General features: G+C 38.6%; 1 protein-coding gene and 1 pseudogene across 1 annotated transcript; one reads left to right on the top strand and one right to left on the bottom strand.

Moving 5' to 3' along the window:
- Positions 1-49,767: 49,767 nt before the first annotated feature.
- LOC149182961 (secretory carrier-associated membrane protein 1-like) lies at positions 49,768-95,767 on the bottom strand. Its single transcript, XM_089417018.1, has 13 exons — positions 95,498-95,767; positions 83,056-83,121; positions 66,230-66,346; positions 65,928-65,990; positions 65,575-65,608; positions 65,351-65,473; positions 63,721-63,783; positions 63,511-63,604; positions 63,326-63,371; positions 63,124-63,191; positions 50,743-50,791; positions 50,563-50,628; positions 49,768-50,209 (listed from the first exon to the last, which is right to left on the bottom strand). Exons 1-13 carry the CDS (start codon positions 95,555-95,557, stop codon positions 50,123-50,125), a joined length of 936 nt encoding a protein of 311 aa, XP_089273144.1. The 5' UTR covers positions 95,558-95,767; the 3' UTR covers positions 49,768-50,122.
- Positions 95,768-104,022: 8,255 nt separating this feature from the next.
- LOC149182960 (nuclear transport factor 2-like) lies at positions 104,023-108,565 on the top strand (annotated as a pseudogene).
- Positions 108,566-144,179: the final 35,614 nt, after the last annotated feature.

The raw sequence follows: 144,179 nt of genomic DNA, 5'->3' as shown, positions 1-144,179 counted from the left end.
CCTAGGAAGCCATCATCGAGATGGAAGGTTGAACCGGAGGGAGAGTTCCAACCAGAGCATCAATGCATCTTGCAGTAAAATAAGCTCGTGCTCCAAAACTGAGAAATAGAGTAAGTTAATGTGAATGGAATCACATTGGGATTGAGGGAGCTACATGGAAGATGGTTGATCAGATGCAGGCATAATAGTTAGTTTCCAACCATAGCTAAATTCGTCAAGGGAATTGAAATCCCTTAAGAGATTATATGTGCATGTGTTCAATTGAAGGGTAACGTGAGTGGTACAGCAGGGTAAGGAAACTGGCATATTTTTGTATTTATTAGCACTGACAATTGTGTGTTATGGAAGTATGATGTAGGGAATTGTATGGAAAAAGAGATTGCCATAAAATTTTAAAGAAGGCTTGGTTTGAGCTTTTACTTATGAACCCTTGGAAGCAATGGGAAATAATTATGGTGTTTGTTTAAATTTGTGTGCCTTTGGTGTTTCAAGATTTATCTATGCTTGATTTACGATTTTGACTATGATTGGTGCATGGCCATGCCACCTTGTTATGGTGTTGTATTATTGTTTGAATTTCTATGTTTTCTTCATATTTCCTCCATGCTTTTTCCTTTTATGTTTTTAGGGCGTTGGGAATTGGTTGGGGAAAGAGGAAAGCTAATGGAGCTCTAGGAGAGTTGAGTGGTACCCAACATGAAATATAAGACTCGGATGAAGCCCAATACATGAATAAAGGGCAGTTGAAGGAGATAATATGACATTCAGTTGGATTGGTTGGGTCCATAGGGATAAATGGACAGTGGCTAGATAGTCATGAGAAAGGTAATTAGGAAAGGTAAAGTAAATGGGCTTGAGGTAACATATGCCTTGGTTAAGTTGCGAGTTGTTATTCTCAATGTTGTGCATGCTTTTCATGTATAAAGGAAGTTCTCTTAACCTGGACCTTACGAACACTTGTAATTTTGTTGCCATAATGATTATGCTAATGTCTATGTGTGTGTGTGTGTGTGAATTCCATTGTTTGACATGGTCATTCGGGGTCATTCTTGTGGAAGATAGATTTTTTTGATGCAGGTGACTGGCATGAAAAGGTTCTTGGTTTTATGAGGAATCAAGTGGGCAGATTAGCCCTGGAAGATCTATGATTTTAGTATCATGTGGATATGATTTTGATATTATGTGTTTATAATAATTAGGCTTGTTAAAGAATACATCAGCAGAATGAAATTAGTGAAATATGTGACATGTCGAGATCAACATGGATAGTGGAAGGAACCACAAACCCGGGATTTCAATTTTGGATGCACGCAGTAAATCATGGGGAAGACACTCGTGGCAATAATTTCTGGTAGAGATGGTGTGGTCTTTGGATGTGCAATATTATTGTTGTGTACATGTTGTATTGTGCCATGTGCATTGTGTACATGTTTGGTTGTGACATGTGTATTCGTTGTATTGTATCATGTGTATATGTGAAAGTGTTGTGGTACGTCATGTGTAGGTGTATGTGTTGTATAATGTGTTGGGACAGGCAAGTATGGGACTGTTTGAATTCCCTTGTTGTTGATATTCAAGGTGGAGGCAATATAGCCTCTGGATTCTCTTGTTGATGATATTGGGGGGGGGAGATATTATAGCCTCTATATTCCCTTGTTGTTGATATTGAGGGTGGAGTTGGTATAGTCTCCAAATTCCCTTCTTGTTGATAATGAGGGTGGAGACTGTATAGTTTCTGGATTCCCTTATTGTTGATATTGAAGGTGGAGGTAGTATAGTCTCTGAATTCCCTTGTTGTTGATATTGATGGTAGAGGTGGTATAGTCTCTAGATTCCCTTCTTGCCAATATTAAGGGTAGAGGCAGTATAGTCTTTGGATTGCCTTGTTGCTTTGGGAAACCGATTCTACGTATAGAAGATAAGAGAAGAGAAGAGAAGGCATTGGGTGCTTGTTGGGTTTGTCAACCAATCTAGTGTGTGTATGTGGTCAAAGAGAAGAGAATGCACTAGGTGCTTGTTGGGTTTGGAAACTGATCCAGTGTGTGTATGGAAAGAAAAAAGAACAAAGGAAAAAGGAAAGATAAGTATTAGTATTTTATTCAGTTTTTTATTTCAAAATTATGAACATAATCTAAGATTTTGATTTATGATGGTTGAGTTTTCAGCTAACTAGATTTGATATTTTTTTACACGATTATTTGATCAAGGATATAATTTGACATGTTGTCACAGGAATTAAAAAAAATTACAAGTGTCACCTTATTGATGAGCTACCAATGAGGTATGATTTGAATTTATCACAATTCCTTTTGAGTCTAATGGAAATTATGTGCTTGGTGCAGGAAAGCATGGAAAATGTCTGGTTTGGATGGTTGGAACTAGTTGCAAGAGTGTTAGTAGTAGCAAAAAAAGGAATTGGAACACGCAACAGTATGTTGGTAAATCACTTCAACAGCAAGGCCATTGTGGGACATTGGTACTTGATGGTGTCCATTAATTTCCATAAGCATGCTATGATCAGTATGATGGTTTTAATGCATGGGTATGCCTTGGTTTTGGGACCTTCCGATGCGAGGAAACCTTGCCAAGGAATGGATCACCTAAGGGACTAGGAAGTAGAGAAGGGGATGCCTGAACTTGGAAGGTGAGTGATTGCATGGAAGTGGGTGACCGGATTTCCTGAGGGAATGGGAAGCAAAGAAGGGAAGGTTGGGGAATAATTTGTTTTGGTCAATAGCATTACTGGTTGGAATCAAAATCACATTGGGAGTGTGCCCGGAAACAATGAGTTGGTAATTATTCACTAAGAAATCAAGGAGCGCAATGATTGTAAAGCTATACATTGGAGGTAGGCTTTTATTTTAGCAGTGGATTTTGGAAATATTGGGAAGGAGGTGAATCCTTGGTACTACTTTTGAGGGTGGAAGTGTGAGCCTTTGGATTCCCTTGTTGCTGATGTGGGCATCGTATCATTTTATTTGTTGGTTGAAGAAAATGTACATATGTATATATGTGTATATCATTGTAAATATTGTATCGAGTTATGTTTATAAAGCCCCATAAGCAGTATGTATATTTGTTGGTTGAATAAAATGTGCATATGTGTATATCATTGTAAATATTATATTGAGTTGTTTTTATAAAGCTCCATAAGCAGTATGTCTTGTCATAAGTGACAAAAAACATAGAGGATGATGTTTGTAACAACCTCAGGTTATATTTCCATGTAATGAATGGACATTATAAAGGAAAAAAAAAAAAGCAAACCGAGGTCATGGGACACGTATTCCAAGATGAATGAGCAGAAAAACATTACATTGGGAGTCACTTGTGGTTAATTATTTATTGGCTATGGAAAATTTGCATTGGCATTGGGAGAAGGAAAAGGGCAGTAAATGGAAAATTTGCATTGGCATTGGCATTGGGAGAAGGAAAAGGACAGTAAATGAAAAATTATTTATTACGGGATAGAAAGGACATATGGAAAGGTGAAAAAGAAATAAAGTAAAATGAAATAAATTCCACTTCAGCAAGTGGGGAGGAGGAAGAGACAAGAAAAGGATAAAATAGTAAAAGAATATGCATGCAAGGGAAAGTGAAGAAAAAGGAAAAGGAAAAGGGAGGAAACATTCTAGCATTATTCTCACTTGGACAAGGAGAGGAAAAGGAGAGAGAACACTACAAAAAGAGAGAGATAACTTGGACATAGGAAGACACAAGAAAACAAGAAAAACAAGAAAGGAAAGCAAGGGAGTCCAAGAATAAGATTGGACAATAATAAGAAAGGTCAGAAATCAAACAAAGGAAGAGTAGTCAGTAAGAGGATTTTGCAGGTAACACGTTGCATGTGTGATTATCTTTTTGGGATTTGAATGCATGGTTCATACATTTGTTTTATTGGTTATTTTCTTGTCATTGGCATGGGATTTTCCTAGATTCATAGTGGTGTAAAGAATTTCCTTTTCCATTTCCTAGATAACCATAATGTAGTGGGTTTCCTATTTAGTTGAGCTTTGAATTTTTGGTAGATTTCGGATCCTGGTTGAGGTGGTCTCTGGAAAATCCCAAGGGTTGAGAGTGGAGATGGTTTTCTCTAGGAAGCTCTTGATAGGTGGGTGGAGACAGGAAAATTCCTCTAGGTATGGTGAAGAAATTTTGTGGCATCCCAGCTTGTTTTGATTTGGTGATGTCTAGATCCATTTAGGTGAGATCATTGTGGCTTGAGGGTGGAGGTGGTTTAACCTCTAGATTCCCTAGTTGGTTATGTATTGGTGTATCCCATGTGATCCCACATTCATGCTTGGAATGTGGTACGGGGGTGATTGGGTTGAAAGAAATATTCTTTTTAGTCTCAATCTATGGTTGGGTGGTACGTGGAAGTCACTTACTTGGTTGGTATTGTGCATATGCTAGTATGTGTTATTCTTAATTAGATAAATGAGCACAAGTATTGGTTATTGTGTTGATTGTATGACTTGTTTGTCATGGCTTCATTCTGGTTAAATTTTGGTCATAGGCCTGGTATATCTCTTATTATGTGATGTGCTTTTTATTGATCTTGTTCATGATTCGAAAAGTTATTGATTAATATGAATGTATGAGATAATATGTGTTTTTTACAACTAGCATGAGAGGGTAGTAAGCCTTCTTGATGAACCTCTGATGAAACTAATGGAACAGTGAATAGATATACATTCCTTACCTACAGGTACTATGTTACAAATTGTTTGTATAAATGATTATCATGTATTTGGAAAGATTGAACAACAATAGAGCCAATAACAGAGAATGAAGAGCCCTACAGGTGGATGAGGGAGCTCTGGAAGGTTCTGAGCATATCTGGGAAGTTGGCCTCTAGGCTAGCCCTAAAAAATTAGGACAGGGCTTCTGGCCACACTCTCTTAAATGGTAAATATTGGATGTATCTGCATGGAGGATGGCTTGTGCGTGCAGCTGAGAACCTATGGTTGCATTCACAAGTCTGCATGTGTGTGTCTAGGAGATAAAGCGGTTCAAAAAGGTAGTTCTAGCTCAGGGAAAGATCACTAGTGGAAGTTGTCTAAAATTTGGGTGTTATCAGGTGTCCCTAAGTGTTGTAGTAAGTTTTGGACAAGTTGGCAAGTTAGACCCCATTTCCATAACTGAATCTTGGAAGTTAGGTTATGCACAGTAACTCTCAGCTCATGTCTACCCTGGTAATCTTATAAAGTGGGTAAATGTGGGGTGGGGCGATACATATTCTAACCTGAACACCAAGGTCTATTATGAATATGGGGTTACAAAAAACCTTATTTTTCGAAATTTGTGGAATTAATTTATGCTACATCCATCATGTCCATCTTGTCGATATCTTTCTAGTGATATAAATTTTATCTCAATCTAACTCTCGGACTAAAATTTATTCCCATTTGATTTTTTGATCAATTCAATTGTGCCACATCAACAAGGTATAGCCAAGCGACATCCATGTGTGACCCACGAAGACATGTCATATCATCTCCATCATCTCCATGTTACTCGCAGACTCTAAGTAGCATCCAAATGACCTATATTTTATTTCCAATGGCTCTGTCACATTAATCGAGCATGTGGGCCCCATTAGGCCTAAGCCCTTTGTGTTGTGCAACAATTTTATGTTATATCTAGTTCTATATAAATCTAGGATGTCGACAATTACCCCTTGTGGAAACATCCTTGAAACTTTGGATGTTGAATACATGCAACTGTAAAGAGAAATCATCATATGTGAATAACTTTGCCAGCATTGGATGCCCCATATTCCAAATGAAACAACCACTGTAGAGAAAATCTAGGCTACACATATACTCCACCCAAGTGGGGCCCACCCCAAAATACTAATAATTATATATATATATATATATATATATATATATATATATATATATATATATATATAATCTAACTCATATCTGGATGACTTTCCAAAGTGTACAAACCTAGTTCATTTGGTTGTCTGGAATACTGAATTCATTCAAGCCTAAAATAAAATATCTAACCCTCCTTCGACACTCAAATGTGAAGCATGCTTGCGGGGAACATTTGATCTCATACGACCCTAGATATTCCCATACTTAGGTGACAAAGTATTTATCTGGCCTAGATGTAAAACCGTCCAAAAAACTATCTGACCCCAAATCAACACCGAATCTCTACTAAATTGTAGAAAGGAAAACTTAAGAGATCCTTTACCATAACTTCCTAGGGAACCAATGCTTTTGCTAAAAATGCTAAGTCCCTGAGGCAATGACCAAGTCTTGTATTCAAACCTTTAGAGATACTAAGTTGTGCTCAAATGGGTCTAAGGCACTACAAATTTATAACTTACCATAGATTCTAAGTATTGGAAAGAAATGGCTCCTAAAGCTAAAACTACTCTAGTACATACATTCCAACCTAGTTGTCTATTGGAGTTTAAATAATTTCTATGGTGGAATAGTTATTTTAAAATCCTATCTAGAAGACATGCCTACTGCATTCTTATATAATTTTACGACATGCCCAATTGAACATTCAATCATATAACATATGATAACATGTGTAAGTTTAATCTTTCAAAATCAATTCAACAGACACAAAATAGGCATTCTTATTATTTCATAGACCAAGCATTCTCTACTTTAGCCAAGCATTCAACCCACAATATATAAGATAATCTATAGTTTATGAACTCTACAACAGAATTTAAGACTACTAAATATTCATATAAGCATAAACACACAGAGCATCTTCAACCACAGATTTGCAGTGCTCTTAGGCACTCATTCATGAATTATACAAAAGAGTATACCATCTTACTATCACAACAGACATACAACATCATCCATAAAATCAAATATACATAATCATGATACTTATCTGAGTATGTTAATTCAATTGGAAACTGGAGAAGGGACTTCCACTCTCCACCCAATCATATGCTAGCTAAATTGTGGCCTCTCTTGTAGTTTACCACCCATGAGCCAAATCCACAGTTTGAGGGAAATGCTTGTAGAGGGGTAATCCTTAGCAATGGATAGGTCAAACACTCAAAAAATGGGGTTCGTTGTCATGGTGGTTTAACAATTTTACAACAAGCACCACAATGACCCACATACTCTCTAAGATTTAAACACATGCTAACACCCAAATTCAAGGAGTAGATGTGTTGCTCAGTTTTCAATCGATTGAATCCACTATGTAGGCGGTTTCACGGAAAATTGGAAAGCACTAAGTGGTTTCATAGACACAACAAACACTTAGTGTTTTCACATCCAATAGAAATCACCCATAGATATCACTGTCAATATAAAGAACCTAGTAGACAGGTGCTTTCATAGTAAATTGGTAGGAACTAAGTGGTTTCACAGACACAAAAACCACTTAGTGGTTGAACTTAAACCCTTAAGTAACACAAGCTCACATAGGCATTTTCAAAGGCCTCAAACACAGTCTCAGTAGTTAACACCAGGCACATGGAACCTTTGAGCCAACTCTATTTAACCAACCAACCAACCCCAACTTCACTATGGTTGGGTGTTTATGTAGAAATCCATCCATGCCCCTTTGCACAAACAAGAGAGCACACTAGGCTTGTCTCCTCGGTGCCTTTTCCTCCACAGTTGCCTCCTCATTCTATGATAGGTAAGAATGAGGACAACCTGCCCATTCTAATTTTTTCCCATTTAATGATTTGTTAGTGATACTACAAACCATGTTCGGCTCCAATCATGTCAATTTAAAAACCGATCAGAGAATGGATTTTCCTAGTTGTTATGCAAAATTTACGACTTCGGACATAAGTATCTTCCCTAGACCTAGTGGACTGGTCTAGAACAACATAAAGCAAAGAATATAAAGTCTCCTTTAGAGAAATTGAAAAATGGAAAGAGACTTACTTGGAATCTGTCACAAGCAATTCTCTCCTCTTGGCTTGTAAGCTCTAATCGTAGTTCCGATTGCTATAATTAGAACCTTCACATACAATCAACATAATCCAAAGATATATGACATCTATGTAGCATTATCCAATTACTCTATTCAATGGATCAATAAGGCATTGAAATATATGAATGTAAACATAACATAACACATATAGGAAAACAATGTACTCTTTGTATTAATATGAATAGGAGAGAGTTTACAACCAATAATAGTAGTTTATCTTTTAGAGATATCCCCAAGTTGACTTGTACTTCCTTTTCACAAAGCACACCTCAATTTCACCCTAATGCATGAAGATGATGAATCTCTTATATTCAAGGCAACAACATGAGGGTATGATCAGTCTCCAAAATCCAACCTTGATGTTGTAGATGGCTGTAAATTTATAGGAGAGGGATGGTAGTTTAGGAATTCTTATCCATTTACCAATCTAGGCTTGAGATCCACTTAAGAGGGGAGGATGAGCTCAAGGGATACGACGTGAAATATCCAAGGTAGGAAAAATAGGATTCGAAATTCTTATCCAAGGTAAATGGTTAAAACAACTCTTGAAAGCTTCTAGAAGAGGAAGCTTCGGGATTCTTTTTAATTTTTCCAAATTGATAGAATCAACGCACCCCCAGTAAGGGACAGCTTTCTTCTGTTTAACGCTGGTGCATAACTAAATAACTTTATGTTGAACGCAGGTCCCTGAAGGGGAAGGGTGTGTTGGGCCTTAAAAGTGCTAAAATGAAGCAATCAGTATTATGCTCTTAACCTGCAAAATGATACCCAAATACAGAATATGCGAAGAAAAGATACCCAGAACACAGAATAGCAATGATTTTATTATTCAGAGAGTAATGTTCACTTGCCTCTTCGAGGGGGCAACCTCCAATAGAGCAGAGCTCGAATACAAAATAAGACACAATGCTCCTCGCAGGGAGTCTCTATCCTTTATATATGACTCATACATGCAATACCATGGGCCAATACCGTGGGTTTTATTAATACCATCTATCTAATACTACGGCCCATTTGCAACTAACTGTGGTCCCGTCATTAATTGCGGGTTAACCACTTACAAATATTAATATGGGCTTTATTGACTCTTGACTATGACGTGATCCCATGACATAAATAAGGGGGTTAGGGTGGGACCCTAACATGCCCTCCCCCTTAAGACTAGCCTTGTCCTCAAGGCTAAAGCTACGGAAACTGCTGAAGAATAGTGGATGGTTCCCAAGTTGCATCTTCCGGAGAGGTGTCTTTCCATTTGACGAGGACTTCCTTAATCATGCGGTCGCGCAGGTGCTTGTCTCGTGTGTCTAGAACCTGTTCGGGTTGAAGCCAGATTGACCCTTCTTCGTCCAATTCAGGTAGACTGGTTTGAACTCGGAAATTGTTCCCAATCACTTTCTTGAGGCACGATACATGGAAAACTGGATGGATTTTTGCCGTAGGTGGCAAAGCCAACTTGTAAGCCACTTATCCAATGCACTGAAGTACTTGGTATGGTCCGTAGAATTTTGGAGAGAGCTTTTGACAACCCTTGTCTTTGAGTGATGTTTTCTTATATGGTTGCAGCCTCAAAAAGACCTGATCCCCTTCTTGAAATTGGCGCTCTGAGCGATGCTGGTCGACCTGTTGCTTCATGCGGTTCTGAGCTTGATGAAGATTCTCTCTAAGATGGGCGAGCATGGTTGCGCAGTGTTGTAGGAGTTGATCCACTGCTTGTACTTTGGAGCACCCCTTGAGATAAGAAGTAGGGGAAGGCGGAAGTTGACCATATACTGCTTCATAGGGAGTCATTTTGGTGGTGCCATGATAGTTGGTGTTATACCACCATTCAGCCAGAGGTAACCACTGTACCCAAAGGTGTTTCTTTTCTGAAGTGAAACACCTAAGGTAGGTTTCTAGACATTTGTTGACGGCTTCGGTTTGACCATCTGTTTGCGGGTGATATGAAGTACTGAGTTTGAGTTGAGTGCCTTGTATTCTGAAGAGTTCCTGCCAAAACTTACTGGTGAAGATCGGGTCGCGGTCGGACACAATAGAAGTGGGTATGCCATGCAATTTGAAGATTTGATCCATGAAAGATTGAGCAACCAAAGTTGGTGTAAACGGGTGGGGTAGGGCGCAGAAATGAGCATACTTCGACAGTCGGTCCACAACCACCATGATGACTGATTTGTTCCCTGACTTTGGAAGACCTGTAATGAAATCCATAGAAACCTCCGTCCAAATTGATGCCGGAATGGGCAATGGTTGTAATGTGCCTGGTGTGTTGACGGTTTCCCCTTTGTGGCGTTGACAGACCTCACATTCTGCTACGAAGGTAAGGATGTCCTTTTTCATGCCTGTCCAAAAAAATGATCTTCTGGTGCGAGCATACGTCTTCTGAAAGCCCGAATGTCCTGCAATGGGAGATGAGTGCAATTCTGCCAAAATGCGACTTTTGAGGGTGGATGTTGGTGAGATTACGACTTTGTCCTTGTAGCGAAGAATATCATTCTACCACGAGTAGCCCTTGGTGGAATTAGGATCTACCTGCAATTGAGAAATGAGTTGGGAGAGACCGGGGTGTGAAAACCATTCCTTGCGAGCCTCTTCAATCCAGTCTGGAATGGGGAGGGAAATTGCGAGCAGAGTACTTTCCTCCTCAAATTAGCGAGATAATGCATCTGCTACACTATTGTCTTTCCCTTTCTTGTAAATGATCTCATAATCATATCCCAGCATTTTGGCTAACCATTTATTTTGTTGTGGGGAGGATAGGCGTTGCTCCAAAAAATATTTAAGACTGTGATGATCTGTGCGGATTTGGAAACGTCGCCCCAATAAGTAAGGTCGCCAGGTCTCGACTGCATGTAAGATGGCCATCATTTCCTTCTCGTAGGTAGATTGGCCCAGATTCCTCCCACTGAGTTGTTGGCTTGTGAAGGCCAACGGTCGCCCTTCCTGCATTAAGACCGCCCCAATACCTGTACCCGAAGCATCACATTCAATGACAAAGGATTTGGTGAAGTCAAGTAGTGCTAAGACTGGAGTGGAACACATGGCGTTTTTGAGAGCGGTAAATGCCTGTTGTGCTTCCTCGTTCCAGAAGAAGGAATTTTTCTTTAGGAGTTGAGTGAGGGGTTTCGCTATGCGGCCATAGTTGCGGACAAATTTACGATAATAGCCTGTGAGACCCAAAAATCCTCTCAAGCTCTTCAAGGTCTTAGGTTGAGGCCATTCTTGCATTGCCTGGATCTTTTTGGGGTCCACCTTGACACCTTCACGCCCCACAATGTGGCCCAAATACTCAACTTCTTCCATGCCAAATGAACACGTGGACATCTTGACAAATAATTTATGCTTGCGGAGCAGCTGCAAGAGTAGATCTACATGCTGAAGATGTGCAGCCCAAGTGCCAGTATAGATGAGGATGTCATCGAAGAAGACAAGGACAAATTTTCTGAGATATGGTTTGAGAATGTGATTCATAAGGCTCTGAAAAGTAGAGGGGGCATTACAAAGACCAAATGGCATGACCAGGAACTCATAATGGCCTTCATGAGTTCTGAAAGCCGTCTTGGGAATGTCGACTTCCTTCATGCGAATTTGGTGGTAGCCTGAGCGAAGATCCAACTTAGTGAAGAATTGAGCCCCATTGAGTTCGTCCAGCAAATTGTCAACCACCGGGATGGGAAATTTATCTTTGACTTTCAACTTATTAAGGGCCCTGAAGTCGGGACACATCCGCCACTCCCCATCTTTCTTGAGCACCATGACCACTGGGGATGAATAAGGACTAATGCTGGGACGAATGACACCTGCTTCCAACAGTTCCTTGATGATTTTTTCTATTTCATTCTTTTGGGTGAACGGATATCTGTATGGCCGCACATTTGGGGGTTGGGCCCCTGGAACCAAGGTGATGCTATGATCATGTTCCCCTCGCGAGGGTGGAAGCTCATTAGGCTTGTCAAAGACCGTCTGATGGTTATTTAAAATCTGTTGCATCTCATGATGAATTGGCAGAGACATGGTTTCGACTACCTAGATGGCATTAAATTGAGCTACTACTTCATGATGGCCCTTTTTTAACAATTTTTCCATCCTATGCGAGCTAATGATAGAGGGGGCTCCCGCCTGGAGTCCACGGAGGGTATGTGTGAAGTTGTTCTGCTTAAAACTCATATATAACTCCTGGAAATCCATTGTGATTGGCCCAAGAGTGCGGAGCCATTCAGCGCCGAGGACAATGTTGAAACCCCCCATGTGTATGGCAAACATGTGGGTTTTTAACTAATAATCCCCCATTTGAAGTTTGACATTTTCACAGCAGCCTTCACATTTCATTGTGCCCCCATCCGCAATTTGGACTTGGAAGTTAGAAACTGCTCGTACAAAACAATGCGCTGCTTCTGCGATTTTTTGATGGATGAAATTATGGGTACTTCCACTATCAATCAAGACTACTACTGGGCAATGTTTAAGAAAACCCCGGATTTTGAGAGTTTGAGGGGAAGAAATCCCTGCCAACGCATGCAGCGAAATAACTGGTTCGTCAGAGACATTCTCCTTTGGGTTGTCTTCTTCTAGCGCCTCATGTTCCTCAAGTGGTGGATCTTCCTCTGTTGAGCTGTAGTCAGTGGCATCTATTTGAAAAAATTTGGGCTCCTTGCATTTATGACCTGGGGAGTATTTTTCATCACAGTAGTAACATAGTCCTTGCTTCCTTCTTTCGGCCATTTCCGCAGGTGACACCTTTTGGACCTTAAGTGTTTGAGTCGTGTTGTGAGCCTGTGGGGGACGACCTTTAGCGGGGAAATTTGGGTGACTGTATTGGGCTGCTAATGCACGTTCCACCTTACGAGCTACCTAGCAAGCCTCCGTCCACGTGGGAGGGTGGTGAAGTAGAACTTGAGCTTTGATGGCTTCTTTAAGACCGCTGATAAAACATTCTGTGTAGAACTCATCTGTGAGACCCCTAGTGCGGAAGGCTAAGGCTTCAAAAGCAGTAATATATTCATCCACTGTACCAGTCTGTCGGAGCTTAGTGAGACGACCCAAAAAAGAGTCTTCCTGTTCAAAGCGATCTTGAAGATCTTTGGTAAATTGGGTCCAAGTCCTAAAAGGTCCATTGCAACGCTGATGCCATTCCCACCATTGCCACCGTTCATTGTCCAAGTACATGCTCCCAATCATAAGCTTATTCACATCATCTGGGATATGATTCAATTTGAAATACTGCTCCATCTGTGCTAGCCATGCGAACGGGTGAGAATCGTCAAATTTATGCACATCCAACTTGGGAGGTCGCTGACTGGGTGGTGGATGGGTATGCCAGACGTGAGGAGAGTGGCTAGACTCACCCTCATTGTATTCATGGCCATTATACGCCTCCTCGTGGGCTTGATCCTTGCCCTTTGGGAGGAATTGCTGTATCTGGAGACTTAGTCCTTGAAACTCACGTTGGAGGGATTGCACGGAGTCTTCCAGTTTGTCCATCCTTTCATTTGCCATCGCTTGAGCTCTAGTCTCTACCATACACCAACCTGATGAAAAATTGGGACCGCCGAAAAAATTTGACTAATAAATTGAATGGTGCCACCTTGCTCAGCTTGTCGTCCTGATTCTGATGGGCTAGATCAGCAATAAGCGCCCTGGAAGATCTCAGACTTTTTTTTTTTTTTTTTGAAAACTCCTAACGGAGTTTTACTCCTTCTTGATCAATACTGCAGTCGCCAAATCCTCAAAATGTCAATGCTGCCAAAAGTCCTGCGAAAAGTATACCCCGGTATAGGAACCCTTCACAACAACTCCGATCTGGTGGGTCTGAGAGATCTGAATGGCGGAACAACTGCTGCGATGGATCTGATGGATCTGATGTTTGCTGCTACTGCACCTCTTTGCACCCGTGGATCGGGAATAGATGATGTGTGATCCCCCGATAGAAAAGGAAACTATGGTCGTGAGGAGTGTCAGGTGCTACAGATCGCAATATACATAAGGGTCTGGCAGTAGTACTCGGCCCAATGTTTCAGGGCTCTAACTAAGGAGGATCGACCGTACCCTTAGCCGTACAACCCGACTTCCCTATCGTACGGGCGAGTAATCTCTCCGAGTGTTGTTCTCGGTGTACTGTAGCCACAAGACGACCGACGGTTTAACTATGGCGAGGTTTCAAGGGAGCCTAGGGGGCTTCCGATATACCCAGAGGGTACGTGGAAGACAGTCCGTGCGCGGTTCTGTCTAATGCGCTACTACTCGAAGGGGTACCCACAGGGGTTACAAGGGAGTCCAACAGACGTGACCACCTCTTGTATTTCCTGCGTGCATGCTTCCCCAAATCCGCAGGTTTATGCGCTTAACGACAAATCCCGTGGTTTAAAGACGCCGGAACACGTCTCTAGCTGAAAAAAAAATTTGCTAAGAATTGGAGATCCCACCGGCCCTGGAAAGTGCTCTGATACCACTTGTTATGCTCTTAACCTGCAAAATGATACCCAAATACAGAATATGCGAAGAAAAGATACCCAGAACACAGAATAGCAATGATTTTATTATTCAGAGAGTAATGTTCACTTGCCTCTTCGAGGGGGCAACCTCCAATAGAGCAGAGCTCGAATACAAAATAAGACACAATTCTCCTCGCAGGGAGTCTCTATCCTTTATATATGACTCATACATGCAATACCACGGGCCAATACCGTGGGTTTTATTAATACCATCTATCTAATACTACGGCCCATTTGCAACTAACTGTGGTCCCATCATTAATTGCGGGTTAACCACTTACAAATATTAATATGGCCTTTATTGACTCTTGACTATGACGTGATCCCATGACATAAATAAGGGGGTTAGGGTGGGACCCTAACAGTCAGACCCAAAAACTCATGGATTTGGAATATTCATGCTTATGTAATTATGTAGGTATTATGACAAGGTGGTCACAGATGTGGATTGATCCGGTTTGTAGTCCTATTGACCAGATGCGATAAAATGGCCTATAATAGATTTCCCCCTAAAGCACAAAGTCAGAAATGACAACTAATGAATGAAGTGGTTTACCTTGTGATCATTTTGGATTAAGAAAAATTGGTCGATATCATCATCTGTTACAATACATTTACATATGATATCTTTGTTGAGGGAGGTATACCCATGCTCAGCACATAAGCTCACATTTGATGTACAATGACCAAGAAGTCACGTCCATTGATGACAAAGTCTGGACCCATGATTGGATGACTATCTGTATGATCATATCCATGGCGCTTAGTAATATTGCATTAATCTTGAAAGTGCATCCCGGATGGATGGAACTAGATCTAGGGTCTTCTATCTCGTTCACTTGATCCTCCATCATATGAGTCTAACCATGCAAATAAATGAGCTAAAGTCAAACATGGTAGACACCATCTGATTACCAGTAGTGTACTTAGGTGAATGAAATGAAGCTTGGGGGGCATGTCCTTAGGATTTAGTCATTATGTTGGGGACATACAAACTTACTCTCAAGCATAGTTTTCCTTGTTTCAATCTTGTGTAAAAATGGAACCACTTTCAAATACTCTAAAGCATAGTTTTCCCATGTTTCAAGCTTGTGTAAAAATGAAACCATTCTTATTTTATCCCTCATGATTGCCATTTTCATCAGCCTATTTCTACGAGATGAGCCTTACTTTTCTCATTCTATCGTCACCATCTTCTTATTCGATCATATGCTTTCACTTGTTTTTTACCCTTACTTGGGGAAACACTTTGATGAGTGGTCTTATTGGCTTGCCTCTTGACCTCTACATGTTTTGAGTAGTTCCATCATGACCCAAACTAGTTGCTACCCTTTATAGCACTTTTTCCTCCAGGAGGAGTTCTCTTTCAACTCTTTTTAGACTCCAAAAACATGAAAATATTGTTGAGCACTTGTCTTTTCGAACTTGTTAGAGTAAATGAAAATAAATATATCTTTCCAGTTACCCATCTGTGAACACCTTGTCATCATCCCTACACAAAGCCCTAGGCATGACTCTTCCAAATCCATGAGTTTCTAGATCTAACTGCTTCATTTCATTTCTTTTTAGGCCCAGCGCACCCTTCCCCTTTAGGGACCTGCATTCAACAACAAATTTCTCAGTTTTGCACCAACATTGATCAGCAACAAGTTGTCCCTTGTTGGGGGTGCGCTATTCTAGAAATTTGGTAAAATTTAAAAAAATCCCGAAGCTTCCTCTTCCAGAATATTCCAGGATTTGTTTTAACCATTTACCTTGTATAAGAACTTTGAATCCTATATCATCCTACCTTGGATATTTCACCTCTTATCCCTTGAGCTCATCTTCCCCTTTTAAGTGTATCTCAAGCCTAGATTGGTAAATGGATAACAATTCCTAAACTACCATCCCTCTCCTATAAATTTATAGCCATCTACAACATCAGGATTTTATTTTGGAGATTGATCATACCCTCATGTTGTTTCCTTAAATCTAATAGAGTCATCATCTTCATGCACTAGGGTGACCTTGAGGTGTTCTTTGTGACAAGGAAGGAAAATTCAACTTGGGGATATATCTACAAGATTAAATACTATTCTTGGTTGTAAACTCTCTCCTATTCATATTAATACAAAGATTAAATTTTCTTCCTATATATGTTATGTTATGTTTACATTCATATATTTCAATACCTTGTTGATCCATTGAATAGAGTAATTGGATAGTGCTACATAGATGTCGTAGATCTTTGGATTGTGTTGATTGTATGTGCCGGTTCTAATTATAGGAATCAGAGCTATGATTGGAGCTTACAAGTTGAGAGGAGAGAATATCTTGCGATAGATTCCAAGTAAGTATCTTTCCATTTTTCAATTTCTCTAAGGGAAACTTTATATTCTTTTCTTTCTGTTGTTCTAGACCAATCCCCAGTATAGTCGCCAATTTGTTATGTGGAATTTATGACTGCAGACAGAAGTATCTTCCCTAGACCTAATGGACTGGTATAGAACAATAGAAAGCAAACAATATAATGTTTCCCTTAGATAAATTGAAAAATGGAAAGAGACTTACCTGGAATCAGCCACAATCTTTTTTCTCCTCTCATCTTGTAAGCTCCAGTCGTATCTCTTATTGCTAGAATTAGAACATGCACATATAATCAACAAAAGCCAAATATATACAACATCTATTTAGCATTATCCAATAACTCTATCAATGGATCAATAAGGAATTGAAATATATGAATGTAAACATAACATAACGCATATATGAAAACAATGTCTCTTTGTATTAATATGAATAGGAGAGAGTTTACAACCAAGAATAGTAGTTGATATTGTAGAGATCTCCCCAATTTGACTTTTACTTCCTTATAACAAAGCACGCCTCAATGTCACCCTAATGCATGAATATGATGACTCTCTTAGATTCAAGGCAACAACATGAGGGTATGATCAGTCTCCAAAATCCAACCCTAATGTTGTATATGGTTGTAAATTTATAAAAGAGGGATGGTAGTTTAGAAATTCCTATCCATTTACCCATCTAGGCTTGAGATCCATTGAGAGGGGAGGATGAGCTCAAGAGATAAGAGTTGAAATCTCCAAGGTAGCGTTAGATAGGATTCGAAGTTATTATCCAAGGTAAATGGTTAAAACAACTCTTGGAATCTTCTAAAAGAGGAAACTTCGGAATTCTTTTTAATTTTCCTGAATTTCTAGAATCATTGCACCCCCAACAAGGGATAGTCTATTGTTGATCAACATTGGTGCAGAACTGAGCAACCTGTTGTTGAATTTCAGTCCCTAAAGTGGCAGGGCGTGTTGGGCCTTAAAAACACTGAAATGAAGTAGTCAGACCTAGAAACTCATGGATTTGGAAGAGTCGTGTTTAGAGCTTTGTGTATGAATGATGATAAGGTGTTCAGAGATGTGGATTGATCTGGTTTGCATGCCTATTAACTAGATGCGACAAAATGGCCTATAACACTAGTCACAATTAGCTTCAACATTGAATTCAGTAAGGTATGGTTTATTTAGGATGTGCAAGCATAGCAATCAATGCCCCTCAAACCCTGATATGTTTTTCGTCCCTTCCTCCAAGACATTTAATTAAAATTTAATTAATAATTATCAACTTCTTAACTATGTATTAAATCAATTGTGGATTTTCCACACTAGAGTCATAGTCACATAAAATGTTTACATCAGAAATGGTCAACACAGGGAATGCTGCATTGAGCTTTCGTAAAGTTCTTCCTAACTTGGTATGTTTCTTGAATAGGTATATATAAATAAGTTTAAATCTCTATAATGACTATAAAACTAACCACAATAGAGTCCATAAACCCAAAAATTTAATTTCAAATGCTAGAGGTACAACATGTGGACAAAAAAATGGAATATATGATTCATATATGCAACCTATGGTGAATCTATAAAGGTGATGAAAAGGAACATATCAATGATTATAGAAAGGGAAAATAGCTTAATAAGCTATATGAAGTTTGACAACTCAAAGATCAATGTCTCAAATGAGTTATTGTTCCTTATTCAAAAGAATGGATTTCTCCTAGATGCATGGGATGCACTTGAGAATGTATTTAACTCGAGAACTAGTTGATGTGATTGGGTCCATAGAACATGCACTAGATTAAGGATTAACTAGATTAAATTAAGTAGCTATAGTTGAATTTGAACAATGTGGCCTTGACTTCAAGAAGGAAAATAAATAGATTAATATGGTTTTCTAAAAATTGTGCATGCACCATATGAGGTTTTATTTTCTAGTTATTACCATGGAAATAATTTTTTGGTTAAGTTTCTCATATTATGGATTTGGATACCTTTCTTTATAATTCCTTAATTTTAGAGTGAGGCAAATTACAAATTTGAGTAATATAGGCTCCAAGTAAAAGTCTCATGTAGTGAAAGGGAAATAGAAATATCATTAGAGATTTATAAGGAAAATAAATATCTCCCAAGAGGAATCTCAACCTTGGTCATGACCAAATTAATATGCAAATAAGAAATTGGGAAAGTATCCATGTATATTTTATTGCAAAGTAAATAATTATAAATATTTACGTCTTAAATAGTTGGAGAGCTTAAGAAATATGCTACGGAGATTATTATGCTATTCGTAGCTAAATCCCTCTAAAATGATGATAACTCCTTTCGTTTCACTCCTAAATATTTTCATGTTTGTGATCCTTTAAATGGGTGGACTGGAAACTCGATTTATACTCAACATATGGATATAAAGGCCTCATTATTTCCTACACTAAATGCCAACAATAAATGTGATTTGATTAATTATATTTGGGACAACAAAACACTCTTTGAGTTACTAATAACATTAAAATTAAAATGGTGTTGTAAAATATATCTATCTTATATTGAATCTAGGTTCAAACTTGTACCAAATGACTAATACAAGTAAGAACACCAAAATTTGGTCTAACCATGTTGTAGTTAAAAACATTAATAACATTATTAATATTATGGTTATTATAGATGTTGTTTCCAGTAAGAAATTTTATAAGTTCTCAAAAGTTTGTTGGAACTCATTCCTACTAATATTTCTATGGTTTTATTGTTCATACTAATGAAATGAATAGGTTGTGACATGAAATATTAGGTCACTTAAGCTTTCATAATTTGAAACTTACTAGAAATTCATGGTATTTGTGGCTTTTAAGGATGTCTTTGTGAAAATTTATGGGTGTGATGTTACTAGGATTTATTAACAACACTAGAAAACACTAAGCAAAGAAGAAATGTAAGCAATTACACATCTAATGGTGGCTTCCACCTGGAAAATTGTGCATTAGTAATTCTCCAATAAACATTAGAGATGGTTGATTTGTAATTTTTTTTAGGAAAGGAATTAGCCTCCCTCTCAACCCAAAGGAAAGTGTGAGGTTGTTGGTACCAGGCTAGCTAGGGAACTTTTAGGGGCTAAATTTCATGGATGGGCTAATTTTCCATGTTTTTTCACATAAAAAGATTTTCTAATTTCCTTTTTTTCTTAAAATGATTTGTCCAATTTTTATAGAATAAAATTATTTTACCTTAAAAATCACCAAAATATTATAAAGGCTATACAAAATCATTATAAAATTTTATGTTTTTATAAAAATATGACAAAACAATTTATAGTTTGCATATAAGGGTCCAGTAAGATTCACCAAGGTTTCTATACTTCAAAATAAATTTACATCCTTAAAATTTTCCTTGCATGCTAGCCCATAATTACACTCACTTAGGATTTCTTATGTTTGAATCCCTTACGGCAAGATTCTTCAAAGCATCAAAGCTCAACATGTTACTGATGGGGATTTGAATGTAGGTGGGTAGGATAACATCCATTATGCTCAACCAATCAAGACAACTATGGTTGACAATTGATTTTTATTTATAAAATGATAAATGATATATATGAGAGGGTGGAAACCCTATTTATTTCAATAAAGAAGGAAATATTTATTTCATGCTTAAGTACTCATTAGTAACATTCATCAAGCCTTTATAATATAAATATTGACATTTTTATGAGTATAGAATTTTCACAAAATCATTAGCACGCACATAAAATAATTCATATAATATAGTGTAATACCTGATAAGGCTTCCCACATTTTAGTTTTTTTTTTCTTCTTACCTTTTTTAGGAATTTTTATTTTTAAAAAAATGGATTTCTTGAAATGGGATTTTTGGAAATGGACATAGTTATTACATCTCTCCTTAGAGATAATATATGGCCATTCTAACCATTTGCAATGCTTTGTAGTGTTTTTCCCAATATATTCATTAATAGAATTTTGTGATTTTTTGGATTATTATAAAGTTATTATTCAATATTTTCACATATAAGGCAAGATGCCTAGACTTTTGATCAAAATGTGAATTGGGTCATTATGAGCTCCTCATCACCCAAACAATTTATTGCCTCCTAAACCAATCATCCGAGGATGGTGCAAGTGCAAAATTCGTGGCATTGTAACTATAACTACAATGTGACAAAAATATTCTTCTTGTTTAAGTCCCATAACCTAGCCCATGTATAACATAACCTACAAAGAGGCCCATGGGTTTGTGAAACCACATTTGTTGTTTTTCTTGTTAAATCTCAATATTTTTCAATTGATAAATATATTTATCGTTATGTCTTATATGGGTGGAATTTCCTAATTTCTAATTGCAATTGTGGCCAATCCTAGATGGCCACATCTATGCACCACTAGGAGGGTTCATATTCAATGAACATGAAATATTCTTTAACCTATGAACTTTGCATTGAATTTATGATAGGGTTAACAAAGGAGTTCGGTTAATTTGTGTAGATTTTGATAGGGAATTCGTCCCATAAACAACTCATTTTATATATATATATATATACCAAATACTTTGTTTCAATGTTAAACCTCAAGACATTGTATTGAACAATGCCTACTTATGTCACAAACTAACAACTCCTGATGTTTTTCAAGAAATGGAAGTGGTTGAGATGTTTGGAATTAGGTTGTAAGAAATGACAATTGTTTAAGGATGGCTAAGGCCTAAGAAACGGTTGGCTTGAGGTTCATAAAGACACGGGAGTGACGTACACTAGCGGCCAACAAACGCACTTGGCATCACCCACAGAGTGAATGACGTCTCACCTGAGGTGCCATGGGGAACTTCTGAAAACAGGTTTCCGCATTGGAATGGAATTTTTGTGTATTTGCGACCATAGTTTCTTAAGTCATTGTGTAGGGTTCATGGCATCTAAGAAACAGAAGTAGACTAGCCATACTAAACTCGAATTCCACACAAGTTTTCACAGAACTCTATTCAAACTATTTTATTTACTATTTGATTTCCATAATATTAACATGAGCAGAACACGACAGTCATACCAACTTCTCCTATTGCACAGGTCATTAGAGAATTCTATATTAGTACTCTAAAACTATAATGACAGTAGCAGCAAAACAACACACACATTCCTGAACAAATATAAGGTCAATCCATTCATTCTCCATTACTTCATGACAGAAAACTTTGCAGCATGCTAAAACAAAGTCTTACAAACCTGACTCACCAGCCTTAACATGATAAAATATAACACCTTACATTCTTCTACGTCGCAGAGTATCAACGACTTTGAACAGATTGTCCACCTAAGAATAGACTCAATACAGAGACTCCATCCACGAGTGATATTAATAACAGCCACTGACATACAACACTCACGACAGAGTAACCGGAAAACGACTATCAATATATATATCGATAGAACACAACACTAATGATTCTTCGAATAGTTGACCAACCAACCAACCCCATACTGGAGAAGTCGGGTTTTCTTATTGTCCCTTAGAAGTTCCTCTATCATCATGCCTTTGATCCTCATCTATTTCATTCCATCCCTATATTGGTTTAATGGCCCTAACATTTTCTGTTAGCCTTCTCCAGTTGTCCCACGCTTCCCAAACGACAACCTATTCTAGCTCGAAATATCTTCTACCGGCCTTTCCTCTATTCCACCAACTTATATCTTCCTGCAAATATCCCCTAAGTCCTTCATCATGGCAATCCTTCCTACCTTCTCCAGATGCCTTCAGATCTTAACTGCCAAGATCTTCCTTGCACACGTCCTTGCCTAGTTGGCATTGTGCCAAATTGCGTAGGTACCCTTTTGTGTTGCATATTCCTATCTAATGGCATCCTCTCTACTTTGTGTTGGTTCCCCTACTCCCACGCCATTCTCCTCTACTTGCAGTCTCTCACTCTACTGCAAAATTTTAAAAATTTTGGCCTCCAACAAGTCCCCAACACAAAATTGTGGCTCATCCCAACCCACTTAGTTCTTTTTCACAGATGTAGCCTTGATTTCATTGATTCCTTCAAGGTTTGCAGTGCCTTGTGTAGTGTATCCACTCTAGTTCCTATCCCTTCCCCTCTACAAATTATGTCTTGTGTTGTTCCGGTGGTCGGATCCCCTATGACTACACTAGCGTTCTCGTTTATTGCCTTCTGCACAACCCACAATAGTTCATTGCAATTGTCAGTGAATTTCATTGCCTCACCCTGAAGGTGTTCCCATTCATTTTGATCTTCCTAAATTTAATCAATCTATCGGTTAATATACATCTTCTCCTATGTGGCATTCTTCTTGTCTACGAAACTCATCCCACCCATAAATTTCCCAATTTGTCATACTCTTTCTTATTCCTTTTGTATCTTGTATGTGACTTCCACTACACCTTGAGCTTCCAATAGAGTAGGCCATAATTGAGATCACTCTTCCATTGTATCTTGACACCACTGCTCATACTCAACCAACTGGTGATATTGGTCTTTGGTGCACTGAACCAAGTCTTTAGGTTCTCTCTCCTCTACTGGTGTTGGTGGCTTCTGCTATGCCATGAGTTTTGTCACTTGTGTTTTAAAGCCCTAGATGGTGTCGCTGATTTTTCCGACAAATGCCTTAGATGGGACAGTAGCATCGATAGGATCACCCATCACCTCCTACTAAACTTTCCCTAATGTTATGCACCATTTCATCTCATTGTTTGCTGCTAACCTCTATGTCTGTCATACTAGTTATTCTTGTGTTGCTTTCACCTAGCCTAGTTCTTCGATGGTCATTGCTACCTTGACTTGTATTTCCTACACGAAATATTTTTGCAATTGGTGTATATTATCCATAGTTAGTTGGGAAAGCACTAGGTTAACCTACGTGACAGCTTCTACACGTTGTTGTACCTCCTCACTAATAAATTCCATAGCTCTGGTGGATAACCACAATACCCACTTGTTTTCTAATTGTGAAGAAGGTACCTACATCATCTCGAGTGGTTGGGGTTGGTTTTAACTATACCATCAGTTCTGATGGAAGTGGTTGTGCTGCCAGCGTTTGTCATAACTCACCTAATGTCTTGCACTTTTTCCAACCTTTCTTTCGTGGCCTCTTCCATCTACTCACTGATTCTCTTGAAATCATCCTCTGATAACACCATCTAAACTAGAGAAGCACACATCATCTTTTGCTTCTTTCTAGCTCGGGTCGTAGGCGTGCTACCTATGCTGCTCCATAATATGTTTTTCTCCCTAGCAATACTTCTTTTGATTGTATTGGTTGTTCTCCTTCCTTCTCTTGCTTAGGAATGAGAGGGGAGTGAACCTCTTTCTATAGTTGACCAGACTGTGACCATTTTGTTTCCTAGTTGCTAGATATTTCCTCAACCTTTGGTTTTGTGTCCATTGGTACCTTATAGGTTGCATCCCATGTGTCCACCATTTCCTAGACCTCTTGTGTTGTGAGCCTATTTGTTTGTAACCATCGATGGTGCTCATCCCTACGTGGTTGAATCCAAATATAGTGTATGTGAGCCTTGAACATGGAAATTCCTTTGAATTTCATCACCACTTCCTCGATAAGCGTGATGTCTTTCTAATAGTGTTCCGTAGAATATCACCATATAAGTATAACATAATAGTGTTTCCCATCTTCCTAAAATCGATCACTAAAGGCCCATAGATTCTATAAGCAATCTGCTTCTATGGGTCACAATGGATTCTCTATCGGTTGAAATGCTTTTGGGAGTTCCCATGCTACCAGAGCAATCAACATCAAAAGCCAAGAGTAGTGGAATTATGTATATATAGATAGTCTTCTTGGAATTGTTTAAGTAGATACGGTGCCTCGCTTAATTTCTCTCCTTTTGCACACTTGCGTACAGTGATAATTGTACCCATCAGTACTTCATCCTTCTAGAATTTCCACAACACTGTTTAGGCTAGTGCCTGAGTAACAAATCTGGTGGCCCTATCATTAATACTGGAAATTTTTTAGCCTCTACCTCCCCTATATGTTTTGAATTGTTTCATCACCTATTGACTGAGATTGCATTCCTTATCTGCAATCAACAATTTTGGATCCTCTCCCTCAATGGGAAAGTCGATAATCTTATGAATTAGGTTAGGGGTTAGCACTACTAGCTTGTCCAACCATAAGTATCCTCCATGTACATAGGCCAGTATACATTTAATAATCACATTCATGTCATTTTCCTTCCCAAAGTGGGGAATAAAAAACAAATTGAGTATGTCGCTCGACTCTAGATGGTAAGCCCACTCCTTTGGCTCCACCTTAATCACCCTAGGTTCAACTATATCTATGCACTGAATACAATCTTGCAAATCAAGAAATTTGGTAGGATCATGCATATAGTGATCAGTAAACCTCATTCTCTCAACATGACCTCGAATTTTCCCTTCACTTCGAACACCAGGTGGTAGGGGTGGTATCCCCAACAAATATTTTGCGTCTCATAGTACTTGAAATGGAGGGGTTGTACTCTTCTGTGGTAGGAAATTTTTTGGTTCTTTTCTGCAACCTGGTGTCATTAACGGTCCTACTATTTTAGAGCTCCTATATCTTCCTGGGATGTCTCTGGCTTATCTACTTTTGGCGACATGGTTTCTTCCTATGGCTCTTCAACCTTGGCCTCTCATGGGAACAGAGGTTGTTTTTGTTGTGGTCTCCACTCTCTTGGTAATCCTCTTTATTTTCCCATTATTCGATAATGGTCACTCTAAGTTCAAATCCCCCCAACCTCTGAACCTTAGCCCTCTAAAGTATCTTCTCACTTGGTTGTTATCTCTGGTTCACAAACTAGCATCAGCTATTAGCTCAGAAAACTCCTCAAATGAATATGGGCTTCATGCAAATGGCTTCCCTCTTTTAAGATTTTCCTCATAATTACCCCATTATTGACCATCACTTCAGTGCAGTGACACAATCCTAGGAAATCCACCACTTACCTTGTTTTCTTCACATTGTAGGTCAGTTGTACAAGCACGATTTCCAACAATGATTATGCCCTGACAGTGGTTGTTTTCTTAATGATTACTTCCCTTCCTTAGTAATGATGGATGGGTCTTATCACTTACCTTGACACTTGTTCTCCTGGGTTCTATATCAGAAATATCCCTCCTCATTGTTTTCTGACTTTATTGTCATTCGTCCAGCTGTCATTTATTGTTGATTGGATATACCCCCAACACTACAAGATGCACGCCCTAGTGCGCAGTGTTTCCTCACATCATGCAATGTTCTTATTCTGCACAAACTAGAAGATTCTACTACCAAAAACAAATGATTAATTGCTACAAAGTTACTTTAGTAACCAACTATAACCCAAATTCAAAAAAGTAGACAAAATACTTTATTTATGTATAAAGATAGAATTCCCCCCTATCCTCTTAGGAATTTCATGCAGGGGCTTGGTTGTGCCTATACAGCTTCAACCGGCTCCCATTAATAAATCCTTCTTGTAGGGTACCATCCAGATTTTTTAGTTACATAGTCCTTGCATCAATCACTTGCTTGATCACATATGGTCCTAACAATGCATGTGAAATATTCCTTGATTTTTTAAAATTTTGTTATCATACAACAACACTAAGTCTCTGATTTGAGATGTCTTATGCTTCATTATCCTATCATGCCACACTTTCTCTCTTGATTTCTTCACATCCTGATGGAACCTGGCTACTACACAGTCTTCCTCTAACTGTAATAGCTCCTGCAATCTCTGTTCCGCTACGTCGGTTTCTACCATCTTTGTAGTTTTCACAATGTGCAGGCTGGGTACCAAATTCCATGGGAATTACTGCATCTTTCCCATTTACTAATCGAAAAGGCGTATGTTTGGTCAACTTATTTCATGTGGTCTTATGTGCCCACAAGACCCCTAGAATCCTCAAGTGCCAATCATCACCCTACACATTACACACCTTAGTGAGCGTAGTCTCCAAGGTATTTTTAAAGGCACCCACAATAACATTATCTTAGGGATGGTAAGGAGTTCTCTTCTAATGGTAAATATGGAACTCTTTGTGAGAATTTCAATCGTCTTGTTCAAAATATGAGTACCTTGTTCGCTCATCAGGATCTATGAACAACCAAATTTGGTGGCCACATTATTAAATAGAAAAAGTGCAGTTGTCTTTGCACTGCGGTCCTTGACTGGCACAGATTCTGCCCAACATGTCAAATAATCAGTAGTAGTAATGATGTATTGTGCAGTGTTTCTCCTTGCAGGTGGGCTTATCAGACACAAAAAATAAATTTTCTATTTGTCAAATGGTTGTAGTGTGAGCTAGGGAACCAAGGGCATATAGTCTCTCCTTGATGGCCTCCCCACATGCTAACATACGTCGCAAGCCTTGTAAAATTCTTTCATCACCATGTAAGGTAGGCCAACACATTCCTATGTGCAATATTTTTTGCGTCGTGGGCCTTCTTGCATATTTTCATCCAAGGACGCCCGCATGTGCCTCGTTAAGTATCATGGGTCTCTCATGTTCTAGCACACATCTGTGCAATATCCTATATGCACCCAACTTATACAAGAAGCCTATGATCATATGGTAATCCATTGCCTTCATTATTAGTTTCTTTGTCTGTATGATGGTATACCCCTCTAGGGCCATCCCTATACTCAAAAATCTTACAATCTCTGCAAAGTTAGCAGATTTCCATAGTCACAACAAAAAGTTTCACATCTAGCAGATTGTCTTTTAGGTTTTGTGCATCCTCACTTGTGGTCATGCACGACAAGTGATCAAGCCATGCATTCAATTTTCTTAGCTTTACCACCACTTGGAAATCATACTCCTAAAAATACAATAACCACTTTTCAATCCTCCCCCCCAACATGGGTTTTTGGATAGGTACTTCAATGCACAGTGATCCATATACAGTTTGATCTTGTTACCCAATAGATAGTGTGTAAAATTTTCAAGTGTGTACACCATGGCGAGTCCCTCTCTCTCCGTCATGGTGTAGTTCTACTCTGTTATAGACAACTTCTTTCTGGTGAAGGATATGGGATGATATATCTCTCCCTCCCCTCGTTGTGCTAAAATTTCTCCTAGTGCGACAGAGGAAGCATCGACATGCACATGGAATTCCTTTTGCCAATTTGTGAATACCATAATTGATGCAGTCACTAGATTCCCTTTCAAGGTGTCTAGAGCTTGCTAACATCCTCACTCCATTGGATCCTTGTCTCCTTCTTCAACAACTTCTCCATTGGGGCAGTGATATGTGTGTAGCCTTTAATAAACTTCTGGTAATAATTTGTATTCCTCAAGATAGACCACAACTACTTGACTAGCGTAGGTGGTGATATATCCACTATCACCGTAATATTGGTTACATCTACCAACAAGCCGTCCTTGCACACTACATGTGCCAATAGAATGCCAAAAGGCGAGAAAAATATACACTTTTTAATATTTAGTGAAATTTGTAGTTGTCTACATTTGTCCAGTTACATCAATCACAGAACTTAATATTGCCTTTTCAATAGACTAAATATAGTCAAATCATCAAAGTAAACTTCCAAGAACTTGTGGATAAACTCTTTGAAATATGTGACCACTATCCATGAGAGTCAGCACATTCTTTAAGCCAAATCGCATGACAATATACTGAAAACACCCCTATTTTTCCGCGAATGTGTTCTTATGTCGATCTTCCTTTGCAATATTCACCTAATCATATCCTAAAAATCCATCAGTGAATGAATAAGCCTCATGTCCTCCTAGGTTCTCCAATATCTCATCAATAAACGAAGTTAGAAAGGGATCATGCACACAAACATCACTCATCTTCCGAAGGCCTACGTAGATTCTTATTGTACTTGTCTTCTTATTTGGACCACCATGGGGCTGATCCACTCTAATTCTTCCATGGGCTCAAGATTCCTACTTTCAACATTTTGTCCAGTTCTCATTTAACCTTCTCCTTGTATACTTGATTCAATTGATAGGGCCTTTGTTTTACTAGTTTTGCATCGGGTTGTAACAGGATTCTCATTTCACCTAGCTCTCCAACAATTCCTTTCATTTCCTCAAATGTGTTGGGGAACAGATCCTGATATTCATGCAAAAAAGTGATGATATTCCATACTATCTCATCATCCCAATAATCTCCTATGACCGTCATTTTAGGATTATCCTCTATGTCAATATTTACCTTTTTGGTTTTAATATATTATGCATAGTCAAATGACTGTAACTCTATTCCACTAACTACACACTTCCCTTTAACTTCAGGAATCTGTAAATTTCTAGGATTATCATCATATTCTCCTAGCTCTACTACAATATAACATTTCATGAACTCTCATACTTTATGGGAATTCTTATGTTTAGGACAAAGAGGTATGCTCCTTAGAACTATTGGCTCCACTATGGTGAATATCTTTCGTCTCAATACCTTCAAAACCTTATCGAGTGTTAGCTCCTTTGCTTCAAAGCTAAAAGTAGCTTTGAAAATGTGTGCCATTTCGTCCCATTCCATTGTTCCTTTGTGGACCTCCAGCTCAATATACCAGTTCAAGGGGATAGTCTCCAATGTATGTACAAATCGGTGTACCCATTCCTATTGTAGTACATTTCCTCGAGTCCATGCTACAATGCACCATTTCAGGTGAATTTTTGGGCACCCCACCCTGGTGTACTCCCACCCAATAACTCCTAAGTTGGTCCCAAATCATATGCACAACAATTGTTTGCACTGTGCCCACCCCTCGATCTGACCTTTATGTGCAGTCCACCATCTAGCTAGAATTAAAGAAATTTTGAGGTCAAAAATGGGCCTCAAAACAAAAATGTACAACCAAAATCAACTTTATGAGAATGAATAGGATTCAAGATAATGATGTCAACCATGGGGGATTATCCGCCATTTTTAAACTAAAAACATAAAAAGATAAATTTAATAATAATAAAATAAAAAACTACTTTTTCAACTTGTATTTTTAACTTATCTCCCCATAGTTTTACTCAAATTTCGAGTGGTATCACTTGTTAGATATGGAATTTAATTCATCATCCAGAGAATACCCACGTTGCATACTTTCGATGGAACTTGCTACACGAAAAAATGAGAAATACATGAACAAAAGTGATCGAAATCACATTTTACCATGTGTTTCTCATTTTTCGTGTAGCAGGGTCCATCGAAAGTATGTAACATGGGTACTCCTTGGATGAGGATTTAAATTTTGCATCCAACGAGTCCTCCCGCTCAAAATTTGAGTAAAATTTTCAAAGAGATAAGTTGAAAATACAAGGTGAAAAAATAGGTTTTATTTTTTTCCCTCCAAAATTTTATGAGGTAATCTAATCTTATTTTATTATTTCCACTATTATTTTATAATATTCATTAGGAGGCCCATTTTAGACCTCAAAATTTCTCTAATGGGTTACATGCAATGCATTGTTAAATGTAGAAACCCTTAGCCTTTCTAGTCCCTGGTCTTCAAATTCCTGCACAAAAAATATTATTTGTGATAACCCATCAAAACAAGGTAGGTTATGCACTTTCGTTTCTATCCGGCGCACTTCCCTGGTGAGGTGCACACATCTTATGGTGCTTACTTTGTGCAACCTACTCTATCAATTATTTGGCTTCACCTCTAAGTCATAAGTGCGGGACCCCACACTACGCCAACTTAGAATTCCATCACAAGTAGGATTCATGTAATCCTCCTTGAGGGAAATCACATTATAACTACTATCCAATTCCTCTCGGCTTATCTCCCCCCTAACTGGCTCAATGTATTGTTATCCTTCCCTTGGGTCCAAAGATGTTATTACTCAAACTTCCCTTGCCTTGAAGATCTGCCTCTTCTTCAGGTTAATAATTGCTTGGTTATCAAATTCCCAATCAAATCCCAAGAGAGCAGGGTATGTATCACTATCATCCATGATTTTGATGACCTCAAAAACAACAATTTTTCTAACCCCATCAATATCTACCAGGACACTTGTCAATCTACCAATCGAAAAGATGTGATGTTGATTGGCTAGCCTCAAATGGATAGTAGACCATGTCATCTTTGGTCTCCCCATCCTCTCCCATGTTCTCTTCGGCAAAATATTCGCATCAAATACCAAATCCAATAGGATATTATACAATCTCATAGTCTCCCATCTGAGCACTAAATTTGAATTTTTTGCTCATTCTCTTCCTTCATGCCACCTATTTTACTACATGTGATGAAGCTTGTGCAGCAACCACCTCAGTCTCCTTGGCACATAGTTCAACCATTCTCCTGAACTTCTCCAGTGCATGTTCAATTTGTACTAACTCAAGGCAACTTTGCAATAGATTCTGGATCAGGTTTACCCTTGTATCCCCCACCACTCCAAGGGGAGGAAGTCCGGTCAAGAAGTAAATATCCTGTAATGTGAGCTCGATCTTATGCCCCTACACGACAAAGACCTCCTGGTCTGGATCCCAATAGCTCACAAATCTCGATAGCAAGGGCTCACCTGCCCTCATCAGTGGGTTCTCTACCAACTTGAGAGCCCCATAATGAGTCAATGGCCCTTGAACTCCCGAATCCCTCTGGATCTTGGATCGAAGAGTATCCAAGTCTCGTTCATGCCAGTTGATTTTCAGTTCTGTCATATTTACAAAACACCACATGTCTTGTCAGTTCAAAAAAGAAAACAACAGGCTGCACTGATCAACCTACAACCCCCACCAGGCCAGCAGACCAACCCTTCCTCCAGCCACAAATTGCAGTTTTCAACCCAGAAAGTACGAGCTTGTAGGTTTCTAGTTGTTTCCTGCGATCCAAATCACATTTCTGGACCCAGAAAGTGCGATGCGACTATGAGAAAGGGCAAGGGTCTCTCAGGGAGCTACTAGGTGCCAAAAATCAGGAAATAAACCATTGAAATTGAAGAGATGAGTAAGGCCACCTACCTAAAAGTCACAGATCCTGATTCTGACGGTCGGTTTGTCCACTACGATCTCCACAAGATTTAGGGCCTTTTCCTCCTCTCCACATTCACCACAGCTCACTTAGAAAATGAATCCAAATTGTAGGGAAAACATCCTTTCATAGGAAAATCCATAGTTTTTCTGTCGAAAAGCTCTCACCGAGCTCTAAAATAAGTCTTCTTTAGGTTTAGATGATTTGACACTTCACCAAGAAACCATTTTTCCAAGAAGGTCGCTTCGTCGTCTCTCAAAATCGAATTTCGTCATAAAGCGGCACTTGTACTTTGACATCCACTTCCTCTTAATACTTGTCGTATCATATGTCGATTTTCGTCATGAGTAACCATCATTTACTCATGTTTTCACGGTCCCCACCAGGCCTCGTTTGTGTGGCAGCGTCATTGAGTCACCCATGTTCAGAGCATCTGCGATGAGTCACCCTTGAATTCTTGGAGTCTATTTCATGTCACATCATATCATGTCATAGTATTCCATCCATATTTTCATATCGTTCATCCTGTGTTGCCCACTTTGGCCTCCAGTCATATTGTCCCCATCCCCTCTGCAGTTGATTCAGTTGCTGCCAGGTCAACCATGCACTTTATGCTCTAACAAGGGTAGTCGTCTGTTTGTCCCTCAGCCCTCTTTTCCCCATTATCCCTGGCGTCAGTCCATTAGTCACATTACTATTTTCCCTCGTGCTTTAGTTGAGGATCCTCATTGCCTCATCTATCGCGGTCCCTATTCTGTCGACATCAACTCATTTATTCCAGTAGAATGACATATAGGGTTGTGTATCTCGGCTCCAGCTACCATTCTTGTTCGGTGCCTTGAATCGAGCAGAGAGTCTCATTATTTCCCTTTGACTTGGCCATTTCATGTTCGTGATCCATACACTTGATGGTCTAGTGATGCAGCATATTTTCCCAGTGATTCCTGGGTGTGTGTGAGATGTTTTCAGACCTCATGAGGGGATGGCCCTTCAGGTAGCCCCCCACATGCTCGAATGCATACCTACTATGCTACAGCCTTAGATGCAGTTCCGCAGAGTTGATGGGTTCGGTTCCTACCGATCGCAGTATTCATAGCATGCACGTCTCCTCCAGATGATCCATTCAGTTTTGCAGAGCCCTTCCTTGTTCAACAGGGCTTCTCCGGTTGTTCTACCCTCCCTCCCACCCATTTTTTGAGGGAAGGGGCTTTGTATCTCATGTACTCAGATATTATTGTATTCAGTCCTGGATCATGTTTTTACCAGGTGCATTGTGTACATGGGACACATTGTATTATTTTCTAGCTCTGTTATGCCAGCATGCCATGTACCATTCAACATGTACTTTATTCCTCAGTTTCATATTTCTGGGGAGCCATTATTTTTGTACTAAGTTCTCTCAGCGGGTATGGGTATGCCTCCCCCGCCTCATTGAGGTCCGGTACCACAAACATTAAAGGAGACTTGCATTAGTCTCACCCCCTCTGTCACTATCCTCTCTCAAATTTAGCTTCATTGGTCTCTCTCTTTCTCTCCTTGACTCCCCTGTGTTGTCTAAGTGATTGTGTCTTTACAACGTACTTCGGTCATACATTTTGCTCCTAACACTCGTACGTTGGGGGCAATCTGTTATCACCAAAAAATTGATCATCTAGCCTAATTTACTAGATGGATTGAATTATACCATGTAAAGCTAATTTTACCCTAGTAAAATGGATTTCACTGTGAGAAATTACCTAATAAAGCACCTTTATTAAGTAATTTATAGTTAAACCCATGAAGAATAATTAAATAAATCATTATTTATTTGATTTTCTTCTAGGAATAGTTAATTTAACCACTCTTTTATTATTATGCCTTGTCAAATTTGACCCAATCATGAAAAATAAACAGATAAATCATTATTTACCTTATTTTTCTCTAAGAATAATTAATTAATTATTATTATTTATTAAAATTGACTAAATCCCTTAGGGATAATTAAATAAATCATCATTTGTTTATTATTCTTTAACTAATTCATTGAGATAATAAATAAATCATTTATTTATTTATTATTTCTAAATGAAAGTTTAAATACTTTTTCCCTCCTAAACAAATATAATAAAATATTCCAAATAGTTATTCCAAGAATGGGATCAATAATATTTTATTATTGTGAGGCTGGATCGCTTGAGTGGAGAATGATGAACCCTAATCTCCTTGTCGTCGCCTCCCTCCCTCCAGCCGTCGTCTGGTCTTTGCTCGGCCCTACAGAAGACGGCGACAAGAGCTTCAGAGGGGCCCCGACTCCATTCATGCCAAACCCAGCGAATAAGATCGCGTGCAGCCTTGCGAAGAAAAAAGAGAAACATGCACGGGTTGGGCTCTCAGCAATTTGCGCATGCATTGCAGCAAATATGGCGGCGGACACTCTTCATATGCAGGTCGCTGGCAGCTTCGCAGTGAGGATGGGGACGGCGCCCGGCCTCGAGGGACTTCTGCAGGCTGCCAAGATTTTGGATGCTTTGACAGGCAACAAATCAAACTTCGAGGGTTCCAGATTAACCCTGAATCCCAGTAGCTTATGGATCCAGCACGACATCGCCAGGAACCCTCGCGCAATATCTGTCATGGATCAAGGCTGCGATTTTTCTAGCCAGCCCCTGCACCCCAACAGTCCATTGTTTCAGAGGGCTACCACAGAGTTCACCAGTCAACAAAGCCCTAGCTCCAAGGGAAACATCATCAGAATAGAATCGTCTAGGAGCTTCCATGTCGCCGCCCTGTACTCGCTCTGCCCTGATTGATCATGCAGACATGGAATGTCGGCTTCTTCCATCGATGCTGAATCGCATGTATTCCATTCCCTTCTGGGTGCTCACCTCCCTCTAATCAACACCGCTCTGGACAATAGCGTACCCAGATCTCGGCCCTCTGCTGCTGCATATCTTGACAACTGCCCCCTTCAGATAGTAGATGCAAAGGTTAAGGACGGAAATGCAAAATATAATCCTTCTTCTCCTCAGGCTGCGGCTCTTGGGAAGAAATATTACGCTCTGGAAGGCTGCTCAACCCCATTAGAACCTCTTCTGCCTCCCCAGAATAGTCGTTACTCTATATTTCATATTCAGAATTCTTTCAGCTTCCTGGATTTTCCTGGACGGAGCATCTGGGAGCTCTTTTGGGCGGAAATAAATGACAAACTCAATGACCATTGGATTCTCACCACATCTTCTCACAAGCCCCTGCAGCAAGTTTAGGAAAAGGTGGCCCACCAAAGCACCAGCTTCCTCTCGTCTCAGATTTTCAGAGGAAAGCAGAAGTCTGATCACTCTGCCTCATTCCAAATCCAAATCGTGCTCCTTTCTGGCAAAACTCTGCTACAATGGGTGAGCTCTTCGGATCTAGTGTAGGACCTCAAGCAAATCCTGGAATTTAGGCTGGGGATTCCCTTTGCATCTCAACGACTCCTCCATGAAGGTAAACAACTTGAGGATCTTTATCCCCTTTCTTTTTACAGCATTAAGAGAAATGCCTCCATCATTTTTACCCTTCGTTTGAGAGGGGGAACTGTTGGACAATCATCTTCAGCTGCGGCTTTTTCATACAAAGATGTTGTCCATGCTCAGATGCCCAAGAAAACAGCTCCACCAGCTCAGGCTCCCAAACCTTTTTTGGTGGACAAATTGGAGGAAACCCCCTCCATTGAAATAATGCATCCAACGCTGGATGAGCAAATCCAAAAGTATGCAGAGCATGCCATTATTTGCAGGTTCAATGGGCTATGGCCACGCACAGCGGATCTCTACCAATGGATTCACTCTAACTGGACCAACAATTGCAAGGTTCTTCTCTGCTCAAAGGGTTTCTTCATTGTAGTGTTTGCTCTCAGTGAGGACTACCAAAAAGCATTAACTGAAGGCCCATGGTTTTGGGGCTCAGCAGGTTTATTCCTCACCCCTTGGTTCCCAGATTTTGATCCCTCTACAGCAATCATCACCAAGCTCCCCATCTGGGTCAGACTTCCTAATCTCCCGGCGCATCTATGGCACTTTGCTGTATTCCAAGGAATCGGCAATACTCTAAGCCGCTTTCTAGTCACAGACACCTCTAGAGGGGAAAAGGGCATATACACCTTTGCTAGAATCTGTGCAGAAATAGACATGAGCAAAGGTCTACCTGATCAGATTAATCTCAAAATTGGAGACTTCCATTGGACTCAGACCCTGGATTATGAGAACACAGCCTTTCGCCGCCGAAATTGCCATCACACAGGGCACCTTCAAAGCTCCTGTCCCTTGATGCCTGCCCAAAAGAAGAAAGCCAATCTTAAGCCGAAATCCAAAAGCTGGAAACCTCATGATCCTCCCCCCATGGATGATTTTGATTCCAGCTCAGATGAAGAGGAAGGGGATGCGGAAGGAATGGACGCAAAGCTGGCACAGGATCCGCCCTCGACTGGTCCTGAGGAATCTACTGTCCCACCAAACTCACAGAAAAGAACTCATGAGTCCTCTCCCTCGGATTCAGACAAGGAGACCTCTCCGTCAGCCCAGCTCAGTTTGCAAATCATGCCAGCTCAGCAGAGTCATCTTGGTTGGGTCAAAGTTGGTAAAAAGAAAGGAAAAAAATGCCGAATAGTTGATTCTACCCACGTTGGGTAGAATCCTTTGTTCTGCTCTTGTTACTCTGTTCTTCTTGTTACTTCTTGCTTAGCACTGCTCTCTTCTTGTTTTCTCTTAGGGGCCGAGGTGGATAGTCTATCCTTTCCGGCTGCCCGTTTTCTTGCTTCTCTTGGTTGTAACTTCATATTGTACCATACGTCCTCTTAATAGAATTAGTTTTTACAGAGAAAAAAATATATATTTTATTATTGCTCATTATTCAAGGATAACTCAATATTTTGTTATAAATAGAAGGGTTTTCCATTCATTATTCACTTTTGATTATTTTCAGTGTTGCACTCGCTATTGTAGCTCTGATTATTTTCATTGTCGCACACCATATTTTTGTTGGGTTTATGCATTATAGAGGAGAGAGACTCTACAGAAGCTGAAGACGTTTAAGGATAGCCAAAAACCCATCCCATAGAGGGGGACTGGTAACATTTATCTGTTCTCTTCACAGGTGTTATTATAAAATTATTCTTTACATGTCTGGTTTCCATTGGATAATTGGGGTTATTACTCTTTCTTTCGTTGTTTAACTATGATCGTAGCATAGATTAGAATTTTGGCAGGTTATGTTTCTATCAATAGCTGCAGATCTACAATGCTTAGCAGTCATGTATATTGTTGAAATTGTTTTTCATCCACAATCTTAAGTGGGTTATTTTTGTACATCATTGAGAAGAAAACACTACAACACTATGCCCAAAGAATTTTCCCACTAAGGTTTTAGGAATCAAATCTTCAACTTGATCAAGTTGAAAATCCTTACCTGCAACCAACAATATAATGTCAAGGGTGGGTGCTCCTTTTCCTCTTGCGCACCTTATGTCGACAACAAGCAACCAATAGAGGCCCTCACAATTCTTCCAAGATGAGGCACACCACAATGAATTTGCCACCTTGTACCAAATTTTGCAAGTTTTGACACATTGCAAAAAGTATTTTGACAACCACCCAAGGCAAATAGTTATTGGAGTTGGTAGAAAATTCAAGAGTAGCATTAGAACCCCCGTCTACACCCACATGTGAGTCTTTTGATCAAGAAAGAGTTGCTACAAACATCATAACCTGACCATCCATGCCAAGCAAAGAAGTTTCAAAGAGGTGTGAGTAGTAGCCTCGGTTGAGTCTACACTACAAGCTCCTAGCAAATGACAAATTTGATCAATGTATCCATGGCTCAAGGGTCACATATGGAGTTGTTGAACAAAGATTTGATCATTGAGTTTACAAAGTTAATTATTAATATATGTAATCCCCACAATCCAAAATTATTCTTATCAAATTTCAGATAGAATATATCAATTTTCCTTCCTATTTTTATGAATGGTCATAAAAGAGGCAATTTGTATAACATTTAGCCCACATTTATACATATAGCCCATGGAGTTAGCTCAATCAGTTGTCACCAATATTGTTGAATTAGTGTCGTGCTAATAGGTGGGCACCAACCTAAATCTCCATGGGTGAAGCATACTAGTCTATATCAACAAGATTACCAAGAATGAGATCCACAAATGTGGAAAAGCATCCTTTGAATTTCCCCATGATATTTTCATTATAAGTAGACATTGATCAAACAAGTTAATGATTTAAGAAATTAGATTCTTAATAATAATTCAAACAATAGCAAAAGAACACAACCAACCCAATGAACAACTTTCTTTGGAAAACTTCAATGAATTGGCACATGAGCCACCATTAACTTTGACCAAGATCAAAAGTAAATATTAAAATAACAAAAAACTACTCACCGCAATATCATTCTCTCTAAATTCCAAAAGATGCAAAGTAACTAATAGGCAATAAGGCAAATAGTTATTGGAGTTGGTAGAACATTCAAGAGTAGCATTAGAACCCCCGTCTACACCCACATGTGAGTCTTTTGATCAAGAAAGAGTTGCTACAAACATCGTAACCTAACCATCCACACCAAGAAAAGAAGTGTCAAAGAGGTGTGAGTAGTAAACTCGGTTGTGTCTACACTACAAGCTCGTAGCAAATGACAAATTTGATCAATGTATCCATGGCTCAAGGGTCACATATGGAGTTGTTGAACAAAGATTTGATCATTAAGTTTACAAAGTAAATTATTAATATATGTAATCCCCACAATCTGAAATTATTCTTGTCAAATTTCAGATAGAATATATCAATTCTCCTTCCTATTTTTATGAATGGCCATAAAATAGATAATTTGTATAACATTTAGCCCACATTTATACATATAGCCCATGGAGTTAGCTCAATCAGTTGTCACCAATATTGTTGAATTAGTGTCTTGCTAATAGGTGGGCACCAACCTATATCTCCATGGGTGAAGCAGACTAGCATGTATCAACAAGATTACCAAGAATGAGATCCACAAATGTGGAAAAGCATCCTTTGGATTTCCCCATGACCATCTACACCAAGCAAAGAAGTGTCAAAGATGTATCTGCACTACAAGCTCGTAGCAAATGACAAATTTGATCAATGTATCCATGGCTCAAGGGTCACATATGGAGTTGTTGAACAAAGATTTGATCATTAAGTTTACAAAGTTAATTATTAATATATGTAATCCACACAATTCGAAATTATTCTTGTCAAATTTCAGATAGAATATATCAATTCTCCTTCCTATTTTTACGAATGGCCATAAAATAGACAATTTGTAGAACATTTAGACCACATTTATACATATAGCCCAAGGAGTTAGCTCAATCAGTTGTCACCAATATTATTGAATTAGTGTCGTGCTAATAGGTGGGCACCAACCTAAATCTCCATGGGGGAAACATACTAGTCTATATCAACGAGATTACCAAGAATGAGATCCGCAAATGTGGAAAAGCATCCTTTGGATTTCCCCAAGATATTTTCATTATAATTAGACATTGATCACACAAGTTAATGATTTGAGCAATTAGATTCTTAATAATAATCAAACAACAGCAAAAGAACACAACCAACCCAATGAACAACTTTCTTTGGAAAACTTTAATGAATTGGCACATGAGCAACCATTAACTTTGACCAAGATCAAAAGTAAATATTAAAAACACAAAAAACCACTCAACGCAATATCATTCTCTCTAAATTCAAAAGATGCAAAGTAACTAGTAGGCAATAACACTAAAATTACAAATATTGAGTATTTCTATAAGATATGCTAAGCATTAAATAACATTAGTGTTAAAGGTGCTTCCATATAAATTAAATTTTCCTTTAAGAAGCCATAAACCAACTTTGAAACACATTAAAAAATTCAAGTGTTTAATGTAAAATACAGTTCTTTTATTTCAACTTTTAAATTTCTAGGCAGTTGTTCAATGTCAAAGTGATTTTGTAGGAATTTATAAGGTAAGTTCCTCATATAGAACATCAAAGGACACCGCTCATTAACATATCCCAGATCAATACACCAGTATTATTGACGTGGTTAAAACCCTCAAAGAGGGAAACAGTCCATGGTCTGAGCCAACGTGGCCACTTCAGGCAATTTATTAATAAAAAAAAAAAGAAAATTTACATAAACTTCTCTCGTGAACATTCACCTTACAAATGACCATCCATGCTCTTTAAATAGAGATCAAGGACCAATCAGGTGTTAAGCCACGGATCAAGTGTCGGTAATACCAAGGAGAGAATGAATTGTCAGATCACTTCATGTCTAGAACATATCGTGACTAACGGATTGTAAGTTACAAAAGTACATAGTAAAGAAACACACGTTACACTTAACTATTTCCTATGTGTCGGAATAATATCCTAACATCCCCCCTTAAAAACAACTTGGGATAGGATTGAAGGATGTACAAATATGACACAATAGGAGAAGGAATGAGGCATTAGAGCCTATCCCCCCTTAGTGACAACTTCCTGAACTCCAACCATAAATCGAAGTTTAGTAAACTTCGTCTCTGTGAGAGCCCTTGTAAAGATGCCTGAAACTTGATCATCAGTTGAACAATATTGCACTTCACTAACATGGTCATGAATGAGCTTTCTGATGAAGTGCATGTGGAGTCAATGTGTTTGTTGCGCTGATGTTGGATTGGTTCATTGCATAGTTGAATGGCACTTTGATTATCACACCAAAGTGTAGTCGGATGTTGCTACTAAAAGCCAAACTCTGACAGGATCTGACGAAGCCACAAGGCTTCCTTACTAGCTTCTACGGCGCCACGATATTATGCTTTTGCTGAAGAAAGAGAAATGGCACTTTGTTTCTTGCAAGCCCATGTAATAGGTCCAGAACCAAGAGTGAAGACATAACCTACAATAGTCTTCCAATCATTAGGGTCACCAACCCAATCGGAATCAGTGAAACCAACCAATAGAGATGTTTTTGCATTGTAATAAATCTGAAACTGAACTATACCTCGAACATAACGAAGTATTCTTTTAGCTGCTTTCCAATGACTTTCATCTGGGTTTTGCATAAGCCGAGCAATAAGGCCAACAGCAAAGGAAAAGTCAGGACGGGTATGGGTCAGATACAAAAAATTTCCTACAAGTTGACTGTATAAGGTAGCATCAACTTCAGGGGAAGTACAAGTCACTGAAAGTTTGGCTCCACACTGAAAGGGAGAAGGGGCTAGCTTACAGTCTTCCATGTGAAAGTGGTGTATAAGATCACAGGAATACTTGGACTGGGAAAGGGAAATACCTTCCTTGAATTGCAAGACTTGAAGACCAAAAAAATAATGCAAGTGTCCTAAGTCTGTCATTTCAAACTACTTTTTAAGGCTGGACTTCACATGGTTTATAAGCTTGGGATCACTACTAGTAAGGATAAGATCATCAACATAAAGAAGAAGAATGATAAGAGACTTACCCACTTTCTTGGTATAGAGAGTATTGTAAGAATGACACCTAGAAAAGCCAGTATCTAAAGAAAGCTATCCATTTTGGAATACCAAGCTCGAGGGGCTTGCTTGAGACCATAAAGGGATTTCTTAAGCCGACATACAAGGTTGGAGTCTGTTTGTATAAAGCCAAGAGGTTGTTCCATATAAATTTCTTCATGCAAGTCCCCATGCAAGAAGACAAATTTAACATCCATCTGATGGACTTCCCATTTGAAAGAGGCAGCAAGGGAAAGAACAAGGCGGATAGATTTCATTTTGGCAACAGGGGAAAAGGTTTCAGTATAGTCAATGTCTTCAACTTGTGAAAATCCCTTAGCAACAAGACGAGCTTTATGTTTATCAACTTTTCCATCTAGTCCAAACTTGGTTCTGTAAACCCATTTACATCTAACAAGTTTCCTTCCCTTTGGAAAAGGAACAAGATCCCATGTATGATTTGCCAATAATGAACGATATTCTTCATTCATAGCTGCGTCCCAATCTGGATGGCCTGAAGCTTCTGCAAAGGTGTCGGATCATAATTCATTAAAGCATGAGCCAATAAAGAAGAGGTTCTATCGAATTGAGAACGTGTACGTCACTAATCTGTAGGATCACCTGAAAGAGAACTTGTTTCATCCCGAGTAGCACAGATCCATTTTAGATGCTGAGGAGCTGAAGGAGGATCCTAAGAAGGTGGGGGAGGATTGTCATCCTCGTTGTCATCATCTGAAGAAGAAATATTTTCAAAAGTAGAAGAGATGAGAGAGGTGGCACATATGTCGAACTAGGCTCGTAGGCCGATATATTTTCAACAAACTTTACATCTCTTCTAATAATAACATTTTTGGATTTAAGTGAAAAAAGTCTATATCCTTTAACATCTTCAGAATATCCAACAAAAATACATTTTTCACTCTTAGGTTCTGAGGCTTTATGTTTCTCATCAGGAATATGGGCCCATGCTTCGCTTCCAAAAACACGAAAGTGACTTACATCCGGTTTAATTGAACTCCATGCTTTTTCTAGAGTGATATTATTTAAAACCTTAGTAGGAGTGTGGTTTACTATGTAATTTGCACAGTTAATTGTTTTTACCCAAAAATGAAGACTAAGTTTTTTAGATTGAAGCATACAATTAGTCATTTCCTTTAAAATGTGACTCTTCCTTTCAACTACACCATTTTGTTGTGGAGTATATGGAACAGTATGTTGCATTTGAATTCTATGCTCAATGCAAAAGTTAATGAATTTGTTGTTAACATATTCTCCACCATTATCAAATCTTAGCTTAAGAATTTGATGTCCAGATTATTTCTCAACAAAGGCCTTAAAGGCCAAGAACATGTTAAATACTTCACTCTTGAGTTTTAAGAAGTATACCCAAGTGCATCTGGAGAAATCATCAATGAAGTTAAGATACTTGTAGCCAGAGAATGAAACAACTAGAAGTGGACCACATAAATCACTATGGACAAGCTATAAAGGGGCTAAGGCGTGCCAAGAGGCACATTTTTCAAAACTATCCTGATGATGTTTTCTGAGTACACATCCGAAACAAACACCATCTCTGCAAGATACCATAGGAAGACCTGTCGCCATATTTTCTTTACATAGATTTTGAAGGGAGCGATAGTTGAAGTGACCAAATCGCTCATGTTAAAGTTTGTGCACTTCATCATTATGAGCAACAAATATCGAGAGAAGAGTTGATAACCCAAAGTTGTTAAACTTATACAACCTTGGAAAATCATCAGTAATGCTAGTAGCTAAAATTTGTCTAGGATCTCTTAGGTCTTTAATTACAACATCATGTGGTGAAAATTCAACGATTTTACTTTCACCTGGATGAGTTATTTGATATACAAATAGAAGGTTGTAGGATAAGGTTGAAACACAATACATCATTAAATTGACCATTGTCTAAATGAATAGTTCTAGTCCCTACAACACTAAGAGATCTATCATCACCAACATATATATTTTTGGTGTTACAATCATTAAAAAAAGAAAACATGGCTTTGTTTTTTGCCATGTGATAAGAAGCTCCAGAATCAATGAGCCACTCATGAGAATGAGAAGAAGAATATACATTTAGTGCATAACTAGACCGAGATGTTTGACAACCACATGCAGAAAGTGTTATTCCTGAAGATGAAGTTGAAGTTGAAGTTGAAGAGTGCTCCAAATGGATGTTATGCTTCTTCATTGTTGTTTCCAAGGCTTCCATCTTCTTAAAGCATTTGAATTCTAACTGACCATCTTGATTACAAAAGTTGCAATGCCTATCAGTGTTCTTCCCTTTTCTTTTATTTGTCTTATCATTTTGTTGAATTGATTTTTCATTTTGGGACTGAAAGTGCTTAGGACCCTTGGTTGGCTTAAGACCATTCTTTTTAGGATGTTGCTTCTTAGAATTCTTTGAACTTGGTTGCTGTTGGGCGGCTAAGGCTTTCTCAGAAAAGTTTCCAAGATTAAGAAGACCAAGATGGAAGAGTTTTTCTTGTTCTCTTATTAAAGAATCACAAAAAACATCAAAAGAGGGGGACTTGTAGGCTTGTCCTTGAGAAATAAAGGCTTCTCTAGTAGAATGGAAGGTGGAAACAAACACAGAATACGCTGATCTTAACTTAGTAAGAATGGAATAGATAACATTGTTATATTCTTTCTTAACCTTAACACCTTCCAAGAGAAATATAAGGGTCTTGAACTTGGACAAAAAATCTTCAATGGAAGAAAAATTATTGAGGTCCAACGCAAGCAACTCATTTTCGAGTTGATGTGATCTAATTTCATTTTTAATTCAAAAAAATTTATTGAGTTGTTTCATTGCTTCAGCAGGGGTATCAAGTTCTGCGATACGGAATCTAAGGTCTGGAGAAATAGACATCCCTATCAACCCACATGTTTGATCTTACTTATTTTCCCGTTTGACTGTCTTATCTTCATCTTTATGTTTAGACTCTTGGCTTGAGACTATTCTGTAAAGACCTTTACTTGTAAGTAAATCCTCCATGTAAGACACCCATTTGAAGTAGTTGGTGTTGTCAAGAAAAACTTGGCATGGGCTTTCCATTTTAACAGAAACTAAAGTTGTAGATGTTGAAACTAAGTGTTCCAATGGAAAGATCTCGAAAAATTAGGCCGATTAAAAAAAACGGCTCTGAAAACAGCTTCCGAATAAAAAAGCTATGGTTTTTTGAAGAAAAGTTGTTGAAAATGCCGACGAAGTATATGAATGTGCGGAAGTGAATTATAATGTTATATTTAAAAAAAAAAAAAACTCTCCTCTTTCCAAACTTAATCTAATTAACTCACTTTTAAAAAAAAATATGTGACTCACTTTTATAAGTGAATGTCACTTTTACAACGGTACTTTATGGTACGTGAATGTGTGGAAGTGAATTATAATGTTACATTTTTTTTAAATCTGCTATTTCCAAACTTAACCTAATTAGCTCACTTTTAAAAAAAATATGTGACCCACTTTTATAAATAAGTGAAAGTCATAGTACTTTAATTCCAAAATCTTTATTGAGTTGTTTCATTCTTTCATCAAGGGTATCAAGTTCTGCAATATGGGATTTAAGATCTGGAAAAATATACATTACTATCAACTCACGTGCTTGATTTTGCTTATTTTCTCATTTGACTGTCTTATCTTCATCTTTATGTTTAGACTCTTGCCCTGAAACTATTCTATAAAGACCTTTACTTTTTAAGTAAATCCTCCATGTAAGACGCCCATTAGAAGTAGTTGGTGTTGTCAAAAATAATTTGGCATAGACTTTCCATTTTAATAGAAACTGTAGTTGTAGACTGAAACTAAGTGTTCCAATGGAAAAATCTCGAAAAATTAAGCCGATTAAAAAAAAAAGGCTCTGAAAACAACTTCCGGATAAAATAGGTATGGCTTTTTGAAAAAAGGTTGTTAAAAACGCTGACAAAGTACGTGAATGTGCGGAAGTGAATTATAATGTTATATTAAAAAAAAAATCATTATTTCCAAACTTAAACTTATTAGCTCAATTTTAAAAAAAATATATGGAATCACTTTATAAATAAGTAAAAGTCACTTTTACAATGGTACTTTATGAGCTACCCACTAAATTGTAACTTCAATAAAAGATAAAGAGATTTTAAAATTATAAATGAGTCACTTTTTATAATGGGTGAGAACATTTTTCATAAGTTAACTTTAAAACATAAAATACATGTGCTTTTTTGAAAAAGTAATTCAACAAAAAGAAAGACTAGAACCCAAGACCTCTATGTTTTTCACCTTACAGAATCTCATTATTATCACCTGAGATTGGGACTTGGGACAGGCTCAAACAACCATGCTGAGCTTATCACTCTGAGACATCTCCTCTATTTTGGTCTATCCAAACATTGCAGACAAATACAAATTTTTGGGGATTCTAAGATTGTGATTGATTGGGCAAACAATAAAACTTTATGTCATGCATATTCTTTGAAACATATCGTGGAAGAAATTGTTTTTCTAAAAACACATTTTGACCAGATCACTGTTTCTCACATCTACAGGGAAAGAAATGCGCTTGCTGACCGGCTCTCGAAAGAAGCAGCGGATCGCCCTATAGGAGACTCGCTGATTGAAGAATACACTCCAGAGGGGATGCACAGATTCTATCATCGTCCATACATTGACGGCCTGCAACAGGGGGAAATCCCCCCTACCTAGCATATTTGATGATCTACATGTTTCATATTTTTGTATATATCAGCATTGCACTGATCGGCACTATACCTATATTTTTCTCTGCATGAGGGTGTATATACCTCAAACTCTGTCTATTTATGGTTATGTGAGACACTGTTATTTTGCTTCTTTTAGGTTGGATACTGAATCATCGTATCCACAGTTGGACATACAGGATCTTTTATTGTAAAGCTCCTTTTGATCAGTGGTAACACCACTCTACTGCATATGCCTTGGCATCAACAACATGTAATCTCTATTATCTTCTTTTTAATAGAAATTACGAACTCTATTTCCTCGGAAAAAAAGAACCCAAGACCTCTATTCTCATAAAGTAGCTTTGGACCAAGTGAGCTAGTTTAAAAAGTTAGTAATTTTTGGAAAAGATGAGGGGTTTTTTTAGTCATTGAAGCTTTGAAGTGCGTGCTTACTTGAAAAAACCATTTTTCCCTACAAAGCAAAACAAAAAACCACAACTTAACACGGACATGCAAAAAAAACCAAACCTAATGGCTTGAAGTTAGCTTTCGCCGAAAACTAAATATTTTATTCAATGTTTCTGATTTTCCGAAATCACACTAAAGCGTGGCGGAAAAGAGCATACACATGAAAAAAATTCTTCCTTTTTGTTTCTGATTTGCCCAGATCGCACAAAGTCGCGAGGGAAAGAGCATACACAAAAATGAAAAATATAAATTCGGTAATAAAAAACAGAAAGCTAAATAAACCGAAATAAACATAGAGATGAATAACTAAAACCGCAAATAAATATTGTACACCTCCAGAGCTTAAAAATGATGTAGCTAGCGCTACCAAAAACCTTTTTCGCGTGAAACGAAAGGGGTTTCTCAATGGCACAAATGTTCATAACATAATAGAGCAGTCCTCTCGGCCCTAAAGCAGTTAGAAACAATAGATCTAGAAAACGACAGTCGAATGCAATTGTACTGACTTCGGATTTGAATCACCAACGGATGCAACTCTCCAATAGTTCTGATACCATGTAGGAATTTATAAGGTAAGTTCCTAAGATAGAACACCAAAAGACATCGCTCACAAACAAATCATAGTTCAATACATCAATATTCTTGATGTGTTTAAAACTCTCAAAGAGGGAAACAGTCCACGGCATGAGCCAACACGGCCATTTCAAAGAATTTATTAATAAAAGAGAAAATTTGCATAAGCTTTTCTCATAAACAGTCACCTTACAAATGAACCTCCATGTTCTTTAAATAGAGATCAAGGACCAATCGAGTGTTAAGCCACAGATCAAGTGTTGGTAATACCAAAGAGAGAATAAACCGTCGGAGCAATTCATGTCTAGAACATATCGTGATCGTCGGATTGTAAGTTACAAAGTACATAGTAAAGAAACACATTTTACCCAACTCTACATTAGACCAAGTTATACTTCATTATTTCCTATGTGTCGGATTATCCTAACAGAGTTACTTGATAGTGTTTTTCATCCAATAACCTTCTCAAAAATGTGAGGTCTACATCAAGTTTTTATAAACTATTTCTAAAAATAATGTCAAAATAAAAAGACCATGATAAAAGAAACTATATTTACTTGTAATAAGAGATATTTGATCTGACCCTATGACACCCGTCACCCCAAAATGACATGCAACCAACACCACCCTGACAAACAAAAGACAAATTGAAAGTGTTGAAAGAGAACATTTTTGAACATTTTTATATTCACAAATCTCAGTGTTTCTTGATATTCAGTAAGTACAACAATCTTATTGCTGAACATTTTTATTATTTAAGTACGTATTTTTTGCTACAAGTACCCTTCATATGCATTTTTAATATTGCCTTTCATATAAATTTACTAACCAATATAAATAAATGTTGATACTTGTCAAGCGTACAAACTAAAATTAGAATAAATATCATAATGATGTTGCTGGTAACGAAGTATTCCCCAGTGGAGCAATTGCATTGAACCTGTAATAGAAATCACCTTTCAAAATAGCCATGATCCTCCTCTATAGGTTGATGGGCTTGATGGGCATCTGTTCAATTATGTTTCATGAATAAGAAACATTTCCATTATTTTAGATTTTAGCATAATATAAGTGCTCTTTATCATCTTTCCAATTATTGTAAGAACTCGATTCATGTCAATATCTCCGTAATAAACCAGCACATGACCAATAGCAAATTCATACATACATTATAATATAAAATATAATTTTCTATAAAAATTTCTTGTCACGTGATTATATTGATCGAAGGTTTCATAATTAATTTTTTTATGGAAAAAAGGGTCAATCACCTTTTTATCAAAGTTAAAAGAAAAATTGAAAAAAAAAAAATCATCACCTTATTGTATGTAACTTCATATTTGCTGTAAGAACTAGTTTGTACCAGTCATAGGTAGTGGCGTCTCTCACTAATATAATTGTTGATTTGTCAAGGGGCGAGAATGAGTATGATTGCTTGTTCAACCATCCCCTGCATTGGATATGCAGTGGTCGAGTTTGTACCAGCCACACGTAGTGGCGTCTCTCACTAATATAATTGTTGATTTGTTAAGGGGCAAGTACGATTGCTTGTTCAGCCATCCCCTCCACTGGATATGCAGTGGTCGAGTGGGAGATTCTGAACTCTTGCATGTGAAAATTTATGGTGTTTCGATATAACTTCTAAAACTTTAACATGTTCCCTCTTTCCCCTGCAGCACCACTATGCTATAAATGAGAACAAACCATGTTCAAACCACAACAGAAACAAATAACATAATCCACATTTTCCTGAGGAAGGTTAGACAGCTATAGCAACAATGTAAATACAAATGAATAGACAAGCATTTGTAAATGTATACTCAAAATTCATCACAGCGATTCTTATAATTCAATTGAAGATACAATCAAGCCAACCAAGTAAATGGTTAATATATTATAAAACATGCCTTAAAAAATGGGACAACAATATTACCCTTGAAACAAGCAGGATGATATAAACCACAGATAAGGCTTTGCATCAAAAACGCATTGACCCCAACTTAACTTAATTCTTCATGGGCTCCAATATCACAAAACATTTTGATATGCCTGGGGTAATGAAATTAGAACACAGCTTATGAATGCCTGGGGTAATGAAATTAGAACACAGCTTATGAATGCCTGGGTATTGAAATTAGAACACAGCTTATGAAAAGTTTTAAACAGATGCCAACGTTTTCAAATTATTAAACATCACTCAAGAAATTTTTGGTTATAGGTTCTTCAGGTTGGTGTGTAATAACTGTAAAAAGACAACTCACATACAATATTTAGAATAATATATGAAATAGAAAGATAATTGAAGATTAAATTCATATCTTTTATTTAGAGTAATTCGATACAAACTGTAGAGAACTCTATAAAAAGTTTTTACAGCTTGTGAACACAGTAATTTGTACCGCCCAAATTGCAGTATTTGGACAAATGCATACTGAATACAAATTTAAAGCTTAATTTACCATGAATCTGTTTTATCACAACTCTTATTAGTCGAGAATTCAAACAGAAACATCTATGTATTACAAAGACTCCAGATAATTTAATTAATTGGCTCACATGCAATAATCTCCTTAAGAATGTCATACACATCAAGTTTTTATATCCACTATTTCCAAATGTATTCTGCCAAAATAAAAAGGCTATGATACGAGATTTCACCTTTATTGATTTTCCTACTTCCAAATAGCTAACTATTTATAATGGAGGACCATTTCGAAATGTCCAAAAAATGGTTGCCATTGACCCAGTTTTATTTAGTTGATCAAGATAGTTTGCCCTTTTCGCCGCCAAAACTGCTAACTATTTTAACCCAAAGGTAAATAACAAAATAAGGGAAGTGGTGCAGATGAAGGTTCTAAATGAGACCTGACAAAATAGCTGCAAAAAATTTAACATGTGCGTAGTATGAATGACGCAACTACATGAACACCTTAGAAGCAGATTTGCTATCAACAGATCCAAATATTAACAACAAATGAATCTCTGTTTATAATTACAGACAACTCTCTCCAGTGCCTCTCAAACCACCCAGTTTCCTGTAATATTGACAAAATTCCAACTACCAATATGTAGAGGTTAACAACGAGTACATGCAAGGCTGGCAGGTTAAACCAGAAGAAATAGATCACTTGACATTACATGAAATAACAGGAGTGAAAATTTCCAGATCAGGGTTTCCATGTAGATGAGCAGCTTTTATATTGCAGCACGCATGGCACTTCGTGCAGCCTCCCGCCTCATCTCTGCTTCTTTTCCCGACCCCCTAAAGTACATGTATACTTGCTGCATAACGAAACACATACGTTCAGAGAAACTTCAACATTGGTTAGAGCAATTCAGACACAGATTCTTCAGTGAAAATAAACATCGTTAAAACATGTGGTGGCATAAATGGCATCACAGAGGCATGCACCAAGATTAGACAGAATTTACCCAAGTAAACTTATGATATCATTAGCCACAATCTAAATATAATTGAATGCAATTATCCTGAAATAAACATCACATCATATCATTCCATGTTGCGTGACACTTAAATTATCCAAACCAACTGCTGCACCAAATGGCCTGGTACTTAAAAAAAAATCGTGCACGGTATCATTGAGAAAAGCAAAAAGTGTTTCTCAGAGCCTCACCTGAAGTACCCGAATGCTTATAAATGATTCCAAGGTAAATAAGATAAAGCCAATAAGGTAGAAAATCTGTCAAGCAAACAAACAAAATATCACGAAATTATCCACACAAATAAACTTCAATTCATTAAACAGAGGTCAGAAAAACAATTACGATCGTCACAGAAATATCATCGTGCTTACCCCAACTAAAAGGTGATCAGAAAACACATCTATCGTTGGCAGGATACCCCTGTTATATCAATATGCAAACTATAAATGATTAGGAAAGACACAGGATTTTGCTTTAATTATCACAAGTTCATAATATCATTTTGTTTCTGAAAGCAAACAGGTCTCCATGCAATTGGATAATATGTAGCTAACAAAAAGAGAAGCTGCCAGTTTTCCTCTTTAATTATCTTAAGTTCATAATATCATTAAAAATATGCTTCAAAAAGCAAACAGGTCTCATGCAATTTGAGACTATGTAACTAACAAAAAGAGCAGCTGCAAGTTTTCCTCCATCTCTAAGCAATTTCAGACTACTTCACTAGTGTATCCACCTAAGGGTTCATGACAATCATTTCATCCCCTGAATACCTCACCAAATGGAATGCTCTCAATGTTAGTTTTAAAATTTTAAAGAGATCACAATCTCAGGCAATTCTTAGCCAGCTCTAATGGACTGCAAAAAGCAAAAACAAGACTATAAACATGTCTATATAGTATTCCTCAAATAGAGAGAAAATTGGCAATTAAAGGAATTTAATTACACTCACGAAAGGGTTTTGAAAAGTCATGCACAGAGTGATGACATAAAAATAGCATGAACTAGAGATGCACAAAAACAAGAAAACAATCAATGGAAATGTGAAACTGGTAAAGCAGAATACTGAGTGCAGGGAATATCCCCTTGATATGATAAAGTACTGTGTAAAAAAAGGCTGGAAAGCCAACTGTTCTTGCAGTTTTTATTCAATCATTAACTAAATGCAGATTTTAGTTTTGTGGTATAGATTCTATACACACAAATCGAAGAAGAAGTAGGACTTATCCCTCTGCAAAAAGAGGTCAAAAACCAACAAGTTCAACTTGTTATTTTTATTTCTACAGAAAGCTAATATTTTTATTTTTACAGAAAGCTAAATAAATAGAAACAAATTAACTATCTAAAAAACCTATATGCTTCAATGCATGGAAATCAAGTAAAAGTGATGAAGTTTGTTTGTTTTAAATGATTAGATAATCACATAAATTCACCAAGGCCTTGTATGGACTCCAAAAGAAATGAAAAGCACAAGTAGGGCAAACAAAATTATTTGATTCATACTACTCCATTTACTATTAAGTACACAATAAGAACAAGAGTCTATGATCTATGGAACTTCTATGATAGATCTTTGATAGCTAGGTTTGTTCATTACAACTTGCAATTGTTGTCCGATTATTGTTGAGATGCAACCCCCATTAAGTGCCATGGTCCCCATGTCTAGGGCTTCCATATTCAGTTCCACAGCCACCATCTACTTCACTACCAACACATGGAGGCCATGTAGCAGTCGTTCTGGTGTAAGGAAGAGAGAATAGTAGATAGATTCACTAATTTATTTGTCATAGATGATAGATTAATGTTTCGAATTTGGACTTTTCAGTCTTCCTACTTCAGTGTGTAGATAGCCTATTTTGTAAACATGACTATTCATTCATATCATTAATTTACTATGGATGCCATTTATATCTTAATTTAAGTAGAAATGTGCATGTTTTCATATATTTTACAACTAATTTGGCATTCTGGATGTTTTTTAATATAAATGCAATATTTGTGTGTGTGCACTTCTAAGATGCTTCACTTCCAAGGATTTTTGGAAAATGATGCTCTCAACACTTCGCTTCTCAAAAATGTTCCCACTTTGTACAACCTTGTGCCAAATCATGTGTTGTTTTCCAACACCATTAATCAATCCAAACCATGTGCAGAAGCGGAAGGCGACTTAGAAGTGTGCCAACCTCTCCAACAATAATAAATTAATGATGCATGCATTGAAAACTATTGCCAAGAAGGCCATCTACTTCACTACCACCACATGGAGGCCATGTAGCAGTCGTTGTGGTGTAAGGAAGAGAGAATAGTAGATAGATTCACTAATTTATTTGTCATAGATGATAGATTAATGTTTTGAATTTGGACTTTTCAGTCTTCCTACTTCAGTGTGTAGATAGCCTATTTTGTAAACATGACTATTCATTCATGTCATTAATTTACTATGGATGCCATTTATATCTTAATTTAAGTAGAAATGTGCATGTTTTCATATATTTTACAACTAATTTGGCATTCTGGATGTTTTTTTAATATAAATGCAATATGTGTGTGTGTGCACTTCTAAGATGCTTCACTTCCAAGGATTTTTGGAAAATGATGCTCTCAACACTTCGCTTCTCAAAAATGTTCCCACTTTGTACAACCTTGTGCCAAATCATGTGTTGTTTTCCAACACCATTAATCAATCCAAACCATGTGCAGAAGAGGAAGGCGACTTAGAGGTGTGCCAACCTCTCCAACAATAATAAATTAATGATGCATGCATTGAAAACTATTGCCAAGAAGGGAGCACTCCATCAAAACTTTAAGTTTCCTCCAAATAAACCCCTCCAAGTGTGAACAGCTACCAAGTGAAGTAGAGTGCTCAAGCAATTAATTGTAATCTAGATAAAATAGATTAAATTTAACCATTGAATAGTTAAATCAACCTCAACATGTATACACAGTTTAATTGCTCTAATAACACAATAGTCCAACCTCCCGATGGTCACCAACTAATTAAATCAACATGAACAAGGTTGCCAATAGGTGGGGGTTCGCTCCAACAAGTTTTGTACCATGGAAATAAGTTCTTGTCCCTAGAAAAGGTCCAACCAAAATAAAAACAAAATAAAACCTCCAACAAGGGCAGAACACCACAGGACTATTACATGATAACACGTCATCAAACCTTTGGTTTGACCACCAAAGATGTATTTTGTAACCCCCCCCCCCCCCCCCCCCCAAACAAACAAAACCACTAACTCGAACTTAGGAAAAATTACATCAACAAGGATACTAAAAGCATCAAAAACATTTCCACCTAAGTGATACATAGCAAAATATTTCGACGTTAAGTCATATTACCTAGGGAAATCCCACAAAGTCAAAGTGCACTACCATGACACATCATCCAACCTCATAAGAGAAGTGGATAATATAAAGCATTAACCCATCCAAGTATCATATATGTCCCCACCACACATCCAACACAACAGTACAATGTAAAACACCCCTATTAGTGACAAATAATTCAACATCATCACAACTAGTCACTAGAAAACTCCACAACACCATGAAACATTTACCTCCTAACACCATCTAACCAAAACCACACCATGATGAGATAGAATGTCCCATAATGTTAATTGTAGGTATGTTCTATGCTTAGAGCAATTTATTTGAATTTTCACAGTTAGCTCAATAACTTTTCTAGATTAGCAATCACATCAGCATTAAAGTAAACTGCAAATAGAACATAAACATAAATCGCAGAAGACAAGCCAAGACAAGAGGACACAAGATGTGGCGCTAGCCAAGGACAAACCCCAATGTGGGGAAACCCTTGATCAATTCTTCTTCTATGTTCTTCAATAGTTCAACAGAGAGGGAGAGAGAGAGAGAGAGAGTACATTTACAACAAAAGTCAACACTTTGACTTTCTAGATAAGAGAATAGATCATCTCTACATGAGATCAGTTGAAGACATGCTGCTTCAACTGATTCTCCAAGGTGACTCCTTCACCTATCATTGTGTTGCATCTCGTCCATGTGCTGCACCTCACTGTGTTGCACCATGCTGCACCCATCATTACTATGCTGCATCTCATCATGCTTTACCAATCATGACTGTACCCATCACTGTACTGCATCATGTACCATTGTTGTCCCAATGTGCTTGCTGCACCATGCTTGCCACCATGTGCCTGTTGTACCTTGCTTAACATACTGTTGTCCCAATGTGCTTACTGCACCATGCTTGCCATGTTGTCCCATTGTGTTTGCAGCACCGTGCTTGTTGTTGTCCCATTGTAGCATTGTTGTGCCATGTTGTTGTCCCAATGTGTTTGCAGCACCATGTACTTGCTACACCAAGTACCATTGTTGCTATCATGCTTCCCATGCATCTTGCTGCACTCAAACTTCATGGGTCACTTTGTTATCACATCTTATCATGGACCGTATTGGTTCATAGTTACGGATCTCTGTTTTCTATGTAGGATGGGAGATGGGACAGCCTTCATCATGGGCCATCAAGACAGATCTAACATCCCTCATACATAGGCAACAACATCCGTGCTTGTCCAACCTTGTTTGTTGTTGATTGTTAGTGACACACTGGTTAGGGCACATACCTCTGGCCTTAATCTTTTCCAAGTTGCCCCAAACAAACCTTGGAAGACTGTGGCTTGCTGAAGCTGAATTCCTCCCTTACTAGGTTGTTGCCTTAGGGCATATGACAGCAAAACAGGCCATGCTATTTCTTTGTTGTGGTGGTATGGCCTGCGGCCTACCACACAGCCTTGTTGTAGCATACGACCTCCTCCAAATGTGCCCAAACAACCTGCGTTTTACCCATCTTCTACTCAGCCTAGCATCCTATCCTTCCGGCCCTAGTTTCAGCCTTAGGACTCACCAAACTCGACCTCCTATAGCATCCCTCTTCCATGTTGTTCCTTGACTCTTTTTGTTTGCAGATAGGGCTTGTATTTGGCCTCCTCCTTGACTACGTCTAGGGCATATCTTGTAGCACTTGTTGGACTGCGGCTAGGGCTTGTGGACCACCTCTAGACAGCGTATAGGTTTTCCTTAGACAACCTATAGAAGGCTTCTCCTAGTAGTGTGGATAAACCCTCCTTCCAGCACTCGGTCACTTGGAGCTGACCTCCAACATCCTTCAAACCCTCGCTGGCCTATCTTCCTTGCTGCAACTAAGGCAACCTCCTTTCTTCCAACGTCTAGGGCTTCCTCTCCTAGATTTCTCTTCCACTAAAACCCAAAGCGAGTGGAGAGAAATCAAGAGAGAAGTGTGTTCTCAAATGATTCAAGGCACCTTTATTTATACTAAAATGTTGAGCACAAGTGGGGTATATTTGGTTGTTGGCCGACCTTGACGAATTGCCCATAACACAAATAAATTCATATCTCCATTAATACTTATCGGAACCAGATGATCTTTAGATTAATCCTACACCTCTCAATGAGAGGGATCCAAGAAAAATATTAGCTACCATTAATGAGATAACCCACATGGAGTTTGGCCCTAGTTGCCAATTTTAACACATAACCATCAAATGTGCAACTAAGAGGTTATCAACAAGGCAAGCACAAGTGGGAAGACTCCCTGTTCAGAAATCTAGGGCATGAATAGTTAAAAGATTTCTCTGCTTGATAATTGCTTGTGATATACTTTTACTTTTTAGCTTATAGTCTTTTCTTCGTTATGTTATTATTGTGTTCTTTTCATCAAGACAATTACCAATATGCACAATAAAAGACAAGTGACATAGTATGTAGGCTTGTCAGCCAGGGCCAAAACCTCTCACCTCTTGAGAGGAAAACCCAATCAAAATTCTTCTTCTAGATCTTCAATTGACAAGTACCAAGACCATGACATAGACCCTTGACTCTAGTATCCTCCCAAGAACCTTGATGCTCTGCCTATTCCCTTCCTCGACTTTCTTCGAACTGCTTTCCTCGGTTCCTTCTAGAGAAACTCGATCTCTAATCTTCACATTGTTCCTTCTCGGCTTCCTCTAGAGAATCTCGGTCTCTAGGGTTTCACTGATATTTTCTCTAGAGAAACTCAGTCTTTAGATCTTTATCTCGGTCACCTAGAAGAATCCTTCTTTTGCTGCCCCAAAAGAAACCTCTCCTTCACTTGCCCAGAAGAAACTTCTCCTTCGCTTGCCCAAAAGAATACCTTCTTCGCTGCCCCAAAAGAACCCTTCTTCATTGCCCCAAAAGAATCTCTTTCGTTGTCTCAGAAGAAATCTATCTTTGCACTGCCTAGAAGAAACCCTCTTCTCCCTTCTTCACACTTCTCTCTGAAGCCTCTTTCTTTGCACTTTTGTTTCCCTTCTACTTCGCACTTCTGCTTGTCGAGATCAAGTGAAGTGTCTTGCTTCTAATGGAGGTCGAGTGTGCCTATATATATACACCTCATCATATGCCCATTGGGTCGACATGATAGCTAGAGATTATGCCAACTTCTTCTAGCATGTTCTTCCATCCTTGTAGGCCGACTTGAAGAGGATGAGTGACAAGTTCTTGGAGGATAGTTTACATAGACAAGATTGACCTTTTACAAAGTGTAACATGACTTCATTACATGACAATGACTTTAACATTTTATGACTATGACAAATAAATCCTAAAGACTCTCAATGGGAGTCTTCACTCAAAAATAAAATCTCTTGCTCATGAAACCCATGAAGCAAGTCAATACAATAATTTTATTTTTCTTCTTTGCATCTCATTACATAAAATCATAATTACATGTCATTATGAAGACCGAACCTAGTTACACTTTTCAACACTCCCTCTTAACTAGGGAGGTATTCATAATGGTACTTAGACTTTCTCTATCTAAAGAATTTCTCATAATAAGAATTCGGATTGGTAACTCATTTGTATAGCATCATATCAACCAGCATTGTTGCATAGCTCTCATCATTGTCTCTCTCAGAACATACCCCACCCGAGTTCTCTCAGGGTATGTTCCATGAGGACTATTCTTATCTTGGACTCCACAGCCCTCAAAGAATATCAATCCTCCACAGCTACTCTTCCATTAGATGTCGTATCTCATCCCCAAAGAGTATCAGATGCCAAATGATTACCGAATCCTCCATTATGTCTTCCCAGGTGAAGACCAGGATGCCATGTCTATCTCTCTCTCTCAAATAGGGAGGCCATATTCCAATAAAGGAATGTACTCGTTCCTACCAACAAGGAATGTACATAAGCTCCCTCTTGGCTTAGGAATTTCCAAGCTTCTTCCAAGTAAGAAACTTCTTTTCAGGCTCCCTCTTAACTAGGGACCTACAGCAGCTCCTCATGTGGAACAACCAGTTGCCTAAAGAACTCCTCTCTTATTTGATGTCATCAATTTTCTTTTGTCATGGAATCTTCATCTTTTGGGGACTTCTTCATAGGGCACTAACCATCCATCACTTTCATCCATGAGTTAGTCATGCCCTCATCTCATCAAAAAGTGATCCATCAGATTTTCCATCTGGCCTTTGCTTTATGTCATTCTACTTTCATGCCATATTTTTTGGAAGGACCTTACAACCTTCAATATGGTCCTCTTGGAAGTCATCCACAGATCTTCCCTTTAGTAGTCCTACATAAGCCCATCTAGATATTAGTTCAAAAATAAGAGATGAACACTTAATCAAAATTATCTTTGTGATGGTCTTTCTTCATGACATCTTCCTATAAGCATCAGCATCCTACATGCAGATTGACACATTTCCCAAAAATATTTATTGTCAAGGGTCTCCATCTTTTTCCGACTTCTATCAGAGTCTTCATATCTTTCTGGGAGATATTCTAGTCAACTCTTCTTGGTCTCAAATGTTGAATGCCTTCTACCTTAATTGCATATGATCTCTTCCTTTCTTTTCAAACTTCATTCCCAGGAGCTTCCAATCAAAGTTCCTCAATTGTAGTCAACTTCCTCATGATTCACATGAGCACATATTATGTTGATTTCATCTCCTAGTGTGACTTTATGCTTTTTTGCAATTTTTCGGAGGAGATCCCTTCTTCTCTTGATCATATTTCCCAAGATGGAAATAGTGATCATATTATCTAGAACCATATGACATTACTTTAATAATAATCTATGTAAGCATACATACCTCATCTTTCCTTTCGGTCATTCATATTTCTTGTAACAGCTTCATTTGAACAAAGGAACTTTATCCTATTTTCCTGATAGGTCATCATACCACCATCCCACAAGTTGGAATTCCTGATGAAACTCTTGCTTCCTTTCTAAAATCAGTGAATCCTTTGATATGAATTCCATCAAAGAGACTTGAGGATCTTTCATATCCTCATCTGACAGATGTTTCCTTGTTGACTATAGTATGATGATCCCAATCAATGATGACCTCTACTTCTTTCTATTTCAATGAGGTTTCTAAGAGCCCTTATTCTTTGTAAACAATAGAATTTATTCCAGACATCCTTTCTACTTTTCATGTCATGAGCTCTTACTTCTAATGCTTCCATCATGATGCTATTTTCTAATCTGATGCATCCTATCTTATTTTTATTGCTTCCTAATTATAAATTGCAAGTAGAAAGTACCTACTTAGTGAAGAAGATCATCTCAATCATAGTAGAGATCTTTTTGCTTCTTCCTTCTTAAGCTTCTTTGTCTCAGGTTCTTTCACTTCCTTTGTAATATGGGCTTCTTCTTTGTCCCTCTTGCGTTTATCACAATCTCTTCTATAGTGCCCAAGTTTATGACAACCATAGCATCTTTCCTTAGCCATGTTCTTCTTCTTTTTCTTTGAAGGATCAAACTTTCCAAATTTTCCTTTCCTTCTTATCACTAATTGATCCCCTCTATCAAAGGTTTTGTTACTTTTTTTCTTCAATCTATCTGCGGAGAGACCATAACTTGATGAATGGGATAGCTTCCTCTTCACTAGTAGATATGAGGTTACTTTGCTCATCAGTCAATGCATTTAGAATAACGAAGATTATCTTGTTATCAAATACCATCTCTCCTAGACCGTGCAATTGACCTTTTATTTGAGATGCTTTTGAAAGACACGACGATATCCCTTCATCCTTTGACACCTCCAATTTATATAGATCAGATCTAAGTGATATGATATTTTCTAATGTGCTTTTAGAGAAAAGTTCTATCAGCATATCATATATTTCCTTAGATGTCTCCAGCGCAGCTACATAAGAAATGAGAGGATCTTTGATAGACTCCTTAAGAATCTTTTGAGCCTTGAGATCCCTTTCCCTGTATTCAAATAATGCTAATTCTTCGGATGGCTTGGAGACCTTTCCATGGACATGATCAATGACTTCATTTACTTCGAGGACTATATCTATACAAGGAAGTTTGATTTCCAAACCAGCTTTTGGTTCTCATTGAAAAATGAAATCATTTTTAGTAGCTTAGATTATAATAAAAGGTACTTACTTGTGAAGATAGATCTTCAACTTAATGACGAACTTGTTGCTTCAGATGATCCCTTTCAAGTGAGATCCTTGCTTCACTAGAGAGAAGATTGCCTTTTGATCTAACCTTACTTAGATTTGAAGAGCTTCATCTTCTTTGGTGATGTATGATCTCTGGAATGCTTCTAGGGTTCCAGTCTTTTTGCCTGCTTCCTTCTTGTAGATGATTTCAAGACTCTTGTTGGTGTGAATTTCTTCGATCTAGAGTTTACCCTTGGTAGCCCTTGGATTTGCTACAATCCTTTTTTGAAGCTTGATTCTCGTGTGTCTACTTGCTTGAATACCCCTTCTTGACTTCAGCTCTTAAGCTTTGATGCCATGTTAATTAATCTAGGGCATGAATAGTTAAAATATTTCTCTGCTTGATAATTGCTTGTGATATACTTTTACTTCTTAGCTTATAGTCTTTTCTTCGTTATGTTATTATTGTGTTCTTTTCATCAAGACAATTACCACTATGCACAATAAAAGACAAGTGACACAATATGTAGGCTTGTCAGCCACGGCCAAAACCTCTCACTTCTTGAGAAAAAAACCCGATCAAAATTCTTCTTCTAGATCTTCAATTGACGAGTACCAAAACCATGACACAGACCCTTGACTCTAGTATCCTCCCAAGAACCTTGTCACTAACCTTGGTGCTCTACCTCTTCCCTTCCTCGACTTTCTTCGAAAGCTTTCCTCGGCTCCTTCTAGAGAAACTTTGTCTTTATTCTTCACACTGTTCCTTCTCGGCTTCCTCTATAGAATCTTGGTCTCTAGGCTTTCACTGATCTTCTTTAGAGAAACTCAGTGTCTAGATCTCTATCTCGGTCACCTAGAAGAATCCTTCTTTTGTTGCCCCAGAAGAAACCTCTCCTTCGCTTGCCCAAAAGAAACTTCCCCTTCGCTTGCCCGGAAGAATACCTTCTTCGCTACCCCAGAAGAACCCTTCTTCATTGATCCAGAAGAACCCTTCTTCACTGCCCCAGAAGAATCTCTTTCGCTGTCCCGGAAAATCTATCTTTGCACTACCTAGAAGAAACCCTCTTTTCCCTTATTCGCGAATCGCACTTCTCCTTGAAGCCTATATCTTAGCACATGTGTTTCCCTTCTACTTCGCACTTCTGCTTGTCGAGATCAAGTTGAGTTTCTTGCTACTAATGGAGGTCGAGTGTGCCTATATATATATACACCTCATCATATGCCTATTAGGCCGACATGATAGCTAGAGATTAGGTCGACTTCTTCTAGCATGTCCTTCCATCATTGTAGGCTGACTTGAAGAGGATGAGTGACAAGTTCTTGGAGGATAGTTTACATAGACAAGACTGACCTTTTACAAAGTGTAACATGACTTCATTACATGACAATGACTTTAACATTTTATGACTAGATGAAAAATAAGTCCTAAAGACTCTCAATGGGAGTCTTGACTCAAAAATAAAATCTCTAGCTCATGAAACCCATGAAGCAAGTCAATACAATAATCTTATTTTTCTTCTTTACATCTCATTACATAAAATCATAATTACATGAAGACCGAACCTAGTTACACTTTTCAACACTACCAAACCAGCAGGGCAAGGAGAAGTGGGACTCCCCAAACCAAAGAACTCCATCAAATAATCTAATACCAAGAAGAAAAAGGACTCCAAAAATATGCATCACTATTAAGTTGGGGCTGTTGAAATATGTAACTATGTTCGGTCTTCATAATGACATGTGTAATCATGATTTTATGTAATTGATGTAAAGAAGAAAAATAAAATTATTTTGTTATGCTTGAGTCATGGGTTTCATGCTCAAGGAATTTTATTTTTATAGATGAAGCTCCCATTGAGAGCTATTAGGATTGGTCATCAAGTCATAAAGTCTATTGAGTCAATGTCAAGTATTGAAGACCCAATTGGGCATGTTATACATTGTAAAAAGAGAAGTTATTTGTGTCACAAACCCTCCAAGACCTTGTCACAAGTACCTCATCAAGTCGGCCTTAAAAAGGGGGTGAAGATGATTCTATAATGGCAAGTTGGCCTACCCCATGGCACAAGTCGGCTTATTTTCTATGGGCTGATCACTATATATTGAAAGATCTCGACCTCTCTCATGGCACTATTCGACCAAGGATCTGAAATAAGAAGAAGTGCGTGAATCACAAGGAGAATAGCCTCATAACCAGCGAGAAGGAAGGGAAGAAAACTGAAGAAATTTGGGGCTGTTTTTGGGTCATCCTCCTCACATGCAGTAGGGTTACACCAACCTTTGTAGAAGGCAAGTAGGTCCTACACCAACAATCATTCTAGCTGAGGTTACAAGGAGAAGCCCTCAAGTCAAGTGAAGAAGGAAACCATCATCAAAGATCCATAATTCAGCCCACACATGTGATCTTGCAGAAGTTTCAGGCAGCTGAGAATTGCAGGACTGTGGAAGAAGGCTGAAATACCAGAGTAGCCGAAATTTGCAGCACCAGAAGTCAGTTTCTCTAGGAGTCAAGGAAAGAAGTTCTAGAGAAGTCTACTCGGTTTAAGATGAAATTTGCATTTAATTGCCCCTACCAAGGTTTAACATGCCCCACCCATATCCACCTACGTTTGTGAAAAAATAGTATACCTAATGTTTGACTTCCAAACCCTTTTAGCCTATAGATAACTTCCAAAACATGACTAAGATGTTTTTGTCCACTGAATTTTAAAAAAAAAAAGAGCGAAAAAAGAAGCAGTTGGCGTTTGCTCATGTTGACCAGAAGCATTCAATCAGAAAATCGAAAACATTGGAAGTGGGGTTGGAAAGTTATAAAACATCTTTGCTCGTTACTGAATCAAAGAAGCCAATATATGAAATAAAACAAAAAGGAATACAGGAACATGACGTGACATGAAACAATCTACAAATTTCTCTTGATAAAAGATGTGCATTCATTTTAAGAAAACAAGGTCCAATTACTTCATGGCTCTTTTTGGTCGCGATGCTTTTGAAACATATTGAAAATCAACATCATATATACCATGTTTTGTTATCGAAATGGATTTCTGCTGGAGAATGAAAAATAGATATTGACAAACACACCATTTAGGATATTTTATAAAGGAAAAATCCCATCCCTGTGTAATCTACTAAAACTTGCTAGTGTAGGTTTTTGAATTAAATTTAAACAGGTAATAACTTAAGAAATAAATTAATATTTTGATATTATGAAAATGATAACATGTTCAAGGCATTTGCTTCGTGGTTAATGTTGGATATCAATTCAGAACAATAAAACCACCTCATTTTGAATATAAAAGCATTAAAATACTTACGCCAATGACTTCCCTTTGAAGACAACCGGAGGAGCCACAGCAGCAAAAACACAAAATCCAATGTGAAGCTATAAAACAAGCATGTAAAAATATAATTAGATTGCACAGATATAAAATAAGCATGCCATAGAAAACCTCCAAATAGTTAAAACTAGAAAAATAGAGGAAATGTTCTGACACAGCAAAGGAATGGGAACAGTACCAAGTAAAACAGGAAAAAACGACCAAACTTTATTGCACTTTCAGTCCTGAAACAATAACAAAAGAATCAAGTCTACTACATGATTCATCACATAAAAGTCAAATATATGAAAAGTGGAGTACCAGGGTCCATGAGAAAAGGACAGTGCAACAGAGAACATGAATACAACCCAGCATATAAAGTACCTCATAGCACGATACAGAGGCCGATACCACAAAACATAAGCCCCTGGGCATCCCGCAATAGCATAGATGATAGCTAGAAACCAAATTTTCACCCCTGAAGAGTAAATTATGGAACAAAATCATTTTAGAAGAGAAGTCAGCACCTACGAGTACCTACTTACAAATGCAATTGTATCACTGAAAGAAGGAAAAAACATCTTTAAGACTCACCATAACCTCTAATCCAGGCAATTGTCACTGCAACAAAGTTCCATGCAAGACATAAAACAATGCCTACATGATTTCAACAAAAGATCAGAATGAAGTTACCACAGATCTATGGATTCAACAAATCGCAAGTGGAACTTAAAGCAGATGCAAGGGAACATCGTCTATTAGTTTTGCACAGTACTGCTTTACACATAACATTCCTATCAATGTCCTGATACTAAAAGCTCCCAATAATATTAATTTCAGCATTTTGTGTACTTGATCAAATTGCTGCCCTCTAGAATGTCCTCTTAAATAATCATCCATTTTACAATTTTCAAATGTAGTGAGTGCTGCACTAATCCCTAAGCCATATAACTCCCCCTTTCTTTCAATGTCCAACTTTGAAATCATCAACTACGCAAAAAGAAGGACAAACCAAAAGTGTTAAGACTGCTGGTGGTTGCAAATTTCAAGACTGATTCAAGTAATCATCAACAGTACGTTTTCAAAAAATATATAAAGATACAAATTATACATGAATCAAAATGATCACTAAACTATAAGCAAACAAAAGTTGCATCCATGGGTCATAGTATTCCAAAAGCACTGTTTATGAATGTTGCAATAATTCTGTGTAAGGTAGGGAGAGGAAGCTGTGTTTTCAATGTTCATCTCTCTTACAGGATCCAATCCAAAAACAAATCTTGGCCAAATTATATAAGAATCCAAGAATCCGAACAGGATTATATTCAGAATTAACATCAAAACTTGAGGGATCCGATAATAACATAAATTCAAATGATGAAAACTAGATTGTCTTATCCACGCAGCTAGCTACTCTCTTTTTTGCATCAGTAGAAACATGGTCTTCTTGTTGGGTTCCTCTAACCAATTTTGAGATTCAAAAGAACACAACAATCATAGAATATAATTTTTACAAATTGCCACCAATGAATGTTTTTGGTTAAAAAAAAAGACAATTAGAACATCCGAAGTTCCAAGGGTTCACTATTTGTCAGGGCTATCACATCACTCAAGGCAATCTCTCCCTTGACTGGTGCATCTTTAACTATATTACTTTCATCCAACCATAACACCAGAGAAAACCACGTTGCGTACATAAAATCCTATTTTGTAAATTCCATTCGAAGAGACTAGTGAAGATCTACATGGATTGAAGTAAAACTAACCATAAGGCCAACTAACCACTTATCAGATGAGATGCTTTGCCTCATAATACGTATCGACAGTACACACACATTAGAAATTAAAACAAGAACATGGAAAATTGCATCTATATTATAGTATCATTTGCTTCTCATTATAAATATATTATAGAAAAATTTGTCATGTTAATCTAATCACTAAAGTCCAAAAATCCATCTATTTCAACGTGTTTATCCATGTTATAGCATCTATCCTCTCAACTATAACAAACAACTATGATGTTAGTTATATGGACATTAAACACAACTAACAGATCTCAGAATGTCAGAGACTACTGATACTTGGTATAATTAGTTATTCACTTTATATTCAAATACAAATAGAAATATGGCTACAAGTTTAACCTACTATTGTAAGTGCCTGTAATTTTCAATAACAAGATATAAAAAGGTCAATGTTTGCAGGTTAGCAAAGACCATACCTAGCCAGGTGGCAAAAGCGGTATACTGCAACCGCTGCAGATGAGTAGGAATCTCCCTTGTGATATCATGATGAATGATTGGAAAAAAAGGAGGCCAATTTTTTTCCTCTAAGACAATCCCAGCTATAAATAGAAGGCAACATCAAGACATCACTCACATGTTATAGCAAAATTAAAAATAAAGAATACCCATAGGAACACTGTACCACATGTCAATATATTACCTCGGGCAGCAGCTTCTTCCCTTCGCTTTAGCTCCTACAGTTAAAAAAAAAAGAGTTATAGGGCTTGATAGACGACACAAATGATATGGCTTATTTACTGCAGGATTTTCATTAAATGTCACACAGCACTAGACTTCAAAATAATTTCCTGAAAGGTGCACGTAAGTTTATCCTATATCCTATACTAAAAACTACAAAATGGCATCCAAGTGTATCACTGAATTGTGAAGACTAATCAAAACAGAGGTGTGATGCAAAATGAACTCTTCTGTTTTGGAAATGCTGCCTACAATTGTCCTTCACTCAAGTGGCCTCACTATGAGGGGAATTTTTATGCCGTCAAAATCACATACCTGCTCTCTCCTCTTTAGCTCAGCCTCCTTTGCTTCCAATTCCCTCTCCTTTTTTTTAAAATCCTGCAATCCTCCAAATATAAAGGTTAAAAGAGATTTAGAATATTGCATCATAGAAAACTTAAAGAAAGAAACTAAACTGAAAGACATATCTGATCCTCTCCTTTTGTTAAATCCAGTAATCCTCCAAACAATGGTTAAAGAGATTTAATTTATTGCATCATAGAAAACTCAAAACAGGAAACCAAGGAAACTAAACTGAAAGACATATCTGATCCTAGGACCTACAGTACAGTACATACTTTTCCTGTCCCAAGAGGTATATCTACAGTGGCACCACGATCATAGCTGAAGTCAGCTGGTTCAGGTGGAAGTGGTGAAAGCCTGGAACCTCCAGCCGATGGAACACTACCTGTATGCTGAGAAAATAAAAGTAGTTGTCAGCTAACTTTGGAACTAGTCCCTTGTTGAAAATAATGAAATAGTTATGAATAAAAGTATGTAGCACACAAAAACTAAATAAAACTCGTATAAAAGAGTTCCTTTGACATGAATTAAAACACAAACCTCTCAACTTTACATTTTGCCTGTATCACATAAACTATGCATCAATAAAAGTACTAATGAAACTAAAATTGAAAATTCCTTACAGTCATTCTACTTTCCCTCCTTGCATAATTTTCTCACGTTCACCATACATGGCTCATGTACAATCCACCAGGTGCGAGATTTCCCATCAGCCAAGTTCAGCTTTGCCCTCATTAACTCTAATTTAAAGATGACTATTGTACCCTAAGAGCTCCATGTTTTCTAAACATCTTATTGGAGATATTAAAGGAAGCCCAATTTTAGTTTAACTAACCCATCTGTTATGATATATAAGGAAAATACTATTGTTCATTTAGATTCTCAATGGAATAACCTAGCACTGTCATTCCATTTCCCATGGGCTTCCAGACATAACACTGATCCTTCCAGAGGACAGACATAGATGACAATAAGATGATGTGAATCAGTTTTAGAAGGTGGCACAATTAGACTTGGGAACCAGCAGGACTCTTTAGTTTGGGCAGCAAACAAAAGAGTAGTTTATGACGTTAGACTAGGGCATAAAGTCTCTACATAAATGGTTGGGAATGTCAGTGAAGAGAAAGAATGGAATATCATAGGGAAACATAAAACCCACTTAAAGCTAGGATTCTTTTGTAACTGATTCTTTGAAATAGAATTCTAACATGGGACACTTATCTTGGCAAGGGCCTCAGTTTTCTGTATTATGTAGGCAGAAAGAGGAAAGTGTATACCATTTATTTGTTACATGCCACTTCACCAGAGAAGTGCGGTCAGGCAACTAGATGACTAACCAGAGGCAAAGAAAAACAGGAAATGGCAGCTGTTGATGAAGTTCTGCACTCATGGACAGAAGATCATAAGACCTGGAAGGACCGTCATTCACTGCATGTATTTGATCCATGGGAAATATGGGTTCTAAGTTATGCATCCGTTTTCCAGGACAACGTCCTCTCGCCTATAATGGTGTTCTACAAAATTCAGGGTGCACACGAGGTCTTTTGTAGAACTGTAAAAGCAGAAACAGAGGCAGGTTCCTATGCCGCAAATTGACAAATCTCAGCCTTATATTTTTTGATAGTGTACACCGAGGGAATTCTGGAAACAGCTGGGAAGGAGGAATCCTTCATTTATTTCAAATGTGGTTTGGAGCATAACTCAAGCAATACTGCTGACCTAAGAGCTACAAATTTATTTTGAATGTGGTTTGAAGGATAGATCAAAAATTGCTTCTGAACTTAGGGCTACAAACATTCCTATGACTTTTGGCTCTGGAGTTAGGGAGTTAGGGACAAGGATTTTTGGACATTCAAAATTGGTCATATCATGGCTTGAACGCACAATGGAACATAGAAGCCTGGATCTTCATGGAGCTGTTCAGCAAGTTTAGGACTTAAGTCAGCTCTTCCAGTCCTGCTCTTGCAATCATCAGTTGAGTGAACACAACCAAGTGGCTGCTCACTTATCAAAACAGGGTTGTGATTGGCAGGCTGGGGTGCTGCTGGTCACAAAGCTGGAGGAGGTGTACCTCCTAGCCACATCTTTTGACTAGTTTCTTTTTTTATCATGGTTATATGATGGATATGGTATTTTTCATGTAATAATGGTAGGTAAATTATATGGAATGTATCCTTTTTATTATCAATAATGAAAAAGGATCTGAATTTTTCCTGTGGAAAAAATGACAACAGGGCACAGCATAAATTTGATCTTTTAATACTTAACAAAAATCAGATCGAATGGGTGAAAACTTAGCTCAGTGTACAACTGGACAAGGCTGAACTTCGAAGTGTAAGAGTTCAACTCAGACTCGGCAAAAACATGGCAGCAGAAATTGTTGAAAATGAGGTTAAGGGCCCAGCCGCAAATTGGACTTAGCAGGCATAACCTTTCAGTTACTTGTGGGCATGTTACTCATGGGCCAGGGTCAGGATCTAACACACAAGTACTTGCTATGGCATGTTTGACTTGGTGACAGATAGTCAGACTTGGGACTGAGCTAGGATCAATAAGGCATAGTCAATCAGGGACAAGGTAATGTCAATGGTAGCCCTAGTGATTAAAAGATTAATGGAGATTTATAGGGCTTTTAGTAAAAGAGGAAAAAAAGTTGATAGGTGGGTATAAAGATCAGTGCCAATATTTTATTAAGAGTTATGAAGTCAAGAGGAATCAAATGGCAAGATGAGATTATCCGGTGATTTGTGGATTAGGAAAAGAGGTTGGAACCAAATAGCTAAATCAATCCCTCTGCTAATCAAGGGAAAATCATTTAGTAATGACCCCACTAGAAGGGATCCCTCCAAGGGGAAAGCCTCCAACCACAAAATCAACTATGGCATAAAAATGTGCGAAAAATCCTAAGGAACTTTGGTATATGGCCTAGCCAAGAGGATTAAGCTTCCCCCAAATCAACAAAGGAGAGAGTGTGAGAAGAGCCTCTAGACGCCCTCCCTCCAAGTGACAAAGTTTCCCTCCAATTGGGTCAATTTTTTTAGCCTTATGGTAGTCTTGAACAATCACAATAATGTCTTTAATGATGTAAAATAAACATCCAAGAAAGAACAACTTCTAAGTCACCACTAAGCTGATGACATGTGCCTACAACGAATTCCTCGTTGATGAGCAATATTTGCAATGGTCTATCCCCATCAAAATGCAATTTGAGAAGATTTCCCAGTCCTCATGAACAGTGAGAACAACTATTTTACTGCATCAGTGTAGTGTGTGTGCAGACCAGAACATCTAAGTGCATCACAGACTTGTTATGGCCTCCAACTTCCATGGCAGCTCTTTCATTGCATCAGTGTGGCCTGTGTGCAGCCCAGAATATCTTAGGGCACAAATGACCTGTTATTGCCTCAAACTTCCATGGCCTAAGTGACCACAGCCCCTTGAAGAAGTTGGTTGTGAAGCAGAACCTCCATGTATAGTTAGTAGACTAAGGTCTCATTCGAAAACATAATTAATGAGACAAATTGCTCCACCAAGAATTACTCTGTATTCCTCTATAACTAAAAGAGTAAAATCCCATTCTAGCTAGACATTGTGTGCTATATAAACTAAGATAGCTTGAAATGGAGATTAACAGAGTAGCATATTTGAAAACATTCCACGGGGTAATTTATCATAGCAAGATTGGATATCTAGCATGTTTGTACACATCCTACAAGGGAGCTTACCATAATAGAATCAGATATCCATGCAAACATACACAATCAGATAAGTAGACCATAACACAATATCCACGCCAAATAGAGGAAGAATGCTAATGCAAGGACTTTGCACCCCGAAGCCTGCTTCAAGATTGGAAAAGCTAATGGTGTGCCTTAAGAACCATATTTGATATGATGGGCATTTGAATTTAGAGAAACACAAACTATAAAAAAGACAATTAAATGATTAGTACTTAGTGAAACCCTGCCAACATTCCACAAACAAACATGCCAAGGTGGGATTGGGCATTGACACGCTCACCACATCCCACAATCCACAAGCGAAATATGCAATTGAAACCATGTGTTTCTTAGTCCAATAGTTCAAGTTCATTCAACTGTAATGCAGAAGAGAGATGTCGAAAATCATAATTTATTATAAATGGAGTCATTAGATACATTGAGCGACAACATTTATATTTCATTCATTAGGTACTCGACCTACCTTCTTAGCATTAACAACACTATTAATCTATAAGAGTGACTTAATGTGACCTTCATTACATATCAAAGTCACTTTATCAAACTTTTCACTCCTAGTACTGGAGTGTTAATACTCAAACACCATCCCACCCACAACAACACACACAAAAATACTAACTTTAAACCATCTACCCACCCCTAATTCAAAACTCAAACATAGATAGTTACAAAAATGTAGATGACCACATGTTTTATCTTTTGTTCCAAATTATAACATAAGTACTAAGAAACTCTCCAAATTGAGCAAGAGCCAACTTCAAGGGAAACAATCCCATTTCCATGAAGAACTGCTGAGAAAATAAAACTCTCATTGAAGAAAAAGTAAGAGCTCTTCCCAAGATTAGCCAACTCAAAGGTATGGTTGTACAAAACTAGAAGTGTATTAAATAATAAGGAATCCTCTCCCTCTTTAGTTAAAGAATCATTAATTGATTTCAGTCATGGGGAAATTTAGAGGGTAGAAATCAGTAGAGTGTTTCAATGAAAAGTAAGACTTGTAGCTCAGTAGATGGGGCTTGTTGAAATGGGCCCTGATCTTGTAGAAGAAACAAAAAAGAACCATCGTGGATGCCCATAAAAGACCCTGAAAATGTTGATATCACAGAATAGATAGAAAATAGGAAATGTAATACCCTTGTTCTTCATGGAATTGCTAAGTGAAATCCAGACCAGCAAGCACTAGAAGAAAAATAGTAGACCCAGGAGAAGCTCCATTTCAAGAACTTGCTTGGGGTATTGGCTATTCTACAAACAACATTGCCAAGGTTTTGGCCTTCTGAAAGGAACTTTAACCAGTTCACTCTCCAACAACACCAAGAACCAACATTTTGTTGGGAACTTGATCCTTGTTGTGGATTCACTCAGACAGCCAAATGATTCAACGCAAAGGAAGCCACCAAAGCTAACCAGGCAGTAGGCTTACTAGAATATGGGCTTAAAATTTATCTCAATGGAGAAGTGTTGAAGCTCCATTTCAAGAACTTGCTTAGGGTATTGGCTATTCTACAAACAACATTGCCAAGGTTTTGGCCTTCTGAAAGTTACTTTAACCAGTTCACTCTCCAACAACACCAAGAACCAACATTTTGCTGGGAACTCGATCCTTGTTGTGGATTCACTCAGACAGCCAATGATTCAATGCAAAAGAAGCCACCAAAGCTAAACAGGCAGTAGGCTTACTAGAATATGGGCTTAAAATTTATCTCAATGGAGACGTGTTGAAGAAAAGGGATGAGCAAGCAATTTGGAAAACATGACACAGTTAGTGGCAACTTAGTACCTCGACTCTCATGCATCCAGAAGGTGTCCCCTCAAGTCCCATCCTGAGAATACACCTTTCAAAGTCCCTTGAAAAGCTCAATAAACAGAACCCAAGGCACTCATTTCCAGTGTTAAGAGATGGATTGCTCAGATTCTCTTCCTGGCTTATTATCATCTGGAATTGTGCCTTACAAAATCTGCCACAAAGCTCTTAGGGTTCCAGATAGATAGTTTAGGGAAAGTGCCTTTGTCAAGGACACAATCCTTCTCACATGTCTCCGTACCAATGGTTCATAGGACAAGATCTGATTCTTGGGGAGGGCTTGGGGAGGCGGATGGTGACAGAGGAAAATGGGGGTAGAAACTAAGAATTGCCTTACATATTGTGAAGGTCAGGTAAACATATTTAGAGGAGGCCGACTCGAGGAACAAGAATTGGGAGAGGAGAGAAGCAATTGGGGAAGGCAGGATGCACTAGCCATTGGGTCCCACTAGCAAACAAACAAATATATATATATATATATATATATATATAAAGTGGTTTAGGGTAGGCCCATCAACAAAGGGTAAAGGAAAGGAGAGCATGGTAAACGAAGGGGATCAAGGTTACCAAAAAATGGCATAGAAGTGGAAGCGGATCTTAAATGATCCAGACCATAATCCACTAAACTATATGTTCAATCTCACTCTTTTGTGCATATAGATACCTGTAAGGCCTAATGTTAGGTGATACACTCCCCAGTTGGAAGTGAGTAGCATGGTCATGATCTCAAACAAGTGGAGTACCCTTGGACAACTCTTCAACTACCTTGGAATGAATGTGATAACTTTTATGAGATCCATCTGGGCAAAGGATATGGACAATTGAACATCTAGTGAGCACCACTATGCAATTACACCATGGTATCCATTTTTGAGTAGTTTTGCCATGTTGTTAGAGCTTTATCAATGTATAGGGTTTCCCTTAGATACTTTTGAACTCAAATTCCTTTCCTTCTAAGGTACATATCATAAAAAGATATTGAAAATGAAGGGTCATTGTTCTGAATGACTGTAACTATTAGAACCCTAATACAACATCTAGCAGTGTTGCAAACATCCTGATTTTATCATGAAAAATCCACAAAATCGCGATTTTTTGGCATAGCTGATTTTATCAGCCGCTAAAATCAACAATATTTTCAAGGGTGAAAAAAAGGTAATTTTATCATAAGCCGCACAAAAAAATCATGTAGTGATTTAAGTGAATTTTTTTCACTTTTTTTTTTACTTTTTGTATTTTTGTTTTGTTTTGTTGATGTTTATCGATTTTGATTTTACAATTTTTTGGTTTTCCAAACTCATGTCGATTTCATCCCAATGTCGATATTTGCAACATTGCTCTCTACTAAACAGCCCCCATATTGAAGTTATTACTATGACACTTTCCCAAACAATTTATGGTATCTCCATTTGCAATCATTACTCGAAATTCTAGTGCTGAAAATACAAAGCAATTTATAAGTCTGTTAATTTGTAAATGATAAAGTTATGGGTATTACCTAAATCAATTAGCATTGTTACCTTTTTTATTTTTGACATAGCCTTCTATCTTGAGGGTTTGTGGAGTATTGATGTTGGCCAATGCATGACAAGATATAGTTGGGGTAGTCTCTTCTAGCGCTGAATCTTGCGACAAATTCTATTTTTTATCTTCTTCATCTTTACGTCTAAAGAATAATTTTATCATTGTATCCATGCTCCTCACTATCCCTTTACTCTTCTTTCATCCATTTGCTAAGTTGACAACCTTGTCAATTTAGTGAGGTTATCAAAGATAGCATGATGTTCTTTATAATCGTTAGTGACCACTCTTATAATAGCCATATTTTTACTTTCAAATTTCCATGACAAACTAAAGGCATGCTTTAGGGATTTAGATTCAAAGAGAGATACCTCATGTTGGATGCTTTCCTTTAAAATTACCATAAAGAGGTCTAACAAATTAACCTTTGAAATGTTCTTTACCATGAAACTCAACTTTTGGAATTGTTGAACGTGCTTTGTAACTGAACTTCTTTGTTGAAGATTTACAATTGACTTAAGAATGTATTGCCTTTAATATATGCATATTGTGCTATAAATTGCTCCATGAAAATGGTGTTAATTTTGCACGAAAATTTTGCAACTGCTTGAATGAACAATATGAAAACTACTTTTCCTTTCACCAAGACATAGAATTTCTTAACATATAAGCAGCGAAATAATCACAAAGATAAAGAACACAGTCACACAAGAGACAATTATTTTTCTAGGGAAACCCAACTGGGAAAACCCTCTCCTTGCTGTACAATTTTATTGATAGAATTTGAGCATATGAATCTCTTACAAGGCAGTCTGTTTCAAATAGAAAACACACTTGTTCTCACTGCAACCTAGCCTGAAAACACCTTGCAAAACCTTGACTCGGCTCCTAATTTCTTGCTCTTTGGCTGGCCCAAATTCTTAGGGCACAAATTTCCACTGTTGACCCAAATTCTCTGCACAGAGACCTCATCTGGCTAGCCCGAATTTTCCGTGCACAGGCGCCTCTGGCTGGCCCGAAAGCTATGCACACGACTCCTCTAGCTGGCCCGAAATCTCTGCGCACAAGCCTCCTTTGGCAAGCCCAAAATCTCTTCGCACAGGCCTCCTATTCTCTAAGACACAACCCCTAACTCCTAATGCAATCTGGCATAAAGAAGGTTCCTCTAACCTCTACGTATTGGCTCCTCCAACGTATGCACTCACACCAAGAAGCTCCTCACACACAAACTGGTGCAACCTCTCACAAACTTGAGAGCTATTGTCTTGTCTCACAACCTTGTGCACAAAACGATTGATTGAATTCCATGCATTCATCCTCCTTTTACACTATTCAAACATGCTATATTTGGAAAATACAAATTTAGAACTCAAGTTGAGTTCAACTTGTTAACTACGCCAACTCTTAGTTCAACACACCCTTACTTCAATCAACACTAAAGCTCTTCAACTCGTTCCCTTCTAATTGTGAACTCACACTTGGATAGCCACATCACTGAGCCTCCAACTAGCACATGAAAAAACTAACACGTCCTTTTCAATGAACTCATACTTCACAAAAGAAGAACACATTGAAGTCTTTCTTGACTAAGGCACAAGTCAAGAAGAAGACCTTCTTTGCTACACTTTTCAACACTGCCTCTCAGCGAGGAAGGTGCTTCTGGAAGAACCTTGTCCACTTGGATCTGCCTCCAACACTACCACATTCTTCCCTGCTGCAGTTGCTCCCTCTGAACTAGAAGACTTCCTTGCTTTCTTTTGCGGACTCTAATTTGAAGACCTATTCTTTCCAGTCGTGCTCTATGAGTCTATCGCCTTAGTCATAAGTCCCATGTACCCTAGGTATCTCAGTGGTTGCTTCTGTTGGCTGAAGTTGATACTATAAGATTCAACTCTCTCTCGATCTCCCTTAAACAAATCTTACGCCCACGGCTCGAACACTTTGTATAATGGGAGTCACTTACTAAGTAGTTGCCTCCACTCGCCCTGGACTTTGTTCCTCATCATCTTGTTGGTTGGCCCAACTACCAACTACCAACTAGCCAAGACTCGAACTCAGTTACTGGTTGAGGCTCCTTCTTGGGAGCTCTGATTTGCTCTTGCTCTAAGGACTCCCTCAGAGCTATGCTCTCCAGTACCATCACTTCTCTCCTCTGAGAACTTCCTACCTTGCTGCTCAAGGATGCACCTGTCTCAACCTGCAGTGAGCATAGATTCTTCTTTCTTACACCTATATGCTTCTTACATCCAGAAGCTAAGTGTTGGAGGTAAGCCTTACCTTTGTTGAAAATGACATCATAACCCTTGTCCTCAAAGGTAGCTACCGAGATAAGATTCTACTTAAATTTTAGAACATAAAGAACATCTCTGAGATGAAGAGGATTACCTGACTCCATCTGAAAGTTGACAGTGCCAACTCCTCTAGCTGCATATTGGCCATCATCTCCTAGCTCAATCTGAAACTGTGTGTCCTTCTCCTTCAAGTGGTTGAAACACTTCTTGTTGCCAGTCATGTGGAAGGATGCTCTTAAATCAATATACCATACATTGTTCTCTACTAAACTAGCATACAAATTGTGTATACAAATTGATTTTATTCTAAATATAAGAATACACTAGTTACCTTTTGTGAGGTTGATAATTGGTGTATATCGAAGTATTGCTCCATCTAGAATATCCATGTTATAAGGAGCATTACCATCAAACTTCCTCAAATTAATCTTCAAACTAATGTAGTTTCTTGGTGCCAAGATGACCCTTTGATGCTATGGATTTTGGAGTGATGAATAAACATGATTCTATGATTCAATATTTTTCTTATCCAATTGTGATACAACACTCCCATATGTTTTCCTCATTTTCATGATTTCCTTGGATTTTCATTTCCTTTTTAGGAAGGCTCTCTAAGAGACGCTTTCCCATAAAATTCAAGGATTGTTGTATAGAATACATATTTTCCATTTCATCCATATTATTTTCCATGTGTTCCTTATTTTCATCCACCTTATTTTGCATTTCCTTTTTAAGAACTTACTAAGAACATGAATAATCCACTTGTTGCAACATAAATACGACCAATTTAATCAACTCGATCTTTTAATGGGAGAACCTAAACTATGAATCTTCACTTTCTTTAGATGTCATGTTTGAGATTTTTTAGTAATGTTTCTTGTAGAACAATTTCCCATAATAGTACTCCTCTTTATCACAATTTTTCGCCACCCAACAATGAATATTTCAATCAAGAGATATGTCAATTGTAAGTTACATACCTTTAAAATATTGATTAGGAGATTGTTTGGACAATTTAAAATATTGATTGGGAGATTGTTTGGACAATTGATGTTTGCCCTAATATAACATTGAAATTTGAAACCTGAGTATGAAATTTCAACCTATAGTACTATGATATGTACTCTTCACAATTACATAGGTCTAATCAAAATTTAATGTGCCAAGTAAAAGTTATGGTGACTTTCCCAAAACTTGTTGATTTTTGGCCTCTTCCAAAAAGCAATCTTGTACACCATGCCACATTTCCAAATTTTTGAATCTGATTCTAAAAATTTTACCTAAGGTACTTCAATATATATCCTTAGATCCCTGAGAAATTCACATTCTAAAACTCCTCCACGACAAAAGTAAAACAAACTTACCAATATGACTAGTTTAAAATGGATTTCAAGACCAATCACAAACCCTAACTTCCACGAGGTATATCTCCAAATTTAGAGCAAACAAGAATCTAAAATTTTAACCACCTGTACCATGATACCTCCCCTCGGTCTCCTCAAATTTTCATCGTTTAAATCTTCCCACAAAAAAGTTATAGCGAAAATTCCAAGATGCTCATTTGGAACTAAATTCAAGACCAATCTGAAACTCTAACTTCCTCCAGGTATATCTCCGAACTTGCAACAAATCAAATTCATAAATATTAAAGAAAAAAATGACCACAAGTACTTCGTTATTTCTCCTCAATCTCCTCAAAATTTCAATGTCGAAAGCTACCTAAAAATAATAATAATAATGCCAAAATCCCATGAAGTCTTGATTGAAGGAAAAAAACCCTTGGATCATAGTTGTAATACCAAATGTGTTTGAACATCAAAATGAAGCGAGCTTGACAAGAATGTCTTCAAATGATAATGTAGAAGGGAAAAAAATCTCCAAAACAAAATTGTGAGGGGGTTAAAAATGAGCATATCAATCTCATATTTAGTAATGAGTATAAAACACTCAACAATCTTGTTTAGAAATGCCTAACTTTAATAATAAAAACTAATTGAGTACTTTATGGACATAATTGCACTGAATTAATAACAAAAAAGGACGAAAAAAAGAGAAAACCACATGGACATAATTCAATTGAATTAATTCTAAAAAGAACGAAAAAGGAAAGAAATGTGGTGAAATTCAATCATGATTGTCTAAGGAATGATGCATCGCTTATGAATGTCTTTAAGGAAATGTAGGTCATAATTATCCCCTAGATAGCCTAAATGTGAAAATCATTTTGAGACTTGTTGGGCAATTCAAGAGATATCCACATTCTATGTAAATTAGCAAGAAAAAGTGTTTTTTGTTCATTGGAGTGAAGTCTAGCAATAAGCATTGAAATCAAGAGTGATTGGTGAAATATTAGTATAGTATATAATATTGCAAAGGAAGACAATCATTTATAAACCTTAGATACAAAAGAAATTGTTGGCACGTTCAAATCAAGTTATGGTTTGAACTTCAATGACAGAGTAAAAAATCACCAGTGAAATATGAGGATGCCCAAGACTCAGGGAACTCCTACTATTAATCGTGTGATGATGTAATTTATGATCACGAAGTAATCTTAAAAAGGTCATTAAATAGTTGTGTAAATGATGGTTCCCCAACCATCATGTAGTTGAACCTCTATGCCTATAAAAACACCCCTATCTTGATATATCATACCATCCTATATCCAACTTAACCTCAAATCTAGCAAGCGTTGAGAGGGATCAAATCTCTCGAAGTGCAAAACCTCTTTTTTGAATGTAAATTTGCGGAAAGGTTTGCACCTTAAGAGGTTTGATCCCCCTCGGTGCTTGATAGATTTGTGGTTAAAATGGATTTAGGCTAGTTATATCTCCCTCCATCTCTCCTCCTTTGTCTCTTTATCTCATCCCCCCAAACACACATGCTCTCTCTCTCTCCATATATATTGATCTCTCCCTCGCTCCCTCTCTCTGACCCCCTCTTCTTCCCTCCCTACCCCCTCAATCTATATATATTTCCCTTCGTCTCTCCTTCTTTGTCTCTTTATCTCACCCTTAAATAGACAGTCTCTCTATATCTATCTCTAACTCTCCATATCTATCTATCCCTCTCTCTCCCCCATCTCTCTCTCTCTTCCCCTTATCTCCTTCTCTCTCCATCTCTCCCTTGTCACTCTCTCTCTCCACCTTTCTCTCTTTATGTCTTTCTTCTTTCCTCCCTCTCCCCCCCCTCCAACTCCATCTATCTCTCCCTCCCTCTCACCTTCTATATCCTTTCCTTCCTCTCTCCCTTTCTCTCCCACCTCCTCTATCTCTTCCTCCCATCTCTCGCTCTCTCTACCGTCCAACTCTGTCACTATCTCCTTCTCTATCCCCCCCCCATCTATGTCTTCATCCCTCTCTCTTTCCCTCCTCTCCTCTCCTCTCTTCTCTCTTCCCTCCTCTCTTTTCTCACTAACTCTCTCTCCATCTCTCCCTTGTCACTCCCTCTCTCTGTCCACCTCTATCTCTCTATGTGTTTGTTCTTCCCTCTCTCTCCCTCCAAATCCAGCTCTCTCCTCTTTTCTCACTAACTCTCTCTCCATCTCTCCCTTATCACTCCCTCTCTCGGTCCACCTCTATCTCTCTATGTGTTTTTTCTTCCCTCTGTCTCTTCCTCCCATCTCTCTCTCTCTCTCTCTACCGTCCGACTCTGTCACTATCTCCTTCTCTATCCCCCCTCCATCTATGTCTTCCTCCCTCTCTCTTTCCCTCCTCTCCTCTCCTCTCCTCTCTCTTCCCTCCTCTATTTTCTCACTAACTCTCTCTCTCCATCTCTCCCTTGTCACTCCCTCTCTCTGTCCACGTCTATCTCTCTGTGTTTGTTCTTCCCTCTCTCTCCCTCCATATCTACTTCTCTCTCTCTTCCTTCCTCTCCCACCTCTCTCTCTCTCTCTCTCTCTCTCTCTCTCTCCCCCTCTCTCTCTCTTCCTTCCTCTCCCACCTCCATCTCTCTCTCTCTCTCTCGCTTGACATTCCCTCTCTCTACCTCTATCTCTCTATGTCTTTGTTGTTCCCTCCCTCCCTCTCCCCCTCCAACTCCCTCCCTCCCTCTCTTCTTTTCTCCCTCCCCTCCTCTCTCTCTTCACTCCTCCCCCTCCCTCTCTCTCCACTCCTCCCCCTCCCTCTCTCTCCACTCCTCTCCCTCCCTCTCTATCTCTCTCACACTGCCATCTCTCTCTTTTTCTCTCCACCCTCCAACTCTGTCACTATCTCCTCTTCCCCCCTCTCCATCCATATGATCGATAATTGTCATTCTATGTAGCCAATGATATATGCAAGGTCTAATATATTTTACATTTAAATTTTTTATTGTGAAATGAGTTATGGTTTTTGGGTATGTGGTATTGATAAGCCATGGTATTGTAACAAAAGTTATTTACAAGTTAATAATATTCATAGTAAAGTGGGGGTGAATATCCATGGTGAATGGTTAAAAATATTGTTATATTACAAGTTTATTGTAAGTATTAAGTTTTATGTGCTTATTAATTAAATTTGAATATGGTTATGGAATATTTATTAGTCCTTGCCAAGCCAAGGCTCTAACAACCGATTTGTCAATTGATAACTATTAGTTTAGAATTGACCAATGCAAATTATTATGTTTAACATTGAAAAAAAAAATATTTATTTTTCAATATTATTAAAAAAACTAATTTTCAAACATTTGATTGGACCACAACCTGAAGGTTTTATTGCAGTCTTTGCACAATATAATGTCATGTTGATCACTGCCTTACATATTTTATGTAATAACTTATGGATATGGTTGCAATATTCTTGCATAATTTTTAGATATTTGTGTAGTGATTTTTTTTCTTAAGCTTTGCAGGAAAACCATCCAAAAATAAAATTCTTGAAAATAGTTTAAACTCAAGTAAATAACATATTTACCATTGATTAAACCCACCATAATTTAAGCAAGTCTTTGCAGTCTTTGCATAAAAAATGGATAGGAGTAAGATGTAAATAAATATTTATGCAAGTTCTTTTGCCTAGGCAAGCAATTGACTTATCCACTTCACATCTCAATTTATTAGTTCTTGCCAAAGCAAGACTATGGGATGATTTTTCTATTGACCACTATTACTATAGCATTGACCAATGTAACTTATAATTATTTATGCAATTTTTCCCAGAGCGTAATTTCTAACATGAGTAGGAGAGACTAAGCTGCCCTACAAAACAAAATTACAATATAACAAATTGAATTTTATTATTTTTATTACTTTTAACTTTTTTATTATTAATTGAGCCAAAGATTTAATTTACATTCGTTTACGAGAATTTTATTATTTTATTATTTTTTATTAATAATTGAGCCAAGATTTAAATTTTTACACTCGTTTAAGGACACTACAACATCTCCATCATACTGGGCTCTATATTACTTTTAACCTTTTATTATTTTTAATTGAGCCGACATTATATTAATTTTTTTTGTTAAATGTTAAATGTTAAATTTTACATACATTTACGCCTACACATCTCCCTTATACTGGGCTGGAGAGCGCCTCTCAGCGCAATCAAGAATGGAGGCATTCTTTTTATATACCCCATGCATTGCCTCTGTCTTTGTTGATAATATCTAGATACATGTAAATAGAAGACGACTTAGAATAAGAATTTCACGATAATCCATGTATTCTGTGAATGATGTTTTGATTATATTTTTTGTTTTCTTTTATAGTGGGTTTAATGATTAACAACATGTGTTTCTTAATAAGAAATTATGCATAAAATCTAGAAGGGTAGAGCATGTACACCTCCAGAAACTTTAACAGCCAAATCATTATAGATTTGAAGCTTCCGCGATCTGCATTTTGTGTGGTAGTGATATCTTCCGGACTCATCGCATCCATGTTTTTTGTAATCGACATTTTGAACCAACCTCCATGGTTCATCATCAAAATCAGATGAATGAATAAGTCAGAGATTAGAGAGGTCCCTCGTCTCATTAAAAATAGAATGTCGTACGCCAATTTGATATCTAACTTGACCAAAACCTTTATATTAATTTATTTGGAGAGCAAATTATTTGGAAAGCAACTATTTGGGCAGCCAAATACTTCATCAGGACCACTCAGACTAAAGGAATCACTGAACCATGTTTTACTTCATAGATCTTAAGTAATCCTTCCATTTTTCACAAATTCTCAGTTTCCATATACAGAGCCGCATGTGTTCCACTGCCATGGACAAAGGTCCCTGAGAATAAATTTAAAATATGTTAAGCTTCTAGAATTGGTGTAGCTAATTTGATGCAACCACAAACATGTGATGGACTTGTTCCCCTTACAAGCTTCACGCTCACTAGATATGCATGATTTATTACCTCATTGCTAAATCAGGTGAAAGTATTCCACATAACCAGATGGTAAAGATTTAGAGCTACAGTACGAAATGTTTCAAGTCTCAAACTAAAACTTAAATATTGAAAGGAAGCATAGAATATAAAACAAGAAGAGGAATATATTATTAGCTAATGTCTGAAAAATTATCGACTCAGGTTCAAGTTCAACAGTTTAGGCCCACAGAAAAGTAAAATTTGCCCTCTATCATTTGTTTCTACTATATAATGATTTCTATTATTCCTAATCGTAGTCTTTCCCAAAAAGGCTCAGTTCTCAATAAACTGGATCACTTTGATTGCATAATAGTAATACAATCTTCGTATGGTGAAAGAACTGTAACCTCAAATACAAAAAACGTCCATTTTGAGATGGCATTTGACTTTCGCCTGCAGCTTCGAAGTTCTTTTAGTTTAGTAAAAGGTTTTTTAAAAGATGATGGACAACAAAAGCCTCCAACTTTAACTGAACGATAGCATTAATTTGACCACAAATTCAGCGGGCAGGCACAAGCAGCTACCTACCTACTGCTTCCATTCTTCCTGAAGTAGGAGGATATAGAGATAAGAAGACTCACATTTCTCTGACAACAGTAGGTGTTCAGTTTCTTTCAAAGATGCCTTGCAGAGTATTGGCATCGTATATCCACTCTCTAGGTTCCTAACTGTTTATTTCCTAACTGTAGAGGTCCAGTTTGCGTGTAGAGGAAGAGATTCTTTTAACAATAAAAGTGACCCGAAACAGTTTCAGAAAAATGTGAACTTTTCTCAATGAGAGTTTTGATATCAAAAGGGAATTTATATAAAGGCATGTTTTTTTGACACATTTCACCAAAAAGAATTATGCCTCGTACTTTAAAATTGTATTTATTTCAAAAGCATTAAAATTTTAACATATGCTGCATTCTCTTTGATCACAATTTCCTAATTTAGAGCTCACAACTTATTTATTAAACTCTTCAAAAAAGTGAACAACTAATTTAATAAATTATGACTCCTACTTTAAAATTGAATTTATTCCAAAAGCATTAAATTTTTAATATAAGCTGCATTTCTTTGATGACTAATTCCTGATTTAGAACTCACAATATATTCATTAAATTGGCAGTCTTTAAAAAAGACAAGCTTATAATTTTATGATGAATATTGAAGAGCATGACTTTCATAAACTAGAAATATTTCGAACTAAGTCAGGTCATGCCTGTTCTCCACACCATATTCCTTTCATGATATTACTTGGGCTGTCAGTACATATAAGATCTATTTATTGCACATTATAAAGCTTAATTCAAGAATCATATGAACAATTTTCTAATTTATTCGTTGACAATATCACCTACATATACAGATGAGAGTATGATTCAGAGTATATCATGTTTGTTTATTAGACTTACTGTTGTGTAAAATGCACCTCCTGAAAAGTTGGACTGTCCTGGCATCTGCCCTCGTACTAATGGGTCCTATCAGAAACACATCATCCTCGAACATTAGTTTTACAAAAAAAAATTCTCAAAGTTAGAAATTTCTAAGTACAGTTAAACCACAAAAACTCCCAAAACGAGTATTAAAGAACCCTTTTCATAAATGGATGCTTCAAAAACTTTCAAACATATTCAAGACAGTAATCTAAATTGCAAACTTTTCATCATTTACATCCAGCTACATTTACCTTTGGAGATGCAATTCCATTTAATGCAGTCTCCATTTTTTTGTGTACTGTTAGATGCTGCACTAAGTTTTTAAACTATATTCTACCAAATTCTGAGATTACGAGGCACTTGCTACGTGAAGAGAATGTGGCTTCGCTAGAATACTGACTAGAAATATTTATATTTAAAAATATATGGAAGGCTCTGGAGCACCGCACTTTAATTTATCCGCTCAAAGTTCCTGAGTTCATAACTATTGATTTATTAGTATTTCCAAAGTTCATAAATATTAATTTATTATCATTTCCAATCAACATATTGATAAATGGAAACATATACGCAGGGCGTCTCAGTTTAAGTCTGTACTGTAAAGTTTGCATTTCCATAGAACACAGTCTAAAGAGATTGTTTTCAGCAAATCAGCATTTTGTTTTGAACCCCATTTGTGTTTCACTCATATCTTCTTAAATTTTTTTTGCTCTTTCACAGTTTTGTAGCCATCATGTAGTTGTCTCAATTTCCTCACTCTACATATTCTAGGAAAAACTAATCAGTAATGGTAGTCTCTTCTAAATGCTGGAATGATCTGGTCTTGAGGATAACAAGTTAAAACCTCCTTGAGAAATAAAGCTACACATCTCTTATCAGTAACAAGGATAGGCCATCCTCTGCATCGTTGAACAGACCATCAAATCTTTCCCGAATCTCCTAATAAATTAAGCACCTAAAAATAAAATGTTCTTCAGTCTTGCCTGCAAATAGTGTCTTCAAAAGAGATTTGATGGTCAATTTCAACGCACAACGGGAGCAAGTTGGCAGAGATGGAACCTTTGGCCATGTGAACAATTTCAGCAAAGGTAATCAGGGCAAACAACCATTCCAACTCAAATCTAAAGAAGATCCTCCAAATAGAAGACCGAATTAGAACTAAGGGACTGCCAGGGTAAACCATGCAGTCTAGATTAAGCTTCTATAAGTATGCTTCCCGATCATAATATTTATATCATCTTTTCGCAGGAAGATAGGAGCTTTCAAAGAGATCTGATATGAAGGGATGCAGTCATTCGAGATACCCACATACCAAAGGAGCATGAACGACTCAGGAATAATAGTTAAATTTATAAATATATGGAAGGCTCTAGAGCACCACACTTTTTTAATGGACATATAATGTAATAACCATTTAAATGGACATAAAAAAATATATGTACAAGCACTTCAATATAATAAAAACATAGTCTATATGTATGTATATATAGAGAAAGAATAGGATTTAATAAAAAATAAATTTTATTATAAAAATATATTGTTTAAATAGAAAATAATCATATTATTATAAATAGATAATAATTAAATTATGTGTATATATATATATATATATATATATATATATATATATTTCAAAACTAACTTTTATATTGATAGATTTTTTAATTTAAATAATATTTAACAATATATATAAAAAAAAAATGTACCCCAACGCTCAAGCATTATCACAAATTAAGAAGATAAAAATTAAAAATTAAAAAAGATCAATATAAATAAAAATTAAAAAGAAAAGAATACTATTACATCAAGTTATAAACTTATATTTCAAAACTAACTTCATACACCACTCTCTGCTCAGTTTTCGTTTTTGGGTCCTTGCTGGAGGGGTTTGCAAGGATTTGCTAATCCGGAGCTCACGCAGTGGTGGAGGTATGGACAACCAAGAGGTCATTGATTATGATACAGTGAGTCCTTATAGGGGATCTATTTTTGTTTCTTCTGGTGGCAATGGATCCTTCAAGGAGCACTGCAATTCATCTCCAGGGAATGTTGAAAGGAGTTTGTATCCTTATGGAGTTTTTTGATGGAATAATAACCAGTTGCTTCCTGCAGACACCCCGCTGTCCACTGCCATGTGTTCAGGGATCTCACCGGTGGATACACAAGTAAATAATGTTACCCTTGCTGTTGATTTTTCACAAACGACATCTATGGGGGGGTTTTCTTCTTTGGACCCACCCACTTCTAGAGAAGGGTTGTTTGGGTTTTTGGGGTCATTTTCAGCCAGTTTTCAAGATGTGGGGCTCCATTTTCCCACTTTAAGCGGAGGGGTTTCATCCTTCCTAGTATCCCCGTTCTTGGGTAGTCTGTTAGTTTTGGGGGTAGCAGCGGACTAGTGTTCTAGTCTCTATGATCCCTAAGAGGCTAAGGAACACGAGATCTCCAAAACCATAAAAGGTTTTGCGAGAAAAGACTTGGAGACACTCTAATTAAATTAATTAGCCAATAATTAAATATTCCTAAGACTTAACTTAAGAAAAGCCTAGATACCAAGGTACCAACTCAACAACTTGTGTGACATCATATGGGCTAGCCTAAGGCACAATAACTAGTGACCATGATCTGGTTGGTGCCTTATCCTCATCATATATAGACTAGTATAGGTTTGTTATTTCCAAGGTCAAACATCCAAGAACATTCATGCTCCAGCTGCCCAGGGCTGGCCAAACCCTAGGGAACATACAACTCTTCAAACCACAGAGTCAAAAACCTAAAGGATCCTTACAACGCAAGGTTACTATTATTAATGAACAAACCCTAACATTACAAGCTTTACTCTAGGCCAAAAGGGTTACTTAATAGGTATCTTAGCCTAATAGAGGCACCCATTTTATAGAGTAACAGGTGCCCACTCTTTTGAGTAACGAGACCTTAATAAGGAAAGAATGATTGTCTCTTACCAGGCTATTCTCCAAGGATAGAAAAATTGTCCCACAACTCTTTAATCTGGTCAAACATGACACACATAGAGAAGATGTAAGGATTTTCTTCACAAAGATTCTCAGCTTCTCAGTGGCAGAGGGAGGTTGCAATCTCTCCAATAGTGCGAGTTGACTAAGACAGAGGGAGTTGTTGAGGCAACAAGGTACTTTGCTAGTCAAATCGATTTGCAGAGGAGAAGCAATTCCCAATTGGTGGTTTGATTTTCCAGGGGAGGTCGTGGTTATTTTTTCAGCAGTGTGAGTTTGTCGTCGGAGATCACATAGTTACACAAGCCAATTCAGAGCCTCAAAGGGAGGCCGAATTGATTTGGAGGCAGCCAAGTAGTTTCCAGGAGCTCAAATCATCTAGAAAAAGTGAAGAATAAATTTATTGGAGGTTTGCTAATTTATGGCAACTAGTTATATCACAAATGTTAGACACCAACAACGCAGATCAATTCGGCCACAACATGTTCCCACAGATCAACAAGTTGTTGATATACTCACGAAAACCTTGAGTAGAGCAAAGATTGTCTACTTCATGGAGCAAAAGGGAGTAGTGGAGAACACCTTCCTCACTAAGAGGGAGTGTTAGTTTTTGGGGTAGCAACAGACAAGTGTTCAAGGCTCTATGATGTCTAGGGGGCTAAGGAACACGAGATCTCCAAAACCCAAAAAAAGGTTTCGCAAGAAAAAACTTGGAAACACCCTAACTAAATTAATTACCCAATAATTAAATATTTCGAAAAATGTGGCTAATTAAAGTGAATTAAATGAGGATGTACGATTTTGCTCTAGAGACTTCTATTGATGAAGTCAAGTTGATCTTAGCCGTCGATTGAGATGTCGTGGCAATTAAGACTCCAGCGAGAGATTATAAGAGCAAGTCGAAGGGTTTGGAGAAGGGACATCGCATCAAAGTAAGTTCAAGCAGTTCAACTTACTCAGTTGCAGTGTTCAACAAGGGTGTAGTTGAAGCTAAGAAAGGCATCAAAGGCAGGGGTTCAACAAAGATTCGGGAGCAGAGTTCCAGAGGAGATTTCCTCAATATTTTCCAGTCTCTGAAAGACAGGAAGAGGAGGCTGAATTATCTGCAAAGTTTGTATTTAGCTAGTGCAAGTTGCTAGTAGATAGTGTGAGTGGCAAAGGAGCTCATTCAGTGAACCAAAGGCCAAATGTATCATCCAGAGGCAGAGCAAGTGAGCTAGGAGCAGTTCAGGAGGCAAGACGACTTGTTGGGAGAAGGTTCCATCGGTTGAATGAATTTCTGGAGGCAATCGTACGCATTTCCATCCAGGCAATGTGAATAGCCAAGAAGTGCGAGTTGTTGGGAGAGAGGTAGGATCCAGTTGCAGAGGGAGATAAATAATCTCTAGATTATTTTTCCAGTTGAGATCAGTATTTGTCGAAGGTTTGCTAGTGAAAAGCAACCAATTCATTGTACTCTCAAATTGCTAAATAATAATAAAACACTTATCTACAACACTGGTTTTCCCTTCAAGGTTTTTCCAAGGACATTTGTCCAAAAACAACTGTGTCATATTTTTATGTGTGTGCATATTTTCTTAGTTCTAGTTTTTATGTTCCGCAACGTTTTTATTTTTGAAGATTACTATAGTGATTTAAATGTTATTTATTGTAAAGTTGATTATGAAAGACAAATAATTTACAGTAGATAAAAGATTAAATTCCAGTTTATTGCAATCTTGGAAATTTCACATGGTCTCCCCCAACTGTTTCAGATACCTTTACAACGGCACTGGTACTTGATGTAAATCTCCCCTCTATTGATGAAATTCTTCATAACTTTGCTACGACTCAAGCGCCCACTGAGTAGGGTATAAACTGTGGAACTAGTTTGGCAAAAAATAAGAGGGTAGCTTCAAACCCTTGCATGCAGAAAGCAAGTGATCAAGGGTCTTCTCCAAAGAGAAAGAAGAATCAAGTCTTCTAGCGTGAAAAACCTCAATTGCTTACAATCTGTGTTTAGGGGATGATGTAGAGATAGTTGAAGAGACTGATCTTGCAAACAAATCGTTGGTGGGTCAGACCAGAGGCTGGAAGTTTATTTTAGAGACCATTGCTGAATCAAGGGACCAGAATATAAACCCTTTGTTTTCAGAGGCCCTAGACGTTTTTATTCTCGCCAAGGGTTGGATTCAACGTATTTTCAAGACTCATGAGGAAGTGGTATGGGCCACTGACCTACTCCAATGATCTTCAAGTTTTGGACCCCTTTATTTGATGTGAGAAGGGAACATTAAGACAAAGTTTGGTTTGGGTACGCTTCCCTAGCTTGCCAGCCAATATGTGGAACCCTCAAAGTTTTGCAAATCTGCGCAACAATTTGGGGCAATTCTTGGATGTTGATTATTCCTTTAGAGAGTCGACAGACAAGACAATGGACCAGATTCTAGTATGCTTAGATCTGCAGAAGAAGCTACACAAATCTATGAAAATTGGGAAAGGTGTAGTCAAATTACAAGATTTGGATTACGAATGCATTCCATTCAGATGCAAAAGGTGTCACAAGTATGGTCATCTAGATAACAATTGCAGTCTCCGTTTCAAAAATTCCACATCTTCTAGCAAAGTCTCCAAGAAACAAAAAGATTGTAGGGGAGGATTTGGGTGAATGTGTCGATGTTCAGGCGGAGGATAATGGAAGGTCTGAGGATCAACCGACACCTATTTCTTTACCTAGCTCTATGTTGGTATCTTCACAAGTGTCTCAAATAGAAATCTCATCTTCAAATCCCTTGGCCATGGTCAAATTGTTTGAGGCGGACACTTATGTTCCAGGTAATTCGATCCCCCTTCCTTCAGTCAATTTTCATTCTAGCTCTATTGTTATCTCAATGGATGTTAGGGGTATTTCTTGTCTTGTTATGGGTTCTAGAATTTGTTTAAAGCCGTTAAAATTGCCTCCCCCTATGAATGTTTCCTGCCTAATCCCATCAAGGTTTTCGAGTTACTCCTCTTTGGGGGCATCTGTCTAGTCAAGGTGCTCTAGTGATTCGGATGAGGGTGACATTCTCTACAAACTGAGGTTGAGACTTTTCCTTTCAGTATTTAAAGGCCCCCTTTGGTGGTCTTGGGTCAATTTCTAGTTTTTGGCCTTCCTAAAAAGGGTAGGGGAAAAATTGCATATTTCCTTAGCTAAAGCTAAAGCCCGCGAGGAGTTGGTTGCAAGCAGACAAACTTTCATTAATGGGGCACTTAGAGCATTGATAGCCCTCCACGAGGTATCCCAATGGAAGTCTTGTCCTTCAATTGTAGAGGGTTGGCAAGTAACCCCAAAAAACTTGCTTTCAGGAAATTAGTTCATGTGGAACAACCTGATGTATTATTCCTTCAAGAAACTCTAGGGGAGGGTGCATGCATTTCAAAAAATTTAGAATCCACACTCCCCTCGCAAAAATTTATACCTCTAGATATTCAAGGTCGTTTAGGTAGTTTGGCATTGGGATGGGATTCCCAAGAGATACATGCTCATAACACCTGGAGCATCCCCTCAGGATTGGGTTTGGTTGGCTTCTCCGCGGAACTGGATCATAATTTAACTTGTATTAATCTTTATGGTCCTAATGAGGATAGAGTTTCTTTCTAGAATGATTTTTTTGGGAAGTTTGTCCTTAGAAATGCAAATTTGATAATTTGTGAAGATTTAAATTTTTCTTTGGGTGCAACTGAATCTTGGGGCCCCGAGCCAAGGTAGATTCTCTTTCAGACTTTTTTACACACAAAATTGCTTCACGATGCATGATTGACCTAGCTCCAGTGAGGTTAAAGCCTACTTGGAGAAATCAAAGAGTGGGGGAAGGTAATGTGGCAAAAAGGTTTGACAAGTTTCTTGTGGCCAAATCTATGATGCTCAAATTTCCACGTCTTCGACATTGGGTAGAATTTGGAGGTGAATCGAATCATTATCCAATCTTGTTAGAAATGAAAAGGCATTCCCATTTAATATGAATGCTAACTGGATAAAAGACAAGAGCTTTATTGCTTTGGTTAAAGACAATTAGCACTCTTTTGATGATGGATCTAGGATTTCTGCTACCAACCAATTTGAGTCAAATTTAAAACATATAAAGCATTTAGTGAAGGATTGAGAGATCTCCAACTGTAGAAAGGAGGAGGAAGATCTTATGGAGGTAGAAAAAAAAAATGAGGCCTTCTCTGAATCTGGTGCTAAAGATTATTGGTCACAAGATTCCAAAGAGGAAATATACACGCTTGAATCAAGAGGGAGATCCTCGCCAACAAGGAAGTAACTTGGCGTCTTAAAAGCACGACTTTATGGTTGGATTGTGGCAAAAAAGTTTGACAAGTTTCTTGTGGCCAAATCTATGATGCTCAGAGTTCCACTTCTTCGACATTGGGTGGAATTTGGAGGTGAATCGAATCATTCTCCAATCTTGTTAGAATTGAAAAGGCATTCCCATAAGCCTGCAAGTCCATTTAAGATGAATGCTAACTGGGTAAAAGACGAGAGCTTTATTGCTTTGGTAAAAGACAATTAGAACTCTTTTGATGATGGATCTAAGATTTTTGCTACCAACCAATTTGAGTCAAATTTAAAACATATAAAGCATTTAGTGAAGGATTGAGCAATCTCCAACTTTAGAAAGGAGGAGGAAGATCTTATGGAGGTAGAACAAAAAAATGAGGCCTTCTCTGAATCTGGTGCTAAAGGTTATTGGTCACAAGATTCCAAAGAGGAACTATACACGCTTGAATCAAGAGGGAGATCCTCGCCAACAAGGAAGTAACTTGACGTCTTAAAAGCTCGACTTTATGGTTGGATTGTGGTGATGAGAATACCAATTTCTTTAATGCCTATGCAAAAGGCAAGAAATTGGCCAACACCATCTGGCATATGGAAGACAATGAAGGGCGCGAGGTAACAAATTTTGAGGGCCTCACATCCTTAGGAATGGTAGGAACCAAAGGGGGTCTCCATAGCAAAAGTTATCACAATGGCTCAACTTTTTCCAAGATTTGTAGAGGATGAATAGAATAGAACCCTAATGGAGGAAGTGTCTAAAGTTGAACTAAAGGCAAATCTTTCCAGTTTTAAAAAAAAAAAAGCTCAGGGCTTGATGGATGGGCTGTTAAATTTTTCTCTACTTTATATGATCCTAATTAGCAAGGATTTGTTACGGGTTCTTAATGAGTCTCCAAGGGATGGTAGGGTTTTCCAAGCTTTCAACTCTACATTCATTGCACTAATTCCTAAGGTAGACAACCACGTTTCTCTCAAGGAATTTAGGTCAATCTCCCTATGTAATTGTGTGTACAAGGTCATCTTTAAAATGATTGCCAGGAGGATTAAGCTAATCTTTTCAAAGACCATTTCTAAGGAGCAATTTGGTTTTCTTGAGGGGAGACAAATCCATGAGGCCATTGGAGTCGCACGGGAAGGGTTGCATAGCATAAAAACTTAGAAGATCAAACTTCTTCTCACTCATGTGGATTTTGGAGTTTAATTCATCAATTGGATAATGAGTTGTCTGATGTCAATTTCTTTCATTGTTATGACTAATGGATCTATTTCACCTTTTTTTATGCTCAGAGATGATTGAGACAAGGATGTTCGTTGCCACCACTCCTTTTTTTTTCTTGTTGTTGAAGACCTTAGCAGCATGTTGGAGGGGTGAAGCAAAGAGGTGTGTTTAGAGGCGTTGTTATTGCACATGCACTTGCAATTCCCCATTTGTTGTTTGTAGATGATATCCTTATTTTTTGTAATGGGTCAACTAGAGATATTCAAAAACTGCATGAGATCTTGATATTTTTTGGAAAGCTATAGGTATGGTCATAAATGAAAGAAAATCTACCATAGTTTTCCATAATTAGGAAGAGCACAAGATCATGTATATTCGATCCATCTTTCCACTTGTGCTAACTAATCCGAAATTCGGCTTAAAGTATTTGGGTTTCTATTTGAAACCAATTTGTTACAAAAAAGTAGATTGGCAACGGTTGTTGGCAAAAAGCTAGAAAAGAGACTCTCGCATTGGAGTTTTAGGTAGTTGTTTAGAGCTTGCAGACTAGTCTTAGTCAAAGCAATTCTTGAAGCCATTCTAGGTTACTAGATGTTATTACCCTAGATTCCAAAGGGTGTTTTGGAGAAAGCCAGAAGGATCTGTTTCAAGTTCTTATGGGAAGATCTCGGGACCATTTCGTCCTTCCCCGAGTAAGATGGAATCGTCTTTCTGTGCCAAAGTTATTGTGTGGGTAGCAGCTAAAATATTTTCATGTTCTCTAAAGCCCTCGTTGCAAAGTGTGGGTGGAGACTCCTATCTACTCACAGTCTTTGGACGCCAGTGGTTTATCAAAAGCATATTGCACTTCACTCTTTGGAAGATTGGGTGCGACTACAAAACAAATCAAGACAGAACATCTCAGTGGTTTGGAGGGTTGTTCTAAATTCATTTGGGTTGGTTGCTTCAAGTCTAGCATGGAAGTTTGGGAATGGGAACAAGGTTAGGCTAGGATACGATCCTTGGCCAGGGAGTGGGGTCAGTCACAGAATTTCACAAGAACTAATTAATTATCAAAGAGATCATAGTTTGTCCCACCTTGCCCACAAATAATCTTGCACACACTACACTCTAGCAACAAGGTCGATTGTCTGCAACAGATTTAAACCTTCGATCAATTTTCAGGAGGAATGCTCTGGGTTTTTGGATGCTCTACGTTCAACCGATATTAGATTAAATGATAAAGATGATGAACAAGTTTGGGCCCTAGCTCTGCATGGAAGGTATACTCCAAAGTTGGGATATCTTCACCTCAATGTTACTACACAAAATGTGGAGCTTCCCTGGTGGTGGAGAGTACTATGGTCAAAATGCCCTTCTAAATCTCGCTTGCTAGTCTGGTGCATTATAGAGAAAAAAGTTCTTATGTGGGATGTTATGCAATGCAAAGATAAGATTGGCCCTAAATGGTGTGCTTTGTGTAAGGGTAGTGAGGAAACCATCAACAGCGTTTTGTTCATTGCTCCTTCACAAAACAAGTTTGGTGGGCTTGCAATTCTTTACTTGGCCAAGAATGCAAATGAGAGAGTTTTACTTTTGAAGAGATCTAGAGTCTAGACCCCCTGGTATGAGAACAAGGCCACAAAAATTTTTAGCTCTTCCTCTCAGTTGGGGCAATTGGTTGGCAAGGAATAAGGAAATTTTCTAAAACATTTCTTCTTCTCCAAAAAAGATTGTTGTCGAAGGTTTAGCCATACTTTCTCACTACCCCCAATCCAAGGTGCTTTCTAGTGGTAGGTCAATGCTCATTGAAAATCCGGATGTCACATTCCTTGGGGATATTTCGACGGGGCTTCACAGGGAGAGGATTCTATTGATGGGGGGTTTTGTGCTTCTTTTATCAACTCAACGTTCCTATTATGTCAAAATGGGGTTGAGCGGAGGCACAAATAATTGGGCTGAACTTTTAGCATGTGAATCCTTCATTGCTTTTGCACAACAAAAAGGATGTGATCATCTTAAGTGTTTTGGTGATTCCTTGAAGGTGGTTAACTGGGTCAATGGGATCCAGTAGTGTCAGAACATTACACTTGATCATATCTTGTAGGATATTAAAAGACTGAAACTTTCTTTTAATTCTTTCATGAATTCATGTCTACAGGGAGCCGAACCGAGTTGCTGACAGGCATTCTAAAGAAGGCCTGCTTTTGGATCAGGGGTTATGGCAGGTGACCGAAATAATGGGCCCTGAACATTTCTAGTTTTATCACAGACCATTTATGGACAAGCCTCTTCCTGCTATTCCTGATTCCTGCTTAATGTTTGATATTGACATTCTACAGACTTATACTTAGGCTGCCTTACAGCAGTTTTTTTTTGTATATATTATGTTTACTTTATGTGACTGTTATCAGTTTTGTTGTTTGACAGCAGTACAGTAGGCTTATCAATTTCTATATAGTCATGAAGTACAGAAATTGTCAGAACTATTCAGATGTAATTTGTTATTTTTCTTTGAAATATGCCACTACAAGATCTGGGTAGCATCCTGCTGAATACACACTTCAATGTGTATATGCAAAATGTATTTTCTTTCACTTATAAATAGAAGTATAGTTTTTTTCCAAGGAAAAAAATACTTCATAAACCATATAAATATATAAATACAAAAATATAAAATAACTTTAGAATAGAGATGTGTACCAAAGCTCAGACATTCACTAAGCCAAATGGCAACATTTAACATAACAACATAGGAAAAAATAAGGAGATAAAATTTAATAGGACAGATGGTATCTAATTGCCATTATCAATCCCTTACGCACTAGACCAAATGGCAACATGTAACATTACAACGCGGAAGAAACACGTGTGGTAGGAAATATGAAGGAGATTATTTAATTGGGTAGATGCCATCTAATTGCCATTATTAATCCCTTTAATGGCATATATCAGCTGCAAATGTGATATAATATTATAAAAATAATCAAGATAATATTATAAAGGGAAATAAAAAACCGATCAAATTTAATTTGCCATATGGCATTTAATTGCCATTATTAATCCCTCTGTGGCATATATCAATTGCAGATGTGATGTAATATATAAAGGAAATAATAAAAATAATGAAAATAATCAACATAGCTAGCACGCACAAGTGAACGGAAAGGGGAATATTAAATATGGAACGAAACTTCCACACAAGAATATATTACCACTTGGAATATATTACCACTTGGAGAAGTCTTGCTGCATTACAGGCACAACAACCGCAAAGATGACCCTAAGGGAGGGAGAGGTGGAGAGAGAAGGGTGTTCAGAGACAGGTATTCTGCATCGGAACACAATTTGCCAATCAAAAGCAACAACTATCACATTTTAAAAATATCCAGCTTACCAAAACCAGTTACTGCAATGTTTCTTGGCGTACATTTACATACATGCCAATCACTAATATATATAACAGCAGACAGCATCGATCTGTCAGCTCTGAAAACAAAATCAACCTAAAGAATTTACTAATCTCTCTAATTATCATCATACCGACCTGCGAGAGAGCTACAACCCCGTTAGAGATCAAGCTCTGTAACATGGTAAATTAAATTACAAAAACGACTCGAGATTTAACCCTAAATCTGGGGGTTTAACACATAATTTGGTATTTAGCTCCTACATTATGTAATTTTGTCAAAAGCACATCCGCGCAGAGTACAGATCCGCCAACTACTCTATCCTCTAGATCAGGGCACCAAAAACTAATACCTTCAAATCCCTAAACGATGAATTATCCATTTAACCGCATCAAGATAAGTTCCTACTTTAAGACCAAGAAAAATCCTTTAGACCTGTTCATCAGACTGAAGACAAAGAACATTATATACTACATTCCCGATCTTTAATTCTCATCAGGATTGAAACCCTCAAAAAAAGATCTAACGATTTAGAACTAACCGAAAAAGGATTGACCTCCTCCTCCGGCTCGAACGGATTGGCATCATAACGGCTCCCCATCGCTGAAAATTGTAGCCCGTGTTGAAGATTAGATGCTCTGATTTCTGAAAATAAAAACTAAAACGAACCTCGGCCCTCACCTCCTCCTTTACCCAATAAATCCTCGCACTCTTGACGCCTCCGGCCACTCAAAGAATAAGAGGCCCCGAAATTTGACTTCGAACGGTTTCCTCTCTCGCTATGTGTAAAAGTAAACAGCTTTGAAAATGTGGGATATACATCGTCGCATGTGACCGCCGGCTGAGAAGCTTCTCTTTTAAACTTTTCTGCCTGCCTGGTCTTCCTCCTTCCAGCTAATCGACTTCGTATTTCAGTTGTGGTTACCGTATTTTAGACTCTCTTCGTATATACGTGTATGCATGGGTATATATGTATACACTGGGAGCAATATTCGACGTATTTAGGTAACAGAGAGAATACAGGAAAAATATATAATATTAAAAAGTGTATCTCGGTTTTTTTCTCCCCTGAAAAATATATTGAAAAAGTGTATCTCGTTTTTCTCTCCCCTGAAAAATATATTAAAATATGTATCCTTTAAAGTCAATCAAAAAATTAAAGTAGGAAAATAAGGTTCCGTGCCTTCAAGTTCAAGGCATGGGAGATGGCTAAAGTATTTTTATATAAATAATCAGTGTGTAAATAGCCTTCGGTTGACAGAGTTACAATACTCCGGACATTTCTCTACCAAAAGTCTTCCTTGAACATCGTACCTTTATATTTTTTTATAATTTCTTTGAGTTTCATTTCATTATTTATTGGATTGTTTATTATTAAAATATTTATTAATATTAAAAATATATTATTTTTAAAGAGTTACCAAAATTTTAATTTAAATATTAATTATTATTAGTTAGATGGTAAAGATTTCAGTTTTATTGGATATTTATAGAATATTTTTAGTGATAATCATGAAAGAGGGTCTAATTTTTTTAACACATTGCAAAAACTTATTTATTAATATTAAAAAATTATTATTTTTAAATAGTTTCTAAAATTTTAATTTAAGTATTAATTATTATTAGTTAGATGGTAAGGTTTTACTAAATATTTATGGAATATTTTTAGTAATAATTATAGAAGAGGGTCTAATTTTTTTCTATATATTGGAAAAACTTATTATAACTAGTTAAACTAGGAGCAGGAACAGTTATCACTAACTGGTATGGGCGAATGCAAGCTAACTCATCATTGTTACTCAAGGAAAACCTCGCAAGTTGGAATTACCCCTTGGTGGTCTGTAATAGGGCAGACTTTCACTCCTGCTAGATGTTTCTAGGTCTTAAGCAGTTAACTTGTTTCATTACATTGGAAGAAGATAAACTCTTAGCCAGACAGAAGTAGTTTGAAGACATACTCCAAACCTAGAAAAAAGGGTTCAGATTTATTTTAAACTCAAAAATAATTATACATTTTTATTTTTCAATTTAATTGAAAAAAATGTCATATCCACATGTATGATTAAGTTTCTATTGATTTTATTTATAACATTGACATCTATCTTATTGTTTAATATTGCTTTATTTTATTTTTCATGTTACATGTTTTTTTTAAATATATATATATATATATATATATAGATATATAATATTTATATATAAAACTCATACATTAACTTTTTTTATAATTATTAATAGTAATAATTTAAAATAAAGTTAAAATTAGTTTTTTTTTTGGTTTTTTTTTTAATTTTAATAATGGGAAATGTATCATGAAACAAGTATTACCAATTATGAATTAATGTCTATCAACATTTACCAGTTATTTAATTTATATGGTTGTGCTAGTTTATCTAATTTATAGGTTTAGGTTGTCAAGTCTTACTAGCACAATGGGTTAAGGATGGGCCTTATTAGCAAGGTGACCCAAGATCAAACCTCGTGGAGGTTGTTGCCCCCGTGCTAGGGGGAAAAGACATTCTAAAATCCAATTAGCTTAGGGTCGGTGTGGCCCAAATCAGGTGTGATCCCCGGGTGATTTTGATGGCTTAGATGCCCCTGAGTCGCGCTTTATCAAGCCACATGTCAAGCTTGGATAAACACGGATCACTTGACAAACCAACAAAAAAAATTAATTGGTGACAAGGTACATTGTTAAAGTACCTTCTATTAACCTTGTGTGTTGATATTAATATATTTAGTGATTATAGTGATAATCACATAAATCATATCCTAGTGATAATAGTCCAAATCAACCCCTAATAATATGATTATGAATACCCCTGATTATTAATTAAAAAAAAAAAAATTTATATTTATGTTTTTTAAAATATTATAATTAAAAAATTAATTATCCACGCTACCTTTTAATTTAGAAATATATTTTAAATTTTCAACTATAAAATATGATTATAATTTAGTTAAAATAATATCATATTATTTCAATTTAAATAATATTTTTCATCATTTAATTAAAAAAAATGAAAATTATTTATCACCTAAATAAATTTAAAATTCATTATAAAAACCAAAATTATTGTTGTCATATTTATGATATAATTCTTTTTTTTCATAAAGAAAAGTTGTATTGTATTATAATGAGCGTGTATAATAGATCATTCACACATGATAAGAGGAATGTAGTCCAGATGAGTTTTGAACATAGCATATAGCCTATACACATTAGTAGTTCGTCCATCACCAAAAAGACGGAAATAGTTGTGACATAAAACATATGCTTAGACAGATCTTGACAGCCTAAATAGATGTAAACATTTGCCTGGACAGATCAAAGGAGAAAAACATAAGAAAAGGGGATCAGAATCCCGGGATACAAAATTCCTGAATGTTATATGATTCCTTGCCAACAGAGATTTTCAAGGACCAAGCACCAGAATCCATGAGGAGCGCCTCCTTAGATAGGTCGTCCGCATACAAGTTCCAAGCCCTGTAGATATGCTGAATTGTTGATTCCGGCAAATTTTTCCAGAAAAACATTATCCGATCCATCCACACAGAGAGATGAGGGCAGCCTACAAAACCATTTCCATTTACATGATCCACCATTGTTTTGGAATCCCCGTAAACATAGATGGGCTTGATGTCCAGAAAGCAACAAAAAGCGAGGAGAGCCGCTAGGGCCTTGGCTTCAGCCAGATTGTTTGTGCCCACACCAGCATTCCAAGAGAGATGATATTGAAGATTCTCGTCCATTTGAATGAATACACCTGCACCACATGAATTTTGTTGGGATGCGCCGTCGAAGAAGGCCCTTGGGGACCTGAACGAAGGAGGTACCTGCACATTTCTATTAACAGCACTAGGATTTGGAAGGATTTTGGGGATAGAGTCGTAGATGAGGATTATACTTTGACAGATATCCTTTAGAGGTTCCTTTGCATCATTAAACAGTTTGTTATTTCTCCATCTCCAGGCACACCATAAGACAATTAAAATGATCGGTCTCCACGATTCTTTTTGTTGGCTCCACCATATAAAAGCATCTTGGGAAGAGGCATGTGAAACCAGTAAGAAACATTTATGATATAATTCGTTCGTTCATAATATAATAATTTTAAAAATTATTATAATTTTTGGGTATAGTTTAATTAATAATAGTTATGTGAACGAAATCTTATATATTAAGAGGTTTGTGGTTCAACCTCTAGGTTCATTTATGAAACATAAATAAACACTTAAAAATTATAGTAATAGCCATTCAAATCAATTTGATGTCAAACTAATATAAAACCACACTAATTCACTTCCTCAAAATAATAAATAAATAATAAAAATTTATTATAAAAAACTAATTATATTATCATATTTATGATGTAATTCATTTGTCAGTTGTATTATCATATTTACGATGTAATTCATTTGTCACTGCATACCACTTGATGTACCTTTATTTAATACTTTTATTTTATTTGTATTCTATTTTAAAAGAAATATGTAAATCTTATAGTATTCTCACTTTTGATTTGGACATTATAGTCAACCTCACACATATTTATAGGAACTGAAACAAAGTTGTAGATGGTTTATCCGAAAAATGTGTTGAGATGGAAAGAGGAACTTAGGATGTATTTGAAACCACTTGAAGAATATTTCTCTTCGCATATATATGTGCCCCTTAGTTTTAAATTTTTGACATTGTTATTTGTTTTTGGATCTTTGACTTTGAGAAGAACGGATATGCTATGTGTATGGAAAAATGGATTTTTTTTTAACCTTTGAAAAAGGATTTTGATGAGAAAGGGGTTTGTCGTGGTTCATAAGCAACGCTATTTAAAATTTAATTTTATAAATTTGTTTAATTTTTAAAATTTTATATATATATATAAATTTTTGATTTAATCTAATTTTATAATTTTATTTATAAATAAAATTGATTATTTTTGATGGGGTGTGTGCTCAAAAATCACATGAAGAAATAGATTGCAGGGGTGATTTGGCACACTAATCTACACGTGGGATTGATGGCAAGGATGTGTGTTGATGTTACAAGGGCAGAGAACTTCAAGTGACAGAAATTAGGAATAATAGAGAAAGAGGCTTGGAGCATTTTATACGGTAGTTGGAGTTTGATTTGCATTTCACATGGGTTAGTTATGGGAGTAAGGTGCAGAGGGGACGAACTAGTGGTGTGTGCACAGGTACTCCTCATGTGCATGCAAGCTTAAGATTGTAGATTTGAAGGTGTTTTTTGCGAGGGTGATGGGGACTTGGTGGCGTTGGTTTACTTTTGGTCCACCACGAGGGAGATTTGGGACCAAGGTGCACACAGTGGATTCAGTGGCTTGGTAGCCACTGCAACTCTCGCCTTCCTCAATGATCCTCTGAGTAGCAGGGAGGGGTCTTGTGAAGGACACCCATTGTGTTGGTTAGTGTTGCTCCCTTTTGCTTGGTTTTTGTCATGGGGTGGTGGACGACACTTCTTTGTGAATTTGCGTCCTTGGGTATTGTTGGAATTTGGCATTGGTTACCAACGCCTGGGAGTTGGGGGCTGAATTGAACCATGCAGGAGATCTGTAGTGGTGGAGAGAAGTGTTAGGTGGGAGTTGGTGAGTTAGGGACCCAATGAATTTGGCCTAGTAGTGGGCAAGGATAGCCTCATTGAGGCATGCGAGCCTTACGACTCTAGGTAGAGCTAGAACGGAGGTGCAGTGGGCGAGCGACGAATGATGCACAGTGGAGCTAACCAGGCTTGGCAGAGTAGTAATGTAGTGACAAAGGGGTGGGCCGAGACATGGAATTGGACACCAGGCCAGTTAGAAGGAAGGGTTGTGTGAGGGGACCACTGCGAGAAGGAGGGTGCCTTCATGGAAGAGGAGGTGGTGGAGGAGCTTCCCTAGTCATTGAGTCATGTCAAACAACCTCCAACAATGCAGACCATTGTGAAGCAACTGCGGGGCATCCAAAACAACCTAGACATTCTTCAAGAGCAGCGATATGAAGAGCAGAATGAGGTAATTGCATATATCAATGATTTACAATTTTCTGAAGAAGAAACTATAGAAAGTATGACCTTTATCTGTTGTAGTCAATGTCGAGTTGATGAGCGTTTGGATGAGATAGAGGCAAGATTGGCACACATATATTTTCATGTCCACGAGGGCCAAGGTTCGTCAACAACCCAGGGTCCTATCCAAATGCAAAATCCTCCTATGTTATTGTGATGGTAGTTGGTAGCTTTTTGGTTTTGGCAGTTTTTTGGGCATTAGAGCGTGTTTGTTTTCTCGTGTTTTGTAGAAGTCACTTTTTATTCTCAAGGTATTGCATAGCTCTCTCGGCCAAAAAATTTAGCCGAAACAAGTCTAGGAAAGCTCAGAAATCTTTATTCATATATACTTTTTTGTGAGAAACTAATATAATAAACTTGATCCACACAAAAATTTGTTTAATTATATATATATAGACTTGATATATTTTACACTTCAGGTAAATTCATTATAATATTGGTATTTTCCATTTTAAATGTTAAAAAAATATAGTAATTCATTGTAGTATTTGTTTTTTTTTTCATTTCAAATGTTAAAAAAGTTTTGATCACCTTTTCCTAACCTTTAAAAAAAATTTACATTTTCATATAAAAATTTGGTTAAATTATTATATTTATGTATATCTTTTTCTTTAAATCTTATTTTTCTCAATAATCTTTTGAAATTAAGTCTTGTGTGCTTAGTTCTCTTTATAGTGCTTTAAGTACGTATTTGAATATGTTTTTATTAAATTTCATTAACAAACTTTAATAACTTGCAAATATTAATATTAGTTTTACCCTTGAATGTGGTGACTCAAGACATGAGATGCACTAGGGATGGCGAGGACGTTGCCACCTCATTCAATGAGTGGCATTATCATGCCTCACTCCCATGTTGTGATGAGCTACATGGTAATAAACGTGTTTGTGAGTATTCATGGCAATATGTTGGCCATCACCTCCATGGAGTTGGGTAGAATCCCACCAAGATTTACACATGTGCTAAAAATCTTGGGTTCTCAACCATAATGGTGTTTGGCTCGCTGAGTACAATGTCATTCATCTCCATTACTCTAGCTGGAAGTTGGTCTTTATGTGTGATCCTTTCGATGCATTGTCCATATGTATTCTATTTCAACTAGGTGTCTCCCTGCATGTTATTTGCAGCTCTATGTTTATGCCTTTGTGTTTTCAAACCCCTTGTTTTCAATCCACTTTTTTGCCTCACTCACCCTATTGTGCGACTTTCTCCAGTCATCTAGTTCACTCCCTATCTCCTTTGTCACATCTATGGTGCATCAACAAGATTGATGGGTTGAGTCTATGCTAGATTAGGCAAGGAACAAATCTTGCAAACCATTGGAGATCAACCGCAAGAGGTGGAGTCTAATTCGATTGATGAACACAACTATCTGTTTGATTCTCAAGTCCTTGCAACAGTGGAGGCTTGGGTGCTAGACACGAGGTGCACTCGTGGTCGACAAAACCAGTATATGTACATGATAAACCTTTATCAACATATAAGTTTCTCCTAGTTGTGTCCTGCTTGACAAAAAATAACACGAGATGCGAAATTCTTTCGATATTATATTATATTGTGTTATATTTGAAGGAAATGAATAACAATATAATGTGTATAGAGAATAGTGTGGCTTCAAGCCCTAAACCGACCAATAATAGCCCAATAGGACATGTGCCTATTAAAGTTGATGCCTCTGATTCTTTCTAATTTACTTCTTATTCTATTGTTGTTTGCCAAATTTATTTAGTAACAAACCTATTAAAATTATAATACATTATCTAAATAATTCTATATAACCTTATAACAAAAACAATATACCCTAAAAACAATTATTGTTTTAATTAATTTATTTAAAAAATAATATTGAATCTTTTTATTTTGTTAATGGTATAGTTTCTTATACAACACATGATTAAAAAATAGCGTGAATAATTAATTAGTTTTAGAAAATAGTGAACTTGATAACTATAGATAAACAATAACCTATGAGATGCTTCGACATAGAAAAATATAATCTTATTTTTTATAAATAATAATACAACTTAAAAAAACAAAACATACCATTAACAAACACATAGCAATAATATATATAATTTTCTGTACCATTTTCTTCCAATAATATTTTTTCCATAAAAAAAACATACTATTAACAAACAAAGACCAATCATACATATAATTTTTGTATACCATTATATAGAAATGAAAATAATTATATAGAATATTCACTATGACCTCTCTCCCATTAATATCGTTGTAATGATCAATTTCTCCTAACACTTATCATGTCATATTGCCATTTGATATTTCTTGTTGTGTAAGTATCATCATCATCTAATGGAATATCGCCATTGAATGTAATAAATATTAACTGCATGATTATGCCACTGCTTGCGTAGTTGGTGACATCTATGATCACTCGACTTGTATAATTTAGGCCGTACATTGGATTTTTTAAATCGTACAAAAACGTTTAGATTGAACTTTAGTTATTGTTTCAACAAATTTATACAACATCAGCAAGTCGCCACATGCCGAGGGCCCAGGCTGCTGCCGTCTGCTGTCAGCTGTTGTGTACAAATATTTATGAATATATCTATACGATTTTGTTGTGTTCTGTACGATTATGTGTGTGATCATCAAAAATCAATCTCATAATCCTTCTGCCCATTGGGTTGTGTATGTCCTGGTATCTTTCACATTAGAGATGGTTGAATTCGAGGGATTATAGGGTTATGGAACCGACAGAAAACCTTCTAGAGTTTCTCCTTTAGATTCGACAGATTCCTAGAACTTGAGGATTTACACAAGCCTCTTGTGTCAACTGGTGTAGCGGTGTCTTTCCAGATTCTATCATTGTCTATCATTGTCGATTTCTGGAGATTTAGGCAATTAGTACCCTGCATTCAAGGATAGGCACAAGTTGATTATTCAGAAAGATGAGCAGACAGTTCCTGAAAAAGATGAGCATGGTAAGGTCCAGAAGTCACCATCAATGTCCAAGCAACCTGAAGTGACTTAAATGACACACGAGAAAGTTGAAAGGAGAGCATTAAATACCCAGGCCACCTTCCAAACCTTCAGAAAATGCTGCTACAACGAGGAAAATGCTCGTGGCAGCATGATTGGAGAAATTGAGAACCGTTCATCACATTTACTAGTTGTAAGTATTTATCTCTGTTTCAATTTTCCCATGTTTTCCTTAGGTACTTTTTATGTAGATTACAGACTAACCATTGATGTTTCAGGCTAAATTTTGTTTTGTTCATTTTCCAAGTCTTAAGCAATAGATTTTTGTTTATAAATTTTGAGCTATGCAGATAAAAACAGTTGTGGGAACCCAAGGTGAATTCGCTCGATCCTTGGTAAGGGAAGTCAGAAGAGCAATGTACACTAACATTGAAGATTTTGTGTCTTTGGTCAAGTGGCTCGATGATGAGCTATCCTTTCTGGTAAGGTTTCTTTATTTTTCAATGAAATGCAATAGGGGGTTTTGTTGTCGGGCATTGGCAGGTAGGCACTTGTTTCGTGGGGCAGTATTACCATGTCCTGCAACAGCAACCAGAGTTCGTACACCAATTCTATACGGATCGAAGCATCATGCATCGGCTGGACCGAGACAAGCAACAAATAGCTACAGGGATGGTGGTACTGAATTCTTTTCCATTCACTGATATTTTGGATTTATTAAAGCTCTCGTAATGCAATGTTGTTTTCAGTCATTGCCCTAAACAATGTAGTGCAAAAACTTGCATTTCCAAATTTGTCCTAAACTCTTGCTTAGCTCCGTGGTTGGATCAATTTTCCTATCTTTTATTGCTTTACACAAGGATATGATGTTGACCATAACTCGGTAAACCAGCGCGTTATCTGGTATACGTTGTACTACTAGGAGGACCAACCTTTCCAATTGTATCTGTTAATAGCCCGTACTGAAAATTTGAATGGTTAAACTAAATCATCCCATGAGAATCAGTGAAAAGAAAGCTCTTTTGAATAGCTCAACCCTCACAATAATGTCACCAAGGTTTTTTTTTATTATATCTATCCAACCATCCATGTCATTTGGACACCCTGTCCTTACCATGCTTGTTTAATGTCTTCCATCAACCCTTGCACTTTTTGTGACCCTCTTGTCTAACATTGTCATTTCTAGTTTGGGACTGTATATCTAGGCCTGGCAGGTATGATTTCTCCCACTGTTTCCTTTCACAAGGGGAAAATATTAAATGCGACTATTCTATTCAGACCCTGCAAATAAGACTTTCAAAGCTTCCTGCACCATCCGCACTGATAAAAAATGAAACTATTTGAAGAAAGAGGGGTAAGCTTAGGTGTTTATAACATGACAATTTTAATAACATGATTTTTAAGATTTACTTATTGTTATTTTTAAAGTCTGTATCATGTGCTTTTAAGTGCCCCACACGTTTTTTGGGTGCGTTTATTGTATTCTTATTTGAAATCATTGTTTTTGTTTTCAGTGTTTTCTGTATACGAAATACCTTGGAAATGTCTCCCTCCTTTTTGTACTTGTTTATTTACCTATTGAGACATTTCGAGGCAGATAATTTCCAAGATTTTATGAATTGATTATTTGCAATTTTTGCATTGTCTTCTTCAAATTTCGCATTGGGCTTCTACCTGAATATTTGCTTCTAGATTTGGCGTGTAATCGTGTATTAAAAGACTAACAAAACATGTCTTGAATTTTTGCTATGGCCATTGGTCATTGATTTCTTACCATTATTTTACTTGCCTTTTGTGCAGGAAATCCATAACTGTGTAATGTCTTTAAACTACACTGGTTGTGTGATTGAAATCAAATCTGTAGATGCTCAAGATTCGTTGAATGGTGGGGTATTGGTTATGGTCACTGGCTCCATTCAAAGAAAGGACAGGGATATCAAAAATGATTTTGTTCAGACATTTTTTCTTGTCCCTCAGGAGAAAGGCTGCTATGTCCTAAATGACATTTTTAGATTCTCTGAGGGTGATTCTTATGTAGAGAAACAAGTTGATGTTGGTATAAATGGTGGTGATCATGAATCCCATCTGAATTCCACTTCACCTCTTCCCGAAAGGCTGCTATGTCCTAAATGACATTTTTAGATTCTCTGAGGATGATTCTTATGTAGAGAAACAAGTTGATCTTGGTATAAATGGTGGTGATCATGAATCCCATCTGAATTCCATTTCACCTCTTCCCAAACTAGATATATTCATTTTCTGAGACAATGGTTTGATCTTAGTAGCATTATATCCTCCTTCTTATGTTATGATGGTCTGATCTTAGTAGCATTATTACCAACTAATTATGTTTCATTAAATTAATATTGTTAATCTAGTGACATTAAGGCAGTATTATCATTTATGACAACATAATAATGATTCTCATATTGCAGCACTGGAATCATCTTCTTCCATTGCTGCTAAAATGAAAAGAGAATTTACAACTGCTTCTCCTCATGAAATTGAAGCTATTGCTGACTATGAAGTTTCTGAGCCACACGAAATACCTATCATTGAAGATAAATTGGATGAAAACCCAATTGAAGTCTGAGTGGTAACATCTTCAGTTGTAACAACTTTTGAAGTTGCTTCATCTCCTGCTCCAGTTGAAGAACCTTTAGGGGAAGCTCCCAAGCACACTTATGCCTCCATTGTACATGTGGAAATTAATATCGATTTTCTCTTATTATTGAAGTTCCATTTGTTCTACTGTAAATTTGTAATTAATTTATTTGATTACAATGAGTTTGTAGTGTTTTAGAGATTCTAACTTCTCAGCATTTTCTGATTGTGTGAAATTGTTTAAATTCAAAGCTTCGGGTTGCTAAGGGGCCTTCTACCGCTACACAATCTTATCAAACACCTAAAAATAAGGTTGTTGTTGTAGTTTTGGAATGACAGCGTGCACCACAGGACACACAACAACATCCGCCTCAATTGCCTTTAGGTTCAATAGTAGTTGACGAAGTGCATCCCAATGGGTCTGATGACATTGTTGGCTCTGAAAATGAAGGTTTGTTATTTTTATATGTAGCTCTACATAACTTACAGTTAGGTTGAGCAACATTTGTTATTTTTAATCTTCACTAAATAAACTCTAAACTCATTAAATGTTTTACTCATGTTCTGTTTACCCGTTATTGCTTTTTTTATTCCTCAAGTGATGGAATATCGATATACATAAGGAATATTTCTTCTATTGTCACCTCTTCTGAATTAGAAATGGACTTTAAAAATTTTGGGAAAATTAGAGCCGGAGGGGTCAGTGTGGTTAACCGGAAGGTGGGGACTGACATTGTCTCTCTATTTGTCTCTTTTTAAAGTTTTGTATGGCGACTTGTCTAGTAGAATAATTGCTTTCATTCTCTCTGATTGTTCAGCAATATGAGTTGAGCCAGATTGTCTGATTGTACAGATTATGTCTGATTGTACTTTTACAGGATACGAGAGTTTGTTATGCCTTTATTGATTTCAAAGACTCAAGTTATGTTCAAAATGCCACAACAATATGTATAAATTTATGTTTTAATATTATCTGTTTCTTATTTCTGTCTTTATGGGTATATATTTATGTTTTCAGTTTTTTATTTGTGTCTTCATGAGAATTTTGAGTGTTGTATCTAATTTTGTTTATGGCAACAAGCAGGCTTTATTTGTGTTAATCCTCTTTATTGTTAAAGATTTGATAATCTAAAAAGAATTCCATTTTCTGTGTTGTTACCATCACTTCTTAAAATGTGAAAGCTATGGAGAGTGCAAAAAGGAAAGGTAATTGATAAACATTATGTAACATTTTTTCTTTCTTTCAAATTTCAACAGATAGCACAGGAGAGGGCACTTTCAATGGGGCCAGAGGATGGGGGTTTTGGCATGGCATATGAATTGATGTATGGGCGTGCAGGATTTCTATGGGTTGCATTATTCATTAACAAATATCTTGGCGATGAAACAATACCTTGGAGTGTGTTGGTCAATATTTTATTCATTCAGTTTTCAATTGTGAAATCATAGAGCTCAATCTCGTGGTGAATTATTTTGAAATGGGTTAGCGAGTTGAAAATACTTACTAGGTCACATTCTCCTAAGCCACTAAGGCATTTCACTTAGCCACACTGTATAGACCCGAATGATTATATAAAAAGTAAATAGATATGACAAGGACACATGCACCTTGTTTATCTGTGGGAGTTGCTCGTTGCCTCTGCTTAGTCTGGTTAACCAACGTTAAATTCTTTGGTTTCAGGGCCCAATTGTGGATGTTGTTTTAGCTGGTGGAAGAACAGTTGCATCCCATACACCTTGCCCCCTGATGTATCAATGGCATGGGATGAGGTACTGGTCACTGCAGTCTCAAGATTTTGTCCTGGTCAAGACCAATATATAACAAATTTCCAGAATTCCCCCAAACTTTGCACCTAAGACGTTTTCCTGCTTTACTTTTTTCAGATTTGACCACAACATATGTTTCAACCAGTTTTGAGGATAAGGGAACGGGACAAGGTTTGGAGATGGTTGAGAGGTACCCCACAATTCCCAGTGTACAGGGGGAATGAACAACATAAAATTATTTAATATAAAATAAACTCTCTAATTATTACGTTGGAGACCAGTAGAGAATTAAATATATAAAGGCTTGAAACAAAAAAAATCTTAAAATGCAAACAATAAAGTATAAACATAATCAATGAACATATTGAACAATTTCAAATGACAAATAGAAAATACAATATATTATAAAATGCTTGTCAAATTGCTAGAATAAGACCTAATGGCTCCAACTACTTTCATTAATTAATATCACAAAAATATTTTTATGTAATATTGTACGTAAAAAGTAGATATTTGGCCATTCTTTTGTCTGTTTGTCACCCTTGTGAAGCAATGGTAACATGACAATAAATTATTATGAACAAAACATTATCGCAGCAATATCTTTTTCTCCTCCGCTTAGTTCAAAAAGGTAAATGTACAAAATATTATATTTTGCAGGTACTGTAATATTTTTGTTAGTAGATTCCCATATCAACAGTGTTGCATGTAGATTTTAGAAAGCCCATTATATTTTATTATTCTATATCTATATTTCCTCGGTTTCGTACAAAGTATATTGTTGTGCATTAAGAAATGTTAGAATATGCAAAGTTAGTCCTTATTCCACAACTTTTATTTTCCAAAGAAAATCTCATGGGAAAATCCAATAGATGCTTTCCCACATTTGTGAATGGTATCCCTAGTTATTCAATCGGTTAGATTAGTGGGCCGCACTTAGAGGGATTCCAACAAGCCACTTGTTGGCATGGAACTGGCCAAATGCCCATCAACATTGGCAACATCCAGTTGAGCTAGCCCTCTGGACTATAAAATGTTAACAGATCTCTATTCTCAACATTTAAGTGAGTGAAATTGGTACCTTGCCAGCCACAATTGGCCCACGAGGGGCAAATATGTCACAAGTGGAATTTGAAATTGGGCGGGGAAGACAACAATTTCTTCTTAACCACCCAAGCTAGACTGAACTGACCGATTAATGTTTCCAAACATCTGGTCCCACCCTCAAGCACTTAAGTGAGAGTAAAATTGTTGGTATCTTGTCAGCCCCATTGGCCCACGAGAAGCAAACATGTCACAAACAAGATTTGAGCATGGGTAGCGAGGATAGTAACTTCTCTTAACCAACCAATTTAGACCCAATTGACAAAATGTTCAGATGCATCACATCCCACCCTCAAGCACTTAGTGAGTGTGACATTGTTGGTACCTTGCCAGAGCCAATCACCTACAAAGGGAAAACATGTCGTAAGTGAAATTTGAACTTCGGTGGGGAGGATAAAAACTATCTTAAGCACCTGATCTTGTCTCAATGCCTGTTGCACAACTTGCAATCATAAAGGCCCTTCTTCCCAGACTTGGTAACGGCTGCTAAAAGAATGAAAAATAAATTTAGTATACATACATTTATAGCTGGATAAACCATAAAAATAGATGTTTTGTGAGCTGCTAACCAGCAGAAAATTAATATGTAAGTATGAAAATAAAATTTTTAACAGAGAATTTAATGGGCACAAACCTAGAATCCTGCACTGCTGAAATTGGAAATGAAAATCATGGGTTGGGGACTTAATGATCTCTAATATGTTTCGATTCTGTCTCAATATTTTGAGCACAAAAAGCAGATTCTGGTGTTGTTAAGAACAATACAATTATGTACTTTGAGCAATTGACTTGCAAAATCTAAGGGAATATCACCTTGTCATGTTTCATTGGATGTTGCCTTCAGCTGTGTAACTCAACTCTCATGGTATTGTTCCTATGAATTAATGTTCCTCCTTCCCAAACTTTTAACAACCATTAAAATTGGCTAAAACTACCCATCCTGGTGAAAAATGTTTTGTCAGCTCCTTGCAAAGGCAACAGTTGTCGAAGCAGAGGATGGGATAACCAGAGTAGATCTAAAAAACCTAAGGTGCCTGTATAATAACTCCAGTGGAAGAAGGAAGTTGCATATTCTACATGTTGTTGATCTGTTTATGCTATTAGATTACTGGGATATGTTCGCATGGATGGCATATCTATTTGTTGAGCAGGTTGCTACAGTGGACACCAGATTAGTTGGTAGCTTCAACATATGTTTGAACTTTATAGATCTCTGGGATTTCTTGGTCATGCTGGGAATGGCCCCCAAATGTCTCTGGAATGGGAGGGCGTGGAAGGAGAATGCCACATCACCTGTTGTCCCAGGGACATCCTTGAGAAAAAAGGGATGTTTCCCCCATCCTCAAGTGGGTCTGGGAAATGTTGTGGATGCCTCCCCCATGAAAATATAAACCCAACCCTCCTACATAAGACCTAATTGAGATGATTAGCATGAGTCCCAAATGTTCCATGCGATCTTTAACAGGATGGTCATTTCTCTTATTAACTATTCCCCCTAATCTGGATCAAGAACCAAATTGGAAGAAGTGAGCATGAGTCGTATTCCATTCTTTTAGTCACCAAGAAAACTAGATCTTGTGGTGACTGTAAGCCTATTCCACATTCCTAGTCAGCAACAACTTGGGTTCACTTCGAGATTCACTCTCTGAACTGCTATGTTATGCACTGATCCAGGCCCTCTACAGGAAAAAACATATATTAAGAGTGAATCAACTTTTTGAGTTTTAATTTCAAACCAGAACCGATTTGTGATTAATAATAAATCCCTTATTCACTTTCTAAGTAGAATCTGGATGCTATGAAATTAGGATTTGGTGTCAAGTTGCAATTGACACGTGGAATAGGTGTATTAAATTAAGTAAGTTTGCAGAATTTAACATTTAACTTCCAATCTCCACTGGGTGGAATCTGGATGCTATGAAATTAGGATTTGGTGTCAAGTTGCAATTGACACGTGGAATAGGTGTATTAAATTAAGTAAGTTTGCAGAATTTAACATTTAACTTCCAGTCTCCACTGGACTACTATGCCTACCATTTCAACTTTGCACTCTATTTCCTTGGATTACTATGCCTCCCAAGTTGTCATAACTTTGCACTCTATTTCCTTGGATTACTATGCCTCCCAAGTTGCCCACACCTTGGGTTGCAGTAATTTTTTTCTTTCCATGTAATGCATTTCCCAGTGAATCCTACCAGGGACCTCCCTTTATTCTGAGGATGGTACCCAAGGTAAACTGAATTCTTTAGGGATGAAAGCTCACGAAGAGAGAAAATCATGTGACAAAGAGGGATTTGAATTTTCCTCCCAGCCACTAGAGCTACACCCAATTAACCACTCGGGCCACTTACTGCAGAAACTCGATTTGTTGTGGTGCAATCTGTATGTTTTCTTGTCCACTTGCTGTCTTCCTTTACAGAGAGCAGAAACTTGACAACTTCAATCAAATTAATTTAAGTTTGGAGTGTTTTATATTTTGCAGTTTTTCTCTATACATGGAAATCATTTAATTTATATACTTCTATTTCTTCCTCTTTGATCATTCGTCAGTGACACGAGTTTATTTTGTGCGCTTTCGATCATCGGTCTGTCCATTATGTGTACCATTTCAGTGCTTGTTTAATAATTAGATGCATACATGCTGCTAGAGTTTGGTGAAGTTGAATGAAATCTGGACATGACTAGCTATTTACTACATTTTTCAAATGTGGAAATGATTAATTACTTAACAATCCTATTTGTGTAATCAATTAAGGATCTTTTTTTACAATTTATATGGAATTCTTTCTTATTAAATGCCTACGATGTGGTGTTTGTAGCCTTGCCTATTGAAAATGGCAAATTTCTCCTTGTTGCCAAGAAAATCAGACGTACTACACGCATAGAGTACATAGTTTCTCTGGAAGCAAATGAAATTTCTCAAACAAATAGTACATATGTAGGAAAATTAAAGTGTGAAATTGCATTGCTGTATATGGATGTTTAGGATCAATTTTTAAAGAGAAGATCGTGTTTCAATAGTACATATTGGCAATGACACTTAATGATTGTGGATCATATTGGCAAATTTCTCAAACAAGTAGTACAGATGTAGGAAAATTAAGGTGTGAAGTTGCATTGCTTTTATATGGATGTTTAGGATCAATTTTTAAAGAGAAGATCGTGTTTCAATAGTACATATTGGCAACGACACTTAATGATCGTGGATCATATTGGCAATAGTACATATTGGCAACGACACTTAACTCCTTCTTCTCCAGGCAATTGGTCTAGAGTCGGGGTTAATCCCCTCTTAATGTTGTCAAAAGAACTTGGGGCCAACCTCTGACTAGTCAGGGTCTTACATCCTCATGCAAACACAGTCAACAAAGCTTAGAGCCCTGACTTCAGGCTACTCGGGGTTGGGGTGGTGGCGATCCCGAGGAGGGACACGTAGTAGCGACCGTTTAACTCTTATCGTTTTTCGAATTAAACAGTGGCAGGGTCTTGGTGTGAGGTTTTAATCAGATTTATGTTTTTCGGCCTGCCCTTCATACTGGCCTTAGGTTTGCAAACACGGTTTATCACACTTGCCGAGGGTATTTGGAATTCATTCTTGCATTGCTGTGTTCTGATAGACTCTATGGGTGCACTGTGCTTTTGCTTGGTTCTTGTGATGGTTGGTAAGCGTTGTGCCTTGCTTGTTCCCTGTGGTGGTTTATTAGCGTTGTGCCTTCGCTTGCTCCTTGTGGTGGTTTGCCTCGCTGGTTCTTGGAGGTTTTCAGGTCGATTTTCCACCTGCAAGTCGATTCATCTCTGTCACCCAGCTCATACTTTGTCTCTACTTTGTTTGCGAGGTTTGTTTTCTTGATGTTGGGTTTGGTGATGATTTGGCTCTATGTAAACACAGGTTCTTGCCTTGCTACTGCACTGGACGGCTCAGCGAATTCGTTCTCAGGTAATTTTCTTGTTCCGGTTTCATTTCCTCCTTTCGTTTTTAAGTCTCTAACTCTCTGGCTCCTTGGTGAGCAGGCAAAACTCTCTCATGGCATTTCTGTTGGGATAAACCCTCTGTTGCGAGTCTCGGCTCTCGTAAATCCAGGTAAATCCTTCTCCTTTCTCCAGGTAAATCCTCACTCCTTTCTTGGTTATCTGTTTCACTGTATTGTTGGTCTCGTGGCCCTACTTAACTGTTGCCCTGTTTTGTGGTGGTGCGCAGGTGACGCAGGGTTACCCCCGCATATACTCATAGTATGCATATCCTTCTCCAGGTAAATCCTCACTCCTTTCTTGGTTATCTGTTTTACTGTATTGTTGGTCTCGTGGCCCTACTTAACTACTGCCATGTTTTGTGGTGGTGTGCAGGTGACGTAGGGTTACCCCCGCACATACCCATAGTATGCATATAAATGCATAAACACATCTGTCCCAGGTATTTAACTCTCAAAGGAGTCAAATTTTCAACCTCTACCGGTTAAGGCCCTTTTTCCACCAGTTCCTTTTTATTGGAACTCAATCACCTCGCCTAAACCTCCTATCGGGAGTTTCTACCTCTTCACAACCTTTATTTAAACCTTCGTTAAAGCCTCCCATTAATTCTCACTTATCGGGACTTTAAAAACCCTTCAGAACCTTTATATAACCCCTTAAGCCCGCATATATATAACCTTCCCTCTTAACCTTTGGTTAATATATATTTAACGCATAATCTTCTTTATTGGTGCTATTTTCCTTAAAACCCTTTTACAAAGGGAAATGCCCGCAAACATACCTTTCCGCCTTGGTACAGCCTCTGCACGTCTTTCGAGGTTCGCCTTTATCGCTGATCGCAATCGGGTGCTCCACGGGTCATATTACATATATGCCTTCATCGCCCCTTCTCCTCCGATATGCGACTATCGGAACGTTAATATATAACTTTAACGCAATATAGAAATACACAGGAAACCCGCTCCGAACACATCTATCGGATCTCAAATGTTATACACTCGCCACTATAGATCCATCGGGTCCGCGCCTTCCGACCATTCTACAACGCTGCTCCGATCGCCTGACCTCCGATTACCGACACCTCCGATCGCCGATCGTCGATTGGCGCTTTATCGCTATCGGCGTATCGCTTGATCCTTGCGCTTGACTCTTCCGCCTTAAACCTCCGATCCGATATGTATTTCGGATCCGATAAGATTATCGGTTGCGTTTGATAATGGTTCGGGTCCGCTACCAAATCGCATATCGCACTTTCTTTGGGCCAAAGTCCATTCCTCCCTTTGGGTGATTGCGATGCGATTTTCTAGTTCCAATTCGATCTCAGCCGTTGATCTCCCAGATCTAACGGTTCCTGTGCATCACTCTTCGCTCCTCCGCTCGTTCCTTTTACTTAGAATTTACGCTGTTTTCTTCAACGTTTCTCCATGGTTCGGGTTCTTCTTTAGGTTTCTTCAAAGGGTTCATTCTTCTGCTTCCACTGCTCAACTTCTTTGAGCTTAACTCCTAAGCGAATCCTCACTTTGCTAACTCTCCAGAGCTTCACTCTGCTTCCTCAATTGGATTCAATGACCCATTTATGATTCCTCTGAATCATTCTGCTCCTCTATGCGTTCTTCAGAATTCTGCCTGCAACCACTGTTACAGAGCCTACGAATTCACGCATAAAACAATCATTTCATACTTATTCCACACATATACACAGTCCCGAAATAACTCACTGTATATATAAATATGAACAATTGATACATGTCGAGACTCTCTGTCTCTCACGGGCCTGTTCTTCAATATCGTGGCCTCTTCTTTGACTCTGCCCGTGGGCTTACATATATGCCAGTGAGTTCTGTTGAACTCATCCTGGTTTGACTCCTAGATCTATTGAACTGACTCCTAGATGTACTCTATCCTCTATGTCCACTTCTAATTCATTAAATTTCTAAAAGCTCTCTCTCTAGTTCCTCGAATCATGGAATGCTTAAAGAGTCCTAATTGACTTTAGACTCTTTTGTCATTATTGTCCACTCATGTCCCTCTTATTCGATAGTATTTACAAGATATCTCACACATCTAATTTATTCTTATTCTATGCACTCAAAAGCCTAGTATTACATTTATTCATCACTTAGGAATCCAACTCCCTAAAAATGCATGACCCCCTATGTCTACTTAATTACAATGATTTTCTCTTGGGTTGAATGCTCCTGCATTAGACTCCCAAAGTAGAAAATAAGCATGATCTCCTGATCATGTGTCTTCTGATCTTTGTCTTCCTGGATCTCATACTTTGTGTTGTAACTGCGCAAATGCCTTATACCTTTGCTGCTGCAGCACTTCTGCTATCTTTTGCTCCCTTTTCTTCTTCTTGTCAATCAGGTTCAACTTCTAATTGATCTTTCTTTCTGCTGCTACCATTTTCCTCCATTTTGACTACTTCATCATCAGTTGTCACATTTCTTCAATCTCTGTCTCTAGTACATCTTTGGACTGGTCCATGTTCTGCTTTCTTGTTTTTGTTTCAAGTTGTTGTTGTTGTCCACTAATTCTTTAAACTGTTATTGGTTACTTTCTCTTTGTCGCTGCTGGTTTACTTTTTCTTCTTCTTTTGTTCTGCTTGCTCCAACTTTTGCTTTGTTTACTCCAACTTTTGCCTTGCTTGCTATGCTGACTATACTGATTGCCTCCCTATCATATTTACTCTCTTTTACGATTGAATCATGACTTTCCAGCACTCTCTCCAGCGATTTAGCATTTATTTTCCATGGATTGAATTCATCCACAAAATTTTCTTCTCTCATCTTTATTTGGCTGCTCATTTGTTCCAAATCTTCTTCAATACCTGCAACAAAATCTGCACTCATAAAACACTTGTTAAAATAAAAAACACAAGGCTTCTGTGCCTTATCTTCCTTTGGCAACAATTCAACTCGTTGCACTGTTTCTTTCTCCTCCGTCAGCGCATCAGTATGCGGATTTGAACTTTCAAAAGAATTCATGAGACTGTCCATTAGTTTCTCTTCCACACCATCTGTCCTAATGATGTTTTCCTTCTCTTGTCCATCGTAGTGAACTCCTTTTGCAGTGTCAATCTGTTGAACTTCCATATCCATCTCCTTTTCCTTATGATTGTCATTCATGACAATGTTTTTGTTTTCCTTTTTCAACAATCTGTCTTGAACATCTATCCTTTGTCTTTCCAACTCCCTTATTTGAAAATCTAATTTTCTATATAACTCAACAATTTCAATTGGAGTAGATTTTGGAAATTGCACACAATTCTCCATACCTTCCTTTGTTACTGATAAATTGTTAGATGTCTTTTTTCCCTTTGCTAAGTCGTTTTTATAGACTTCTTCCTTCTTAACATCCTTCAGTAGATGTCCTTCTTCCTTACTGACTGTCTCAAGAGTTTCCATGGTTATTTCCACTGTGTTTATCATCATGGTGAATTGATGATCCTTTACTATGTTTTTAGCTAACATAGTTTCTTATTTAAGTTTGCCTTCAGTCTCTTGCTATTTATCTTTCCCAAGAGTTATCCTTGTCTCACCATCTGCATTAACATTCTCCTGCATTTGTCTTGCATCCACATACAAACTATCAATTTTAAAAACACAAAGACCCTATGGTCCCACTTGATGTTTCAGCGATCATATCTCCTTGTTGTTCTAAGTTCTCTTTATGACTCAGAAATTCTTTAATGATCTCTTCTTCAATCTTTTCAAGCGCTTCACTTGGTTGCTTGGTATCTTTCTCCAACTGTATATGAGACTTATCTATCTCATCTTTTTTCAGAACAGAATTTAGATTCTGCTTGTTTTTTTCTCTTTTATGACAATATTAACAAATTGACCTTTTTTACATGTTTCACTTGCAAACATACGCAAATTGTCAGTTTTAAAACCATGTGACCCTTTGGCCTCACTTGAAGTTTCAGTCTTCAAGTCTTCATCTTCACTTTCTCCAAGAATTTCTCCCTGTTCTGGTTCACAAATGTACTCTTCCATTTCTATTTCTAACTCAACTTCTTTGAGTTTTCCCCTTAGCCACTTTACTTGCTTTTGTTGTAGCCTTCTCTGTATTTCATGCCATTTTACTGGTTTCTTCCTCAAGACCCAACCTAGTCTCTGGCTTTCTTCTAGTATCCTCCTTAATGCACTGAGTTGTTCTTTTAACTCTGCAATATCCTGGTCAATTTCCTTTTGACTCATCCTCTTGCCATTTGCCTTGGCATCTTCTTTCTTTATCTTTCTTCTGTTGTGCCTCCTCTCTGAACCTCTACTATGACTATTAGTAGTGATTTTATTCTCCTCTTTCTTCATGAGCTTCTCACTCATCTGCAACAAGCCTCTGCAACAGCTAGTCCTCCTTGTTGCATTCTTACCTCACTAAGCTCTCCTCACTTAGTGTTTTGGTAAGCATAGGTCCCTCTATCTGGAATCTCCTCTTGAGCAACACTTTTACTCCTAGGCTTCTGCAATCTCTCACTCTCTCTTGAGAACACTTCAGATGTCCTCTATGTCCAATCTCTTGTTGGATTCTTCAGGTTCACTGCCACTTTTCCATCAGAGTATTTTCCTTACTCTGTTTTCAAGAACACATTTGGTTCTTCTCTCACAGCTTCTCTTGCTGTCACCTATGCATTAGTATATAAACACACATTCTCAATTTAAAACAGAACATATTACCTCACCTTCAAGATCTCAGCATGATCTTGTTTCACCATTCCACCTGTACTTTGTATGGATTGTCCTCTGTCTCTTGCATCTGCAACTTCTGCTACACCTCACCTCTGTGTTTTCTTCAGTCAGATTAGAATCTGATCCTTCCTCTTGCCTGCATAAACACCGTAACACATACTCTGTTCTCAATTCTTTCTCATAGAATTTCTTTGTTCTGTTTTAACCAATTGTTTCAACCTTATTTCTGCTCTGATTACAAACCTGGCTCTGATACCACTAATGACGCAGGGTTACCCCCGCACATACCCACAGTATACATATAAATGCATAAACACATCTGTCCTAGGTATTTAACTCTCAAAGGAATCAAATTTTCAACCTCTACCGGTTAAAGCCCTTCCACCAATTCGTTTTTATTGGAATTCAATCACCCCACCTAAACCTCCTATTGGTAGTTTCTACCTCTTCACAACCTTTATTTAAACTTTCGTTAAAGCCTCCCATTAATTCTCACTTATCGAGACTTTAAAAACCCTTCAAAACTTTTATATAACCCCTTAATCTCGCATATATATAACTTTCCTTCTTAACCTTTGGTTAATATATATTTAACGCATAATATTTTTTATAGGCGTTATTTCCCTTAAAGCCTTTTTACAAAGGAAAATGCTTGCAAACATACCTTTCCACCTTGGTACGGCCTCTGCACATCTTTCGAGGTTTGCTTTTATCGCTGATCACAATTGGGTGCTCCCCGGGTCATATTACATATATGCCTTCATCGCCCCTTTTCCTCTGATATGCGACTATCAGAACGTTAATATATAACTTTAACGCAATATAGAATTACCCAGGAAATCCACTTCGAACACATCTATCGAATCTCAAATGTTATACACTTGCCACTATAGATCCATCAAGTTCGCGCCTTCCGACCATTCTACAGCGCTGCTCCGATCCCTTGGCTTCTGATTACCGACACCTCCGATCGTCGATTACCGATTGGCGCTTTATCGCTATCGACGTATCGCTTGATCCTTGCGCTTGACTCTTTCACCTTAAACCTACGATCTGATATGTATTTTGGAGCCGATAAGATTATCGGTTGCGTTTGATAATGGTTCGAGTCTGCTACCAAATCACATATCGCACTTTCTTTGGGCCAAAGTCCATTCCCCCCTTTGGGTGATTGCGATGCGATTTTCTAGTTCTGATTTGATCCCAACCGTTGATCTCCCAGATCTAATGGTACCTGTGCATCACTCTTCACTCCTTCGCTCGTTCTTTTTACCTAGAATTTACATTGTTTTTTTCAATGTTTCTCTATGGTTCGAGTTCTTCTTTAGGTGTCTTCAAAGGGTTCATTCTTCTGCTTCCACAGCTCAACTTCTCTGAGCTTAACTCGTAAGCGAATCCTCACTTCGCTAACTCTCCAGAACTTCACTCTGCTTCCTCAATTGGATTCAATGACCCATTTATGATTCCTCTGAATCGTTCTGCTCCTCTGTGCGTTCTTTAGAATTCTATCTGCGACCACTGTTACAGAGCCTACGAATTCATGCATAAAACAATCATTTCATATTTATTCCACACAAATACACAGTTCCGAAATAACTACCTATATATATAAATATGAACAATTGATACATGTCGAGACTCTTTGTCTCTCACGTACCTGTTTTCCAATATCATGGCCTCTTCTTTGACTCTGCCCATTGGCTTACATATATGCCGGTGATTTCTATTGAACTCATCCTGGTTTGACTCCTAAATTTATTGAACCGGCTCCTAGATGTACTCTACCTCTATGTCCACTTCTAATTCATTAAATTCCTAAAAGCTCTCCCTCTAGTTCCTCGAATCATGGAATGCTTAAAGAGTCCTAATTGACTTTAGACTCTTTTGTCATTATTGTCCACTCATGTCCCTCTTATTCGAGAGTATTTACAAGATATCTCACACATCTAATTTATTCCTATTCGATGCACTCAAAAGCCTACTATTACATTTATTCATCACTTAGGAATCCAACTTCCTAAAAATGCATGACCCCCTATGTCTACTTAATTACAATGATTTTATCTTGGGTTGAATGCTCCTGCATCAGCAGGTCATTCCAGGGGAACGTTGTTCCACGTCTTTGTCCCTGGGAGTTTTTGCAGGCTTAGGGAAAACCTGGGTAGGGTTTTTTCGTGGCTGTATCTTTCTTTTGCTCACTCTGTCTTTAGTTGGGTATAACCCTTATGGTTTCGCTTCCTCCATGTATGTGTGTGGTTTCAGGGTTTTCATGTCCTCATTGTTTGACTAATATAAGTATAGTTTTAGGGGTTTTCATGCCCTCACTGTTTCACTGGGCCTATGAATTGTAGTTTTTGGTTTTCATGGGTTTCGGAACCCTCCAAGGTTTTTTTGGGCTATATAATTTGTACAATGAACTGTTAAATGGGAAATGAAATGGATGTATAGGAATGCTTGAATATTGAATATAGAAGTACCTGTTTTTTTTTTGTCAAGGAAAGAAAAATGTATTGTCTATGCTGGCTTTGCTTTTGTCTGGTTCCTGGTCTGAGATGCCTTCTGTCACAAGATTCTTGTCGATGCCATTCGGATTCTTAATAAGTTATTTCACTGTTTTGCTTTCAATACAATGTCTGAAACATTTTTGCACAAGAAAACAAAAAACTATCCTGCTTTCTTAATGACAAGTTCTAGATTCATTTGCTTTTATAGATATTCAAGACAATTGTAAATTACAAATCCTGAGTCGTCTCTTCTCTCTAGATGGCAGCCCCTCAATCAGGGTTTGGTTTTTCTTTTTCAATGCATTACTAGCAGTTTCTTTACAGTGAAGGAACTATTCCTCAGTTACCTTTCAGTTATCTAACAGTTTCTTTAAACATGCTCTTAACTAATCCTATCTTGACTTGCTTGCCTAATTTTTAAAGAACAATGGCTGAGTCAGCCTTAATTTAAATAAAACAAAATAAAATAGAAACTCAAAATGTTTTTCTTTCTTTCCAGCAAAATAAAAAACATTTCCCATCTATTGCCTTTTCAGTGGGATGCTCTTGCATCAGGCTGTCGGGGTAAATTAAACTCATGGCTCCTGTCCATGAGCTCTTCAATAGAATACCTAATGCTTTGAATCTGGCCAACATCTAACCAAGAACTATCTTCAATAGGATGGCCCTTCCACTTGACTAGGTACCGCAAATATTCTTTCCTTCGAGTCTGTCTGGCCACTTGGGTGTCTAGGATCTGTTCGATCTCTAAAGGCTTTGCTGGGGGCATCTGTTTAATCCACAAGTCGTTCTCATTCTGGGTGTCCCGTGTTCGTTTTTCCAAACTGTCTTCTTCATTTGCCGCAATGTATGGGTACAGTTCTACCACATTCAAAATGGGTGAAATTCCCATCCCTTGGGGTAACTGCAATTCATAAGCGTTCGCAGAAAACTTTCGAAGAATCTTGCAAGGCCCAATTTTCTTCCATTTTAACTTGTTGTATTCGCCTTTAGGAAACCTCTCCTTGCGTAGGTGTGCTAATACCAGGTCTCCTACATTGAATTGTACCTTTCGACTTTTCAAATCTGCTTTCTGTTTGTACCTTTGGCTCATGTCTTGTAATTTTAATTTCACCTGTTCATGAAGATCGCTGATTGCCTTTGCGAAATCTTCACCATCAACACTCTTGCGCTCCAACTGAACCAAATCTTGCAACTCATGTACTCCACATGGGTGCATTCCGTATAGGATCTGGAAAGGACTATTGCCCGTGCTTCTGTTGGGTGAATCGTTATAAGAAAATTCCGCTTGTGCAAGCACGTGATCCCACTGTTGAAAATTTTCTCCAACCAAACTCCTTAATAGATTTCCTAGACTTTGGTTCACCACTTCGGTTTGGCCGTCGGTCTGCGGATGATACGCTGAGCTGAAGTTCAATTTGGTGTCTAATTTTTTCCATAAGGTCCGCCAAAAATGCCCTGTAAACTTGACGTCTCGGTCTGAAATAATAGACTTCGGCAAGCCATGTAATCTGACTCTCTGTGAAGAATGAATGTGTTACATGTGTGGCATCACTGGTTTTTCTGCACGGAATGAAATGTGCCATTTTGGTGAAAAGATCCACCACCACCATGATGGAATCGAATCCCCATTGTGTCTTCGACAGACCTAAGACAAAGTCTAAACTGATTGAGTCCCATGGTCTGTTCGGAATAGGTAAGGGCGTATACAACCCTGTGTTCTGCCCGTGTTCCTTTGCAAGCTAACACACTTTACATCTAGTCACAAATCTCTGTGCATCTCTACGCATCTTCGGCCAATAGTAAAAGTGGCTCAACTGATCCAAGGTCTTGTCTATGCCAAAATGCCCGGCTAAACCTCCATTATGCTTTTCCTGGATTAAGTTCTCTTATAGAACATTTCGGAATACACAACTTCCCTCTTTTGAACAACGACCCTTCCTGTATATTATAGTCCAGCCATGAACTGTTATCTCTCAACAATGGATTTTTGCAAGCTTCATAGGCTTCCTTAAAATCTGCATCTGTTTCATACAAGTCCTTAAGATGTTCGAATCCTAATACTTGTATCGTACTTTCCTGTAGGATCAAATTTCTTCTGCTTAATGCATTTGCCACTTTGTTGGCTTGACCGCTGATGTGTTTCAACACAAATGTAAAACTCTGCAGGTACTCCACCCACTTTGCATGTTTATGGTACAACGTATGCCGCTGCATAATATATTGTAATGCAGAATTGTCTGAAAATAAGACAAATTCATTGGCCAATAGATAATGTCTCCAATGCTTTAGCGCTTGAACCACTGCATAAAATTCTTTGTCATAAGACATGTACTTCTGCCTACTTTCATTTAGTTTCTCACTGAAGTAGGCTACTGGCTTGTCTTCTTCACTGAGTACTGCACCAATGGTTGTTCCACTGGCATCATAGCGAACTTGAAAAAGTTTTTTAAAGTCCGGTAATCTCAAGATTGGTTTTTTAGTAATCTTTCTTTTGAGCAGCTGAAAACTCTTCTCTGTTGTCTCTATCCTATGAAAACGCTGATTGGCCTTCTTAATGGTGTCCATCATGGGTGCACAAATCTTATTGAAATCTTTAATAAACTTTCGATAAAAACTCGTGAATCCATTAAAACTCCATACCTCGAACAAACTTTTGGGAGACGGCCAGCTAACTATGGCTACAACCGTTTCCGAATCCATTTTTAGTTCATTCTTGGAAATCACAAATCCCAAATAAATTAACTCTTTCTTGAAAAAAGAACATTTTTTCAAATTTATCAATAATCTATTTTGCTGCAATTTTTCCAATACATACCTCACATGTCGAAAATGCTCTTCCTTCGTCTTGCTGAATATAAGTATATGAATGGCTGGTTATCCAACAACTCTTGCACCTGCTCCTTGATTTCTTCATTGTTCTTTGGACTCATCCGGTAAGCAGCGTTGTTTGGCAAACAGGGTCTTGAAATAAAATCAAGATGGTGACTAATACTCCGCTTTGGTGGTAATTTGTCCGGTAGATCGTCTACCACAATATCACTAAATTCCTACAGTGTGTCCTGTATCTCTTTAGGTAAGTCAGTGACTTCAGTATGGATCAATACTAGTTTTGGCCTTCGCACAACTGCATATTTTACCTCATCATCCTCTGTCACAGAATTTTTTTTCACCTAACAGTAATGCTTTTGTCCCACTGGTTTCTACAGCATCCTCTTCCTTCATGGGCACTAGCGTATGCTTTATTCCATCTTTAACAAACTTGTAACAATTTGTTTCCCCATCATGGACGACCTTCCTATCATATTGCCATGGTCTGCCCAGCAGAATATGGCACACGTCCATAGGCATGATATTGCAAGTCACATTGTCCTTGTACTTGCCAATATGAAACTCTACTTCGCACTGCTTATCGACCAGCAGTTGGTGACCTTTCTGCAATCAAGACACCCTATATGGAGTTGGGTGCTTCAACTTCTTCAAATCCAATTTCCCCACCATTTCAGTAGTTACCATATTATCGGTACTTCCATTGTATATGATTAATTTGCAGTGTTTCCCATGTGACTTGCACACAGTCTAGAACAATGCTTTCCTCTGTGTCCGATCAGCTACTTCTTTAATTGGTTTCAATAATACCTTGTTCAACACCAAGGCTTCCCCGGTTTCAGGCATATTTTCCACTTCCTGTGGTGATGCCTCCGCTTCATCGGGCTAAGCGACATATGCTCCCCTCTGTTTAGTTTGTTCATTTTCAGGACATTCAAAGGACCCGTGCCCCCACTTGTGACACTTGTAACACTGTTAGGCATTTCCTCTGCCTCTACCATTACCTCTTCCTCGCTGGTATGACCTTCCTCCTCTGATGTTACCTTCCTTTTTAGTCGGTCCTGAAGTCTTCGAACCACTGCCCTCTTCATTGCTGTTGGCAGTCCTACCTCTGTGAAAGGACTGTCCCCGACCTTTGCCAAAACCACGTCCTCTTCTGGCATTCTGTTTCTTAGCAATCTTTTCCGCTGCTTTCAAACCACTCTGATAGGCTTTGTTAGCTCTGCTACATAATCCAACATTTGAGGATCAAATGTAGTCCTGATTGGGTTGTTTGCGCACAGAAGGATGCCCAAAAACAGATACAAAGTGCCCCAAAAGCCTTCAAAATCCTCTTAAGGCCTCCACCAATCGAAATGGTTGCAAAGGAAAAGCCCTTGGGAGGGCGGAAATACATTATCGGGAGGCAAAAACACTCCAAAACCATGCAAAAATCAAAATCGTAGGCTTAAAGGTCCGAATTCATATCAGCCGTTGGATCTGGTCGATCAACGGTCCAGATCGCGTCGGCATATCGCAATCGGAGGAGGCAGGCAGCAGCAGCGATGTGGGACATTGCCGATCAACGATCGCCGATGGGTGCATCGGCGGGTTGGAGCATCGGAGCATCGGAGGTATCGTCGGTAGCATAGCGATGCGATATAGCGATTCGATCAGGACTGCATCGCAATATCGCTATCGGGATAGTCAAAGGGCTAGGGCTTTTACATATGATATGCATGCGACCTGATGGGTCGGACCCGATGGCGTTATTAATTCTTTTTGATAGATGTTCGGGTCCACGGCAATATCGCTATTGGCGTTTTCAAAGGGGCGAGGCTTTTAAATAAGTTATGTTGCGATGCGATGGGTTGGACCCGACGGTTATACAACACTCTATTTCATAAATTTTCAAGTCTGCCAAAGGGAAATTTTTGTGTTTTACAATTTTTTTTTTTATATTTTCAAGTATAAGGAGAAACAGAGGATTGGCTGGCTGTGATATGCACTACGACCCAAAAGGCGGACCCGATAGAGGAAATATTGCATAAATGGACCTTTGATATTTAAAAGTGGCAAAGCGGGCAGGATTTCTCGGTGGCACGGAACTGGTTAAAGCGGACATGCAGCAGTACAACGCAGCGGGTAACCGCATGCAACTAACAACTTGGCCGAGAAGGAAATAGGACAACTTCGAGCAGTTAAATACATTTATCAGCTATGGGGAGTCTTTCAGTTAATGTTCCAGCTGCCAGAGAAGGACAACAGAATATCATAGAAGATCAATTTTGTTTACTGACACAGTCACGCTATAGCAGAGACCCATACCAAGCAGTTAGAACGGTTGGTGATCCATTATGATCCCTCCACGCATATGTTTAGCAGAGATATTTTGTAATGTAACACCATATATACCTGGAAGAAAGATGTAATCGAGGACGAGTGTTAGATGAAGGTGACTCTGTTGTAAGGTTCAACTTCTGGAGACTGTAACTACTTTGTAACCTGTAGCGTCTGGTCTTCATTTCCAGCTAATACAAGCTTATTTTGCTGTTAATTTCTCACTTTCCACTTCTCTTTCTTGTTCCAGACTGTCCCTGTTTGCATTGATTCATGTTCTGTTAATGTTTAACATTAGAGGGGCTGTCATCCCACCTTTGTGTTAGGATTTAGCATGTATCATTGAACGTGTATGCAGGTTTTTGTTGTTTAATGCATAGAGAGCTGTCATCCTGTCTGTGTATTAGAAACTAGATTTACAGACCTTTTAACTAGTTGCAGCCGGCCATCACAGGGTCCTGTGCATCTGCTGGTGTGGTAAGTCTTCTCCATTATCACCTTATCCTCAAACTGTGAATAATTGGTGGTTAAAAGCCTTGTAGTCTGGGGGTGTTCACCCATGTCCGGGATCAATCATAGTAGAAGTGGTTATCTGGCTTGAATATGCATCATTTGTTTCATTCATCCACCATTTATCCAACTATTTTGTTGAATTTGTAATGTTCCCGAGCATCACCGATATGCAACCTAGGTGAGTTTCTTACACTGGCTCCTTCTGGGCATGTGATCCTCCCTGTGAGGTCTTAAGAACCTGCAGACCAATCCCTTCATACAAAAACAGCTATAAAAACACTTGCCTAGTGTCCATTGGGCATGGAGTCAACTAAGCATACAACATAAAACTGTAAAAGAACTTAATTACAAACATAAAAGCCTGAAAACTTAAACTTCAAAATTTGCTCATTTGCAGGGCAACCAAACTGTTTCTCCTGCTCTCAGCCCGGTTCATCATAGATCAGCAGGATTGGATTGATTTGATCCTCTATCTCAAAGAGTTTAGGACATCTAATCTTGATAGGTAGGTAGGGATCAAATTTCACTCCCTTTCTGTGTATTTTCCTTCTTGGATGTTCATGGGAGCCTTTGTATGCCAGCTGAATATTCGTTTCTGGTGTATACTTGTCTGTGTTATCTGTGGTCTGCACAACTAATATGAATGGTGAACCACAGTGTTCTTGTGCAGGGGACACAAAGACATCATCTGCTCCAACATCTTTCATAGAACAATCCTCATCCAAGGAGGAGTCCCATGACTGCGCATTTTCTTCCTCTGTTAACTGATACGCTGCCTCTTCAGTCTGTGTGGAGGCCATATGAGTAGGTTTCATAATATCAAGACTGAGATGATCAGCTTCAATCTCGATCATTGAACTATTTCCTGCCTCAGTGTTTAAGGGGCAACTGAGAGGGATTTTCACTTGAGCAGACAGAGAAGCAAAAGATGATGGGGAGCTTTCCTCCCCCTTTTTAATCACTGAACTGGGGACAATAGCAGGCTGGAAAATTTGCATATCTGCATAGCCATGGAGAGGTGTGCTGACTTCGGGCTCAGATTGCTGGAAGGGGCAGGTGCTTGCTGCAAGCTGCCACTGCTGGTCAACTTGTTGTTCTGCAGCTACAACAAATTGTCGAGCAACGCTCTTGGCCAATGCCTCTTCATAGGCAGCTCTGGTTAGGAAAGGAGCACCTTCCAAACCAGAGACCTCCTCCTCCTCAGGATACACTTTTTTCATGACTATATTTTGTAAAAGGGGCCTCTCCCCTTTATCTTCATTTGTATCTCTTTTTCTCTCCAAGATCTGCATATGTTCATTGGCTTCTCTATACTGATTTGGAGCTGAAAAATAAATGGAACAATGAGCTCCTGCTTCTACAAAATGCTGCTCAGCGTGTAACTTGGAAACTTTAGAGGCCAAAAACTCAATCATCATGGCTAACTCTTCAATCTCATGCTCTGAGGATGATGAGAGACCACCCTTCTGAAAGTTCCCAGACTCAGTATGATCATAGAGCAGATCTTCCTTATCTCCCCAGTGCTTTAAAAACACATCATATAGGGCCTCAATGTCTGCAATAGTCTTAGGGGGTAATTCATTGAACCATTTTCTAGCGTCCCCATCTAGGCTTTGGACAAAAACCCTCATCCATACATCCTCTTCATAGATATCCAACTTATCAACAAAGTTATAAAAGGATTCGAGGTGCTCCTCAGCTGATACTCCTTCTGTACCAATAAACTTTGGCATGTATTCCTGATAATCTCCTGTAGGCATGGCATTTAGAGGAACAGGAAAGACCAGAGGTCTATACCTAGCAGCAATGATTCTTTCTATTTTTGTGGGAGCTTGCTGGCTTGCCATGACTGAGGTATATGAAAGAATACTGGTAGACTGAGAGGAATTAATCAATGAAAAGCATGACAGAAACAGAGGAATACGAAGGACAGCATGGAAATCTTCTTTCAACTGAGGTCCGAAAGGGAACTGAATGGGTAAGGAGCTGAATGAATCTCTGAAGGTGACATTCACTAACAGAGACACATGGAACTTTTAAGGCTTACCTGACCCTGATGCTCCCTACTGCGAAATTTTCTTCTACTGAACGATCTTCTCAGGATCAGGCAATGATTCAGCTGATATTCTGAAGATATCTTCGTGCATGTTTCAGCAGCTGCGCCAGAACTTCAATGTGGAGTCGCCAAAGGATGGCCTTCCTCCAGTGGAGTCGCCAGACAGATGATTACAACCAAAATCTGTGCTCAAACCTTGTCTGTCATCAAAGCTTGAAGCTGTGTCGTCTCCCAGGGAAGCTGAGCTTCGATTCTCTTCTCCCCGGCAACAGCGCCATTTAATGTTATCACCCCAAGAAACTCACCTAGGTTGCATATCGGTGATGCTCGGGAACATTACAAATTCAACAAAATAGTTGGATAAATGGTGGATGAATGAAACAAATGCTGTTGATGAGCCCCAAATTTGGTAACATTTTGGGCTCATTCGGCCTAACTACCCTTGCTCAATCCTTCATTTTTCATAACTTATGCATCATTTTTTAGTATGTTTATGTCATTTGTACGAATAAGGGTAGTCACTATTCCTATGTGGCTAACACGTGCTCATTTCAGGATTTTTTGACACATGTTGGAGCAAAACCGAGCAGACAAGGGCTAGGAGACAGCCAAGCTGGGGTTGAGGATTCGTAGGGGGGTTGTCCACGACATTAATAGCCTTCCTCGGGATCTTCACCCCCAACTCCAAGCTCCGAAAGCCACCAAAACCGGATCTAGAAGGCAGCCAAACAGATTTTGTGGAAGCAGCTGTTCACTCCCAGTTTGGTCAGCCAAGTCCCATAGATTTAGGAGGCCAGCTTGGGCCTCGTGATGTATAAATGATAAGGCTTCAGCCTTCGAAAAAGACTTTTGGAAAAACTTTTGCACATTCTGCACTACGAGCTGCTAGCTCTGTTTTGTTCTTTTGTAGCCATTATTGGCATAACTCTTGACTTATGATTATTATTTTTTAATGGGAAGCAGTCAGATTTGATCTCAGCACTGAGTTTCTAGAGGAGCCATAGCTCTCGGGGTTAGGCCCAACCTGAGAGCCTAGGGCCTCATTCTTTGTATTGATATATTTCCTTTCAGCATTATGATTTTCCTTGTATGCATTTGAAACACAGTTTGTTGAGTTGGATTTCGTTGTGTGGTTAAGTAGGTCATTGTTGAAAAATAGAGTTGCTTCAGATGTCTAGAATAGAGTAATGAGATAAGAATTGATAAAAGCTGCAGAAAAGGGTTGCCTGCACTCTCATTTTCACCTCTTTCTAGGGGCTGGAATTGCAGACAGTGCTGCCTAACAAAAACACTAGTTTTCTCACTCATGCAATCTCTAGTGAAATGTTTTCGTTTGTAGGAGTTAGTCATGCGTTTAGATCTTTTGGAATGTTTCTTTACTTGAGCGTTGTACATGGTTCTCTTTAGGAACAAAGCTGTTGTTCATTGGTCTCATTAGCAGTTAGGATAGATCAATGAATGTTTTGATTGTGTGCAGGACGTGGTTGATTTGGTTAAGTATACACTGTGCGGTGCATCTCCATCACTCTCTCGTCCATTTAAGCTTCGTCCAGGCCAACTGCTCCACCTCCAAGTTAGGTCCCTCGTCTCACAACTACTCTTTTGCTCACGTCACCCTACTTTCTTGGCCTTCCATTGCCTCTACCCTCTTTAAGACAAGCTAGCTTTCCACGCCCTCTCATCACTTCATCTCTCTGTCACTAAGTCATTGCAGACCCCTATCCTACCTCCCTATCCATTCATGCATCCTCTTTCACTCACCCATCATCCAAAATCCAATCGTAGAACATCCTGTAGAAATTTCTGAACATCCTGTAGAAATTCTGAAACATCCTGTAGAACCCCTGCAGACTTCCTGTAGAAGCTCACAAATGAGGTTTCTTGATATCCAAACTTTGTGAAACTCTCTGGAAGGGTGTTAGGGACCCCTTAGACCCTCTCTGAACCTTCCCAACCTTTCCCAAGCATTTCTCCTCTTGATCTACCCCTGCACAGTAAAAAGCCAGTTAAAAGCACACGCATGATAATTCAAAAACTTATTCAAAAATACAAAAAGATGTGTTCTTCAGATAGAGATAGCATAGGCATGTGCATTTTGCCTTTGTAGAAGTAATGGCATCTTTTTCAATAGTTTGCATCCTTTCCTTTGCACCAGTAGGGTTAGTTGGTAGAATTAGGGTTTGCTAGGGTTTGTGTTACTTCTTGGCTTTCAGTTTCTTTTCGCAAGTAGATTAGCTTCCTTTGAGTTAACTTTCATCCATCAGTTAAAAAGCTTCTTCTAAAAACTCATAGAAGTTGGCTTAAGCCCCTAGCGGATTTGTGTCAGCGGACCAAGTGACAACTGCGGCAAGAGCTAGTACTTGTGCATACAGCACCGTCGCTTCCAAGTTTGTTACGAACTACCGGGTTGATAAAATTAAATAAGGGAGTTCCAGGAGTTGTAGCATTATTGCTACAATATTGGAGCCCACCATCTTTTTGGCGCCGTTGCCGGGGAAGCGTCAGAGTATTGGTGATTGTTGCTTTTCTTCTATTTTCCACTACAACCTTCTACTAAGTAGTTTATTTCATTTCCATTCTGCAATTTCATTTCCGCAAAAGTATACATTTCCTGCTTTCGTAGATTAGCATTTCAATTCCGCAATTTCATTTCCTGTTTTCATAGATTAGCATTTCAATTCCGCAATTTCATTTCTGCAAGCATAGATTAGCATTTCAATTCCGCAAGCGTAGCCTAGCATTTCATTCCTGCAATTTCATTTGAGCAAAATATATTAGTCCTTTCATGCTTTCATTTCAATTCCGCATTTCCATTTCAGCAAGATAGTTAGTTGCAGTTCAATCTATTTTAGTTTTGCAGGTACCAGAGAAAAAAAAAAACAAAAGCAATCAAAAGTCTTCCCATTTCATGCCTCGTAGAAATCGAGATAAAACAGGCAAATTCTTACCCAACACCCCCACCACTTCACTGAGTCACCCTTCTCTTTTCTTTGGTGACAGTGATCCAGAAGAACCTATAGGCGAGCCTCCTGAGATATACGAAGATCCTATAACAGAAGAAGAGTTAGAGAACACTCCATCTGAAGCCATGGCTGACAATAGAAGAGAAGATGAGAGAATAGAAGGTGCCTTTCCCATCCGAGAGACCAATAGAGACATGAAAATGAAAAACATAAGCCCCTCCGCTTTACTTCACTTCCATGGACTGACTACTGAAGACCCTGATACCTTCCTGTTTGAGTTTGTTGTCCTTTGTCGAACCTATGACTATACCGAAGATGAGCAAAAACTGAAACTCTTTCCCTCTACCCTCAAGGATGCAACATTACGCTGGTTCATGGGCTTACCTGGGAACAGTATCACCACTTGGGCTCAGATGCAGCAAGCTTTCAATACCAAATACCGGGACTACTGTAGGTCCAAGGAAGCCAAGGGAGAAATCTTTCGGATGACCATGGGAAATGATGAGTCTTTAGAAGATTACGAGGAAAGGTTCCAACTTAGCTATAAACGGGCCAGGTGCACACTTGACCCTGAATCTCTCAAGTTGGTCCTGCTCCGAGGAGTCCCTGAAGACCTTTTAGATACCCTTCACATGCTAGCTGGAGGAGATATTTACCAACTACCTTATGAGGATATAAAGACTGTGTTTAGAAACCACTCTAGGGCAGCCCGGAAAAGAGGTAGAGGAAACCCCCTCTCAGCTAGTATTCCTTTCTCTAAACATGAGTTTGCAAATCAGTTAGAGGACCTCAAGAGTGAGGTGAGACAGACCATTGCCATGCAACTTGATACATTCCGAATCCAGCAGAAGAAAGAGGAAGCTGAGAGGGCTTTGACTATTTTCTGCCCTAGGTGTACAAGGAAGCACCCTAAGAACGAGTGCCCATTACATTCGGTAGAGGTATGTTTCGTTTGTGAGGAGGACCACCCCACAAACCAATGCCCAACCTTACCTGGGCTTAAAACCATGTACCAAGGAACGGAGGCACCCACTGAACCTCTCTACTTCCTCAACCAAAGGAGGCCACATGGACCTAGACCTTACCAACAGGGGATGCAAGGGACATTCCAAGCTTATTATAGCCCCAACCAATCTGCTCCTATGCCTTCCTGGGGTCCCCCTGTTCATCCTTCCTGGTCTGTGCCTCCTCCATGGTCTTACCCACCTCAATACCATACTCAACCCACTACTCATTCATTTCACTCACATGTCCAACCGCAGCCTCAGTGGAATGCACCTCAACCGGGGTGGACGCCCCAGTACAACACTCCTCCTGCCATTTTGCCTCCACCACCAGCTCAACCACAACCATTACCTCCTGCTCCTCCAAGACAACCCCAAATGCCTGCTCAACCGAACCCAAACCCCAACAACCGACAGACCTAGCAGGTATATACTAGGGAAACATCATGCCCTACCTATGCTGTGGAGATCCAGGAGATCAACCTGCGATCTGGAAAGACTCTTCCGGATCGCCAACCTCCTCTCCCAGAGGATGAGGAAGATAAACAGGAAAGTGAACCAAAAGCCATTCCACCCTTTCCTGAGAGACTAACAGCAACCACGCAACCCAACCCAGAGGAGGATGAGCTTCTGGGAGAACTCAAACAGTTGTGTGTGAAAATACCCCTTCTCCAGGCCATCAAAGATGTATCGATATACAACAAACTGGTTAAGGAAAAGTGTTTCAGACACCCAGGCAGGGGAAAAAGAGATGCCTCAACCATCAACGTCATAGGACAACTGTCTGATCTTATGTTGGGGCGAGTAATCTGTCCAAAGTATTTGGATCCTGGGAGTCCTGTAGTTGATGTCCACATCAATGGCACCATCATACCCCACACTTTGATTGATCTAGGGGTTGCCATTAATGTGATGACCAAAGATACCATGCTCAAACTCAACCTTCAGGGTTCCTTAAGAAAGACCTCGACAGTCCTGTAGCTAGCAGATCGCTCCACCGTGACTCCCGAAGGGATTGTGGAGGATGTCTTGGTCTCTGTTGACTCTTGGGAGTACCCTGCGGACTTCTTGGTTCTTCAACCAAAGGCAAAGCTTACTGGATACCCCCTTATTTTGGGAAGGCCTTGGTTAGCCACTGCGGATGCTTACATAAGCTGCCGTGCAGGAAACATGACCATAAAAAATGTTCATATGTCCAAGCAGCTAGTCTTATATCCTCCTGCCCAACCTCTATTAGAGCATGACTTACCACTTTGGTTGGAAGAAGGAGAAGAGGATGAGGTGTACTCTGCACCCTTGTGCACCTTAGAAACCACCAGGGGAGGTCCTCAAACCGAGGATGATTTGATTGAGACCTTGATTCAGAATCCACCTCCCAGTGCATTGTCCTTAGAGAAATTGGTGGAGGATACCCAAGCCAGCACCTTAGTGGACCTTTGTGTGACCAATCCAATCACTCCCAGAGTAAAAAATGTGGAGTTTGGCCCCGAGAGAATGTTAAAGATCAGCTCCTCCCTATCTCTTTCCCAGGAAAAGGAGCTGTGTAGTCTGTTGGCCAGTCATCTAGATGCTTTTGCTTGGAGCTATAAGGAGATGAAAGGAGTCCATCCTTCGGTCTGTACCCATTACATCTACATCAAAGAAGATTGTAAACCGGTCAGGCAACCCCAAAGGAGAATGAATCCAGCCCTTAAGGACATCGTCAAGGAAGAATTGCAAAAACTGTTGGATGCAGGATTCATTTACCCCATCTCGGATAGCGAGTGGGTGTCCCCTCTGGTGTTGGTTCCCAAGAAAAATGGGAAGTGGAGAATCTGTGTGGACTACCGAGAACTGAACAAAGCCACCAAGAAAGACCACTTCCTCTACCCTTCATAGATCAAGTGTTGGATGGACTGGCGGAAAAGAAGTTTTTCTCTCTCCTAGATGGGTTTAGCGGGTATAATCAGATCCAAATCAGCCCGGAAGACCAAGATAAGACCACCTTCACTTGTCCTTGGGGTACCTTTGCTTACCGAGTTCTTCCCTTTGGGCTATGCAACGCTCCTTCCACCTTCCAGTGAACCGTCTTGAGCATCTTTTCTGAGCTGGTCCATGACTCGGTGGAAATCTATATGGATGACTTCACTCCTTATGGGTCCAACTTCCAGGAAGCATTGCCCAATCTGGGAAAAGTCCTAACCAAGTGCATCGAGATGAACCTGTCCCTTAGTCCTAAAAAATGTGAGTTCTTGATGACTAAAGGGACCGTGCTAGGACATAACATTTCTCGCCAAGGGTTACAGGTGGATCCTAACAAAATTGCTCTCATCAAAAAGGTTCCACCTCCTTAGAAGGTAAGAGATGTTCGAAGTTTTTTAGGTTTAACAGGGTATTATAGGAGATTCATTAAAGACTTCAGTAAGCTAGCCTCGCCATTGTTTGGCCTCTTAGCAAAAGATGTTGAGTTTAAATGGACTGACAATTGTCAGAAGGCTCTGAATGAATTAAAGGATAAGTTGGTGTCTGCGCCAATCTTGAGAGGTCCAAATTGGGCCCTACCTTTCCACATCCACACTGATGCCTCGAACAAAGCCATAGGGGCAGCCTTAGGACAAGTTGAACAAAAACTTCCATACGCCATATGCTTTGTCAGCAAAAACTTATCCAAGGCAAAACTGAATTATACTGTAACTGAGAAAAAATTCTTGGCCGTGGTCCATGCACTGAACAAGTTCCGACATTACATCACTGGCTATCAAACATTTGTACATACTGATTGTGCTGCAATTAGATATTTAATGAATAAACCGGATGTGAATGCTCGTATTATTAGATGGCTACTTTTGTTACAGCAGTTTGATTTGACTATCGTTGACAAACCAGGTAAAGAAAATGTTGTTGCTGACTTCTTGTCTAGATTGGATTTACCTGCAGGTGAGGATGGAACAGTGGATGACCAAATGCCAGATGAACATCTGTTTGCTATCTCAGTACTCTCTCCATGGTTTGATGATATAGCAAATTACCTTGTCTCAGCACAGTTCCCTCCGCACCTATCCTCAAAAGAGAAGAGCAGAATTGTAAAGAAGAGTGCCTCATTCACTTGGATCGGGGGCAACCTGTTCAAGCTTGGCCCCGATCAGATCTTAAGGCGTTGTGTAAGGGAGGAGGAAGTCTTTGACATCCTCCTAACCTGTCATGACGGGCCTTGTGGAGGACATTTTGCAGCCAAAAGAACTGCCTTCAAAATTCTACAGGCAGGCTACTATTGGCCCACGCTGCATCAAGATGTCAGAAGATATATCAGCCAATGTGACCGATGCCAAAGGATGGGGAAACCGACTCCAAGGGACGAAATGCCTCTCCAACCTCAAGTGACTCTTGAGCCATTTGAGAAGTGGGGTATGGATTTTGTGGGTCCTATCAATCCTCCTTCAAGGCAAAGGTCTTACATCATTGTGTGCACAGACTATCTGACAAAGTGGGCAGAAACCAAGGCAATCAAAGCAGCGACAGAAGAAAAGGTGGCTGAGTTTTTAAGAGAAAACATCTTCTACAAATTTGGCTACCCAAGAGAGCTAGTCACCGATCAAGGAAGCCAGTTCACCTCCAACTTAATTGAAGACCTACTCGCTCATCACAAAATCAAGCATAGGACTTCCACCCCCTATCATCCTCAAGCAAATAGGTAGGTGGAAATCACCAATAGAGCATTAGAAGGGATCTTGACTAAGGTAGTGAGCAGCAGTAGAAAAGATTGGGCAGATCCCCTGGTTGAGGCCACTTGGGCTTACAACACCACTTGGAAGACCACAACCGGCTTCACACCTTATGAGCTGGTCTATGGGAAGAGAGCTTTGCTGTCAATTGAGTTCGAGTACAACACCTTGAGGATGGCAGCTCAGCTGGACCTAGATCTCAGCCATGCCCAACAAGAAAGGTTATTGCAGCTGAATGGGCTGGATGAACACCGAATGCAGGCCCTTCTCCACTCAGAGGTGGTTCAACTTCAGAGGAAGGTATGGCATGACCGGCACCTCAATGACAAGCAATTCCAGTCGGGAGATTGGGCACTGTTGTACGATTCCAGACATAAGGATTTTAAGGGGAAGTTGAGAACAAGATGGCTGGGACCATATGCAGTGGAGAAGTGTAACGACAATGGGTCTGTTCTTATTCGGACCATTGATGAGGAAGCCATCCCCATGCTCGTCAATGGGCATCGACTAAAGATCTACAGGAAACCTCTTTCGAGGCAAGAATTCATCAAAACTGTGGAAAAATCAGTGCTGGTCATAGAGAAGGGTTCTGCCTCTGTTTTGGGCATACCCTGAACATCAAAAAAAAAAAGAAGAAGAAAGAATAAAGATTCTTGGGTGAAAACCTTTCTGAGGCTCTCAAGGCAGATGGTAGGGGTTAAAACCTCATTGAGGCGCCCCTGTTGTCCTTCTGAAAATTTTTGAATAAAAAAGACCCTTGGGTGAAAACCTCTCTTAGGCGTTCAAGGCAGATGGTAGGGGTGAAAACCTCACTGAGGCGCCCCTGCTGTCTTTTAAAAAAAAAAATAAGAAAAAGAAGAAAGAAAAAACAAACAGAGAAAAAGAAAACAGAAAAGAAGGAAGCAGAAACAAGAAAACAGGCTCAAGATTTGACAATTCATGCAGGTTGCAGGTATTCCATGCAGAAAAGGAGGTCTCTCAACTCAAAAACGAGGGTCCCTACTATGCTACCAAGTGACCTCACCAGCACTCCCTCCAGAAACACTCATCTCTTCCAAGGTCTGGGCACGATTTGATCACAGTTTAGCCTTCTACAGGAAGCTACAGGACTTTCTACAGGAAGTTCTGTATTTCTACAGGAAACTTCCTGTAGAATCTTTGGACGGCCCAGGACCGACTGTGTGGAAGAATTTGAAGCCCGAAGTCCAATAAGGAGGCATGCAACCAATGTTTTTCTCCATCACCCACTGCTGTCGCCTCCTTCTACCACCCCTGCTGCCATACAATGGAAATACCTGCACGATCAAATCAGAACGTTGGATTCTCAGAAGAAACAATTCTCAAATGAAATAAAGTATGCAGAAACCTAATGCGCTACTTATCAAAGCAATCCGAGGACCCTGCAATTGTGACCGTGATTCCACTGTTTCGGCATGCACCCTAGGAGGAGAAACGGCTACAGGATATCCTACAGGAATCCTGTAGCAGTTGATCCGGCTAGAGCATACACCATGAAGGCACCTGCAACTCATAAAGCTGGCGCATGCACCATCCGCAGCCAGGCAACCGGTCTCGTAACCAGCAGCAGTCGGCAAGAAGGAACTCCCGTGCCTGTGCATGAAGCAGCAGCAAGCGGATCCGTCACCCTCGTCCTGAAGCATGAAAATAACGTCGCGGCCGCACAGGTAAGTGCCTCACCCTGTTTCGTCAAATTACATGAACAATGCTCTAAAATGTGTGTGAGTATGGAAATGAATGGGTTGAGCAAGTCGGGTAGCCATTCAACTGGCCACCACGACCAGTCCGATGGTCTCATCCGATCCGGAAAGCATTGGTTGTGTCAAACAAGACAAGAAATGGACACGTGGGAAGCGTCCAGTCGGGGAGAAGCGGCGATCTAACATAAGTGGCGGTAGTAGATATGCAGGGAATGATTCGGCGGTCAGGAAGACTTACAGTGGAATGATAACAGGTGACGTCGTCTAACGGTCCGACAGGGACAGCTCACCCCTGCGCCACGAGTTCCATAGGGATTCAAATCCACCGGCTAGATCGCGTATGGCACTCCACTCATTTATCTTCAACCGCTTTGTAGTCGAGTAAGCATCCGAAATTTCCTGTAGACTGTTACTCCGAGTCCTCGGCCTGTTCAAACGTCCGGTGGTTGCACAGAAGGCCCAGAACCACTGACGCGCTCTCCAGAACCCGTGCACGACTTCTACAGGAAGCTGCGCTATAGGAAGCTCACCGCTACGGAGGAAATTAATCTATTCACGTCAAAGGTGGCAAGTTGGAACAAGGGAAGCCTGAACCTAGTCCTCCCATGCAATTGGTTCGAAGGGTGGTGAAGTCGATGTCCTAAAAAAGTAGAATTACAGTCTGCGCATGAATTTGCAAGCGTCGTCTTACTTCTGCATGAGAATTGTCGTCGTAGTGTATATGCGGGGTTTTCTACAGGGTTTGGTTCATAATTGAGCCACTGTCAAGGCTCACCTGTAGACAGTCGTGAATTCACAAACTGTGTGCATGACAGAGGCGTAATTCTACGCTCTGTCTAAGGAAATCCCAAAGGTCCATCTTTTTATACGCGCCAGCCAGCTCCGGCTAACACAACAAGCTTTCACCATGCCGGGTGGGTTCATTAGGAAAGAGCCGATAGACTCAAAGAAGCTACGGGAAAACCCTGAGGTGGTAGACCTGTTTTCTCGTGCACGGTGGATGTCGTTCTGCGACAAGCTTCAAGGTTACGATGACGAGGTGGCAGAAGAATTCCTGCGAGCTTTGAAGCCAAAATCAAAAACGTTGGCCGTTGTCAATTTCAGAGGTTTGAACCTCAGACTCACCCCACAGTTCATCAGCAGAGTCACTGATCTCCCGATGGGGGTACCGTGGGATAAGGAGGAGAGAAAACTGGGCCAGAAGGCTAAGAAGGAGTTCTTTCTACGGAGGAGCAATTCTCAGAAGACAAGAACGGAGTTTGAAGAGCCAGCCTACAGCCGCTCTGGAGTGAGGTCAGCCTCCAAATTATGAAGTATATCACGTGCGAGGGGCGATTCAGCATCGTGTATGGATACCATTTCCGGCTGCTCACAGAACTTAGGCACCAAATGGACCTACCCTCATAAAACAAGTTGAGTATTCCTTACTTCCTCCTGCAGTCCATGACTGAATGTGCAACCAAGTTACGAGAGGGAACGCTAGAGCAAGTAGCCCATCATGGGGTCATTAAGCTCCTCGTGGAGGATGCACTCCACACATACACCGTCCCTCTCTCGTGGGAAGCCTTTCGAAACTTGACTAAGGATGATGACATCAAAATTTTGGCTGAGGAGCTCACCTCCTCCAGCAGCAAGGAGAAGGAACCAATTCAAGTAGAGAAGAAAGGAAAAGGCCAAGAAACCATGGCCAAAGCACCAAAGAAAGAACACAAGGGGAAACAAGAGAAACACCAGGCTGCCAAAACAGAGGATGACAAACCCACATTAACACCCAGGGAGAAAAGGTTACAGAGCAGGGTGGGAAGGACTGAACAAGTCCACGTCAGTGAAGGCACCTCTAAGGCAGCCTCAGCAAAGTCAAAAGACAAAGCACCCTCAGCCAAGCAGGCTAAAACGGTGCCACCTGTTTCTACAGGAAAATAAAAAACGGCTTCTACAGGAAGCCAGAAATTAGCCGCTACAAGGCTTTCTACAGGAAGTCCTGAGAAAGGAACACAGAAGGGGAAGACGGCCGAAATCCTTGCTAGGGAGGCAGCAGCTGTGCTGGCCACCCTAAGTACCCCTCCCAAGCCAAAGGAAAAACGAAAGAGGGAGACCCCTCTGTATTTTAAAGCAAGGAGAAGTGTAATAATCAAAACAGGCAGGCCCCAACCTCCATTCAGCGACCCAATTACCATAGAAGACACCCCTACCTCGCCAAGGGAGAGGTCCCCCTCAAAAATATCAGTCACTTATGAGCGGGGGAGCCCGAAGACAACTGCTTGGAAGGAGAGAATGGAAAGGTTGGCTTCAAAAACCCCGCTACAGGATGCTGAGACTGTTCTACAGGAAACATTGGCCAGGGTCAAGGAGACCGAAAGAATGGAGGGAGAGGCAGCCACATCACCACCAAGGGAAGACGGAGGAGAGCCACGGAGGGAAGAAGAGGTAGAGCACATTCCAGAACCTAGTCCCTAGCCAAGCTTGAGCTCGTATTATAACTTTTTGGAGGCTGGAAAAATTATTCCACAAAAATTCACAGTGCCGCTTTTCTTTGCGTTGGAGGAAGAAAGAGTGAGAACCCACACGTGGATGAGGATAGCTAAATCTAAAGGAGTAGCAGATATAGGCCCCTTGGAGGAACAACTCAAGAAGGCAAGAAGAGAATTAGCTATGGAAAAACACGTGCGAAACTGCCAGCGGGTATTCCTACAGGAAGAGAATGAGAAACTCAAACTGTAGCTACAGGAACAGAGTAAAGAAAGGGGCACAGCATCAGAGGACACTACAGCAGAACCTCAAGGCAAAGAAGCACTGCAAGTTGGTCTTGGGGAACTAAACCAGCATCTACAGGAAAGGGAATTGCAAGCACAAATCGAGATACAAGCTCTCAAACAACAGTTGCAACAAAAAGAGGCACAACTGGCCTGCATGGCCAGTTGGGCCATGGATGCTCTACAATGTAGACAACCGGCCAAATCTTATGGCCTATACCTACGGGACCAGTGGCTGCAATTCCAAATTAATGCATTAGCACAGAGGGGTATCTCCCAAATCCAAGACCCCCAGCAGTTCACAGATTTATGCAATAGCAGTTCATCAGAGGACAAGGCCAAGCTATCAGAGTTCTATCTCCATAATTTGGCCCTTCCTAACGTGACTTCATGGGATCCCAACACAGTCGTGGGAGATATGCAGTTGAAGGCATTTGCCTCATGGTTGAACCATGAAGAAAAGAGAGCAGCAGAGGTCAAAGAGGTCATGAACCGAGAGTTACATGAGCCATTGCTGATTAGAGCAGAGCCCGGGGACCCCACTGCATTGATATCAGCCCACCAACACTTAGCAACCGACTCTCAAGCTTTATTGAAATACATGGATCAGCAGGCTCAGGCTATAGCACATTTCGAAGATATGGAGCGACTATTAGGGGACAATTGTGTTCATGCTTGCACCCGCCGGTGGAACACATTGTCCCACAGCCTCAAAATCAGGGAATATCCCACCCTAACTCGAATGAGAGAAGCTCTAGTAGGGTGCCCCTCTACAAGAAGTCCATACAGAACCTCCAAGCTAGCTGGATTGGCCTCAAGCTAAGCCCACCTTTGCTTTTAGGATTGATGGAAGGCAGCACAAAGAAAGAAGAGCATAAGCAGTGGGAAGAGGTGGAAAGGAAGGCTGGGTTCCATGTCAGTGAGGAGGATACTACTTCAGAAGCCTGGGATGTGAGAGTGGCGGTGAAAGCAATGAAGGACGAGGAGCTGGATTAGTTGCTCAGGGATGAGCAATCATTTTAGCTTGGGGGTGATGATGAGCCCCAAATTTGGTAACATTTTGGGCTTATTTGGCCTAACTATCCTTGCTCAATCCTTCATTTTTCATAACCTATGCATCATTTTTTAGTATGTTTATGTCATTTGTACGAATAAGGGTAGTCACTATTCCTAGGTGGCTAACACGTGCTCATTTAAGGATTTTTTGACACATGTTGGAGCAAAACCGAGCAGACAAGGGCTAGGAGACAACCAAGCTGGGGTTGAGGATTCGTAGGGGGGTTGTCCACGACATTAATAGCCTTCCTCGGGATCTTCACCCCCAACTTCGAGCTCCAAAAGCCACCAAAATCGGATCTAGAAGGCAGCCAAACAGATTTTGTGGAAGCAGCTGTTCACTCCCAGTTTGGTCAGCCAAGTCCCATAGATTTAGGAGGCCAGCTTGGGCCTCGTGATGTATAAATGATAAGGCTTCAGCCTTCGAAAAGGACTTTTGGAAAAAATTTTGCACATTCTGCACTACGAGCTGCCAGCTCTGTTTTGTTCTTTTGTAGCCATTATTGGCATAACTCTTGACTTATGATTATTATTTTTTAATGGGAAGCAGTCAGATTTGATCTCAGCTCTGAGTTTCTAGAGGAGCCATAGCTCTCGGGGTTGGGCCCAACCTGAGAGCCTAGGGCCTCCTTTGTATTGATATCTTTCCTTTCAGCATTATGATTTTCCTTATATGCATTTGAAACGCAGTTTGTTGAGTTGGATTTCGTTGTGTGGTTAAGTAGGTCATTGTTGAAAAATAGAGTTGCTTCAGATGTCTAGAATAGAGTAATGAGATAAGAATTGATAAAAACTGCAGAAAAGGGTTGCCTGCACTCTCATTTTCACCTCTTCCTAGGGGCTAGAATTGCAGACAGTGCTGCCCAACAAAAGCACTAGTTTGCTCACTCATGCAATCTCTGGTGAAATGTTTTCATTTGTAGGAGTTAGTCATGCGTTCAGAGCTTTTGGAATGTTTCTTTACTTGAGCGTTGTACATGGTTCTCTTTAGGAATAAAGCTGCTGTTCATTGGTCTCATTAACAATTAGGATAGATCAGTTAATGTTTTGATTGTGTGCAGGACGTGGTTGATTTGGTTAAGTATACACTGTGTGGTGCATCTCCATCACTCTCTCGACTATCTAAGCTTCGTCCAGGCCAACTGCTCCACCTCCAAGTTAGGTCCCTCATCTCACAACTACTCTTTTGCCCACGTCACCCTACCTTCTTGGCCTTCCATTGCCTTTGCCCTCTTTAAGACAAGCTAGCTTTCCACGCCCTCTCATCACTTCATCTCTCTGTCACTAAGTCATTGCAGACCCCTATCCTACGTCCCTATCCATTCATGCATCCTCTTTCACTCACCCATCATCTAAAATCCAATCGTAGAACATCCTATAAAAATTTCTGAACATCCTGTAGAAATTCTGAAACATCCTGTAGAACCCCTGCAGACTTCCTGTAGAAGCTCACAAATGAGGTTTCTTGATATCCAAACTTTGTGAAACTCTCTGGAAGGGTGTTAGGGACCCCTTAGACCCTCTCTGAACCTTCCCAACCTTTCCCAAGCATTTCTCCTCTTGATCTACCCTTGCACAGTAAAAAGCCAGTTAAAAGCACACGCATGATACTTCAAAAACTTATTCAAAAATACAAAAAGATGTGTTCTTCAGATAGAGATAGCATAGGCATGTGCATTTTGCCTTTGTAGAAGTAATGGCATCTTTTTCAATAGTTTGCATCCTTTCCTTTGCACTAGTAGGGTTAGTTGGTAGAATTAGGGTTTGCGTTACTTCTTGGCTTTCAGTTTCTTTTTACAAGTAGATTAGCTTCCTTTGAGTTAGCTTTCATCTATCAGTTAAAAAGCTTTTTCTAAAAACTCATAGAAGTTGGCTTAAGCCCCTAGCGGACTTGTGCTAGCTGACCAAGTGACAGCTGCGGCAAGAGCTAGTACTTGTGCATACAACACCGTCGCTTCCAAGTTTGTTACGAACTACCGGGTTGATAAAATTAAAGAAGGGAGTTCCAGAAGTTGTAACATTATTGCTACAATACTGGGGCCCACCAGCTGCATATTCAAGCCAGATAACCACTTCTACTATGATTGACCCCAGACATGGGTGAACACCCCCAGACTACAAGGCTTTTAACCACCAATTACTCACAGTTTGAGGATAAGGTGATAATGGAGAAGACTAATCATACCAACAGATGCATAGGACCCTGTGATCGCCGGCTGCAATCAGTTAAAAGGTCTGTAAATCTAGTTTCTAATATACAGACAGGATGACAGCTCTCTATGCGTTGAACAACAGAAACCTGCATACACGTTCAATGATACATGCTAAATCCTAACACATAGGTGGGATGACAGCCCTTCTAATGCTAAACATTAACAGAATATGAATCAATGCAAACAAGCACAGCCTGGAGCAAGAAAGAGAAGTGGAAAGTGAGCAATTAACAACAAAAGAAGCTTGTATTAACTGGAAATGAAGACCATATGCTGCAGGTTACAAAGTAGTTATAGTCTCCAGAAGTTGAACCTTACAACAGAGTCACCTTCATCTAACACTCGTCCTCGATTACATCTCTCTTCCGGGTATATATGGTGTTACATTTCAAAATATATCTGTTAAACATATGCGTGGAGGGATCATAATGGATCACCAACC

The sequence above is a fragment of the Pinus tabuliformis genome, chromosome 3_2 (assembly GCF_031772625.1).
Source record: "Pinus tabuliformis cultivar Carrire ecotype Pingquan chromosome 3_2, CPIR1, whole genome shotgun sequence".
Taxonomy (NCBI): domain Eukaryota; kingdom Viridiplantae; phylum Streptophyta; class Pinopsida; order Pinales; family Pinaceae; genus Pinus; species Pinus tabuliformis.
Note: the sequence above shows the minus strand (reverse complement) of the source record. Positions and strands in the feature narration are given on the sequence as shown.

What these genes read in the sequence shown, in the direction of transcription:
- LOC149182961 (XM_089417018.1), bottom strand. Translation starts at nt 95,557, where the DNA reads ATGGGGAGCCGTTATGATGCCAATCCGTTCGAGCCGGAGGAGGAGGTC. An exon ending in AGGAGGTCAATCCTTTTTCG is followed by an intron (nt 83,122 to 95,497) that starts GTTAGTTCTAAA and finishes TGTTTCTGATAG; the next exon opens with GACCCATTAGTACGAGGGCA. An exon ending in CGCTTTTGCCACCTGGCTAG is followed by an intron (nt 63,784 to 65,350) that starts GTATGGTCTTTG and finishes GAAATCATGTAG; the next exon opens with GCATTGTTTTATGTCTTGCA.